Source organism: Lissotriton helveticus, chromosome 2_2 (assembly GCF_964261635.1).
Source record: "Lissotriton helveticus chromosome 2_2, aLisHel1.1, whole genome shotgun sequence".
NCBI classification, from domain to species: Eukaryota; Metazoa; Chordata; class Amphibia; order Caudata; family Salamandridae; genus Lissotriton; species Lissotriton helveticus.
In genome coordinates, this window is record NC_136060.1 from 426,177,002 (window position 1) to 426,321,180 (window position 144,179).

Genomic DNA, 144,179 nt, shown 5'->3' on the forward strand with positions numbered 1-144,179 from the left:
ATTGTTATCCTATCGGTGTAAGGGGAATAGTTCTGGGTCACAATCCGAGCCTAGTGCATCTAGTAGGAAAAAGGCACGACAATACCCGATGAGAGAAGTTCCCCCACAGTGGAGAGAGGGTGACACAACCGCTGACCCACCTATTTTGCCACACTTTCAGCGTGTATGGGTACATGTCCCATGGAAACGGGCTGAAGTTCTAGCACTCAAACAGACGTTACCTGATCCGCGTAAAAATCCTGCAGGGTATTACAAAGAATTGTCACAAACTGCTGGTTCATGTATCATGAATCTAGCCGATATCGATATGTTATTTGGGAATGTTGTTCCACAGCCTTTATGGAGTAAAATTCGTCATACAGATCACGATCAAGAATTAGGTGACTCATGGGCTAATATTGCTACCGCAGATGCCCGACAAGTTGGTGGTGCCAAGCCTGACCCTTTGATAGCAGAACTCCCTGGTAAAATAGTTGATTATATGAAAACGATAATGCCTGCAATACGCGTAAATTGGGATAAGTTGTCTGCATGCAAGCAGAAGAAAGAAGAAACTGTCTCAGATTTCTTCACCAGGTTCGAAGAAACGTTTGTCGATCACAGTGGTCAGGATATGACCACCGAAGGTGGTCAGAGATTATTCGTCGATAAATTCGTGCACAATCTACTTCCAGAATCGTGTAAAAAACGTAAAAGGATTCAGAAAGTTCGTGGGCAGTGTCATCTTCAGCACAGATATTAGCTACAGCACAATATTACGAAAATAGAGACAATGACGAAAAAGACAGAGCAGAAAAGAAAACTAAGGAGTTGAAAACGAAGGTTTTGTTACAACAAGCATATCCGCCACGTGGTGGTGGTAATCGGAATAATAGTGGCCAGAATAACTATCAGAATAATTTTCAGCAGCCTCAACAGTATCAGAGGAACTCGCAAAGAGTCGAGTATACTCAGCCACGTGTCACTGTATGCCCCAATCAGTGTTTATATTGCAAGGAAGAAGGTCATTTTAAGAATAATTGTCCAATTCTGTTACAGCGTGCAAATGGTGGTTCAAACACAAGAAGTCGAGGTGTTCAACAAGCCTCTAGAGGTAGAGGACGTGGAAACGTCCCCCAAAACACATGTCCACTTCCACCACAAAATTCTATGAATAGGTTTGATCAGCAGAACAACACATCTGACAGAACAGCTCAATACTATGTTGATGATTACTATACAGAAAATGAGAATTGGGAAACTTACGATTGCTAGGACAGCCATAGACAAAGAGAGGGAGTTGTTTCAGTTCCAGTAGATCAGAGTGGACCATACGTTGAGGTGATTACATCAGGTGTGTCAGAACCTTTTCTTTTGGATACTGGTGCTATGAAGAGTTCTATTATGCACTCCAAACTCCCTGGCGCACCTTTGTCTGGCGAAACGAACATTTCCGTAGGTTTTTCTGGCGCCCCAGTTAGAAATCCGATTTCTGACCCTTTGTCCCTTTCTGTTGGTCCTTGCGAATTGGAAGCACCCCTCATTCTGACAACAGGTTGTGGTGAAAACTTGCTAGGATTGGATTTGTTAAAAAGATTGTATGTGACTTTGTACTGTTCTCCTTCAGGAGTACAACTTACTCTAGGTAAGAAAGTGGTTTCTCCCAGGTACCTGTCAAGAGATAAACTTCCAGCAGAATTGTCGTCTCTTCCAGACATTCTTTGGGCCGCTGGTCCTAATGATGTAGGCATTTTAGAAATTCCACCATATGTTGTAACATTGAAAGCCAATGTGAAAATGCCACGAATTCCCCAATACCGAATTTCTAGTGAAGGTGAAAAAGCGTTACTAGCGATTGTAGGAGAGTAGGGTCTGCAATCCTATGATCACCCAGATTTTTTGCTTTTTGCTTCACTGGTTTACGACTTCCCTGGCTGTGGGCCTGCTAATCAGACCCACAGCCTAGCTGTTCTCTCTATTCCAAATTGTACCCAGGTACTGAATTGGCACTGGGCCCTCTCTGAGTCCCTGTACCCAGGACTGAGGTGCACCCAGAAGTCTCCCAGGGGCTGCAGCATGTATTATGCCACCCCTGGGCTGACTAACCAAACAGACACAACTGGCTGCTTGACAGCTGGGGCAAGGTGGTGTACTCACCCTTTGCTTTAGATATAGTATACCTATATCTAAACTTAAAATGGACACACAGATCTCCTATCAGTCACTCCTATAGCAGGCCTTAACAATCCTGAAGGCAGAGTGCTTGGAATCGTGTGAGATGGTGCTCGGGCATGAGCTGAGCCTGTCTGCGGCTTTCGGGATCTATCCCTTAGCCGTTTTCATGATATCGCATACCATATACTCTTAAGTGCATTATAATCCTCGCGGTTATATGCCAACTCTGGTATCGCTTTATCAAAACATGTCGAGTAAGGTGTCATACGAATTGGAATACTAACCCCTCGCCAATTCTGGCGACGGGGTTAGCATTCCACCCTTCTAGAGGGACACGACATGTTGGTAACCTGTAACCCCGGTTAAAGTCAGACAGAGCCTTAGCATCCACAAAATGGATGCTGCCACCGAGACAAAAGTCTGCCCTCCTGCTGCTGGGAGTCCTCCCAGAGCAGGAGGCAAGGACAAAGGGTTTCCTGCCAGGGGCGGTGCCAGCACCGTCCCAGACGGGTTTTGTGTATTCTAGGTAGGCAGGGCTTTAGAGGAAGGTGACTGCAAGTGGCACCCCGGTGCTCACTGTGCATAGGCCGGCTTGAACCAGTTCCAGGGGCACACCAGACCCTGAGCTGGGGAAAGCCCGCCAAAGGAGAGGGGTGTAACCACCCCCCTCCTGGTCCCACCCATAGGGCAGGACTTAGTCGCGTGCCAGCCCCCTTTTTCAGGATAAAGGTAGGAGCAGGCCCCCTTCCAAATTAGATCAATCTTTGAATCCTGAACCGACCTTCTACACGAAGAACTCAAGACTCTTCTCAAGATTTTCTCCCTTGTGACTAAGGAGTAGTCACCCTGCAGCAGCAGGCACCAACCAAGCATCGCGGTTTGTTGCCAGTCTCTCCTTCGGATCAAGACTGCTCCAGCACGACGAGAACCGGCTTCCCTGGCACCTCTGACCTCAACCTACATCATCAGCCCAGCTGTGATCCGTGGGTGCGACGAGACCTCGAGGGACCGGCCATCTTCAGAACTGCACGACGCTTGTCCAGCACGACCACCGAGTGACCCTCGACCGAGTGCTTTGGGGTGAGAGAAGCCCCGACCCTGAGCAGCTCCAGCACCGAAGTTCAGCCCCCCTGCATCCACGAGATCTGCGTGGGGCCCTTCTGCTTTTTGCTGCTCACCGCGTTATCCCGGTCACTTGCCCGTTGGCTAGTGGCCCTTTTACGACGCTCCACGACGACAAAGACTGCTGGTCTGGTTGCTCCAGACTGGCCCTTGCTTCCCTTCTTCAGAGAAGCACCCTGGACCCTCCTGGTCCACTCAAGACGCCATTTTAGGTCCACAGCGTGGGCCTTGCATTTGCCAAGACTTGTTGCCCCAATCCTGGGTCCAGCGACGTCGACAGCAAGTACCTTCGTGGGACAGCTCGCACCTCCATCCTGGTCGCCGACAACGCCTCCTGGTCCGAGAGACTGCAGAGCCCAGCAGCACCCACTCACCTGGCTGAGGTGACTTCGTCCGGTGCCATCCTGGTGCCCACCTAAATCACTGGCTAGTGATTCAGAACTTGGTCCCCTCTGCTTACAGGTTTCTTCTTCCCTGATCCAGGCTTGGATCTCCACGAACTTTCTTCACTGGCCGCCTGCCAGCAACTTCTTTCTTCAGGCTCCTGGTTCTTCAACGTGGGTTTCCGACGCAACTTCAACCCTATGCAGCCGCAGCCCCTGGGCTAGGTAAACTGAGTACTCCGGTGCTCCAGCATAGTCCAACACCCTAAGTGTTCGGATCCACTCCCGTTTTCGACCCACCTAGTCGGGTTCGCCCGAGAACAGTAACTTTGCCAATTGCTAGCATCCCTAGACTTTTTCCCGCCTTACGCGTGAGAGTTCCCACTCTGCACACGACGTCCACAGGCCTCCTGCTCCTAACCTAAGTGTTTAGTATTGTAGGCCTAGCGATTCTAAAGTCTAGAAAAGTATTACTTACCTGCTAGTAATTTCGCATTCCATTTTCATAGTATATGGTTTTTCGTGCCCCTCGGGCATTTGTGTAAATTGTGCGACTTTCAGTGTTTCTTCAAGAGTTTTGTTGTGTGCTTAGCTCCCTGTCTCATAAAGAGCCAGGGTAGTCTTGTTATAAATAAATATATTTTATTTTTCATAACAACTTGTGTGGTGTCCTTTCACTTGGTGTTCAAGGGGTAATGTGATGGTAAAACAGCTGGCTTAACACGCCCTCTAGAGTCTTAGCCTTAGACTGCTCGTATCCATGCTACTAGGATAGCTGGTCTATAAGGTTGACTTACAACCAATCATCAATAAGGGTTGTTTGGACTGATACATAGTGATCACTAGAATAGTGAGCACTGCATATCAGGCCAACTTCTCACATTGGTGGCAGCGGTGGGATTTGAGCTTGCTGTTGTTTTACCACACATATCCTAAGAATATCATTTGAAAGATCACATAAGTACTGAGGTACATATAACTTAGCTTAGAATACTCTGAGTTCTACTGAACCAGCTGTTGTAGCTCCTAGGGCCTAGCACACCGCTAAACTACAACTCTAGCAAGGGATCAGTAGGCAAACATATAGTGTAGGTAAGTGCACCACTTACACCTCACTAGAAAAGCATGTCTACCCAGGGAGAGTCTACTGAGACCCCCCTTGTGGTTATTGACCCTCCACAGGTCACTTCAAGATATGCAGCTCTCAGTTTCCAGGAGATGAGACAAGTGTGTACCTCCAGGAAACTGAAACAGGGGTCTAACCCCACTATTCCCTTTCTGATAGGTCTCTTAGAGACTTATGATGCGAGAAAGATTTCTCAGCTAGATGGGAATATGCCAGCCTTAGAGGGTACCTCTGGGGATCCAGACCTCCCCAACACTGCAAATGCAGTTGAGGAGGAGGATCAAGAGGAACTCTCTGGGGATGAGGTAGACAAAGGTCTTGAGGTAGTCAGAAGGCTAACTAGGGCCAACTTAGACTTACTTGGGCTAGGATCTGGGGGACCCCCAGTACTGACCCGAAGTGGGCCTAACCTTGGAGTTAGGAGAGATAGATCTCTTTCTAGGGACTCCAATAGATCTCTGCACTCTAATGCCTCTTCTCAGAGGAGAAGGAACTCTCCGCAGAGGAGATTGACTTCCCCCCAGAGAATAGAGCATGAAGCTAGAATGAAACAGGCTGCTCTGAGGATTGAAAGGGAAGAACTTGCCCTGGCCAAAGAAAAGCTTGCCTTTGCTAGAGAGCAGAAGATGAGTGGGATAGTTCCCACTGGTGGCAGCAATCTCCCAAGAGATAGAGAGAAGGGTTTAGATACTAAACACCTGACAAAGATAGTGCCCCCCTTTAAACAAGGGGATGACATCCAGAAATGGATGGCTGCTCTGGAGAGGGCCTGCACTGTGAAGTGCATTCCCCAGAGTCTGTGGGCAGCTATACTGTGGCTCTCCTTTGATGGTAAAGGTAGAGATAAGCTCCTCACTACAAGAGTGGAGGATGCTAACAATTACCAGGTCCTGAAAAATACACTGGTTGATGGGTTTGGTTTAACCACTGAGCAGTACAGGTTGCTGTTCAGAGACACCCAGAAAACTCAGTCTCAGGACTGGTCTGACTTTGTGGATTGTGCCACTAAGGCTTTGGAGGGCTGGTTGCTGGGTAGCAAGGTTACTGATTACACAGGATTGTATAATCTGATGATGAGAGAACACATTTTAAATAATTGTCAGAACCAGTTGTTGCACCAGCACCTTGTTGATTCAGATCTGACCTCTCCCCAAGAATTGGGAAAGAGGGCAGACAAATGGGTCAGAACAAGGATCAAGCAGAACCAGAACCAGAACCAGGGTGGTCAGAAGAAAGCAGACCAGAAGGGTAATACTAAGAATGAACAAAATGACCAGAAGTCTTCACCAGGTCCCCAACAAACCAAAGAGGGTGGGGGTCAGGCTTCCCAGAAGAAGAAGACTCAAGAAGGCCAGTCAAAAAGGTGGTGCCAGTACTGTAAAAGTAAGTCTCACTGGTTTAGTGAGTGCACCAAAAGAGGAGGGCAAACTCCTACCAGTGGAGAAGCGTGGCTCAGTGGTTAGAGGCGGCAGACCCGGAAGCTGAGATCGACAGTGGACCAGGGTTCGATTCCCCGCCTCAGCGGGTCTCGGGCTCAAAAATTCCACGGACTCGACAATTCTCGCTCTAGTGCCTACTCAACTCACGGGGTCACACTCTGCAACTCTGGGCAATAGCTTGCTTAATCTCCACTACGGCCCCTCGCGGCGGGATGCCTGGCTTTCACCGTGTGGACACCCTGCCGGGGTTTCTCACAGGGGAATACCAGGACGGGTTCCCTAAGCAAGCGCCGGGACGCTTACGGGCAGCTGTGCGCTTTACAAGTCCAGCACATTTACATTTACATTTACCACTACAGCCCCTAAGGCAACTGCACCCCCTAGTACAGTCAGTAGTGGTAGTGCACCTCCCAAGGCATTAGTTGGGTTAACCTTGGGAACTGAGGGGTCTGACAACTTAGTTGGCACACTCACTCAGGCTGTCCTTGTCTGTACAGGGGATATGGATATGTCCCCTGAAGTAAGTCCCAATACTTTGGGCAAATACAGGCAGACACCTTTGATAAATGGCAAAATGGCTCAGGCCTATAGGGACACTTGTGCCAGTGTCACCATGGTGACACCTAACTTTGTGGACCCTGGACAGATCATGCCAGGTACAGATTTCCTGATGACCAATGCCAGCAACGTCACTACCAGTCATAGTATGGCGATTGTTGCTTTCTCCTGGGGAGGGGTAAGTGGCCAAAAGAAAGTTGTGGTTAGTTCAGACCTCACAGTGGATTGTTTGTTGGGCAATGATTTGGAGTCATCACTATGGTCAGAAGTGGAGCAGAGGACTCACATGGAAATGTTAGGCTTGCCAGCACATGTGCTTGCTGTGACGAGGTCACAGGCCAGAAGATGCCCCACTGAACAGGTGCTGGATCCTGGAAGAATGGACCAGACACCTTCCAAGAAGAAGAGCAGTAGGGTTAAGGCTTTGCCTTCCCCCTTGCCCCAGGTTGAGGATCAAGTCTCTGAGGAGGCTGATCTGAGAGAGCTGAGGGAAACTGAGCCTAAAGAGCTTGAACTTGATCAAGTTGAGTTTCTGGGCTCAGGGGGACCCTCCAGAGAAGACCTGGGGAAGGCACAGTTAGACTGCCCTTCCCTTGAACCCCTCAGACAGCAGGCTGCTGCTGAGGCTGCAGGGAATGCCACAGGTGCCCACAGGGTATACTGGGAAGATGGACTCCTGTACTCTGAGTCAAGAGAACCCAAGCCTGGTGCAACCAGGAGACTGGTCATCCCCTTGTCTCTGAGAGGTTTCCTTCTCACCTTGGCCCATGAGATTCCCCTTGCAGGTCATTTAGGTCAGACAAAGACGTGGGACAGGCTTGTCTCACACTTTCACTGGCCCCACATGAATGAGAATACCAAGGAGTTTTGTCGCTCCTGTGTCACTTGCCAAGCCAGTGGTAAGTCAGGTGGCACAACAAAGGCCCCCCCTCATACCACTACCTGTGGTGGGGGTTCCCTTTGAAAGAGTGGGGATTGACATTGTTGGTCCAATGGAACCCCAGACAGCATCAGGGCACAAGTTTATACTGGTGGTGGTGGTGGACCATGCCACCAGGTATCCTGAAGCTATTCCACTTAGGACCACTACAGCACCTGTAGTGGCAAGGGCCCTAGTTGGAGTATTCTCCAGAGTGGGCTTCCCTAAGGAGGTTGTTTCTGACAGAGGTGCAAACTTCATGTCAGGATATCTGACTGCCATGTGGAAGGAATGTGGTGTGAACTACAAGTTCACCACACCCTATCATCCACAGTGCAATGGGCTTGTTGAGAGATTCAACAGGACCCTCAAAGGGATGATTCATGGACTACCTGAAAAGCTCAGGCGTAGATGGGATGTCCTGATACCCTGCCTCTTGTTTGCTTACAGAGAGGTCCCACAGAAGGGGGTTGGCTACAGCCCTTTTGAACTTCTGTATGGGCATCCTGTAAGAGGACCCCTGTGTTTGGTGAAGGAAGGATGGGAGAGACCTCTCAAAAAGCCTGCAACCAACATAGTGGACTATGTACTTGGTCTCCGCTCCAGGATGGCTGAATACATGGAGAAGGCATCTAAAAACCTTGAGGCCAGCCAAGAACTCCAGAAAGCTTGGCATGACCAGAAGGCTGTCCTGACTGTGTACCAGCCTGGACAGAAGGTGTGGGTGCTGGAGCCAGTGGCCCCAGCAGCACTCAAAGACAAATGGTCTGGGCCCCACACCATCATTGAGCAAAAGGGAGAGGTCACCTACTTGGTGGACCTTGGAACTCCCAGGAGCCCTCTCAGAGTGCTCCATGTGAACATGCTCAAGGCATATGTCGACAGGAAGGACATGAGTTTGCTCATGGCCACAGATGAGGGACAGGAGGAAGAGAGTGACCCTCTCCCAGACCTGCTCACTCAGAATCCTGATGATCGATCAGTAGATGGTGTTGTCTTTTGTGGCAGCCTCTCTGAACATCAGCAACAGGATTGTAGACAAGTTCTGCAATCCTTTAGACATATGTTCTCTCTGACACCCAGCCAAACTGATTGGTGTACTCATGAGGTTGACACTGGGGACAGTCTGCCTGTCAAGAGTAAAATCTACAGACAGCCTGATCATGTTAGAGACTGCATCAAAACTGAAGTGCAGAAAATGTTGGAGCTGGGAGTCATTGAGCCCTCAGATAGCCCTTGGGCTAGCCCAGTAGTTCTAGTGCCAAAGCCTCACACCCAGGGTGGTAAGAAAGAGATGAGGTTTTGCGTAGACTACAGAGGCCTCAATGCAGTCACTAAGACTGATGCCCACCCAATACCAAGGGCAGATGAACTTATAGATAGATTGGCTTCTGCCAACTACTTAAGTACATTTGATTTGACAGCTGGGTATTGGCAAATCAGGTTAGCTGAGGAGGCCAAACCCAAGACAGCATTTTCTACCCCTGGTGGGCATTATCAATTTGTGGTAATGCCCTTTGGTTTGAAAAATGCCCCTGCCACCTTCCAAAGGTTGGTGAATCAAGTCCTCACTGGGTTGGATGACTTCTGTGCAGCTTATCTTGACGATATTGCTGTCTTTAGCTCCACCTGGGAGGATCACCTGGTCCACCTGAGGAAAGTGTTAGAGGCCCTGCAAAAGGCAGGCCTCACTATCAAGGCCGCTAAGTGCCAGATAGGGCAGACACAGGTTGTATACCTGGGCCACCTTGTAGGTGGAGGCCAGGTTCAGCCATTGGAGAGTAAAATACAGGCCATCAAGGACTGGGCTCCTCCAATCACCCAGACTCAGGTTCGAGCTTTCTTGGGCCTGACTGGTTACTATAGGAAGTTTGTCAGAAATTATGGGTCCATAGTGACCCCCCTTAATGACCTGACAAGTAAGAAGATGCCAAAGAAAGTTCAGTGGACAGAAGGCTGTCAAAAGGCATTCAATTACCTAAAGCAGGCCATGTGCACAGCACCTATCCTAAAGAGTCCAGACTACTCCAAGCCATTCATTGTCCAAACAGATGCTTCTGAGTTGGGTGTGGGAGCTGTTCTATCTCAACTGAATTTTGATGGTAACGACCAGCCCATTGCTTTTATTAGCAGAAGGCTGACCCCCAGAGAGAAAAATTGGTCAGCTATTGAGAGGGAGGCCTTTGCTGTGGTTTGGGCCCTGAAGAAGCTGAGGTCCTACTTGTTTGGAACTCACTTCACAGTTCAGACCGACCATAAGCCCCTCTTATGGCTAAGTCAGATGAAGGGTGAAAACCCCAAACTACTTAGGTGGTCCATTTCCCTATAGGGGATGGATTTTACAGTGGAGCACAGACCTGGTACTGATCATGGCAATGCTGATGGGCTCTCCAGGTATTTCCACTTAGAGCAAGAAGACTCACCTGGTCAAGGTTAGTTTATTGTCCCAAAGTTTGGGGGGGGGGGGTCATGTAGGAGAGTAGGGTCTGCAATCCTATGATCACCCAGATTTTTTGCTTTTTGCTTCACTGGTTTACGACTTCCCTGGCTGTGGGCCTGCTAATCAGACCCACAGCCTAGCTGTTCTCTCTATTCCAAATTGTACCCAGGTACTGAATTGGCACTGGGCCCTCTCTGAGTCCCTGTACCCAGGGCTGAGGTGCACCCAGAAGTCTCCCAGGGGCTGCAGCATGTATTATGCCACCCCTGGGCTGACTAACCAAACAGACACAACTGGCTGCTTGACAGCTGGGGCAAGGTGGTGTACTCACCCTTTGCTTTAGATATAGTATACCTATATCTAAACTTAAAATGGACACACAGATCTCCTATCAGTCACTCCTATAGCAGGCCTTGACAATCCTGAAGGCAGAGTGCTTAGAATCGTGTGAGATGGTGCTCGGGCATGAGCTGAGCCTGTCTGCGGCTTTCGGGATCTATCCCTTAGCCGTTTTCATGATATCGCATACCATATACTCTTAAGTGCATTATAATCCTCGCGGTTATATGCCAACTCTGGTATCGCTTTATCAAAACATGTCGAGTAAGGTGTCATACGAATTGGAATACTAACCCCTCGCCAATTCTGGCGACGGGGTTAGCATTCCACCCTTCTAGAGGGACACGACATGTTGGTAACCTGTAACCCCGGTTAAAGTCAGACAGAGCCTTAGCATCCACAAAATGGATGCTGCCACCGAGACACAAGTCTGCCCTCCTGCTGCTGGGAGTCCTCCCAGAGCAGGAGGCAAGGACAAAGGGTTTCCTGCCAGGGGCGGTGCCAGCACCGTCCCAGACAGGGTTTTGTGTATTCTAGGTAGGCAGGGCTTTAGAGGAAGGTGACTGCAAGTGGCACCCCGGTGCTCACTGTGCATAGGCCGGCTTGAACCAGTTCCAGGGGCACACCAGACCCTGAGCTGGGGAAAGCCCGCCAAAGGAGAGGGGTGTAACCACCCCCCTCCTGGTCCCACCCATAGGGCAGGACTTAGTCGCGTGCCAGCCCCCTTTTTCAGGATAAAGGTAGGAGCAGGCCCCCTTCCAAATTAGATCAATCTTTGAATCCTGAACCGACCTTCTACACGAAGAACTCAAGACTCTTCTCAAGATTTTCTCCCTTGTGACTAAGGAGTAGTCACCCTGCAGCAGCAGGCACCAACCAAGCATCGCCGTTTGTTGCCAGTCTCTCCTTCGGATCAAGACTGCTCCAGCACGACGAGAACCGGCTTCCCTGGCACCTCTGACCTCAACCTACATCATCAGCCCAGCTGTGATCCGTGGGTGCGACGAGACCTCGAGGGACCGGCCATCTTCAGAACTGCACGACGCTTGTCCAGCACGACCACCGAGTGACCCTCGACCGAGTGCTTTGGGGTGAGAGAAGCCCCGACCCTGAGCAGCTCCAACACCGAAGTTCAGCCCCCCTGCATCCACGAGATCTGCGTGGGGCCCTTCTGCTTTTTGCTGCTCACCGCGTTATCCCGGTCACTTGCCCGTTGGCTAGTGGCCCTTTTACGACGCTCCACGACGACAAAGACTGCTGGTCTGGTTGCTCCAGACTGGCCCTTGCTTCCCTTCTTCAGCGAAGCACCCTGGACCCTCCTGGTCCACTCAAGACGCCATTTTAGGTCCACCGCGTGGGCCTTGCCTTTGCCAAGACTTGTTGCCCCAATCCTGGGTCCAGCGACGTCGACAGCAAGTACCTTCGTGGGACAGCTCGCACCTCCATCCTGGTCGCCGACAACGCCTCCTGGTCCGAGAGACTGCAGAGCCCAGCAGCGCCCACTCACCTGGCTGAGGTGACTTCGTCCGGTGCCATCCTGGTGCCCACCTAAATCACTGGCTAGTGATTCAGAACTTGGTCCCCTCTGCTTACAGGTTTCTTCTTCCCTGATCCAGGCTTGGATCTCCACGAACTTTCTTCACTGGCCGCCTGCCAGCAACTTCTTTCTTCAGGCTCCTGGTTCTTCAACGTGGGTTGCCGACGCAACTTCAACCCTATGCAGCCGCAGCCCCTGGGCTAGGTAAACTCAGTACTCCGGTGCTCCAGCATTGTCCAACACCCTAAGTGTTCGGATCCACTCCCGTTTTCGACCCACCTAGTCGGGTTCGCCCGAGAACAGTAACTTTGCCAATTGCTAGCATCCCTAGACTTTTTCCCGCCTTACGCGTGAGAGTTCCCACTCTGCACACGACGTCCACAGGCCTCCTGCTCCTAACCTAAGTGTTTAGTATTGTAGGCCTAGCGATTCTAAAGTCTAGAAAAGTATTACTTACCTGCTAGTAATTTCGCATTCCATTTTCATAGTATATGGTTTTTCGTGCCCCTCGGGCATTTGTGTAAATTGTGCGACTTTCAGTGTTTCTTCAAGAGTTTTGTTGTGTGCTTAGCTCCCTGTCTCATAAAGAGCCAGGGTAGTCTTGTTATAAATAAATATACTTTATTTTTCATAACAACTTGTGTGGTGTCCTTTCACTTGGTGTTCAAGGGGTAATGTGATGGTAAAACAGCTGGCTTAACACGCCCTCTAGAGTCTTAGCCTTAGACTGCTCGTATCCATGCTACTAGGATAGCTGGTCTATAAGGTTGACTTACAACCAATCATCAATAAGGGTTGTTTGGACTGATACATAGTGATCACTAGAATAGTGAGCACTGCATATCAGGCCAACTTCTCACAGCGATCGTTTATGAATTGATTGAGAAGGATGTGATTGAAGAAACACGAGGCAACGTTTGCAATAGTCCTGTTCTGCCTGTTCTAAAACGAACTGACCCTTCTCAGCCACCCGTGTACAGATTCGTGATTGATCTTAGAGAGGTCAATAAAATAGTTGTGCCACAATTCCCAGTTGTCCCCGACATTACCACATTATTGACTATGATTTCAGCTTCTGCCTCTTGGTTCTCGGTGATTGACCTGAAGAATGCTTTCTTCAGCATCCCAATTTCTGAGGAGAGCAGGGATATTTTTTCCTTCAGTTTAGGAGGTCGCAGCTTCCGCTTTAAACGCGCTCCTCAGGGCTACTGTGAAAGTCCATCAATATACAGTCAAGCTCTAAAAACACAGCTTGATACAATTGTTTTGCCTAAAGGTGCTACTCTTGTACAGTATGTTGATTATTTGCTCATTGCTGCAGATACTGAGAATATCTGTAAAAAGGCAACGCTGTCATTATTACGCCATCTGTGTGATTTGCATCATAAGGTGTCACTTTCCAAACTACAATATTGCCGACAAGAAGTGACCTACTTAGGTCACCTCTTATCGAAGGAGGGAAGGAAACTGACCCCAGAAAGAATTCAGGCAATAGCGAAATTGAGTGTGCCAAGAACACAGAGAGAAGTGCGTGCTTTCTTGGGCATTACATCGTACTGTAGACAGTGGATCCCAAATTTTTCGTTATTAGCCAAACCTTTGGTGGCATTAACGTGTAAAAATACACCCAATCCCATACCTTGGTCTGAAGAGTGTCAGAAAAGTTTTCTCGAATTACGCACAGCATTGTGTTCGGCTCCTGTGTTAGGTACTCCCGACTACAGTAAGCCTTTCACATTATATGTCCACGAGAAAGAGGGCTGTGCATTGTCAGTGTTGACTCAGTTGTTTGGAGGTGGGCAGCGTCCATGTGCCTATTTTTCGGCGACTTTAGATCTGGTAGCTAAAGCATTGCCAAGTTGTTTAAGAGCCACAGCAGCAGCAGCTGTCTCTATTCGACAGTCTGCTGGTCTAGTAATGAATAATACACTAGTCGTGATGGTCCCACATGCAGTAGACACGTTGTTAAATAGAACCAAGACACAGCACTTAACTAGTGCTCGATTGTCCAGTTTCGAATTGACACTGTTAGCGAGTCATGTGCACATAAAAAGGTGCAGTACCTTAAACCTAGCTACATTGTTGCCAATTGCAGATGAATCAGATGTTTCAGAACAGCACGATTGTTTTCTCAGAACAGAGGAGGAGACGAAAGGGAGAGTGGATTTATCGGACACTCCTCTTGCTGAATGTGATGGTACATTATGGGTGGATGGTTCATGCTTCAAGCTCCCGAATGGTGACACGACTGCAGCATATGCTGTCACGACTTTGCATACAATTATTGAGGCTGCACGTGTCCCACATAATTCAGCTCAAGCAGCAGAATTAATTGCGCTCACAAGAGCATGTGTGTTGTCTAAAGGAATGAAAGTGACTGTCTATACCGACAGCCAGTATGCATTTGGAGTGGCTCACAGTTTTGGACGATTGTGGAGAGAACGTGGATTCCTGACTTCGCATGGAGCTAAGATTCAGCATGGTCAGTTGGTGAATGAGCTTCTTGAATCACTGACCTTGCCTCTGCAAATGGCGATTGTGAAGTGTAGTGCTCACAAGAAGGTGACTGATGATGTTGGTCGCGGAAATGCATTTGCTGATGAAATCGCGAAGGAAACGGCAAAGAATGTGATGAGCCGAATGTATGTTGCAGGCCCTGCAAGATGGACTGGTGATGTTGGAATGTGTGAAGACACGATAGAGAGTGTGAAGTCCATTCAAGCTGAGGCCACAGAGAAAGAGCTTAGTACGTGGAGAGAAAGTACGGGTAGAATGGATGCAAATGGTTGCTGGATTGAACTATCAGAGCATCAGAGATGGTTGTTACCCGATGCATATGTGCTTGCAGTGGTTACAATGGCTCATGGAATGGCTCATATCAGCGTGAAAGTGATTTGCGAATTGTTGGCCCCAGTATGGAAGAATTCAGGGATTCCCAAGTGTGCAGAGAATGTTGTCAAGAATTGCATGATATGTCTGAAGCACAATCCTGGTAGGGGAACCCCCAACTCCAGCTGGTCATTTTGCGCCTCCTACGTATCCGTTCGAGGTTTTGCAGCTAGATTTCATCCACATGGAGAGGTGCAACAATTTAAAATACGTGCTCGTTGTTGTTTGTGCTTTCTCAAGATGGGTAGAAGCCTATCCCCTAAAAGACAATACTGCCTTGTCCACAGCGAAAGCCCTTGTAAAAGAGTTCTTCCCGAGATTCGGAATGCCTAGAATGATCTGGTCTGACAACGGGAGTGAATTTGTGGGTCGTGTGATGAAGAGAGTGTGTGAAGGGCTAGGTATCAGGCAGAAGTTTCACGCTGCAAATCACCCCCAATCAGCTGGATTAGTAGAATGTTACAATGGCACTTTAAAACTTAAACTGGCCAAAATCCAAGCGAGCACAGGTCTTAAATGGCCTGATGCTCTACCCTTAGCACTCCTGTCCACCAAAATGACTGTGCATTCACGAGTGAAACTCAGCCCCTACGAGATCGTTTTTGGTCGGCCAGCCAACATATGGGGAGTGCCTAGACCCACCAAATTTAGTGAGCTTGAACACCCTGTTTTGCTCGATTATTTGTATGAATTGACGGCTAAATTGCGTGTTTTGCATCAACAGGTCCACAACACCCTGCCTCCGGTCTCTGAGACTCCAGGTCACGCCATTGACCCAGGTTCCTGGATCCTTGTCAGGAATTTCCAAAGAATAAAGAACGACCAGCCCAGGTGGACCGGGCCTCATCTCGTCCTTCTTTCTACAAGATCAGCCGTTCGGGTGGAGGGGAAGGCCAACTGGGTCCACGGGACCCATTGTAAAAAAATCCCTTTCCCTCTGCCTTATGACCAGTGGGTCCGGAAGGGTGTCACTGACCAAGAACCTGATACAGTGTCACATGCCGTCCCTTTTAATGATTTGCACATAAAAAGAACTGACTCTGAACCAGAAAATGAAAACATTTCGCACAAGGCTGTGCCACCATCCAAGCTATTGAACACTGCAGAGCCTGACCTTTTGTTTCCGGATCAGACAGTACCTGGGAAACAACGATATCATTTGAGACTGAGAAAAACGAACTAATAACGAACTAATAAACTATTTCTTTTGCAATTTGAGACCAAAACCTATGGACAAATAAATACATTTTTTTTCCCTCCAAAGTACTATTTTTGGAAAGCGCAGCTCTCCCATCTAGGAAACTTGCTTATTTTTGTTTTTCGAACCGCCATCCGGGTTCCGCTGCTAGGGCCGCGGTTGATTAAAGTCTTTGGGGTGCAGCTGACGACGTTAGGTCGGTAGTTCTGGTTGGTCCAAGGGAGTTGCCCTAGACTGACAGAAGCATCCCTTAGCAGAGGCAACCTCCCACCGCGGGCAGCACTTTAGAGAGGATGGAGTTTCCCGATGTGGAGAGACCTGCCAAACGAACGAACTTAAAGCACAAACTGTGCAACGTGATGACAAAGAGAAGTTTTATAATATTGTGCATTTTTATGCTGTTTAGTATAATGGTATTTTTAATAAGTTAAGTTTTATTCTCTTTTCGTGTAACATTCGCACGCACTGCATTGCCCATACCTCCCCCTACTGTTTACTCTCATTCTTTTCACCCCCTTCCTGACCATGAATCAAATAGAAGGTTAGAGTTCATTAATAACTCCTTTGTTCAGCTTTTACACCAACATCAACTGGTAATGAACACAACTAACTGCTGGGTTTGTGGCCTTATGCCTCACACTACGGATAAAGGTATCCCTTATCTAGTTCTGCCTTTCAGTCGTAATGGCTCTGTGTGGGCATACAGAACGATGTTCATATATGCACGAGAAATCCAACCCCTACGTTCTGTAAAAGACAACCCCAAGACTAGCGCCCTAGTAAAAGGTATAGTTGACATGATCAAGGAAGTAATTTCTTATGAAGATACTTCGGATGATGAGATGCTTGCATATATAGGTTGGAACGTGACCGGATATGGAGCTACTCTAAGTGAGAAACAGCAAGCAAAGAGGTCTTCCCCGATCTGGATTGTACCCCATCAGGGTAACCTGTGTCTGCAAGGTATTGGCAAGAATCCCAGAGCTCAGTTAGGAAAGAGTATCTGTACAGAAACTTATGTTTTTGGATCTCAGACTTCCCCTGCGTTTTTGGCCGCTAAGGGTACTTTTTTCATCTGCCATGATAGAGCCTATACATGGTTGCCCCCTGACTTTTCGGGCTCATGTTTTGTTTCATTCCTGTTGCCTCCCACCTACACAGCAGCGGCAGACTACCACCGGACAAGGATAGTTAGAGGTGTTTTGAGTGAAGAAGACACTGCAGGTCAAGAATTTGGGGACTTTGCAAAGGGTTTTCTGCCGTTCTGGGGATCCATGGCTAACAGTAGGAACCTAAGGCAATTGACAAGGGTAGTTGAGTCCACCGTGACCGAAACTGCTGGTGCCCTTAGTAACTTGACTGCTGAGCTCCAGTCGGATCGACTTATGACCCTTCGGAACCGGGTCGCTTTAGATGTTATACTTGCAGACCGAGGTGGGGTATGCAGATTGATCCAATCTAGCTGCTGCATTTTCATCCCAGATAACACTCCAACAGTATACCAGGCCATCTCCAAACTACATAAGATTTCCGAATCTATTCATGTGGATAAAGGAGATTGGTCGTTAATGGGATGGTTCTGGGAACTGATATCTGCCTGGGGATGGAAAATTCTAATGGTCATTGGGATGGTCTTAGCCATTCTTTTCCTGTTCTGTCTGTGCATACAGTGTGCTCCTGCAATATGTGGCCTCTGTGTTACATCATGTGTAATGAAGCCTGTGTCAAGAGATGAACTAAGTACTAGAATGATGTTACAGCAACATCTCAATGACTTTAGGAATATAGATCTGGACTCAGACTAACATGAGGATAGATTAATTGCCTATGTAAGGGCAAAAGGAGGGTTTGTAGTACTGAAGATCCGAACTTGTGTAACCATTCTGGACTCGAGAATAAAACCTCGTCGTATCATGACGAATTTGGTGTCAAAAGACCGAGAATGACGAGTACATTATGTTCAAGCATTTTCGTCGCGTTCGAGCAATGATTTCACCTCGAAATCATTATTTGTACCTCAAACCCTTGGCTTCCATTTTGTATTTGGCAGCCATTTTGTGTGTTGCCCTTTACATAGGCCTTAATCCAGCTGAATTCGATTCCACAAGGACACGTGCACCTTAATCGACTTTCCTATGACCTGTACAAGTTGGAACCATTGCCCCAGGCCAAACTCGTTAGGTCAGTTCCCCTCCCAGTGGCCGAACAAGATAGCATCAAGGCTCAACAAGCCATAAAACCATTTCAGCGCGCACACCTGCCGTATCTCGCTCACATCTGTCTCCACTCCTTTTCTTCCTTTTCCCTTGCCCGTTTTTATTGGGGGTCCAGCGATATCTGATGAAATGTTGGGCCTTGCCGAGTGATTTGTTGCGGGCAGCACGACGTGAAATATGTACATGTCATCATGACTCTTTTTTCCTTTTGTAACCAATAACTGTAAATGACATACTACAAATTCAAAGAATGTTTGCCTGAAGCTGAATATTCTGTATAAGAAGAGAAGCCTGACTTTGTAAATTGAAGCAGTCTCCTGAGAATATACTTCCCGTGTGTTGTACTTCTAGGACACTTGTTACCTTGGTTGCAGCCAATAAAATCGATCTTTGACTTCACCTATAAGACTCTGAGTTTCTGTAGGTCTGAATCAGGAAGAACTCGAGGTCTCTGGGTGTGTCCCCTGGCACCGCTGGGTTACCGGTTCTTTACCGGTTCTTAAGAAAACCCAGTACCTCAACCCGAGGATGAAGCCTCCAATCGCTGAAGTCGCGGAGATGGCGAGAGTTCCAGTCCGCAATCTGATTGCAAGAACCCGGCAGGTATTCTGCAATAACAGTGATCCTGCGTTGCAGACACAGGTGCCAAAAGTCCTTCGCAATCTCTGAAAGAAGCTTGGACTTGGTACCCCCCAGTTTGTTCACATAACGAACTGCCGAAACATTGTCCATCCGGAGAAGAATGCAGCAATTCGTCTGATGAGGGGAAAGGCACCGAATCGCGAAGGAAACCGCTAGAAGTTCCAGACAATTGATATGTAATGTCAGCTCCTCCGGTGACCAACGACCCCCTGTTGTCACCGAACCGCAGCGGGCTCCCCAACCCCAAAGGCTGGCATCGGACTCGATCACAACATCGGGAGTCCTCCCGAGCAGCGCCCGGCCGTTCCAGGACTCCATGTGGTCCAGCCACTACAACATCTCCGTGCGAGCATCCTCCGGCAGGGGGACAAGATCGGAATACCGCAGACCCTTCTGCAGATGTCTGATCTTGAGGCGCTGAAGCGCCCGATAATGCAGAACACCCGGAAAGATCGCCTGGATGGAAGAAGACAGAAGGCCCACAACACGAGCCACCGAAAGCAAGGAAACGGTCTGCTTGGCAAGAAGGAGACGCAAGTCCCTCTTGATGGACCTGATTTTCTGTCCGGGAAGAAGGAGTTGGCAGGAGACAGAGTCTATCCGAAAGCCCAGGAAATCCATCGATTGAGATGGAATAAAGTCGGATTTTTGAGGATTTACCAGGAAACCCAAAGACTGTAACAGATCGATGGACCATTGCAAATGAGAGCGAAGAAGGAGGGGACACTGCGCTAAGAGAAGGACATCGTCCAAATAAACAATCAGACGGACTCCGCGGGACGTCAGAGATTCCATCACAGGACGAAGAAGCTTCGTGAAACACCACGGAGCTGAAGAAAAGCCGAAAGGAAGTACCTTGTACTCGTACCAATTTCCTAACCATTGAAATTGTAGATAACAACGATGAGGGGCAAAGATTGGCACAGAGAGATAAGCATCTTTGAGATCCAAACGAACCATCCAGTCGCCCTCTTGAAGCAAGTCTCGCTGAAGATGGATGCCCTCCATCTTGAAATGGCGGTAGACCACTCCGCCGTTGAAATCCTTTAAATTGAGGACCAAACGAGACCCGCCCCCTTTTTTCTGTACGAGAAATACATTGCTGACGAAACCTCTGGAATGTGGAGTCGTGGGCACAATGGCCCCTTTGGCCAGAAGAGAGGCGATCTCTGTGGAGAGAACCTCCTGATCTTGTTGGGGAAAAACAAGAGGACGCGGCCGAAGATGCTGGTGAGGGCGAGAGTAAAACTCGATCTTGTACCCTTGTACCGTCTCCAGCACCCAAGCATCTTTTGAGATCAATCGCCAATTGTGGAGAAAAGATTGCACCCTGCCCCCCAAAACCACATTGGAAGCGAGAATCAAGCTCACCTGAGGCGGAATCTGGACGTCCTCCCTGGTTACCGTTGTAACCTCCTTTTCCGTAATTTCCTCTACCCTTTTTGGAAGGATAGAAACTAGACTTGTTGCCGGAATAGGTCTGATTTCCACGCTGGGACTTATTGCCTCGCTGCGAGGCTTGATCCGCGCCACGGCCGGACGAACGTCCCCTTCGTCCGGCCCTTCCAAAAAGTGGACGAAAAGCTCTACGGAGGTTGGCTTGGGCCTTATCCAACCCACTGAAGGTGGAAACAAACTTCGTCAACTCTTTCAGAAAAGGAGCTCCGAAAAGCAAGCCTTGAGCTTGGGGACCTGATTCTGAGGAGGCCAGGTCAGTCAACCTGGTGTCCAGTTTCATGAGGATAGAACGGCGTCGTTCCGAAGAGAGTGCGCAATTCGCATTGCCAAGAATGCAAACCGCGCGTTGGGACCACCCCACCAGTTCGTCGGGGTCAATTAATGTTCCTGAGTTTTTTGCACGGTAGGCCATATCCAATATTTTAGTGAGAGGTCCCAACATATCCAAAAGTTTACCTCGGCAAGAACGCCAAGAACGATCCAAACCCTTAGTAGGATCCTTCGCATATTTCTTCATGTAGGTGATCATTGTCGGATCCACCTCAGGAGTAAGTGCCAGCTTATTGGAGAGATCAGGACGAGGGCACTCAGAGCGCAAACGCGCCCGCACCTCCTTCTCAAAAGGGGTGCGAATATGGTCCTGGACATACGCTGCTACCTCAGGAGAGGGCAGCCATGAAGAAGAGTTCGGATGTACTATATCCGCAGGGTCAAAAGTCAAAACTTGAGGAGTTGCAGGGGCATCCACAAAATGTTCTTTTCTAACCTTTTTAGAAGGAGGCGGCTTCGCAGGTTCAGAAGAAGAAGATGAGGAAGACGAACCGTTGTCTGAATGAGAAGATGGAGAGTCACGTGGTGGAGCAGAACGCTTCTTAGGTGCCGGAGCAGAAGATAAAGTCTTCACCAACTTAGCAAAGTCAGAATGATGTGGGTTTTTTGGCGACTTCTTACTGCGCCCAGAGGAAGGAGGCAACCAGCCCTGTTGGGCAGCATACTCAGACAAATGCTTCTTCAAAGGCGCAATCGCCTGAAATAATGCCTGACCCATGAAGTCATCCATGGAGGCAGATGGTTCTTCCTCATGGTAATACTCATACCCATCATCATCAAAATAGTCAGCCATAGCGACAAAATTCAATAACAGTGCCCACTGTTTGAAAATGGGAAGAATTCCAAATTATTTGAAAGGCCAAAGCCGAATTTGGGGGAGTGGAACCCCTAATGCAAGCGAGGGAGTCAAACTTGACAAGCAAGGTACAATGTAGAAAAGTGGAGGGAGGGCTTGCATTAAAAAACAAGACAAACCACTCTAGGCAGAGCCTATGCAGCAATTTTACAACCCCTGTAATTAAATAGAGCCAAACCTAGCAAATAGGGGCGTAATGGGGCTCAAGCGGCAGGCGGAGAATAGGGCACGTCGATAAAGAACTCCAAATACTTCGAATTCCTCAGGGCTGACGAGCGCTACAGAAATGTGCTTCATCCAAAACCAAAACAAACGCTGACGCACATGCGCGAACAGCAGCCGGCCGATAGGAAGGACGCGCAACACACGCGCGTCTTTCCAGCCCCAGAAAAAACTCCTGCTCCACTGAAAGAAGGACGCGACACAGCGCGTGTAGAAAAGAGAGACGAAAACACGCTCTCACTGACAGCGGCCGAAGCCGAAGTCAACACAGCCGCGGAAGACGGCGAAAAGCGACACACCGCACGCGCTACCAAAAATGAACAAAGCAAGCGCGAGAATGCTAAATAAGCGCACAAAGCCTTAGCAACTACACAACAAAGCAGTACAGCAATATCAAGTAAAAGTATTAAATGCACTTAACTGGCTGCGAAGCAGCAAAGAAAGAGGAAGTTATGACCTCTGTGACCCTATTTATACTATCTGAGTACTCATGGGTATTGTAGTTTCTTCTTTACTGTGTACTGATTGGCTGCTGTTTTTTCCCAGTAAAGAAACAGAGAAAGCATAATCGGAGCCTCCGTCCTGCCATAGAATTTACATTGTCGGGCATGGTAAGCTCATTTTCTATTTTGTTTATGCTACTGTGTGCAAATCTTTAAAACTCTACACCAGTGTCATCAAACCTTTTTAAAGTTTTTATTATTTGTTTTGCCTTTTTTTCCTGATGTTCCATGGCATCGACAAAAAGGAACTGGCGAGGCCCAATGGCGTAGCTTGGTCAGGAGAGCTTCAGATTGGAGGGAGGCTAAGGGCTAGCAGAAAGGGAGAGGGGTGGGTTAGGGGGTACTTAAAACTCATTATTTTGTAAAGTAATCAACATGTTTAAGATCTTCAAAACAGACGGGGTTAGGGTAGTGAGGTGTGTGTGTGTGTGAGTGTAAAAGAAAATCCCAGGTGAAATCCGACCAACACCTCAGCATACCCGCCTGAAAGCACCTGTACCCAACTATTTATTAGAGAATTGTTTTTTTAGGGGGATGTAACCCCACAAACCTGCCAGGTCATCAACCCCCCCAACCTACAACCCTGGTGAAGACAACAGCTGAGAATCAACCTATTGACATTGCCAATGCTTGTTGTTCTTTTCTTTTGCTTACCAGGTGACACTAGTACCCCAACAGAGAACACGCTTCTCCTGCGACTGTTTCCATCCAATGTATACTCACTTTGCTACAGTGGTCTATGGTGGCACGTTGGAGTCAGGCAACCATCCCCAATTAAGACAGTCGACTCGTCCTACATAGTCTTCATCTCCCCTAGAGGACGCTAGAACTCTCGCAGTCGCAATGCACGTTGCCTGACCCTGTCATGGTGTCTCCTCGGGACAGTCTGCGCCGTCACGCAGTCTGACACGCGCAGTTCTTGCCGTGGAGGGCTGGCTGCACTTCCCACATGAACCCGAGCAGGCGGCTTCTCAGCGCAGTCTGCAGCAGGATGGCAGAGGAAGCGAAGAGGCTGGCGGGCTGCGCCGCCGTGGACAACCACGTGAAGGTAACCGTCCTCGAGAACTGCGCCCATAGATAGTGTTGATCATTATTAGTGCTTGGAAGCTGGGAGGAGCTATATGTAGTGTCTTTCGTGCACATGGTAGATATGATATTCAAGGGTCTGTGGAGGCAGTAACAGACCAGGGGTTGCACTATCCAAACCAGCAGCACCACGTGGGCTGCACACAGGCAGAACATGGGATGAGCTGCACGTGCGGCCCAGAAGTATCACATGATGCAGCCCGGGGTCAGCCAGCAGCACTTGTATGTATGCATGTAGCTGATTGAATCCCAGGGTTTAAAACAAAACTTTCCTTGTGTGGTGACACCTGGGCCTGACGTAAAGCGCTCTGATGCGCTTGGGCTAAGTTCGCGCCATATACAATTGACAATAAAAATGCACCTGTAGCATCGCTACGTCCCGTATGCAACAAGACAGTGAAGCGACAAGAAGGCCCTTCTTGGAGTGGTTCGCTAGGCAACAAAAAAAAATAGGTTTAACGTAAAATATTTGAAGTTCTTGCTTCTTAGCCACAGTCAATTTCTCTGGATTGCATTCCATCATGCTTTACTTATTGGTGATAATATTAAAGGCGCTGCCCATAAAGTATCCCAGGTGGAAGGTTGAGGATCGTCTTTTGTCCTGTCCAGTGCTCTTTTCTTGTCTCATGCATGTGTGACATACCGAAATGGCAATCATGCAGAATATAACTCTGGACCTGTATTTATCTGATTTTTTTCTGTTGACTGCTGGTTAGGACTGCATGTCATTTAGGGCCATTTCTCCATGCAGTCGTGGAAGATCGCAAGGCCAGGCTTGCCGAACAAGGTTAAACTCCCCCATTTCCAAATAATCAGATGATGTAAAGAGAGAATGTCTGATATTGGGCAAGGTCGATTCCAGACCATGGATTGTGATAAGTCCAAATGTTGCTCATACAAAATGTAAGTTTCTCTCCACGCTTTTGCTTTGCACGATTTCTCCCTCTAACAGAGTGTGTGCTGTTGCCTGCTGAGTGGGCCCAGTTGCCTTCCAGTTGCTTTGGGCTCAAAGTTATGTTTTTTTCCAGTGTTCTGCAATTGTTACATGTTGTAGGGCAGCTAGGACCTCGTCCTGTGGAAGGGATACATTCAACCCTCCACGGTATCTGGTGTAGGAAGGTCAAAGTAGTATTTTTAAGGCATAGTGCCCTGCAATATTTAGCAGGTAGGCCGACGGATTTGATTTTCAGTGTGACCTGACAAACTTTGAACAGGGTGGTAGATGTAAATGGGGTCAGAGAGTCTTTGCTAGAGAGAGCAGATTAGGAAGGCATCGTTATCTTTCAATATTGCCTTCAGGTAGATTTTTAGCTTTTTCTATGTTTTGGTGAAACGGTGATGAGGTTTGTGGCAATGCTGCTGGTTGGCATAGGAAGTATTCTAAGGCAGTCATGTGTCATAGGTTCTCAGGTTATGATTAGCAGACTACTTTGGTTTATTGCTTCTCCCATGCGTGTGCTTAGCTGATAACAGATAGTACATGTCTAACTTTATTTATTTATTTATTGAAAAGTTTTGTATAGCGCGAACAAGACCCGTGGGTATCGGAGCGCTTTACATAGAAATAGGATAAAAATATTAACAGGATGATAACCATTAAACAACATATAGATATGGGGTAGATAATTATATGGCTTTGGTGAATGCATAAATAACCACCTTCCATTCAAGTTAGTCTTTTACAATATGCAGTACTATGAAGCATGAAATATAACATTAGTCATTGTCGTCGTACATATGAGGTAGTAGGTTATATGGTTTCAGGATGTGAGATAATTGTATGAGTTCACTTTGACATGAGGTAGCAGTTGGTATACAGTTTAAGCACCAGAGATGTCGTCAGTTTCGACCCATAGTTTATCTTTCATCTAATTCACGTCGATCATTCTCTTTCTGATGACGTAAGTGTTTTGTATGCGGACAGAATTATATCCCATAGTGATCCATGAACATTCTCTTTCTGATGACGTAAGTGTTTTGTATGCGGACAGAATTATATCCCATAGTGATCCATGAACTTCTCTATGTAAGGTATTTACTCATTAAGAAGCTCTTCGCTTCTCGCTTAAATGTTGAGGTATTAGGTGTCTTCCTAATGCTTGGGGGAGTGAGTTCCAGATTCTAGGGGCAGCTCCTGAGAACGCTCTGTCATAAGTTTTTTTCTTTCTAAAGATGGCTGGACGCAGCACCAACTCCTTGGAACTCCTAGCTGGTCTGTTTCCTCCTGACAGCTCAATTTTCTTGGATAGTTATCCAGGAGTATTGTGGTGGAGCGCTCTATGGGTGATACATGCGACCTTTAGTTGAATTCTGGACTCGTAGGGTAGCCAGTTTAATGCTTTCAAGTGAGGAGATATGTGGTCAAACTTCCTTGATCCCGAGATGAGTCTCGCCGCAGCGTTAAGGCAAGCTTTTAGTGGTGCTGTGGATGTTTTTGGTAAACCCGTTAAGGTAGTGCAACCATATTCGATCCTAGAGATGACTAAGGATTGGGTTGCCAGTTTCAGATCTGATTCAGAGATAAATGGTTTCAGTTTTCTTAGGTAGTTCAGGTTGAAGCGGGCGCCTTTAGCCAATGAATTAATGTGAGCTTTCATGTCAAGGTTCTCGTCTAAAGTAATTCCTAGCGACTTAGCTGAATTGACTAGAGTCGGGGTGCAGTTGAGCGCCGTCACCAACTTGGTCCACTCCTTTATTTCCATAACGCTTCATGGTGGAGAAATTAGTAAGAACTCAGTTTTCTGAGCATTTAGCTTCAAATGATTGGTAGTTAACCATTCCATTGTCATTTTTAAAGTTTCATTCATTAGCTCAATGTCTTTAAGGGAGGCTATCTTTATATATATTTGCGTGTCATCCGCATACATATGGTAGGATATATTTGAGTTTCTGAGAATTGCTGTAAGAGGTTCGACATACAAGTTAAACAAATCAGGGGATAATGTCGATCCTTGTGGGACTCCAATCGAGTTGGGGCAAGGTGGTGAAATTGATTGGTTGACCAGGAAACGTTGTGTTCTGTTACGTAGGAAAGAGTCGAACCATTTCAGCACATTTCCAGACACACCCATTCTGTCCTGTAGCCTGGCCAGTAGTGCTTCGTGGTTAACTGTGTCAAATGCCGATGACAGGTCCAGGAGAATTAGTAAGCATGCTTGATTTTGATCAAGAGCCTGTAGCGCGTCATCAACAATATGGAGGATCGCTTTTTCCGTGCTATGCCCTGATCTGAATCCTTATTGGCATTCATCTAGTAGGGAGAACTTAGTGATGTGTTGGCTCAGTTGGCCCTGTACGCATTTCTCAATTAGTTTGGCCAATAAAGGGATGTTGGTCACTGGTCGAAAGTTATTCGGGTCTGTAATATCCGCAGTCGGTTTTTTGATCAAAGGAACCACTTGACCTGTTTTTAGGCAGTCTGGGAGGATCCCTTGTGATAATGATGCGTTTATTATTCTGGTCCAGATTGGTACCACAATATGGCTGATTTCTCTTACGCATTTCGCGGGTAGAGGATCTTGGTAGTGGTTGTTAGGTTTGATTTTGGATAGCGTTTTGGCGATCGTGTCCTGATCATATAATTCAAATGTATCCCAGTTTGCCTTGTTTTTTGTCTTGCTACACCCTGAAGTCGGGTTGGAATCGCATGTAGTCATTGGTTGGATGGGGAGGTTAGTCGCTGCGCTTAAGAGTTCTGTTTCCAGTGATTTGGCCTTCTTCGCGAAGAATGTTGAGAATTCCTCGCTGCTTAAAGATATTTTTGAGTTTTCATGAGCTGTTTTGGCTAGTTTGTTTTATTGTTGCTTCAGGATTTCAAAGAGTTTCCGAGGTCTGTTTTTGGCATTATCCAATTCCGATCTTATAAATTCCTTTTTGGAATTGATGATCTTTTTGTTATATTGGTTTCTAATTTTTCTAAGGGCTTTCAGCTCAGGGGATGATGGGTGTTGTCTCCATTTTCTTTCGGCCATTCTCAGTTTGCGCCTGTCTTCGTTCAGTGATCCATCAAACCACGGATTTTTCATCTTCTCCGTGGTTCTTTTTAGTTTTAATGGCAGGGTGTTGTTGACGATATTCCCGACTGAGGTTAGATAGTGTTCAGTCAACTCATTTGCATTCTGCAGGTTGCTAGGTGTCTTTAGGTCTCTCTCACAAGTTTCTATTAGTAGCTCAATATTAGCCTCTCTTGTGTCTCGGATCCTTATGCTGTGCATGAATGCATGTCTGTATCTCATACTCTGATTTGCACGCAAAGCATTGAATGTGGAGTGAAGTAGCGCATTTTGCCCAAGGATGCAGAACTGTCATGCACAGTGCATGGATAGAGGCCATTTGTCACAGTGCACTGTGTGCTTACAGGCCCTTGGAAAATGGAACATAAGGCCTATGTCTGGGGAAAAAAACTAAAACTGCACTATCGAGAGAAATGTCTGATAGGCAAGGCACATATACCAGAATATAAAACAAGATGGCCGGAAATTTTGTAGTAGGGTAGGAGAGGAATGCAAGGTCACACTATCTATTCATGTAAGCTCTTCCCTTCTGTGTGGTCCTTGAATAGGTTCTAGTCGCTTCCCCACACTAGGACGAGGCTGTGCCACACCTGCCTTCTCATCGGAGCTGCGCAACCCGACTATTCTCATTGCTGCACCTCGAACCAACTTGATTGACAATGTGTTGTCTTCTCGGCAGACCGTGTGAAGGAGAGGGGGTGGCGTAAGCAGTATATGTTCATGTGTCAGTATGAGCTACCATGCTACTATTGTATGTTGGTGACTATGGAGAAAGCAATACGGATGGGGTAGGACAACGCCTACTCTCTAGGGATATAGGTCCACCTCAGCTATTTCTTTCTTTATTTAATTGATTAAGTTTGAGCATTGATTGGTTTTTGAGCTTGTGTACTAATATGTGTTAAGAGGATCTTGCTGTCCTGGTAGTACTAGGGGAGAGTAAAGGCCCAATGTTCTCTAAACTAATTTCCATAGCATATACACAGAGCTTGTTATACAACAGAGGTCAGCAAAATCTTCCTTAGCACCCCTGATAGAGATTAAGGCTTAACCCTTTCTGGCTGCAGGGCACAGTTAGACAGTCAAGGAAGACCAGCATTGGCATAGCCAATAGGTCTCGCTTTTGGGACCTTATAAGTATTTAGTTATGCAGCACAATATCCTTGGTGCAACAACATCAACTGTTGCATGGCTAAACACATATAAGGTCCCAAAGGCGAGGCCTATTCCCAGACACTGACATGCTTCCAAGGCCTAAACGAGGCCAGCCCATATAGGACTCCTGATATTATTCAATCAGGCCCACTTTGGGAAGAAACAAAATAGTGCAGCAATATTTTGGCCTTGGTAAAGCCCCTTGCAAATCACGTGTTGGCTGTCATGTTGCATAACTAAACACAATTGAAAGCACCTATTACTGAATGGCTCTCTGCATGAAACAGACTGTGTGAGCTTCAAAAAGTGCGCCTGATTACTTTACCTACGATCGCTTGAAAGTAGAGTGTCGAGGTCACATCCAGAAAATTAAAACACCTCGAAAACCAAATTCTAATGGGTTAGCTCTGTAACAGCAAAAATCCAGAGACCTTATTTTTCTGCTGACAGTATATCATAAGCAGTTCACTAGTTGCACCCATAGCCCTGCTGCACGCTTGGTCCACTCTTTACACCCCTCGCAGCGCACTGCGGCCATGAAGCAGTCCTTATCTGTGCAACACACCTTTGCGTTGCGAGGATGTGGCAACAGCCATTGTTGCCAACTTTGGAACTGTGGAAGCAGGTTAAAGTCTTGGAGATGGCACAGCATCTTGTGAGTTTGGGCAAACCACTTAATCTCCCATGCCATAAAACAAAAAAAATAAAAAAAGAATGTGACCTTGTGTAATGAGGTCGTGTAAAAAGGACCAAGGCTTTTGGCTCGAGTTCCTGCTATATAAAACTGCAAAAAGTCAAAGCTTCCCCTAGGAGCACAGTAAACTTAGCCTCGCGCACCCTTAGCAAACACTCAGGCCTTGAATTTCTGCGAGGTGTTGCATGGCTCGATCATTGTGCCATCGGGACCATGTGTTGTTGATTTGACGCAGCGGTGGAGGCTGAAATGGCATTGTGCTCTGGTGGTTGCACAGCGCTTTTTGCTCTAATGGTCTGCCAAATGCAGAGGAGCCATAAAATTGTCCTGCGTCCTAGAACTTGGCTGTGGAAGTCTGGGATCTGAGCTAATAACTTGCAGCGCAAGACTTGAGGATTGTCGTCACTGGCTGAGGGCGCGCGCAGCTGCGCACTAAGTGCCCGGGCTAGTCTGCCTTTGTTTGTGCTCTGTTATAAACTGTACCACTCTGCTAACCTAGGTTCAGGGCAGGGATCGTCACTATGCAGCACTGAGAGGGGCCTGACATGATGAGTTTAATGTAGATTAATGTTTGAATTAGTTTGCGTCTTCTGTGAATTAAATCATCATTGCATCTGCTGCCTGCCTCTGAGGGTCATCGCTGACGGGTTGCCCGCGCTCGGCACTATCTCTCTGCCCCCACCCCCAGGGGGAGGCTGGGGGAAGTGGAGACAGAGCCGGTTTGGATGTGCGCCTGCACAAATGTTAGCTTGGCTTTCCGGGGCGCTGTGTGATTCATATATTATGATGGTGAGGAAGAAAGCCGAGAGGAATGAAAATTAACATTTGCTTTATTCAGGCCAGATTATTATATGGTGTAGCCTCTCCGCCCATCTGGCACAGGAGGCAGAGCCAGGCTTTTCAGAGCGTTTGATGGACTCGTCATCTTTGCCAATGCAGGAGCAGTGCTTGACAGGGTCCCTTGAGGGAAGGCATGGAGTTGCATTCAGTAGCTTTAGGGAAAGGGCCTCCCAAGGAAATTGCGATAAATGGTTGAAGGCAAACCTCTGATAATTAGCTGGTTTGGAGTTACGGGCCAAGTGCGTGGTTCTCACTGCGGACAGTCGAGGACCGTGTGTACAAGTGTGTGGCGTGTTGTGCATGTGGGTGCTAGAATGGCTGGGGTTAGCTCTTAAAGGCAATGGAAGGTGCGCTTGTCAGGCTGAGCCGATGTGAGGATGAGGCTGGGCAGTGGTTGTGAAAGTGAAAGCACATATGTTTCAAATTAACGCAGACGTTGTGGGGGAGGTGCGGAGGAGCGTTGATAGAGCACTGAGAGCTGGCCACTGAAAGGAAAATGACGAGGAGGGAGTAGGAGAAGGGAGGGGTTAGGGGAGGGTGTGCACGTGCTCTATGGCGTAATGAGCCATTACAGAAAGCCAGATGGCAGCTGTGCCCGTCCACGCGTGCGTAACCGTACTCTGGAGGCCGGCAAAAGCCTTTGGTAGCACTTTGAAAAGCCAGTTACTAAATGTCTCGCCAGAGCGGCGCATGCACTGGCTCAGGCGAGACCTAAAAAACAACCTAATGTCCAGTGTAAGCAAAGGGTAAAAGCATATTACTAGACACTACGGTATGTAGTATAACATTAATAAACTAAGGGGGTGCAAATATACTAGAGTGATAAAAGGGAATGTATTAATCTATCTAGCGATGAAGACTATGTCTGAAAATGCACTATATTTGAAACTGTTTAGTGTGACATGTTTCTTGGACTTAGCTATGTAGGAGAATGTCCGAGTTGGTTAGGCTAAGCTGGGCTTGATGGACAAAGTTACTTGTGTGCAGTTCTTACCTGAAATAAACCTTTGCCAAGTGGAAGGAGGTGGTTGATAGTTATGATCAAGGAAACAAGCCCTCGGGTCAGTTGGTGGTGTTCCCCATACCTCTGCGTCTTGCAGGATGTTTGGTACTGGCTGGCATGCTGTTCCTATTAAGGATACCCTGCAACTGTGCATGGGTGTGATATAGCGCGCATCAAAAACAGATTGATATGTTGTGGAGCAGAATGGCTTTGTTTGTGGTGCCAAGATGCACTTTTCTGTGTGTTCGTACTCTGGTTAATGGCAAGAGAATCAACATTTGCTGTGGCAGAGGAAGTTTGGAAGCAATGGGCTGTTTGACATTATGAATGAAGTGAAATAGACCTCATTTGGAATTAAGTGACAACTAGGTGTCCTCATTATAATAATAATAATTAACTGAGCTTGTTAAGCGCCTGGTTTCACTGATCAGTGTGTCCCCGCGCTAAAGTATTGGCCCCCCAGCTTCCTACGCCATCATGTGCTCCCACACCTGTAACCTCACTAGGCCTATTCCCTGCGAAATAAGTGTGTTTTCAACTCTTTGCAGAAAACCACCTTCGAGGTTTCCACACGGAGCCTGAGGGGTAGGTTGTTCCACAGTTGGGCTGCCTGGAACCGGAAGGACCGCCCTCCCATTCTTGCTCTTCTGATTTTGGGAACCTGCACTAAACCCACCCCATAAGATCTCAATTGACGAGTCGGGGTATGTGGTGTTAGGAAGTTGAGAAGAAAGCGGGGTCCTTTCCCCTGTGTAATCCGATGGCTTACACAGAGGGCTTTGAACTGTACATGCTCCCTAACTGGCAGCCAATGTAGCGTCTCCAAGGCTTTTTTAGAAGAGGCTTTTTTAGGCAGCATCAATACCAGCCGGGCGGCAGCATTCTGAATACGCTGCTATCTCTGGAGGCATCTCACATTACCTCCCAAATAAAGGGCATTCCGGTAGTCCAGCCTTGAGGTAACCAAGGCATGGACTAATGATTTCTGTTATAGGGAGTAGATTCAGAGTCTTTCTGAGGCCACGCAGAATGCCAAAACACGTGCCAGCAACACGTCTAGTGTGGTAGTCAAATGAGATTTTGGAGTCAATCCAAATCCCTAGGTTCCTGACTTGTTCATTAGGTATGGGAAGTGGCCCAAGCCTCTGAGGCCACCATGCTGAGGTCCAGACTGACGGCGCTTTACCCCCAATTAACACCTCAGTTTTATCGCCATTTAATCTGAGGCAATTGCTAGCCATCCATGCCACGAGATCTTGAAGACAGGACGTGAAATTGCTGACTACACTCTCAGCTGGCTGTGCTAAGGCCACAACCAGCTGAGTATCATCGGCGTAAGTCACCACTTCTACCCCATATTGCTCAGTTATTGCAGCCACAGGCGCCACATATAGGTTAAAAAGGGTCGGGCTAAGGCTAGATCCTTGAGGAACCTCTTGGTTCAAGTTTATGGCCTTCGACCTATAGGTCCCTTGTGCAACTTGGAAGCTGCGGTCTTGAAGAAACGATTCCAGCCAGTCCCATGCCTTTCCTGCCACTCCACCCTTCCTTAGACACTGCAGCAGGGTGTGATGAGCCACAGTGTCAAACGCAGCACTTAGGTCAAGAAGAATCAGTGCCGCTGAATGACCCTCATACGACGTGTCTCCGGAGAGTCTCCGTGGAGAAAAGCAAAGCTGACTCCGTAGAGTGGAATGCACGGAAGGCAGATTGCGAGGGGTGGAGCAGCTTATGGGTTTCAATGTGGGCAGTCAGTTGTTGATTGACCATCTTTTCAGCTATCTTTGCAAAATAGAGGAGGAGTGAGATGGGACCCAGGTTGTTTAACTGTTCTATACTAATATGTGGCTTTTTTCAGAGGGATCACCACTGCTTCCTTCCAGGTTTTCGACACTGTACCTGAGCTAAAAGAGAGTTCTAACAGATGTCTAATAAAAGGCTCTAGAGTCTCACTGTTTTCTCTCAAGATTTTAGCCGGTGCAGGGTCCTTGGGTGAGCCGGACTTGACACTACTAGCTATCTTACTCAGCATATCTCCAGCTGGGACCCTGAACACAGTCAGGCACTCTGTCTCAATTAACCCACTACTAGGCACCCCCTCTCTCCCAGACCCATCCCTGGCTTCCACAGGGAAGGTAGAGTAAATTCTCTCCACCTTAGTGGCAATAAACTCTGCCATCTGGTTACATGTTGCAACAGATCTAACCTCTGATACCTCTATGGTCGAGAGCGAGGATATCTCTTTGTACACCCGGAACAACTCTTTTACTGAGCTGTTCGCATTATCAATCCTGTCTGCGTAATAGGAAGAACGTGCTTTCCTAATCGGGGCATGATCGTCTTTGAGATTGGATTTGTATTCCATCCCGTAAATAGGCAGGTAACTGCTTCTCCAGTGTCTTTCAAGGCGCTTACACGCTGTCTTTGCCTCCCTCAGCTCAACATTGAACCAAGGGGCAGATTTTGTTCGGCTCACGGACCCTTTACCAGACCATGGCACCGTACTATCAAGGGCCTTCAAGATGCGCCTGTCCAAGGCCCTACAGGCTAAGTTGATCTCTACCCCTATCCCCCGGAGGTCCGCCCTGAACCAGGGCCCTGCTTAAGTTCTCAGAGGAGAAATTTGCCCATTTCCTCTGGCTTCTCTTTACTCCCATCTTCACCGGTATTTTCTCAACAGTACCAGTGACTTGAAAGGGGATCAAGAAGTGGTCAGTCCATATAACTGGTACCGGGGGTTCAATTTCGAGTGCTTCCCAGTTACCAAAAATAGGATCCAGTTAGTGTCCTAGCAGATGTGTGGGAAGCTCAGATTTTAATGACAGTTGCAAGGTTATAAACTCTTGTCGGAGCTCCTGGGCTGCCGTGTTGGAGGTGTTGTCAAAATGCAAATTCAGGTCTCCCAACAAGAGGAACTTCTCATATCGCAATGCAGGCTGCATCAGGTTTTGAATAAGGCTAGCTGCAAATTGCGTATAAATGAAACATGTATGGAGGACCTCCCCTCCCCCCCAACACGAGGGAGTGTTTTAGGAAAATGCATCAAATGTTTTTGTAAAATGCCTTGCTTGGGATTTTGGGGATTTCCTGCAATGGATGCAGTACTGGATGGAGGTCGGATTTTAAACTCTTCAACGTCCTGACAAGCTCCTGCTTATGACTTCACATATTACATCACTCATAAAATTGGCAGTGACATCATTGATGACATCACTGATGACATCTCAAATGACATCACTGATGACATAATCCGCAGAATCACTAACAAGCCTGTGCCACACCAATGGCAAATTCATCTCTATTGGACTCTGTACATAACGGGGAAAATAAACTGAAAAATACATGCAAGAAGGGCACACACCTCATAAGGGCACAAACCCATACCTCTCCTGTGACGTACTAGAGATGTTTACATTCAATCAAAGTAGGGCTTCCCATGACATGGGAGCAGTAGTTATAGTGAACTCTTTCATAGAACTGCTCATTGGGTCTTAAGAGTTTGTAATGCTTCACTCTGGGAATGACTGGATATAGGATACGAGTCTGCCGTGCCTGCGTGAACCCATGCTGGAGTTAAACAGTGCCTTTGAGACTGCTAGAGCTATTTCAATAGCGCAGTCAGTGGAGGATTGCGGTATTTGTCACCTCCCAGATTCCACAGTTTGCCGGTCCCACCTTGGCGAGCTGTTACTACTCCTTAGAAAGTACTCACAGGCTGGGAGTGTCAGTGGACCCAGTGTGGTTTCCACACTTTTCCTTTTTTTGGGGTAATGGGGAGCCTTTGGCTACTGGGTTTTAGGTGCACAGAGAGCTGGAGCGCAAGATTTAATATAGTTTACAAGCATACATCTTGTGGTACAGGGTTTAAGCATCCCACGCATTTCACAACAGTTGGGATTGAGACAAGTGTATTCCCTCTCCCAGTGTCAAACTTGAATAGGAAAGATGGCCTGGTCGTAAATACAATTATAAACCTGCCTGTACTTGCCATGTATCCCCTGTTCTGTTCATAGGTGCTTGAATCTCAGATTTAGCCAAAGTTTGCAGCCTGTTGGTTGTTTTTGTAGCGCAGCCAAGACCATCAATCACACTCTTGTACTGGGGTGTCTCTCTTGATGATGCAACACTTATGGTTTGAACCAAGGGGTGATCTCAAGCGGTACTTATAGTAATGGTATAATGTACCAGGATAAAACTCAGACAAAACGTGGGTGCAGGATCGAATGTATTCTGTGTTAACCTAGGTAGTGGGGCAAGGTTAATTTCTGTACTCACTTCTGGGGAATCGAACCTGAACTTGCTTGGCCACTGGAAGTATATGTATTTTTCAGACTGAATTGACCTGGACTTGTTCTAGCACCAACATGGGTTATTTCGTGCTAATGTTCACCTGTTTCTTGGTGAAATCCTGGAGTTGTAGCCATCAACACTTTAAGCCAACAGAAATGTTTTATAGAAGTTATCCATGTTTTAGGCTCCTACAATCTTCACTCCTATTTATTTAAAAGGGCTGATAACTGCGGGCAGATTCTATCCGGAACTTTATTGATGATGCAGGTAGGCCTAAATTTAACTAGCTCTTGACTCATATTAAGTCTTGTCCTTGACAATGTATTAGTTGTTAAAAGTCCTCAAGATAGAACTTTTCTGGCACCAATGCTGCAGCCCCAAAGGGATTTCAAATTGTGGTCACTGGGCTGTCACATCTGGGCTTCTCATTGTAGAAGGTATAGCTTCTCCCTCAAACTTCCTATTCCAAACAGTGTCTTATGAGAAGAGGGCACGTGCCACCAAGAATAGTGAAGACTTTCTAAATGTTATTTTGTTTGCACAGACTAGGGATAGATTGAGGTAGTCAAGCAAGCGAAGAATCAGGTGTGCGACAAAAACAGCTTAACATGGCGTATAAGCTGAAGGGTTAAGTTGTGTCCTATGATAAGCAATAAGCTTAGAGCTCATCTAGGATTTCTTGTACAGAAGATGCAATATCATAGGCGCTTGATCTTTCTCCTAATAACGGATTACTTTGGAATTACAAAAGTCTTCAACAATCTTGTCCTTCTCATTACAGATCATAGATAATGTATTTAGATCTTTTGACTCTGATAGCCCTTTCAAAGATTAGCACCCAAATGCACCCCTGTTTTTGATTTTTTTCTTAAAATCTTTTTTTTTTTAATCTTGAATGCAATTTGAGGCTTTGGGATTAGAGAAGAGCTCAGGTTTGGTGCTGGGTTGATGAAATGTCTTTATCACCTCGACCATGGCTCAACATAGTCTTAGATACCCCTCTGAACACTATACCAGGAGAGGCGTTCTAAGACCTGTACTACAAGAAATGATAAACTTGCCTTGTTAGGGTCATACCTCAGTACAGTGAATAAGTTGTTGCAAGCAATTCTCCATATAAATCTCAGGATCACCCATAGTGATCTTCTTGTGCTACGTTCGACTTTTTTATGCTCCGTTAATTTGCAGCATGGTAGCAAAACTGCTTGTCACTTTGCACATGATCTCTTCTGGGTCAACCAGTTGTGATCTGCTTCTTAACCCCCAAGAACTACTTGTTCTGCATGGAATTGTTCATCACTTTGTAATCTGAATGCCTGTAGCTGAAAATCTCATAAAAATGTTCACGCTACCAAAGTAGCCTGTATTCTATTTTTTTAGCAGGTTGATAGTTCTCAACACGTCAGTTTGGTTCGGTACTGTCTTCGGCAATAGCTGTCATACTATTAAGTGTTGCTAACAATAGCAGTCATTCTTCTATGAGGGGATAATGTACTATTAGCCGGGTCTTGTTGCTTAGTGGACTAATGCGTCCATTGCATGGGCCTGTGTTCGAACTCATGGTCACAGGTTCAAATCCCGGCGGGTCCACTCAACCTTTCATCCATCTGAGCTCGATAAAATGAGTACCATTGAGTTGGGTAACATTGAACATCTGTTATTCAGCGTCATGAAACCTCTGGGTGAATGTGCGCTTTACAAATACACATGTTATGGTATGTTATTACAATAAAGCTTCGGTGGGGATTACCCCACTCCGAGTTGAATTGAGAAGTGTACCCCATATAAGGCGAAGAGAAGCATTTAATACATGGAAAAAAGCATCTCTTTTAATTTAGAATGTGCTCTGTTCGTTGCTTTTATTTTTTTAAATACTGATGCAACTAGTTGTTTCACTATTGAGACATTGACATTGCTTTTTGTACAACACATGGTTGAGCAAGAGCCCCGAAGGTTAATGAAAAAAGCAATATTTTCTGTCATATCCGTTTAATAAACACTTTTTTTCCAGTATGTTGGCTTAATTGTGTGCTGAGCCAAAACAACCCAAGACAAAAGTGGATCACTTGCATTGCTTATCTAATCAAAGGAATATATATTTGAAATAGTTTGATTAGTCTGTCACTCCTAGCGTGAACCACCCTACTGGGGGTGGGGGGTGACTGGGAGGGTAAAATGTGGTGGTAGTTAGTTTCAGGGCGATACCTAAAAGATGGATCTCCTCTAAGGCAATTTAGTTGCTCTTGGTGTCTATTTTAATACTTAAAAAGGATTATTTCTTCCTTTCTCCCTGTTTCTTCCTTTTTCACGCGTTGTAATGTTCACAGTGTTTAGGTCTGATAACAGCTTTTTTAGTTGTGTTAAGTATTGCATTTCTCTCAAATGATGGAGATGTGTGTTTACTAAAGGTGAACTAACTAGAAAGAATTTAACACATTTTTATTTGTATTTAACAGAATAATCAAGCCCTCGGTATTGGAAGTGGTTCTACTATTGTCCATGCAGTTAACAGACTAGGTGAGAAACTGTGTTTTGGTCTGTTGGATAACTGAGGTGGTGTTCCTTTAAAAAAAAATAAAAGTTGGGACCACATTAAGCCCCATCTTGTGTTTAAATATTTCAGTCAGGAGTACAATGATGAGTGGAAATCTATCTCTGCATCCCACCAGTTTAAAAGAAGGCGACTTTCCTAAACTGTCACAGTCTACTTTCCATTCCCATGAGAAGCTGGCACCTTCCCTTTCTTCATTACCCTGTCATTTGTATGCTAACAAGTTAGCTGTGCAGTGTTATTTTAAACGAGGCCTGATGAAGGTCACCGGACAGCAATAGTTGCCAATTCACAAACATAAGAATGTCTGTTCTTGCATAGTTCTTTCAACCTCTCAGCAGTCTCTTGCCAGTAGAGTTGCAAAGCCTCCACGGTTGTAGGTGTGCATAGACATTTTTATTTGCATCTGAGCACCTAACCATTTAGCATACAAAAGAAGCATGCACATAGATAAATACATTATAAAGAATGCAGAGAACTACAAAGCTTAAAGTAACCTTCAAATTGGGAAATAATCTATTACAATGTAAGCAAATATGCTGAAACAAATTGCTATTTTTCATGTGAAGGTATCCGGAAAATTAAGAGGAGATTCGATTAGCCGGATGAGCAGAAATTTAGTTCAGATTTAATGAAAGAAAGTTTAAGGAGTTGTTTGGTAACTCACAGGAGTTGAAAGAGACAGATGAACCCTACTTGCAGTTCAGGTGTTTAACAATTTTGCATTTGTTGTAATTCTCCAAATCTAGGATTTCTAGTGGATTGCATTTTTGAATGGGACATAAAGTATTACAAATTCTAGAACGGGGTACTTTCACATGTATTGTCTTTGATAGAAATGGGATTTCGAAATGGTTAATATGATTTTTACCAAGAATGAGACAGCACTATGACATGAGAAATGAAAGTCGGATATGTTGAAAGTACTTTTGTTTTAACAGGCGAGATGTTAGTAAAATATTTTTTTAGTGTTGGATTTTTTATAACCGTATTTTTATTGGAATGGAAGGGCATTTGTAGAGCGCATGGCTACACGGAAGCATCCCAGCGTTAGTAACTGACACGGAGGAGACAGCGGGCTAAGGCAACAGGATGGTCTTCAATTGCTTCCGGAAAGCCTGGCGGTTGGAGACTGTGCGAAGGTGTAAAGGCAGGGAGTTCCAGAGTTTGGAGGCGTTATAAGAAAATAGCCGACCGCCACTTCTAGACCTCTTAATCCTAGGGATCTCTGCCAGATCCTAAATCCTATCCTATGCCAGATCCTAAGTAAACAGTTTTGTAATTAGAAGCAGGTGGACCAGGGCATCTCTTACCATGAAATACTTTACGGTTAAGCCACTGACTCGTTGTATGAGGAAGGTCCTGGAGGTATGTGTAACGATATTTATAGCGCAAGCCTCCCTCCCTAGCATGGTAACTCTGCATAGTGCATGAGCCAACGAATATGCAATTAAGTTTACCTGGGGACAGGTTCATGTAAGTAGTGCTTCTTGAAAATATGGTCCTCAGTTCTTTTCGAAATTGTAGGAGGGTAGGTGTCCTTCAGATGTTGATGAGGATTTCGTTCCATATCTTGGATGTGCAGATAGAAAAGGTATTATTTCTGTTTTCATTTTTTTTTTAAAACTTTTTTGCATTTCTTCTTACAATATGGCAATGTCCTGTTTCTTGATTTAGCATTGACCTCTCTAGTTAGTTTCTCTATCAAGTATGAAGTGTTGCTTTTGAAAGCAGCGAGTCAGACTACCTCTGTTCCTCTCTGAACCCACAGAGATCAGCTGCGAAGTTCCCCAGCGCTCCTCCCTGAGCTTAACCCTCTTCAACGTCTACAAGGCCTCTCTCGTGACCATCATCAGGAACCACAGACTCCACATAGTCTTCTACGCCGATGACACCTAACCGATCCTCTCCCTCACTGACGTACCAACAATCGGCAGAAACAACTTCCACAGCGGAATAAAGGCTGCCGCCACCTAGATGAAGAGCAGCTGCCTCAAATTGAATGTGGACAAGATCAAAGTTCTCATCTTTGGACCCTGACCCTCAGCATGGAACTACTCCTCTTGGCCCTCCACACTGGGAACCCCACCCACCCCCATAGACCACGCACCTAACCTCTGCTCACAAAGAACCATCAGATCAATGCTGTTGCCTCATTGTGCTTTCACACGCTCCACCTGCTTCAAAAGACATTCAGATGGATAACCACAAAATCCAGAAAAACAGTCACCCACGCACTCCTCCACAGCGGACTCGACTATGGCAAAGCACTCTATGCCGGCGTCACCCAGAAACTCCTCAGGAAATTTCAGAATGTTCAAAACGCAGCAGCCAGACTGGTCCTTGTGAAGAAGTACATCTCTCTTAGAGGTTTAGATAAACCGGTTTCTTTATTCTCATCAAAGGAAGAAAGGATCTCATCCACAGCAGAGATAGGCAGGCAGCAACTGACACGGTCTTGTTCAGATTGGAACCATAACATGACTACATCATCAGATTCTATGAATAACATTCTAATCAGAGTAAGTGCAGAAGCAAACATAGAGAAGGATACCACACACCTTCCCCTGAAACACAAAAAAACCCACTAAAACTATTTCAAAATATAATCATTTAGAGCAGTAGGAACACGACATAAACGCATACTTTTCCTGGTAGGAACATGAGACACTACATCAGATTTGGGATGCACACATTTCTTGGCCAAATTGTTGTTCGTGGCTTGCCTTCGAGTTGAACCTAAAAAGGGAGCAATGCGATTCAAATTCCAGATTCTTCCATCATTTAATTTAACAGCATTACGAAACAACTTTGAAACAACAAAAGGAGAGGAAAACTTAGGACCCGAGGATCTGAGTGGAAGACGAACTCTCACCTGATCACCAACACAAACCTTGGTGGAAGAGACAGCATGCCTGCTATCAAAGTTCTCTTTTCGCAGCTCAGATTTCACCTTTTGCTTCAGTACCGGATCCTTGTTGAAAGTACTAGTCTCCACCCCCAAATTCGTCATCCAAGTCTGAAATAAAGATGTGTTCGGAGTGCGACCACGAAAAAGTACAAAAGGTACCTCACCTGTGGAAGAATGTGGTGTAATTCTATAGATCATGACTCTCTCCATAAGATTATCCTTCCAATCAGAACCCTGGTCTTTAGAAAATCTGAATGGATTTTTTAAGGACCCGGTTGAACCTTTCCACCATACCGTTACTTTCCGAATGGTAAAGTGAACGTTTGTGTTTAACACCTTTACTAGCTAAAAAATCCTCCATCTCTTTTGAGACCAACTGTACCCCGTTATCAGTAAGGATGGTTTCAGGAAACCCCTCCCTACTGAACACCTCACGTAAAAACTTGACTACATCCTTAGTCTCAATGTTTTGAGTGATTTTTATCTCTGGCCAACGAGAGAACATGTCTACCATGACCAAGACATACCGTTGAGAGTTGTTCCCAGAAGAAATGGGACCTAGGATGTCCAAAGCAACATCTTGCCAACAAAGCACAGGGGCATCCCTAATAACCATTGGTTGTGTTCTTGTTTTACAAACCTTATCAGAGGAGTTGCATTCCAAGCAATCACGAATCATACGTTCCACAAGAAGGTCAATACCTGGCCACCAGAAATGCAAACGTATCCTTTCCTTAGTTTTGGAAATACCCTGATGCCCTTGGTGAGCCAAGAGAAGAATTTTTTCCCTGATCAAAGAAGGTGGTATGAGTCTAGTACCTCTCCACAACAAACCATCCTTTAAAGATAACTCATCTTTGACGTTCCAATATTTCTTGGTACCATCGCTCAGATTCTTGAGACATGGCCAACCATCACTCACCAACTTACAGACCTCTTGTAACTCGGGATCCGTACATATTGCATCCCTCCAAACACACTCCTGAACAACTCCTTCTACAACCTCACACACCTTAAACTCATCAATCTCCCATGAATCCTCAGATGATTCGTCAATCTGGTTACCTTGTTCCACTACCAACCTAGAGAGACAATCCGCAACCTTATTGTTAACCCCCGGTAAGTACTTCACTTCAAATTCGAATTCTTGGAGAGCAATAACCCATTTACAGATACGTGAGGAAATGGCATCTAGACCCTTCTTATAAAAGACCTCCTTCAGTGGTTTATGATCAGTGTGAACTACAAAAGCATTACCCCACAAGAACTTCTTCAATTTCTTAATGGCCCAATAGATACAAAGCGCCTCCTTTTCAATCACTGAGTATGACAATTCTGGACCAACTAAAGACCTCGATAAGAACAAGATGGTAACTTCATTTCCATCTCTTACTTGCTTGAGCACAGCACCTAACCCACGGGAACTGGCATCTGTGACCAAAATAGAACTATTGTCAACATCAAAGCTACGCAATGAGGGAGCCAGACTTAGATCTTGTTTAACAAGTTCATACTCCTTTTGACAAACCTGAGACCAAGAAAACTTCACACCTTTCTTTAACAAAGTCCTTATGTTGGAGGTTTTATTGGCGAAGTGTGGTATGAATTTATTGTAATATTCCGCCATACCTAAAAAGGTGACTAACTCTTCCCTAGACTTTGGTGTAGGCAAGCTATGTATGGTCTTCACCAACTTGTCTTTAGGTTTGACACCATCAGGAGTCAAGCAATGACCTAGATAGTCAATTTCAGTTAAATTAAATCTACACTTATTTTCTCTCAAAGTCAAACCTCTGTCCTCGAATCGTTCCAAGACAGACCTAACTCTTAAATCATGCTCATCCTGTGATGAGCCAAAGCCGAGTACGTCATCCTGATAAATTTTGACTCCCGTAATACCTCTTAAAACATCTTCCATCACTCGCTGAAAAACAGAAGCTGCAGATATTAAACCAAAAGGCAGGCGAGTAAACTTAAATGTTCCTAAAGGCGTGATGAAAGTAGTGAAACCCATGGAAGTCTCATCAATCCTCACCTGATGGTATGCAGCCCTCAAGTCAAGAGTGGAAAACATGCAGGCGTCCCCTAACTGAGTCAACATGGTGTTGATATTAGGAAGAGGGTATCTATCTGCCACGACCTCCCTATTGAGAGCCCTGAGGTCCACACAAAAACGAATCTCGCCTGAGGGTTTGCGAGCTAAAACAACTGGCGAAACCCATTCACTCGCCTCAGTCTTAACAATGATCCCATCATTTAAAAGCTTATCCAATTCTAACCGCATTGGTTCCTGCATGGCCAAAGGAACATTACGCACTTTACATGCCACAGGAATAGCATTTGTCTTTAAGACAATGTTATGAACATACCCAGAAAGACAACCAAGTTTGTCACTAAAAACTCTCTCAAACAGCTTACGCCAATCAGGAAAAGACCCAACATCCTTACACACAACAGAGGATTTTTGAACTGACGACCCAACATTCTTACACACATCAGGGGATTTATGAACTGAGATGTTATTACAGCCAGATGTAGGTGGAGTTACAACCTTTAAGGAAGAAAGATTCCCCCCAGAGTGGGGAACTATATCCCTTAACACAATGCAAGGGTCTTCACCCGGAAATAAGGCAAGACGTAAATCAGCTTGATGAAACCAACTTAAAATGCTGTCACCCCTACACGAGATGTAGATTTTACCTGCAGTGAGTCGTCCTTTGTAATCAATATGACCAATGAAGTAACCCACGATTTTTATGGGCTTTCTACCATAGGCCAATGGCCTTATGTCGGGTTTAAAAACTTTTACTTTACCAAACAGATTTTCATCAAAGAAAGTTTCAGGAATTAAAGTAATCTTTGCCCCGGAGTCAAATAACATTTTGACTTCACACTTATTAATGTAAACCACATCAATAGCACCCTTACATTTTTTCCCATCAGATAAGGATACCTCACCACAGTCCAAATCAGGATTATAATCGTCATCAAATATAGAAATTTCCTCACAATGTAATTCGTCAGAATCAGAGTCAGAGTCATCCTCAACCAATACCTCCTTAACTTGCTTTTTCTTTTTGATTACCTGAGACCTGCAAGCTTTAGAGAAATGTCCTACTTTACCACAATTATTGCATTTAGAAGACAAGGCAGGACATGACTTATCGTTAGCTAAATGATCAAAGGCATTGCATCGGAAACACTTTAACTTTGAATTGGTAGAGACTCTTGAAAAATTTGGAGAGGAAGAAGGCGTACTGTACCCCTTCGTAGAGGTTTTAGAAGTTGATCTCGGGTCTGATCTCTCTGTATATTTATTTTTATTAACCACAAAAACCTTTTCCTCCGAGACCTCCTTCTGTTTTTTAAAAACTTTCACACATGCATCCGAGTGTTCTAGTCTTTTGGCTATAGTAATAACTTCGTCTAAGTTAGGATCATCTTTTTGCCACAGTTCGTCCTTAACTTTTTCTAGACAACATCCAAGCATGAATTGGTCACGCAGCCTTTCCTCTAAGGAACCATCAAATTTGCAAGTGGCAGCAAACTTCCGCAAAGCCGTGACATAAGTTTCAATAGACTCTTCCTCTTTCTGCATGCGTCTGCCAAAGTGGTACCTTTCTAAAATGGTACTCACTTTTGGTAGATAGTGCTTATCTAGTTTTTTAATGTTAACCTCGAATTCATTTAAACTGTTAGCCTCTTCAGTAGTTAACTCAGGCAAATGCTCAAATACATCCTGCCCTTCAGAGCCTAAGCAGTGCATTAGAAGCGCAGACTTTCTCTCCGCAGAAAGAGAAGTGCCACATACCCTAGCATAATTTAAAAATACCTTTTTCCATTTAGACCAGCGAATAGGTGGATCCCCTGGTTTTGAAAGGAAGAAGGGTGCGGCCGTAACGTTTTGCATGACTTCAATAATTAAATGAATTAAATAAAATTAAAAGAAAATCAGAAAATTTTGCAAAGCAAGAAGAAGCCAAGGTAAGTATCAATACCAAGCAAATTAATAAGTAAAGTGACTTAAATATTTGTGACTTAAGTACTAAATATAAATATAACCTGTAAACAGCAAAGGTTAAAAACACAGTAACAGCTGCGCAGAAAATCACTTAAAGTAACTGTATACCTAAAAGAAGCTGAGTGTGTCAGCGCAGAAAAATCAGCTGCACACCTGAAAGAAGCTGAGTGTGTCAGCGAAAAAGGGATTTCTCAGAACTTAGATCACTGCACACTTGAAAGAAGCTGAGTGTGTCAGCGCAAATAAGACTTCTCAGGACTTAAATCTAAAACACATGTCCAGCAGACGTCTTAGAGTTCCCAACAGAGGTTCCAAGTCACGGTTGATTATAAACAGTATAAATCCGAATAAAAGTTGTAGAAATAAACGTCTTTACCTTTAGTTTATCCAAAAGCAGATAAAATGAATTATTCACCAACTTAAGTGCATATGAAATAGGCACTCGACAATCCAGTCACCAAGAAGAAAGCCTGAGAAGCGTTGTGCCGCTGAAGAAAGCCACTCGATGATCCTGTTGCTGAGATCCTGTTGCTAAGGAAAGCAAACATTGTCAAGCAAGGCCCACTGTGAAGTCCGTGAAGCGCAACGCTTGAAACGCAGCGTTGAGGTGTCTGTGACGAGCAGATCCCGGAGCGTCACAGCTTAGAGAAGGAACGGCAGAGGCTGGAGATGGAGCGTGCAGAGCTGGGAGACGGGTAGAAGATGCCGGTATTTATTTTTAAACAGAGCAGTGATGAAGCGTGAAGGCGCGCAGATGCTGTTGTGTTTATGTTTGAAGCATCAAGCATGCGAGTGTACGAGATGTATTATATTCAGACAGTTCGGCGATGAGGCATGAAGGTGCCCAGATGCTTTGTTTACATTTGAAACAAAAAGCATGTGGCCGCACACGGTGATTGATGACAAGCCCCAAGTATCTGTAAGTCAACGGACTCGGCAGGCAGGCAGCGGACGTTAGAAACGCATCAATCCAGCACCTAATACATCAATCCAGCATATCAAATATTGCCTCAATCCAGCTGAATAAAAGAACATAATAAACGGCAGGAACCACGCTATGGCAGGCACTAGGCTTTAACGTTATAAAAAGTCTAGCGCCGTCAGCAAATCAGCGCTTAAGAAGTAGGCAAAGCATGTTGAAAGCACAAAGTCAATTATATATCTTTCTGCATGGATAGAAGAAGGCTTTTGTCTATAAATTATGAGAAGAGTAGACAGTTAGCATCAAGCCTCAGGAGAATACATTAAATTAAGAAAATTAATGTACGGTAGATTGAAGTTATGTAATGCTGCCAAGTCTTAGAGTCAGTACATGAAGTAAAGAGTACCTTGAGTTGAGGCTTGGTGTTGAGATCCTTTTGTTATTTCCCTGTTAAGAGAAAAATTTCCCTTTTTTTTTTTTTTGAAGAAAAGGTTGTTGCTTGTTGTCTTTGTAGTAAGGAATCTTCTTTCTATCCCGTCCTCGTCGCCAATGTGAAGAAGTACATCTCTCTTAGAGGTTTAGATAAACAGGTTTCTTTATTCTCATCAAAGGAAGAAAGGATCTCATCCACAGCAGAGATAGGCAGGCAGCAACTGACACAGTCTTGTTCAGATTGGAACCATAACATGACTACATCATCAGATTCTATGAATAACATTCTAATCAGAGTAAGTGCAGAAGCAAACATAGAGAAGGATACCACAGTCCTCAACATACTTTCCCGCAGCCACATCACCGAACACCTCCGATAACTCCACTGGCTCCCAGTCAACAAAGAATCACCTTCAAGCTCCTCACTCGCACCTACAAAGCTCTTCATGATGAAGGACCAGCTTACCTGAATCACTGCCTCTCAATCCACGCCGCCACCAGATACCTCTGCTTCGCCCAGCTGGCTCTGGCCACCATCCCTCGGATCCACAAGACAAGAACCGGAAAAAGATCCTTCTACTATGTTGCCGCCAAGACCCGGAACACCCGGTCTACCCATCTCAGACACACCCCGTCGCTGACCCAATTCAGGAAAGACCTCAAGTCCTGGCTCTTCAACTGAACACCTAAATGCAAACGGACAGCAGCCCCCCACCCCCTGCGCCTTGAGACCCTTGAGGGTGAGTAGCCGTGATTTACAAACCCTGATTAAATGTAGGCATGAAGCTGTAACCAATACGGTTCTTTCAGCATTGTAGTGATGTTATTAAAGTTCTTCAGACTTTCTGTAGCATTTTGAATACCTTTCTGGGGTTCCATAGTGGGTTTGAGGACACCTTCTAGCAGAGCATTATATCTGTGGAGATGCAACAGGACCACAGATTCTACTGTTGTCCTCAAGTCCATTTTGAATGGAAATGGTTTCACTTATTTTTCAGTAGGAGCTCATACTATGTTGTATTTTCTCGCTCAATGAGTACATTGCCAAGATGTTTGGGTTAAAGCAAGGTAATGTGTTAATTCAGGTTCCATTCCATTGGCTGTCAGCTGGGGGTGAAAATATCTGGATTCATGTAACATACCAAACCTTGAACCAAAGGTCAATGCAGTCTCATCCGCCTGCTTCCACGCCCTACCCATCAAGATCTTCACGTGGTTTCCGACAAACACCAGAAGGTTCATCACGCAGGCCGTTATCACCAGCAGACTGGACTACGGAAACACGCTGTACTTAGTAATCACTATACGCTTCCTGAAGAGACTCCAGACAATACAACACTCAACGACACGACTCGTACTCGACCTCCCCAGACGGACCCACATTACACCACATCTCACTGGCTCCCGATTGGGTAAAGCTGCCAGTTCAAGATGCTAAACTCACACTTACAAGGCCATGCACAAGGAAGGACCAGCATACACCAACAAATGCCTGGCCCTCCCCAAACCGACCAAACACCTTCCATCAGGTTACCTCTCCCTCGCAGACACCCCAAGGATCCGTTGAGCCAACAGCTGATGACGCTCCTTCTCGCACCCGGCATCCAAAGCTTGGAACAACCTCACCCTGCACCTCAAGACCGCTCCGTCGCTCCAGCAATTCAGAAGAGAATTAAAGACCATCCAGTTCTGGATCACTTGATGTCATACCCTGAAGAGATTTTGATTTACAGGTGAGTGCTGTAAGTTTATTAGTGGATCTTGATGCTGTTGTTGGTGAGTATGGATCCAGCAAAGGTTTAATGCTGTATGCCAGAACTTGTACGCTGCTGAGTTAAGCCCGTCTGCGCCCGTCCGCGGCCGGACGGGCCCAGTGGCCTGGGACGCTGCCGCCGCGATTTCCTACACTCCCTCTACTCTAAAGAGCTTACAATTCTACCCATGTTCTCTTCCGCCCGCTGTCAGAGCTCGCATTTCTACACTGGGAATCACGGGGAATATTCCTCCCCACCTGGGACCGGATGTGTTACATATCCCTTCCGTCCCCACTGACTCACACATCCGAATACTATACCTAAACACTCGTTCTCTTGTAAGACATCAAACTGACATCTTCCTCCTACTCTTAGCTGAGAGTCCAGATGTCCTTTTATTATCAGAAACTTGGCTCACCGACGACTCCCTCCCTGATATCCTGGCGGCATTACCCCCTGACTACCATCTGCTGAATGCTAACCGCCCTGGAGGCCGTCCCGGTGGTGGGGTGGCAGCGGTAATACGCAAGAATTTAAAAATCATCGCTACCTCCTCCATGATCCTCCCCGAAGTGGATAACCTGGTTCTCAGCCTGGGAACTGAGGTGGGTGCAGTTACTGTCATAATACTGTACCGTCCCCCTCTCTCTATGCCCTCTTTCCCCTCATCCTTCACTGAGCAGCTTGCTAATCTTACCACTTCCTCCCCTCGTGTCGCCATTTTCGGCGATTTTAATTACTGGTTCCAACACAAGGATGCCGGGCCGCACGCCACTGAGCTATTCGAAACTCTCAAGCCTAAATTTTACACAACTCCTTAAGTTCCCCACCCATAGTGGTGGCCATATCCTCGACCACATCTGGATTCATGGGGTGAAGTTTTCTTGCCCGCATATCACTCCTTGCGTATGGTCTGACCACTCCTTGATCGAGACTATAATCTCTGTCGATGGCAACATCAGGGCCCCCCCCTCTGGAGGGTGGTGTCGCCCGCAAGTGGAGGGCTGTCGACTCTTCTAAATTTCTCTCCCATCTGTCTCAGTCCCGTCCCTCCCTCCCTAACGATATCCGCATCGATGAGCTAGACAGTAACATCTCCCGCTGGCTTACGTCAGCTAGCGATATCTTTGCTCTGTTAACCAAGTTTCCCCGCTCTCGGCATAGAAACTCCCACAAATGGTTTGACCCCCAACTAAAAACCCAACATCTGGAGCTACGCCAATTGGAGCGCAAGTGGAGAAGAGCCTACTGCCCCACGAGCAGAGATACCTATGTGGCCGCTCGCAACAAATACAAAAAAGCCATCACTGCGGCCAAAACAGCATATGCCTCTAAAAAAATCTTATCTGCCCCTTGTAAATCGAAGGAGATCTTTAGAGTCCTTGACGAATTTACCTCCGATTCCAGGACGCTCCCGACCCAGGCTCCTACACAGGAGTCATGCAATGCTCTCAGCACGTTTTTCTTAGAGAAAATTGTTATGATCAAGGACACTATTCCGGCCACCTTTCCTGGCACTGACTCTGTCTGTCCCCCTCCCAATGTACTCTCTCTCACACATCTCCCCCCTCTTGATTCAAAATCTTTGGCCACACTTGCCGCTCGGGTTAAATCCGGCTCTCCACGGACGATTGCTGTCCACCATCTATACTACGGGACATATGCCTTTCTCTTCCTGATAGTATTCTCCCTCTGCTGAACTCCTCTCTCTCTTCTGGCTCGGTGCCTAGCTCTTTTAAGGCAGCCGTTCTGGTGCCTCTACTGAAGAAACCTGGAGCCGACCCCGCAGCCTTGGCGAACTACCGGCCTTTCTCCCTGCTGCCCTACTTCTCTAAAATTCTGGAAGCCCACGTCACCGCCTGTCTCTCTCAGTTCATCGAGAGCTCCAACTTCCTTGAAGCCAACCAGGCCGGTTTTAGACCTGGCCACTCCACGGAGGTAGTGATCCTGGCTGTGGTGGATGCTCTTAGAGACGGCGTTGACAGGGGTACCCCCCAGGCCCTGGTCCTTTTAGATCTGTCGGCCGCCTTCGACACGGTGGACCATAACATCCTTCTCCACCGTGTCGAGCAGGCCGGCATCCAGGGCCTGGCGCTGGCATGGGTCGAATCCTTCCTGACCGGGAGGTCTCAGACAGTCAGCCTGGGCACTTTTAGGGCACCTAGGGAGCACTCACTCTGCGGGGTCCCCCAGGGCTCTTCCTTGCCTCCTCTCCTTTTCAATCTATATCTTCAACCTCTTCTTTTTTCTCTGTGGCAGTGGGACGTCACCGTCTTTAATTACGCTGACGACCTGCAACTCATTTTTCCTCTTGATTCTCTTTCCGCTATTTCTAATTTCCAGGCGGTTATGGTCCACATTCTTCAGTGGATGAGCCAGAACCAACTTAAATTGAACCCCGGGAAGACGGAGCTCCTTCTCCCTGGCAAGAGCTCCACCCATTGGGGTCCGCATTTCTGGCCGGCAGAGCTTGGCCCCTCTCCCACCCCTGTGGCCTCGGTGAAGAGTCTCGGGGTCACTATTGACTCCGAGCTTTCCCTTAAACCCCAAATAGGGATGGTGGTCTCTTCCTGCATGTATCAGCTGCGCAGGATCAGAAAGGCGGCCTATCTTTTGACTCCCGAAGCCCTGATTCAAGTCATTATGGCTCTTGTCCTTTCCCGCTTGGACTTCTCGAACTCTTTATCATGGTCTGCCTAAGGTCCTTCTTTCTAGACTACAGATCGTCCAGAACCAAGCGGCAAGATTGGCCTTCGGGACCCCGAAATGGCAATCCGCCAAACCTCTTCTCACCAAATTACACTGGCTTTCTGTCACTTCGAGGGTAGCCTTTAAGATCGGCTGCCTCACTTTTAAATCCCTAACTGGCCCCTGCCCTGCCTTCCTGAAATCCCTTATTAGTCCCTACTGTCCTTCACGTAACCTCAGATCTTCTCACCTCCGCCTCCTGGCTGTTCCTTCTTTTAAACTCTGCAGAATCGGTGGCCGGAGATTTGCACTCTTGGCCCCCAAATTCTGGAACTCTCTCCCTCCCTCGCTTAAATTCTCCAACTCGCTCATCCAATTTCGTAAATCTTTGAAAACTTGGCTTTTCCCACAATCCGGTTAATTCTTTTCGTCTCCCTCAGTTTCAGATTAGCGCCAGGAAACCCACGGTGACAGAGCGCTTTATAAGCACACCTTAACATAACATAACATAACATAACATTGATGAACCAAAATCTTAAGGGAAGCTTGGCTCTTATGTACCAAAGCCAGGCTCAATTACTCAATGAGTAGTCTTGTAAGAAGTGACGGGAAGGGGAAGTGAGTGGTTGCAATTCATATACGCAATTTAAACAGCCGAAGGGGGGAAAAAGTCAGAATTCAAACACATAGGAGCTGACAGATCACTATCTTTTGGTTTGTTTAAAAAAAAATTTGATGGTCACTCAAAATGCTTTACAAGGTCCAGTTTTTAAAAATTGTACTAGTACCGGTGGAATCAGTCACATTCTGTTTGTTGTTACTTTGTAACTGCACTGTAGGTTAAGTATTTTACCCACAAAGACTTGAAATGTTTTATGTTTCCTAAAAAATCTTATTTTGAAAAACGGAAATGTAATTCCCTATTAAAGATTCTGTTGTGTCCATATTCTTATACACATCTCCTAAATAAATGAAAAAATAAGGTGCCTTTAGTTTCTGTGGTGTTCCAAGTAAGAAAATGTAGCTTCATGTACGTCAAGGGATGATGGAACGCTGAATCAAAAATTGTTTATTGGACATAATTCTTTGTATTTTATTGGATAGAAAGATGTGTACCTACAGCCAAGCAATTTCACTTGCATCTGAAAAGAATACCTCGTCCATTCAGGGTTGAGATTCTTGTACTGCCCAGAAATACCTCATTTTTGGTCCTGGGTTTACAGTATGCTGGGTGAAAAATGTCTTAAAGAATATTTACATCAAAACATCAAGCAAAACTTGGGTGAAATGTTCTCCTTTTAGCCAATACCATGCAATCACTGATAAGCACCATACAAAACAGTGCACTTTCCTGAGTGTATTTTTGATTTAATTAAAAAAACTTCTTGCTTTTTGTATTTTTTTCCCTGCGGGTAAGGTGGAGGTTTACAATTTCGTAGAAAGGTGAACTCTAGCTACAGAGATCATACCTTTCTCGTTAGCATGATCTCACTGTCTTTTTCCCATAATGCATTCTGCATTGAGGTGTTATTAAATATTGTTTTCCTTTGAGGCTCCTCCTTCATTTTTCTAGTTGGAGGAGGCACATGAGGGTGCTGGTAATCCGTGCTTGAAATGGAAAAATAGAAGTGCAGGTACTCTGTAGCAGAGTACCTGCTTGTTTCTGAGAGGTGCCGGTACTCTCCAATTAAAAGTATTATGTGGCTCTTGAGAAGTCCCGGTACTGTCCCTCTCGTAATAACAAGCATTGACATAGCCAATAGGTCTCGCCTTTTGGACCTTATAAGTGTTTAGTTATCCAGCACAATATCCTTGGTGCAACAACATAAAGTGTTGCATGGCTAAACACTTATATGGTCCTAAAGGCGAGACCTATTGGCTATGCCAATGCTTGTAAAAGGTGAAGTTACATTTCCATCTTATTCTCTTACTTCAAAAACCGTTCCAAATGGATCTTGATGAAGCAAACAGCAGTAGCGCCAAGAAAAAGGCGGAGACAGCTAACAAATACCGTCCCTGCACTTGTTCCCTTCAATGAAAGAGAAGCTGCCAAGTGCTGATTTATTCATGGCAGAGCCCCACGTCATCTGTGCCCGGGGAGTTCGAGAGATGGTTATCTCTGTACAACTGACACTCACGTCTCTTATCCCTTTATCTACGCAATGACAGCTGAGCAGAAAAATCACAGGGCGTCTAAATCGGACACAAAAAAGCTGAGCTTAGGTATAAGCTAAAAACACTGACCGAGATAAAAACCTATCAGCACAAAGGCAGTGTCCTGTCCCATATGAATGTATTAATGAAGCCGGAGTAGGGGAAGCTAAGGGGACCCGAAGGGAGACCTTCACTGTGAGAGAGGAAAAAGCGGAAACCACAGTGATGAGCCAAGTGAGAATGTTATTGAAACAACTTTGGCAGGAGGGTCTAGCTGCTCCCCCTTTCGCCATCCTATTTCAGACTTGGAAGTGTCCACGTTTCAAGGATGGAAGAGCTCATTTGGTGTAACAGGGTGGGGGAGGATGCGTGGCCAGAAGGCTGGGAAATGATTTTTCACAACAAGCTGGGCGGATGTGTGAAACTGCTCCCAAGCTGGAGTGGAGGAGGGGAAGACAGTGGCAGAAAGCAACACTGTCCAAGGCAGACGAGCAAGAATGTCGGTTTTCGGTGATAGATCTAAAGAAACACAAGCACTGAAATACAAGCGTGGCCCACGGCCGCGAAATTTAATTGTGAGAGGGAGAGCAGGAAGTGAGTCCGCGAGTGGTGTGCGCGTGCACATGCTGGGGAGAGCAGTCTGCTCTTTTTCAAAGCTCATACTCGTGCTTGTGGTGCGCCGCTGCGCACTCCCGCAAGACGCATACCGCCACAAGCACGAGTATGTGCTTTGAAAAAGAGCTGCATGACTGCTAAAGGTCTCCTAAGCAGCGCATGCGCGCTGCGTAGGCGAGACCTAAAAAAGCGCGGGCACTCCGTACCAGGCAGACCCGTAGCATTTAAAGCACTGGTCGGTGTTCGTTTCTCTTTGTGCTACTCTTTTCCCTGAGAGATATTTCCTCACTTGTTACCACGGGAACACACAGTTTGTGAGGTGGAGGGATGAAAGATTTTCTTGGGAGAGAAGGCGTGAAGGGCAGAAAAGATTGTGGAAGTACAAAGGTGGAGGTACCCTCCCACCTTTGAATGAAAAAAGGGGAGGAAAAAGGATGTAGAGGCATGTCCTATGGGTACGGGCTCTCGCTTTTGTGTAAAAAAAACCAACAAATTTGATAAGAACAGGTAGATGGCATGATGTCTAGGTTGCAGCACTCCGACCCTATTAATCCAGCTTTTACCCAACACTAAAACGTTCAGCGGGAAGGGTGGCAACAAAAAAGGTATGCGGGTAGTAAGGGGTGGGAGTAAACACTAATAGTAGGGGATTTTACAGCAGGACAGTGGCACACCTGAGCCGTGATCTGGTGGTATTCCTACGGTTACATTTTCTAGAGCTGAGAGTGTCAAACCACTTTCATATTTCCTATGTAGACATTTAGGAGTGGTGCAATATGTGAGCTTTTTTGATAGGGAAGAACAGACCAGTTTTGAATAATTTTGTTGTATCCTTTGCATTATCGACGTGTCCTTAATAAAAACCCATAAGAAACATGCCGAGAAATGATTTCTGTGACAAAGAACATGAACTGATATAACTTTTTTCTTTTTGTAGCTGAAAGGGTGAAACAAGAAAATCTGAATGTAGTGTGTGTTCCCACATCATTTCAGGTAAGAGTGCTCACAAATTGTATGTTTACTTTTCTATTTAGTGACGGCTATATTAAAGACTGGGCCAGCACGAGCTATGGCATATGTGCACCCAGGGCTTTAAGCGGGATGAAAAAAACTGGGGGGGGGGTCTCTCACAGGGTCATGGCCAATGTAATTAAGGGTGTGGCTTAAAAACATTTACGCTAAAAAATCTGTGCTCAGCATAGTGTGCCGCCCGACATGTATTTTGCTGTCTGTCATAGCATCCAGATATATGATACAAGTAACTTCATACAAAATTCAAGCCAGGACTTTTGTCTTTGTCAATGGTTGTTAGTAACATAAGATAAATAAGCAGCAACTATGGCTTGTATACAATATTGAAAAAGCATCCACTAAAAGCCATGGTGCCACCTCGACAATGTTGCTGCTCCCGAGTTTCAAAAAGAGAAGGGAAATCCAGAGAGAAAATGACTCTCTTTAAAGGACTTCCCTTCCCCTACAAAGCTCACCTGGCATGAAGTCATGCCTTTTAATTCTCCACGAGTGAGAAGTGAGCAGTGCACATCCATGTGCCTGTTGTCACTACAGTCTGGGGGAAAAAAAGGGACCGCCTGTGCCAGGGCACAAAACAGAGCCCGTTTGAGACCCGTTTCGAGGCCTCCTTTAAAAAACCGTTGGTGCTCAGCAACGGTGAGACCCGGCCCACTTAGTCCTGTCTGCACCCATTTCTTCACTGAAGGGACTCTGCGTGGTAGCATTACTTAGTGGCCTCTTGACACAGGCTTGTGCAAGCAGGCATGTGTCTCAAGGCCTCATACACAATTCAGAGTTTTCAAGCCCTCCTGCCATATTGCAAAGTTGTAAATTGAAGAGTTTTGCACCGGTGCACCGCCGTAGATACACAGTTGATCACTTGGCTCCCAATTACCCAAGTCATTAATCAGATGCCACCAAGAATCATGTCTTCCTCCTTTCACTATATGAGGCGTCACGGGCCATTTTTAGCAAAAAGCAGATGCAGGCAAGAGCAACTCTTAAATGAGTGAAGCATAGCCAGGGCACAAGTCCTAAAAAAGAAGTGAGGGACGCTGTCACAGGAAGTGACGTCACAAAAGGTGGGATGCACCATCGGGCTCATTGCCTCCCCTCGCTCACCCCTTAGATGCGATTGCGTCTGAGAAGTCCGCGCGTGAGAAGCGTGCTGTGAGCTCGAGCTCCTCGTCCCAGAGAGGCCAGAGAGTGAAGTCCAGCTGTTTGGCAGGGGGGACGGTGTCCACCCGGTAAAAAAAGTGGGGGGATGCCGTCCACCCGCGTGGTACCCTGACTCTAGCCCTGAGCATAGCATTGAGCCAATCAGCAAACGCGGGAACACCGAGAGAAGCACGTGGCAGGGTTCGCGCGTCACAGCTGCTGCGAGGAAGAGGCACTCCACAGCTTTGTAACCTTTGTCGGCCAGAGTCTGCCACCTGCGAGTGAGAAGGGAGGTGATGCTAATGAGCCCCGGTCCATCGGCCCACTGCTGTATTCCGAGCTGAGGGGGAAAATGCTGCCGTGCCTCCTGCTGCTGCGGATAGCTTGGTGAGCTCTATTATCTGTTTACCCAGTGTTAGATTGGGATCAAACATTTGCCTGGGCACGCAAAAAAAAAGTGCCCTACATTTGCGGATTGCCTTTCCGCAAAACACTGCTTCAGCAAAGTTTTATGAAGGGAAGGAGGGGCGGGGGTCTCTGACAGAGGATGTTGTTTTAACTTCATTTAGATAAAAAAAATGCATGGATTAGTTCACACCGGTGAACTACACATGAACACAAGTGAGGCCACTTCTGCTCAGGCCTCCTGCCCCCACTCAATCTGCATACATTAATTGGTCGGCCCAGCAAGAGAAAGGGAGTGACCTTGCTGCCCGATGATAAAAGGGAGGTAATAGAAACCCACCTGCCTCCAGAAAGGCCACTCGGGCACCCACTGGGCCGCTGGCAACATCCGAACAGCACAGACACCGCCCAAATCGACCCCCAGGCTGCCCAATAATGCAGCCCACAGCTGGAACTTGGATACTGGCCCCTCGACCTTTGCCTGAGTGCCCGCCTTACCAATCCGACTGTGTTCACCCCAGTCTCTCCATCATGCCTGTCTACTAGCCTCGTCTGCTCCAGCTATTTTCCATCAACCCCCTCGCCAGCCCACATTCCGTTACAGCTAACCAGCCAGCCTTCTGACTTGGAAACACATGTTCTGTGCCTCAAGTGGGCCCCTGGGCAAGTACTGGTGTTGGTAATAGTGCGCTGGAAGTAGGGTGAGGGGAGATCTCCGTGGCAGTAGCTAGAGCCCGTGCACTGTGGAAGCAGCTTGACTAAGTTGGGTGCGGCCAGTGCTTTAAGTGGTATGAAAAAACTGGGGAAGGTGTCTCTCAAAGAGTCGTGGTCGATATAGTTAACTCAGAAGTTGAAAATCTGTTCTTAGCTTAGTGCGCTGCCCCACTGGTATTTTCCTACTTCTGTCATTACATCCAGATATATAATACAAAAAGTAACATTGCACCTACAACAAGCCAGTAGTATTGGCTTTGCAAATGCTTGTTAGTTGCATAAGATAAATAAGCAACAATTATGGCTTCGTTGTATAGCATATTGAAAATGCTTCAGTTCTGAAAGGGTGAGTCTGAAATAACTATAACAAGTCCTTTTGAAGTTACGTTGAAGGCAGTGAAGGGTGGTACTGCTGCCGTTAAGCTATATATGGAGAGCCCCATAGGGACCTGACTCTGCACTTGCTTTATAGATCTGCCGGTGCTGAGCACTGGCAAGACCCGGTCCACCTAAAGCCCTGGGTGCGGCTTGCTGTATCTGGTGTGGTCTGCTCCTATGCATAGCCAAGTATTGACAAAGCGACAGACAAGCATCACCAAAATCCCATCTAAGGGAAACACAACTTTAACAGCCGGGCTTTATTTACTCCTTCTGCACAACTTATTTTTAGTTTGAACGAATAATGCAGTCAGGAAAGACTAGGACCTGCATAGAAGGTGGCACCAAAAAAAGAAAGCGGGAGACACTTGGAGCGTTTGGTGGCAAAATATCTGGTCACAAGATCTGAGGTGCAAGCATTAATCATAAAGAGCCCCCAGTTTGCTGAGGTAGGCCCCTCTTTTAAGAGCACGGATTAATAGGTCCCTCTGCCAATTGTGGTATTTTCATCAAAATACCACACTTCGCGATGATCGTAGGAGGCTAAAACAAGAGGTTTGGTCTTTCAGGAAAAGCAGACCCGAAGCACTATGGGCTACTACATTCTTCAAAAGAAAATGATCAGAAGGAATTTAGGAAGTTAATCAATGAGATCAAACCGGGCCCAATGGTGGCAAACAAAGCTTGCAAAAGTGAGGAAGACTGGGGGAAGTATTTGAAAGCACACTTCATGGGATGTGCAGATGGCCCAATTTCCCTAGTTGCAGCCATAGGGGAGTCCCACATGGTTAATAGCAGTGATGGTGATCACGACCAATTGGTATAATCTACTTTGTCCGTAATCAAGGTCATAGAGAACTCACTTTACAACTGTGCACGTGACCCTGATGGTATCCCCCTAGCTCTCTTAAACGAAAACATCTCATTGTGGGCAAACGTCCTGGTCCTAATGTTTAATGCCATATTGGTCTCTGAGAGTATTTCAAAAAGCTGGCGAGGTTCAATTATTCATCCCATCTTTAAAGGCAGGACAGCCTCTTCCCCAGGCAACTACTGCTCGAAAACATTGTTAAATGTGGATCTCAAATATTTTTCAACCTTGCTGTTAGAAGGTCTATCATAGTGGGCCACAGAGGCTGGAAGACTGCCCATGATTCAGACTGGTTCATAAAGAACCAAGGGACCCTATCTAAGTCCAAGGGACTGATGGTTGTGGGTCTGATCATGTACAGGACAAGTGATACCCGCACTCTGCTGTTCATGTGCTTCGTGGACTTTAAGGCGGCCTTTGACTGCGTCCCATGCGACAAGCTGTCGGAAAAGTTACAACGTTGGGGGGATCCCACAAAAGCACTTGAGGGCAATAAGGTTAGTCTATACAAAGACATGGGTTAAGATTAAAGTCTGGGACAAGAGCCTCCTGTCCAGGGAAGTGGGTATATCATTAGGTCTGAAACGGGTCAGTGCTAGCACCACTCCTGTTTAATCAGTTAATCTCGGATCTTCCACTGTCCCTTGGTAAGTTATTTATTTATTTATTTATTTATTTATTTGCGGGTTTATATCGCGCTCGAATCGACTCCCGAAGGAGTGTCTCTGCGCCCTAAGAACACCACAAGCTCAATCGGGGAGAACATTTAAGAAGAGTTAGTTTTGAAACAGGAAAGTTTTGAGCTTTTTCCTGAACAGCAGATGTTCCGGGCATTGCCTGAGCGCCAAGGGGAGTTTGTTCCATAACGTGGGCCCGACCACTGACGGAGCTTTGCCTCCCTGTCTGGCCTTCTTTGCACGAGGCACACGCAATAGAAGCTGGTTACTAGACCTAAGGGAGCGAGCGAGCAGGGTTATAGGGTACAAATTTGTCTGTCAGATATGAGGGACCTAGTCCGTTTAGACTCTTGTGAATTAGACAACACGTCTTAAACTTTACCCTTTCGCGAACCGACAGCCAATGTAGCTTGTCCATAAGAGGTTTGGACGAAGATCTGGGGGGGGGTGTTCAAAACCAGCCTGGCAGCAGTATTCTGCACAACTTGGAGTTTGGCTAATACTCCCTCATTTGCCGATAACAACAGCCCATTACAATAGTCAAGACGACTAAGGACGAGAGCCTGCACCAATGTTTTCCTGGTAGAGTCAGGAAGCAAGGGAAACACTTTGCGTAAAAGGCCTATCACGTAAAAACAGGAGCCCACAATGTAGTTACCATGCTGCTTCAGCGAGGGCTCCTGGTCCAATCGTACTCCCAAGTTCTTCACGACCTGTTTGGGGTCGGGGACTGGCCCAAGATCTTGTGGCCACCAGTCCGGGGTCCATAAGATTTTAGCCTCCCCGAAGACCATGACTTCAGTCTTACCTACATTACATTGTAGGCAGTTCGATGACATCCACTGGGCCACAGCCTTCATACCCTCGGAGAAGGACGTTTTAACCTCGGTGGTGAGAGACTTGAAAGGAAAAAGGAGCTGCGTGTCATCCGCGTATGACACTGGGATGAAACCGAAAGCTCCCATAATTCTAGCCAGGGGGGCCAAATAGATGTTAAAGAGAGTCGGGCTCAAACAAGAGCCCTGTGGCACCCCCTTGGTGATCTCTCCCTCCACCGAGCGAAACGCGCCCATGGTGACGCATTGGGTGCAGTTGGATAAAAAGCTCCTTAACCAGGCCAGTGCCTTATTCTCAAGACCGATGTTTGCGAGCCGTCCAATCAAGATGTTATGGGACACAGTATTGAACGCAGCCGATAAGTCTAACAGTATCAGGACAACGGAATAACCCCTGTCCTGATACATATGCAGATCGTCCGTGACTGACAGTAGTGCTGACTCCGTACTGTATTTCGGTCTAAAGCCGGATTGAGAATAATCCAGGCCACCTGCCTGTTCGATAAAGTTCGATAGATGTCTATTCACATGTTTTTCTGTGAGTTTACCCAAGAATGGGAGCAAAGATATCGGTCTGAGATTGGACAGGTCCGTCCAGGCACCAAGCCTCGTTGGTCAACCGCTGTTCAACATCCGTTATGCAGAGGATTTGCTTTTAGCTAAGCAACACAAGAATATGGGGAGAGGATGCTTCAAGTACTTGCTGGACAGCATCGAGAACATTGGCATTAGTGAACTACGGCAACTGGATACAAGTGAGCAACTATTCATGAAAACAGTGAACAAATGTATCTGGCCAAAAAGTCGACTGGAGGATAAAATGAACAAAGGGGTGGATGGTGTTAAGCTTCCACAACGCCCTGCACGATCAGTCTTAGTTTGAAGCACATATTTAGTGACTGTCAAGAGGAAATTTATGGCAATGAGATTTGGTCTTCACTCCTTCCTGGACTTAATTCCTAAGTGACAGGAGGACGGTCACTCTGAGGACAAGAGGTGCCATTTATGCCATTGGACAGTGGAGACTTTTCTTCACATCCTCTGCCTCTAAACCTGTTTACTAGGACACCGGTGGGCCCTGCTGCTTAAAGAATTCCTAAGAATAAGAACCTGTAGGTCAGCGGCTGTGGAGACCTTTAACCAAGATCTTAAGTTGAATATTCGATTGGTGCATTTTTTTGCCATTTTTAAGGATCAGATCAGGGCGCAGGTCCATTCCAACCAGGGCCCAGCATGTTTAAATCCAGTAAGGGCGTTATAAGCCTTGCGATAAAAGGCGCAGCAGGCTTGTGATGACTTGCTTCTAGGAGGCGACTGTGAGGAACACTGCCTCCTATCCTGTCTGTCGGTACCTAAGAACCATGGCTGTGTTCCACTCGTAGTTATTGTCACTTTATAGTTTAATCATTGAGTTGTAACTGGTGATAGGGATCCCACTGTTGTTTTTATATGGAGATAGATTAGTTCTTGCTATAATTAGTTGAATCATCTCACCCAGACACAAGTAAAATAGTGTTAGGAGGGTAATTGGCTCTTTTAGACTTATTTTAAATCTTAAGAGCAGTATAACATAAATTAGTATTCCATTCTGCTGAGCAAATGTTTATGTCCCTGGACAGACATAACTAGACAAGAGTCAGGAGGGTACATGATTGCATCTAGCGCTTTGTTACGCACTATGCACTTTGTAGCAGGATGTTAGTATGGCTGTGATTCAGGTTAAATCCGGTTGCTTTTTTGGGAAGAGGTATTCACACGAGACATGTTAACTCTTAAGTGCAGTGTTTGTCACCATACGATGCCCTGAACTTGGGGAGGACAGTGTGCTGTGCTTTCCATATGCTACTACAGTCTTTCTAATTTTCTTTTATTTATGTTGCATTTGCATTAGGTTTTGTGGTCCTTTGCACTGTGCACTTTATAGTCTGGCTATACCCATAGCTAGCTGTGCTTTAGACTTTTTTTTAAGGTTTATTACATTTTTCACAGCTTTTTGCCTACAACCCTGAGGCCGGCAGCACTATACATACGGCATCCTACGAACCATACACAGCTTTTATGCCTACAACCCAGTGGGCCGGCAGCGATGTTTAAATCTTATGTATCGTGGTATCAAAATTAAGCCGCTAATCAAGTAAAACTGTTGTAGCTATGGTTCAAATGCATAAGCTTTAACTAATAAACCATATCCCCTTCCCTCCCGCCTGCCAACACAAATTGCCAAGTCTATTCCCTGTCTAACGTACAGCCTCTTTGTTATTGTCATGATCAGATCTAACCACACTTTTTCCTGTCTGTGCTTCCCATTGATGGGTCTCTACCTACAACAGTGCATATTAGCTATATAGCAATACTTAAGCAGTGGAGGCAATTCGTCCTATATCAATTCCCATTGTGTGTCTCAGTGTGATCATCACAGACATCAGCTCCACCCGCCCCCAGCCAGTGCACAAAGGGTTCCCCAATGTCAATAGGTCGAGATCTGCTAGGAATCAGTTCCCAATAGTGGGATAGCTGGTCCCTATAATAGATGGCTGCATTCAACCATGCTGCTATCGTCGGGCATGTTGCTTTTTTCCTGTGGATTGCCGCTTGACGTTTAGCCAGTAGCAGCAACATGGCCGTAAGTTAACGGGATTGCTTCGGGACTTCCGAAACATAACCCAGGAGAGCTATCATTGGATTAGTCTGTCTCTGATTGTTGGTAATCTGTCCAACATATCTTAGTACCTCCGTCCGGAACCCAGCTATCGGTCTGCAATCCCATGCCAGGTGCAAAAACGTGGCGCTCTGCGCTCCACATCTCCAGCATCTCGTGTCTGGATGTATGCCCTTGCGGTGTAGCTGTTGTGGGGTGCGATTAGCCGCAATCTGTAATTCGGAGAAAGGTGTTCCAGTTGGGAGCAGCAGTACTGCCATTGCTTATCTGTGATAGATAAGTCTGCGTCTCTTTCCCGCTCCGCCTTAGACATAGGTAAAATTATTGGGGATTCCCCCTGCGTTATGCTGTAAATGCGCGTTAATTTACGTGGGGAAGGGTTGGACAATACGTTTTCTAATGCTGGTAGTGTGAGGGGTGACTGAGGAAAGTCATCGTACCTGGCTCTACATGCTGCCCTAATCTGATAATACAAAAGCATATCTGATGCTGTAGGTGTTTGCGATTTGCACATTTTCTGCAGAGAGATAAAGGTATTTGCCGGGTAAAGATCGCTGCCTCTTTCCAATGCATGAGCCTTCGCCCTTGCTGTGGTAGCTTTGTCTGTGAGTGGAGATAGCAGCGGATTTCCCCCTATAGGCATGGATGGAGCATAAAGTTCCATGTTGTGCACCCTCTTTGCAATCCCTCTCCACGCCCAGCACGTAGCTTCTACTGTGTCTGTTTCCAGGTGTGGTCTCTTATACGGCTGATACACTGCCGTGTTAAGGGGAAGGTGGGCAACTCGATCAATTTCTTTCGCCACATGGGGCTGATACGGCGTTGGGTGCTGCCAGAAGTGTAAATATTGCTCCTGCACGCTACATGCGTAGAGTTCAAAATCTGGAGCCGTCAGGCATCCTTGATTAAAAGGCAATGTCAATAAACTCCATGAGCCCCTCTGTTGTTTTTCCGCCAATACCAATTCTAGGATGGTAGAACGGAGTTTTTTGAAGAAATGGGTGTTTAGCGGCATCGGAATATTTACAAACCGGTGAAGCAGTTTGGGCAGTATTACCATTTTAGTGATCGCTATCCGCCCTATTAATGACAAAGGCGACTGCTTCCATCTTTGTATTTTGCTCCCTATCCAGTCAATCACTCTCCCATAATTTGTCAACCACATTTCTTGCAGAGATCTACTAACCCATAATCCCAGGTACTTTATTTCTCCTCCAGCCCACGGTATTGAAAATTCTGTATCAAAAGAAGTTGTATCATCCGTTAGCGGTACTATCATGGATTTCAACCAGTTTATCTGAATTCCCGTTAACCCACCGTAACAAATTCGTTCCCTCATCACCACGACAAAGTTTTCCCTTGGATTCGTCAGGTACACTATCATGTCATCTGCATACATCGATATTAGCTGGCCTCTGGGTGTAAAGCCTATGCTCCTGTGTGTGTGGTGTTGTCGTAGTCTGGCTGCCAGCGGTTCAGTAACAATTGCAAACAGTTAGGGCGAAAGAGGCTAGCCATGCCGTGTCCCCCTCATTATGGCGAATGGTTCTGATATCGTGCCATTTACTCTAACCGTCGCCATTGGATTTGTATAGATTAGTTGAATTTGCTTAATGAATATGGGACTAAGTCCTATGCGAGTCAGTAAAATAAATAGGAACTTCCATTCTAGAGAATCAAATGCCTTTGTGGCGTCTAATAATGTAACTACTACCTGTACGTGAGGGGCCAAGTAGTGCAAAAGGCCAAAGTTGTGTGCAGTCGATCGACCTGGTATGAACCCAGCTTGGTCAGACAAAGCTATCTGCGGGTGCATTGGTTGTAGCCTATTTGCAATCAATTTTGCATAAATCTTAGCATCTAAATTGATGAGGGACAGAGGGTGGTATGAGTCCGGTTTGGTCGGGTCCTTGTCGGGTTTCAGCAATGTGATTATGGTAGCTAGCTATGCTTTAGACTTTAAAATTAGCTACTACAGTGGGGAGAGGAACCCATAGGAGATCAGTCAAATACTAATGCTGTGTAAATGTCATCATGTGGTTACTCACTGGGCCTCATCTCTGTTTATCAGTTCTTTGGTACTGGAAATGCCCCACCAGTAACTGAGTATTCTTAGTGCTGCAAATAAGGTACGCCCATAAAATCGAAGTATGCATTCTTTCGGGGGCTGAATTACAAACCCAAACTTGATTATCGCTCCTAGTGCTTCGTGTCTCCCAGGACCCGGTGGATGTGGATAGATCGCAGGACGCCGACACGAAGCACTGTATGAGCTGAGCCATGTGTTAGGATCCACCGGGCACTGTTGAAGCCTGGGGACCACTAAGAGTGGGTAGATCCAGGCAGGTCAAGAAGACCCAGGATATAAGTACAATCCTTGACTTATTATACCCCCCTTTTTTTTGCTTACCACATGTATTTATTGTAGATAGCTTATTTTTCTAGGTCCTAAAGAATCGCAGGGTTAGTACACCATTAGCGAGAAACATGTTGACCAACACACGTTAACAAGAGCAAGTAGACACGCATATTGGACGTGACTACGCCTTGTTGCATTGCTTTTAATTAGGACCGGAGACCCCCAGAATAAAGTTTGTTCGTTCTAGGTACTCCCAGCCCTATTTTATCCCACAACACAGCATCTACACCATCAAGCCCCCACACCCGCACTTCACCATACGGCAGTTGGATAGAAGAACAACGACAAAGAGCCCCTTTTCAGGGAGCCCGTTGGGGATTGCACCGTCGCCCCAACGAGGAGCAGCCCATATGATGAAGCATGCTGCGTAATGAACAGGGGTTCTGCCCATATTACCCTCCCATACCTGGGCAAGGAACATCAATTAGATGAAGAAATAGAACAAAAAGGTATAAAGGGATAAATTAAACAAACACTACTTCACAACAGGAAACAATTTATTAACCTGTTTTTTTATGCTCTTTTTTGACAATAAATGATTATAATTTTAACACAGGACAAAATATTGGGTCAAAAACCGGGGGGGGGAAAAACCAGACTATATACAGTAATCAAAAAAGAAGTAATTACAATATATACAAATATACAACTATGTACCCTAAACACAAAGAGTAGGAGGGGGTGAAGCAAACACTATTAATTATCTGTCGACGCAGTCGCGGTCGCGTTTCCGCCAGTTGTATCTTCTGGCTTCGTCAGGACAAGGGTACTGCAAAGAGGTGGTGTACGTGACCCCCCCAACAGGGAGTGCCGGGGCACCACCCTGAGGGATATAAACAACTTCTTGCCACAGGGAGATGGGTTCACGCTTTCCTTCAAAAATATCCAATTTCAGGAGAAGGTGTCGGTTATTTCGTCTATGTGTAAATCACCACACTTAGATACACGCTCTCAAATGAAGTCACCAGGGATGCCTCTGGTGCTGTGATTCCCCCAAGTCACCCGCGCTAAAAGGAAACCTTCAGTATAATTTGCAAAGGCTCCGCCGTCCGTTAGTCATGAGACAATCTCCATATGATGAAGCATGACACCTGAAAGGGTGTGTGAGGGCATTATGATCCAACAAATGGATCTCCACTACTACCCTCTCTAGGGAATAGTGAGCTCCAACCTTTTGGCTTCTCCAAACCTCTACAGTTTTTACTGAGGAACTTCATAGGAAACCCCCTAGAGTATTGCATCTACCAAGGCACTCTCTATGTTGGATCTCCCCACTCCACGTGAAGTGGGAAAACACCTCTATTCACTTTATTTTTGTCTTGACTGTTTCAAATGTGCACATTTAATTTTGAGCTGCATCTGCCAGAGAGACTGTTGTCCTTGCTCTGGTGAGAAATAGATCAGGCTGCATTTACCTGTAGTACTATCACATTTGTTTCAGCTCTCGAACCTTGAAGTGAGAAAAGGTCTATTCTCATTGTAAAGCAGTAGTAGAGACTGGATCTTCAATTTGTTGTCATATACGTGTGAGTTTCTAAAACTGTGCTTGCGAGTTAGTCTAAAAAAAGGTATTTACTTGACTCATCATGTAAGTCCATGATGGGGCAACTACAAAACACCCTTCTCAGGTAAGTAACGTATTCCCAGTGTTCACTTTCGGATGCCAGTGCCATGGAGTAAGATGCATCTCTTTTAAGCGCTTCATAAGAAAGAAATGTTTCTACCTCATTGGAAATGTGTGTAGCCTTAGCTGCTATTTAAGCACTCTGAAATGAAAACGTATGTACCAATGATCATGGGAACATTTTTAATTCTTTGTTAACTTGTGAAGTGGCGCTAGTTTCAGTTTATTTAAATAACATGTAGCTTAGTTAATTATTAGTAAAAAGTTAATGGACCTTTTCAGCCTGATTGTTCAATTTTTACTTTTAGGCACGTCAGCTGATTTTACAGAATGGATTAACTTTAAGTGACCTGGACAGACATCCAGAGGTAAGAGGGTGAAACATTTCTTCAGTACTTAGTTTAGGGAAAAAAATTTGTGACTTCTGTTAGTCACTTCCTAAAACATTATCCTCTTTGATAGATGCAGATGAAGTCCGATGGTTTTTTGCGCTTTGTTGTGCTTTCTCGTAGAACAAAATATAAAATGGGCTTGCATTGAGTGATCCTTGTCTGTGTATAGACTTTTAATGGTATTTTATGATCAGGATATTGGGACAAGAGTGTTTTTACATTCTCCTTTGTTTACTCTTGTGCTCAGATGGTTGGGCCATGGCTTAACCCAAGCAGGGCTGAAGTGTGAACCCTTACATGTGTGCTTCTTTGTGCTGGTTGAGAAATTTTAGCAAGTGCCGAATGCCGCTAATGGCTTCCCCTCAACAACCACCGCACAGAAATATACCAACACAACAGATTTTACACACGTCATGGACCTTATTTTTTTTTTTTAAAGAAGGCAAGTTTCACAACAGCTAAAAACTGCCTACACTAAGGAAAATAGTAAGGCCCTTGTTATTCGTGTTGCACTATTTTAAAATAGTTGTTACTTTTAGTTTATGCGTATTATCCTTCAACCACTTGACACGAATGTTGGATGGTAGAGGAGGTTGGCCTTTCTCGGTGAAGCTCTGGAAACAGTAGGCTTTTTTGTGCCATTCTGGTGTCTTGAGGTGTGCAAATGAGCCCACACAAGCTTATTTTGTATATCATGCAGCAGACCACCATGTGGTAAGATTTATAATTATCTAGTTTTCATCCATAGGCTTAAGGCGGTTCACAGTCCTACCTCCTACCTTTGCGATCTCACAAGCGAGTCTTACCATGTCCAGTATCACAACATGACTGCATGGCTGACTGTCCTCCCTGTGCAGGTGTGACTGTGCTTCTAGCTGTTAATTACTAGACTAAGTCACTCCTTACATGTGATGCTAAAATCTCACATTTGTTTATGTGAATGTAGCAAAGTCTTGACTATACTTTTTAGTAGAACAAAAATACGTGATTGTACGTAAAGGTCTTGTTGCTTGTGAGCTCTTGTTCACTGCACAGGAAATTATATTCTTCCAGCATGGCACTTCCCTGATGAAGATTTTGCAAATCAAGATGCGAACCATAAACTCTTCGTGTATTGTGTAATACAGTGGATGGTGTGTACACTGCATAAAATAATGCATTGTCGATACATCAATGGACTAAACATTCAAAGGGTGCACACATTAAGCACACTGTATTCATTTTTTTTTCTCAAATCTAGCCATCTGTATTACTTGCCACTAGTTAATCACTGGAATCCCATTCACAAAAGAGTTGGACTTTAATTTACTCCTGTAGGCTTTTACCTCAATTTAGAGTGAATTTCAAAGTAGTTTTTATAAAATCCAGCCATGTCATTCTTGCTCTTATAGAACGCATATGTGTAAGTATTCACACACAATAGACTTGGCGCCTTAATTCTCTTTGGGGAACTGCTGTCCTTAAAAATACTATCAGCATCAGGTACTAAAGGGAATAGGTAAAAGGTTCCGTATGCTAAAATATACCACACATACATTTGCCCTTTACCTGTAGGGAAATTATGTGCCCCTACGGAAAACCCCATCACCAGTTATGGGCTATGTTGCCTCTCTAGATAATCCTTGGCACTAGTAAATATTAAAATGTATCCACGGTGGGAATTCCCCAAACTTGGAGGATTTCGGGAGAACAGAAGGCCTACTTAGTTAGGTGTCCCATTCTGAGAACACAAAAAACCATGGAAATAAATCTATTTACAAGTATAAATCCACGTTTTGTGAACGCAGAGTGATGTGGACTCCGGGCTAAGAAACAGTTTGATCTTGGGCAGATCACTTGAACTCCATGTGCCCAAATATACAAACTTGGGCAGTGCAGTGTGTGCATGTGAAAGGTAATGTTTCTGTGTAGTTTAAACTTGTAAATCCCCACTTGATGTACATGAACTTGTATCATCACATATCCCCATCATCCCAAATGATGTAGAGTCCTTCATTTCTCTTCAGATAAGTTCTAACTCCAAAAATACTAATATATTCTTTACGTTTGCACTCATGCTGAATGTATTTATGCACCTATGGTCACAACTTTTGTGTACTAGGATGTCTGCATATTTATACTTTCTTACTATCTGATGTAAATGTAAATGTAATTTGTACTTGTAAAGCGCACTAATACCCATGGGTGTCCTGGCGCTGTAACGCATACCGCTGTGGAACCCTTCCTGGCTTTTCCCTGTGAAATGTCCACTCCTGGGCACCCCCAAGGTGAAGCCAGGCATCCCAGCGCTGTTGGGGCCGTTGTGGAGATTAAGCAAGCTATTGCCCAGAGTCAGAGTGGGACCCATGATTAGAATAGGCACCGAGGCGAGAATTGTCCGGTCCGAGGAAATTGAGCCCAAGACCCGCCGAGGCGGGAATTGAACCCTGATGCTGGGCCAGACCTCAATTGTCCAAAATGCCTTGCCGTCAATTTCTCAATATAACTAACTCGAAGAAAGCATTCTGCATCTCAAACATCCAGACCTTGATTCATAGTTACAGCAAATGTACACCATAAAGGCTTCTTATAGTTTCTCTCTCCGAAAACGAATCATACCCAGAGCTAACCGCTGCGCTATTGCTCAAACTGTTCTTTTCAGTCTGCTATACATTTACAGTACCATTGACTTTACAGTTTAAGTAGAATGGAAAATGAGGTGAAGAATTGAAGACTTACCTAAGGCCCCAAAAATGACAACATCAATAACGCGATCTATTTTTCAATTTTTAATTAAGGTTTTCATCATATAAAACCAGATACAAACAGTATGCCATCAAGTACCTCTTGTAGCAAAACATATTGCAGTTGTGTTACATTTGTGTTACATCAGTGCCAGAAAAAGCATTCCAACCCAGTCGCCACCTGACAACACCTCTCATACCACCCAGTTCCTTTGCTCGCATCTTGAGTATTCAGCAAAGTGGATGTAAGTGGGCTCCAAATGTCTTTTGGGTGTGAGGGCAGTGGCAGTTCCTCAGCAAATATTTCCAATTGTTCATTCCAATATGAATAGTCCAGTCGCCACTGTTTGAGTTTAGGTGCTTGTCTCTCACCCCAGTGCATACCCACTCTAAGTTTAGCTAGCAGCAGTGCTACTGCCACAAATTTACGATGTGTGGGTTGTATCCGTTTGACAAGTCCAAGCAAACACGTTTGGCTCCATAACCGTAGCTAATGAGTCTGCCACTACCTGTATCCAGTACTGCCCGACCGTGGCGCACAGCCAGGGTAAATGCATAAAGTCTGCGTCTAGTGCCCCACTCTGTGACCAATTTGTGCTTCCTCGCAATCCATATCTAAACGGCCTAATAGGGTGTGATACATTTGTTGTAAGTATTTAAAATGAATTATGTGTAAGTTGGAATTTGGTGTGAGCATTCCCGTTAATGTGCAACAAAATCCCCGTTCCTTTATTGTCAGGGGCATGCAATGTGCGTCGTTCCATCAATCAATCAATCAATCAATCAATCATGGGCATTTGCATAGCGCACTACTCACCCGGAAGGGTCTCAAGGCGCTGGGGGGGAGGGGTCCGCTACTGCTTGAAGAGCCAGGTCTTGAGGAGCTTCCTGAAGGAGAGATGATCCTGGGTCAGCCGGAGGTGGATCGGGAGGGAGTTCTATGTCTTGGCTGCCAGGTAGGAGAAGGATCTTCCCCCGGCGGTGGCTTTGCGGACGCGTGGTACGGCGGCAAGGGCGAGGCTGGTCGATCGTAGCTGGCGGGTGGGTGCGTAGAAGGTCAGGCGGTTGTTGAGGTACTTGGGTCCCAGGTCGTGGAGTGCCTTGTGTGCGTGGGTGAGGAGCCGGAACGTGATCCTCTTGCTGACGGGGAGCCAGTGCAGGTTTCTCAGATGGCCGGAGATTTGACTGTCGGGGGATGTCCAGGACGAGCCGTGCGGAGGCGTTCTGGATGCGCTGGAGTCTTTTCTGAAGTTTATCTGTGGTTCCGGCGTAGAGGGTGTTTCCGTAGTCCAGTCGGCTGGTGACGAGTGCCTGGGTGACCATCTTCCTGGTTTCGGTGGGGATCCATCGGAAGATCTTACGGAGCATGCCTAGGGTGTTGAAGCATGATGACGAGACGGCGTTGACTTGTCTGGTCATCGTGAGGGAGGAGTCCAGGATGAAGCTCGGGTTGCGTTCCATCTGTGTAATGCTGGGTTCTGGGTCGTCTACCCATCGGTTTGAGCTGCATTATATAATCCCGTTACGAGATTCCTACGTATGGGGCTAGCAACCAAAATTTGGAGCGTTCCCAATACAGGGGGACACTGTTGGTGAAGTAGGGTACAGCTCCTTTATAGCAGCCATGAGGTGATAGTTTGTGGATGCCAGTAATGGCGTCTGGTGTTGAGTGCGTGGGATGTCCGCCAAATAGATGAACTGTCCTGCTGGATTCATATCTCCTAATGTCTTTTGCTCATCTTTATCAAATATGTTGAGCGCACCAGCCTTATGGGTGACCGAAATTGCCTAATTGTGTTTTCTGGAGAGACCACAGAGCATACAAAGGAGGCTTCTTGGCTTGCGCACCAAGTTTTCTCCATGCCGTCATTGTGCAGTGGATAGTGTTATTCTCCCCTCTTCGCACATCCGTGCATTGATGTGGCAAAATGGTGTTGAGTGGAATGGGGTGTCTGTTGTCAGCCTCCACTGATACGTTTCCTGTGTATACGTGAGGGCTATACCGATAATGTGCAAATAGTGCCTGAGCACATAAGTAATATAGATATATATGTCCAGTGCACCAAATCCTTCTTGTGTGAATGGAAGTGTTAGCGTGTCCCAGCTGATCCGGGCTGCATCCCTTCCCAAGCTAGTGTGATCATGTTAATGACTTGACCGTTTTTAAGAAGTGTTATGGCAGCACTATGGGGATTTTGGTGAAGAGGTATAGAAACCTGGGGAGCACTGTCATTTTCAGGATCGCCACTCTATCTGCCAGCGATAGCAGCATTCTTGACCATCGAGCCACCTACTTCTCCTGCTTCAACACCGCCCTCCCGTAGTTCTCATAGAACACCAAATCCGAGTCTCTATGGATCCAGATCCCCAAATATTGGACAGTCTGTGCCCTATTCCAGAGGAAAGTCCAGTGAGTGAGGTTGCGTACTTGATGTTGGGGGGAATACAACTGATTTCATCCAGTGTATACAGAGGCCGGAGTACTATTCAAAGCGGGTATATTCCTGGATTATTGGTTACGGATGTGCAACTCCATATTGTCTGCATACAGGAAACACGGATGGGCCTCATCCTAAAGTGCAGCGTGGCGTCTGCATGTCTCTGATGGAGCATGCACACTAGGGGCTCAGGGGCGCGAGTGTAAACATGGTTGGGGACAGGGGGCAGCTTTGTCGCATATCTCTGTGCACAGGTAGTATCTCCAATGTGTGTCCATTTACATGCACCCTTTTTACAGGGTCTGTGTACAACAGACGCACATACCCATCTTAGGAAAGCCTCAAGCATACCCATGCGACTCAGTATTGTGAACGTATACTTCCGCTCAATGGAGTTGAAGGCTTCAGTGACTGTAGGAAACTGGCTCTGTATATGGTATGCCACTAGGTGGTTATACTATGCACAGAGTCCAGGGGTTCCCCAAAACTGTACAGGGCTCAATGTAAAACCCAAAGTGCTCTATTAATTATAGTGTGGGCGAGCAGCTTAAAGGCCAACACAGAGGAGTGTAAGACATCTATTTCATAACATTGACCAATGATGGACACACGACTCAAAAAGGATATCTATACCAATTTTATAAAAATATCCTTTGTGTGTATTTTATTTTAAGACAAAGATCTTCGCAATAAGGTAATTACGTTTTCAGAACAATATCAGAGCATTTCAGTGTTATCCTATGTAGGAAAACAGTAATGCGGTTAAAAGGTTAAGTATTGCACTTGCAGTTACAGTTGTCGGGCCAAAGGTGGGCAAGGGTTAGGGGAGTACCAAAACTGCAGCACAGGGACAGCCGGGTGCAGAGTTAAAAATCTGATGCAGCCCAATGTGTTTCAATGGAGGCTGGGGGTGCTTGAAGCCACACTGCTTGCATATAAGTAGATCAGTTGAAGGGGCCAAACTTTGAGGGTTAGGACCAGCACAGGGGGCCCACAAAGCAGCACCAAACATACACTACCAGTGGCACAGGGGCAGCTGGATGCAGGTAGAAATTTTAGCATCAGGCACCCGATGATTTTCTATGAGGTTTCTGCTTTCGACAAACAGGCTGCAGGTGCCATACCGGAGGTGGCAGGGGGAACACCAATGACAGCAGAGGTAAGTAGAGATGTAGACGGTCGTAGGGGCACAATCGATTCAGCTCATCCAGGTGTAGGGGTGCATTTAGACGTCGGAGACTTCTTACGGTAGCCGGTTGCGGTCAGTGGGAGCCACTGGATTTAGGCGGCGGGTGTCTTCAAGGGATCTTGGGGAGGTCAGCCAATACTGAACTCCAAATCAGGATGGCTGGGGAGACTTCACTGGACAGGTGAGCCACTTAGACTCCAGCTGTGGGCATTGAGTACAGAGTGAGCAGGAGTTGTGGTTTCTGCTGGATCCAGAGTCCATGTAGTTGGATGCTTCTGGACAGGGCCGCTGTCCTCGGGAGATCTGGTCTTTGTTGAAGATCAGGCAGTCTTCCACTAGATTCTGGGAGTCGCCTTCTTTGCAGAGTCTTTACAACAGGAGACAGGCCAGTTGGGCTGGGGCCAAGTCAGTAGTCTTCTTTGGGCTTTGTTGCATGGCCTCATCTTTGTCCTTCATAGGTTGCAGGAATCTAGTTTCAAGGTCTGTAGGAGCCACCTAAATACTAGATTTAGGGGTGTTTTGGGGTAGTAGCAGGTAGTGTCAATGTGCACCTTCCTTGTGGTATCTACACCCGCTATTATGCCATCCTCCTGTGGGAGCGGGGCATAGACCAAGCCCTGATTGGAGGAGTCCCCTCATCTTTAGGATTGAGGCTGACTGAAAAGTGTGTTTAACTGCAACTCCTCCACCTGAAGGGTGGAGTTGGCAAAGGTGGCCCCATCTTCTAGTCTTTTTCAGTTTTCCCAGCCGGTTCTCCTGCCCAAAGGGGGGGTGTAAACTGGGGGCTGCCATCTGTTGCAAGCAGAAAAGTACTTTGTGTTTTTTAGTTTAGTGTATTTTTTACACATTTCTTCTTGCAAAACTGGATTTGATAAGCATTATAGTGCAGTTACATATTTACTCACATCAGTCTTCAACTAAGCATTAATCTATCACAACGAAAGCGTGATTCTTTGAGAGCTAAGGTGTCAACATGACCAAATAGTCCCAGCTGCTGTTGTTCCAGGTGGCCCCTCATTCATTGCATGGGGACCAGAATAATTCACCATCCTGCTACCAGTTGTTAGGTGTGACAAACTAGTCCTCTTAAGCACCCTCTATGTAATTAGAAAAATAATAAAAGATTTTGCAGACCTCAAAAGCTGCCTGGAGCCAGACCTAAAAACTAGTTTGTATTTATTTACAGCTGTCATAGCTGTTAAACTAGTAATTGACAACATACAATAACATGATATTTGGCATAGGTCAATCAATCAATCCGTCATTTGTTAAGCGCACTACATACCCGTGAGGGTCTCAAGGCGCTGGGGGGCAAGGGGGGGGGGAGGTGGGGGCCGCTACTGATCGAACGGCCAGGTCTTTAGTGTCCTCCTGAAGGTCAGCAGGTCTTGGGTCTGTCGTAGGCTCAGTGGGAGGGTGTTCCATGTCTTGGCAGCGAGGTGGGAGAAGGAACTCCCCCGGTGGTGGTTCTTCGGATGCGCGGGACGGTGGCGAGTGAGAGGTCGGCGGAACGTAGCTGGCGGTTGGGGGTGTAGAAGGAGAGCTGTCTGTTGAGGTAGGCTGGGCTGGTCTTGTGGAGTGCCTTGTGTGCGTGGATGAGGAGCTTGAAGGGTATCCTCTTGTTGATGGTGATCAAAAATGTGTTACTAAATATACACATCTCATCTCCTTCTTTAAAAGTTCACGACACTCGGTATACATTTTTGAATAAACAGTCATTTCAATGCCATGTACATCAAATCTACCTGTACCTCTTTGACTGATGTAGTAAAAGAAACCCACATTTCTGTTGAAACAACCAGAATTTAATCATTTAGTATCGGGCTAATTAAAGTACAGTCTGAGTAACTGCCTGAGATAATAAATTCCATTGATTACCTCTTGTAGAGTAGAGATAAAAGGAGTTTAGTTCATTTGAACTTAATTACTACATATTCATCTTCAGAGACTGAAGCAAATGGAACATTGAGAAGCCAGATGGCTAGATTTAAGGAGCAAAGCAAACACAAGGAGATAAATGGAGCGTTGAAACTTTTTAGACTCTCACCCCTGGTCACAGATCTGGGTTGAATCTATCATCGTTCTTTAGCTCACATCGTCACCCCAGTTCAGACCCAGCCATATGCAAATTAGTCTTCGCCCTGTGCCTCATGGGAACAGTCCAGCCCGAACTGCTAAGCCAGGTCCTCCCTGAACTGGAAACGAGCATCATGAGATCGGTTTCGGGGAAACACCCCTCATCAGCCAGGATAGCTTGAATCCAGTGGCAAACTGAGCAAGGGACCCACATCAGCAGTCCCTAAATATGCAATCTGAGTAGACTATGTGCTTGCTTGCAGATCTCCAAGGACGTATTACATGTAATTGGGTATAAAGCTAAAAAGTATTCATTTTGTGTTTTACAAAGTGCTTTATAAAATGAAAGGCGACCCAATGCTAAAGGCAGATGAGCAGCGAAGAAGCATATTACAGCATGATCCTTGTGAGAGCAAAGGAGCAAACAATGAGAGGTTCGGGAAACAATGGAGAATGGCAATGAGAGACTGAAAGGGAATGGAGGAGTAGATACATTGGCAAAAAGAAAAACTACAATTGTAATATGTAGTGACATAAAAGTTAGAGAAGAATGAAAAAATAAATGTAAATATAGTGGCAATAGAAAAGAAGTGAGCGAGAAGCAATACATTTAAATAAAGCTAGAATGTGTGTGTGTGTGTGAGTAAAAGTTGAGAAGAAGGATTGAAAACCAAAGAATAACACATGAAAATACTGTAGAAATGTTTTTGTCGACGAAGCAATTGGTTGCAGTTAGTGGGAAGGGGTTTATTGAAGTGAAATCATGGTGTGTGTGCGCATGAAAAAGGAGGCGCGGGTTACAAAATAGAAGGCAGTGACTATTCAGTGGAGGATTAAACTTTACATGCCAAAGAACAATTAGAAGCTGTGAGAGGGAAGCAATTTATTTAAATGTATTTAAATAAAACATGGATTTGCAGGTGAATAAAAGTTTCGGGTGAGCAGGGGACGGAGTCAAAAGATAAGTTAAAGAAATGACAGTTGAAGTAAGTGTGACAAAAAAAAGCATTTCGGAGCAGTGAGTGGAAAGCAATTTCTTTAAATAAATTCAACGGTGATGTGCGGGCAAGTTAAAGTTAAATAAAACAGGGATGTTCAGTTCCCTGAAACTTGTGTGGGAACGGAATAGAAGAAAATAAAATATTGTGGAAGTCTGTTTGGAAGAAAAGCAAGTTGTCAGTTAATGGGAGGATCACAAGAGGTAATGTGCAGACAAGTGAAACTTATGCGAACGAGGATGGGGACGAAAGAAAAGTACATGCCATTACATTGGAGGTTTCCTGCCAAACATCGAAAATTGTAACGTTCAGGCGAATAAAAGTAAATAGGAGGGAGAGGAAACATAAAAAGTATGATTTGAGTGAGAAAGGGGGAGAACGGATGACATTTGTTTTGTTTTGAAGGTAGGATGTGATCCAGTCAAAAGCAGTTTAATCTATTCCGGCTTCGTAGAGTCTTTGTACTATTGTCATGGTCAACAATGTCAAAGGCAGTTGATGGGTCCAAGAGTAGCAGTGCAGCAACCCCGTTCCAGTCTGCTGTGTTCTTAAGGTCATCCCAGATTGCGATGAGGGCAGATTCTGTACCTCTTCCTGGACGGAATCCTGTATGAAAGTTGGAAACTATGGAGTTATCTTCAATGAATTGTGACATCTGGGCGAATGCTGCTCTTTCTAGAATTGTGCCCAGAAAACGTCCATTTGTAATCGGTCTGTAGTTGTTGGGGGTCAAGTGGGTCCTGGTTAGTTTTCCTTAATAATGGGTGTATGTATGACCTTTTTTTCTTAGGTCTTCTAGAAAGATTCCTATAGTTAAGGAATTATTGATGATTCTCAGTGTATTGTAGAGAGTCAAACAGAAGATTGACAAGTTGGGACTCAAATAGGAAGTCGCCAATGAGTGTCCGGAAAGCCAACCAACAGTAAGCAATAGATGGGCTGGAAGCCCTTCTATGTTCTTGGTAAGCCACAATGTGTCTTGCACCATACAGCGCATGAGATGCCCAAAATTCCTTGTCCTAAATATCATCTACTGTTTCAGCACAGAATGTTGAAATGATGAATTGTAACAAGTTGACTTGAAACATCCACGTCTTTTTTTTTTTTTGGGTGAATTGTTGAAATACGACCTAGTTTGAATCTGACATTTGTATGAGTAAAGAGAAGCATTTGACTGGCTAGGGTTTTTTTTTTTTACATGATTATAAAAAAAAGGTCAATTTTGAAATTGCAGTGCTGTGCCAAACTTTCCTTGCATTCAGAACTCAAAGAAATGAGGTACAGCACCAATGTTTGAATGGTGTTAAATCTTTTATTGTCTTATTGTGTTTGCTTTGTTCGCCCTAAGTGGCCAGGGTATGCCCAGACCTGGGTCCCTTGCTCGTTTTGCCACTGGATTTAAGCTAGCCTGCCCCAAAACTGGTCTGTCCCAGGATACTTGTTTCCAGTCAAGGGAGGACCTGGCCTGGCAGTTTGGGCTGGACTGTTCCCATGAGGAGCAGGGGCAAGACTGATTTGCATATGGCTGGGTCTGAACAGGGGTGGCGAAGTGCGCAGAAGAACGATGATGGATTCAAGTTTCAGCACTCCGCCCATCATGATGTTTGCTAACTCTTTTATTATGTCATTGGTGTTCAGTAAAATTTATTATCCTTTATAATTATGTAGTTTTTTCGCGTATCTTTTCATAATGGTCAATGGTCCACATTTAATAGCCGCCCTTTTAATAGCTTTACGTGGATTCAATAGTTAGTACTGGTAACAGCGTAACTGATTGAAGATTAGGATTAAATGTTTTTCCATTCAAAGCCCTTGTCTGAAATCTCACATCGTCTCCATTTCTTCTTTATTATTCACAGCTTGATGTTGCTATTGATGGAGCAGATGAAGTGGACTCAGACCTCAATCTTATAAAGGGTGGTGGGTAAGGGACTAAACATGTTTTATATGTTGTTAGTCGAGTTTCAAGATTTTATTATATCAACAATATTTTAATACGCTTTTTTGTTGGTATCTCATTCCTTACTATGCATTCATCAGTTATCAAGCTAGAAATGATTTATATATACATTTGTTGAGTAGAATAAGAGAACCTTGCAGCTGACCTAAGAATATAAACTGTGATGGAAGAAAATCCAAGAGGCTGTTTGTTTTTTGTGCCCATATTTGTGTCTGCTGTAGGTCTGCTTTGGATAAAATGTTTCCTGTGGGAATATGTACATTTGCCATCATTTAAGTTCTTAACTGTGGGGCGAATTCCGCCACGGTGACGGAGATTTAATCAGTGGGCAGGGCTGCGTTGGCCAACGGACGTGCGCAGCACTAGCGAGGTATGCTCGTGACGGCCGGTGGCCGACGCGCACAGAACGGGTTAAAAGTACAGCAGAGGGGGTGTTCCTTTAATTTACGATTGATAATCTAACTGAACCATTCTTGCCCATGAACATATGGTTAAATAGATCTGACTGGCGCTGCCAACTGCATTCTCCAGACTGTCGTACATCTTTTAAACGCGTTGCTACTTCATTTAGTTTAGACTGATAAGCCCAAAGAATTTGCATCTCAACTGGTCGTTTTAGCACTCCTTAAATTTCCCAACCCTTCTTATTGCATTATTTCCGCATCCCCATTAGAGCCTATATATACATTAACTTCGCAATATTTTGGTACTGGATTAATAAATATATATTTTTGTTTATAACTATTTGCCCTCTGAGTAATAGGTGTAGTAGGTGGTGAGTACTAAATTGCTGTGTAGCAAGTATGGATGCAGTCTGTAATTCAGCCCAAGTGGCTACAGTAGTGAGCAGAGACTGCTGGTGAAGCCGAAAACAGGCTTTGACAGCACGGGCCAAAGGCGATCGATCCCCTCTTGCCATTGAGAGAAAGCACAGGATAGTGTAACATGCCTGCTCACCCCTCAGTTGAGCGGGTGTAGCTGCTTTGCAGCTAAGAAGCATAAGAAAAAGCAATTACCATATTTTATGCGGCCTCTGTGCAGGAGATGTAGGGGGTTAAATATGTGTGAGGCAGTGGGGTAACAATTGGGGATTACACAGAGGCCCAGATTACTAACTAGTTCAAGGGCTGTTCATCGCACCTGATAGATAAGTGCCATGGAGTAGTTTATTTATAGGGTGTGATAAATCGCTCCGGTTACTAGTTGATGGGGAATGACGTGGATTTTGGTGCTTTAATGCATTTTACAGTAAATACCGTATGATTCCCCCACCCCCATTACATTTTGATAGGTTTAACCTGACAAAATTTAACGAAGGTTGAGGTATTTAATGCATCTGATAATTAACAAATGCATTAAATAACACTCGCGTTGCAATTCTGATCCCTGTGCAAACCGGTTTATGCAGGGGTCGGAAATTCATGACCCACTCATAAGTGTGCGTGGTGTGTATGAGATGCTTGTGGGTAGTTGTTCACCCCATTTAAATTGTATAACATTTTTTTTAAAGTGCTTTTCTGTCATGTTAAACATATTTTGAGTAGCTGGCCAAGCCCAGGCACCAGGGCCACATACAGTAGTTCACTTTGCAGCTAGCACTTGGATGGCCTTTATGTCAAGCACGCTGTCTAGAAATCCTAGGTGACCAGCCAGTGCATTACAATCTGGATATGGAGTGATGTGTTCAGAACGACGAGTACTTATAACCTGGCTGCTTTTAGCATGGTGAGTATATATTTTACTGTCATGATGGCATTTTCTTAATGCAGCAATGACCCAATCTGTGTCTGTACCGTTGTGTTGAGGCCATGAGGTGGTATATTGAATAATTTTGGTAAGAATAGCTCAAGAAGGTATTGTTTTTTTTCTCTCCAGTGAAATGTGGCGATGCCCAAACATGCTGATGTAGTTTTTTGTGCTAAGTTAGTATCAGAAGTTGCTGTCACGGCATAGTCTATCAATCAAGAGGTATTTGTATAGTGCTACTTCTCCCCCGCATGGGTATCCAGGCACTTGCTGCCTGCCTCATTTGAAAAGCCATGTCTTGAGTCGCTTCTTGAAAACGGTGAGTGATGGTGTCGTGCGATGGTGTAGTGGGAGGGTCTTCCAGGCTTTGGCGGGAAGATGGGTGAAAGATCTTCTTCCGGTGTGGCTGCGACTTATGTGTGGGGTTTCTGCGAGGGCGAGTGCGGAACTGAAGTTTCTGGACCTCTTGGGATTTAAGCTATTTTTTTTTTTACTGTGAGTGGCCAATTTCTGTCTTCAGAGAAGGGTGTTAAAGACATGTTTTACCCTGGAATATTCTTTGGAGTGGTTAGTGATGTAAGCTGAGACTGTATGAGGATTTCGTTTTGTTGTCCTACTTTTTCTTTCCTATACAAGCTTCTGTTAAGGAGGCATTTTTGAGTGCTCAAATTGTGTCCTGGCTACTTGGTACAGAATTTGTGATCTGCTAACGATGCACACAATGTTTCAAGCAGCTTATGCAAAGGGAAAAGTAGTTGTCATTCCTCTCCTGAATACTTAGTAGTGTTTGAAGGACTCTGTCAAAAGTTAGGACTGTCCAAAGCTCTCCTTTGGAGTTGTACAGGCACTAATTCACTCTTCTACCATTCTGTCACTGGTAGATTTCCGCCCGCCACGGGATCCAGATAGAAGGCATCTCACCCTGAAGGAAGGGTTGACCTGATTCTGTCTGTCTCTCTGTAGCTTGTTTGAGGTGGCAGGAGCTTCCTGAACCATCCACTACTGAGAGTGCATACTGTTCCAAAGTTTTAGCTGTCAAGAAAGATAAAGATCCATCCCTGACAGTGTTTAATTTTGGGTGCCTTAAGCTAAAAATGACTGGAGGAACAACGCGTTGCAAAGGTGTATTCCAGGAGAATTTTGGATGTGAGAAAAGAGGGCGTCGGGATTGAAGAGTCTTATGACCACTTTTGAAAGCAACACTCGTCTAAGCAGAAGACATTTAACACTTGTCCAGTGAAGAAGACTAAGAATGAGTGTGGCAGTGGTGTTCTGGATGGTATGAATGAACCCAATTCCAGTGTTCAATACAGGATATGACTTATTTATTTATTTATTTATAAAGTTTTATATAGCGCAAACAAGATCCTGAAGGATATCAGAGCGCTTTACAAAGAATGGAAGGAAGGACATACATCCTATATCAAACATCAAGTAAGAATACAATGCAGGAATAATCACATAATCCCCAGGCAAATGAATCGGGGAGAGTAGTGCAATAAACCGGTACATAGCAGGCTCCAAAGGGGGGCAAACCGTGCGGGAAAAGCATAGATCCAATATCGACATCAAGTAGGAAAACACATGAATAATCGCTTGATTCCTAGACAAATGAATCCATGAGAGAGATACAATAAGCAGGAAAATAGCAGGCTACGAGGGGGGCACACAATACGGTACAGAAGAGCAGCATCACAAGAAGGTACAATAAATGTAGGATCAATGATTTCGATGTGGAAAAACAGGGGCCCCTGCCTTAAAGGATAAACCCTAGCAAGGAAATTACACTTGTTTAGAAAACGAGAAGTTAGCACCGGGTTATGTGCACATATTTACATCATACTAGTGAACGCTAAAAAAATAAAGTCAATGCCTAGGTGAATTTAATAGGAAAATATTTTTCTTTTATTTTAATTATAAACTGTATTCCCATATTTGAATCAATTAGTATCTGATTGGAAGGTTATTTACATGTGTATGATACAGTTAGTGCTTTACAATTCAAAAACAATTTACAGATAAACTATTTCAAATAATACAGAATTAATTCCCCTTCTCAATGATTTCGAGCAGGTGATCCTAGCCCAAATTAAGGTAAATATGTGTTCATTAGGAATGTTGGCTTCCAGTTTGAAAGCAGTCGTTGAAGAGATTCTGCGAACTTCCGGTGGGAGAGCGTTCCATATCCTTGGGGCAGCGCCAGAGAAGGCTCGGAGACAGGTTCTCTTTTTCCTAAGGATGGGTGGTTTCAGGAGGAGAGGAGAGTGATGGCGCTTCGAAAGGCTCTCCCCCCACAAGATAATTCAAGCTTTTGCACAACATTTTACACTTTGCAGTATTCTACAAGCAGCAGTGGAAGAATTTTCCTCCATTATTTCATGGCCAGAAAACAGGAGGCACATTCACTAATCTGGACTCAAAGAAGTCACTGGCCTGCAGTCCTCGAAAGTATCATGCATTTGCGTGGTTGTGGTTCACGTCTGATTAATCACAGCCCGGGGATAGTGTCAACCTGTTTTTGCAGCTGTTTTATTCATTTGAATTTAGTCCCCTATGAAATGTGCTAGAAATGGTAAAACGGCAAGCCACCTGCATATTTTGTAGAAAGCATGTCTTTTAATTTTTTTTTTTTTTTTTTATATTTTAAGGTTTACCTCCAATAGCAACCTCTTATTCCTAGATGGAACTTGAGTACACTCCATATTTTCTCTATATATTTCATCACTTGGGTTAGTGTGTGGAAAATTTTAGTTCCCAGATTTTCTTAAAATTAAAAGTCTGGTTTCTGACTTATATTTCCTACATGATTTATTCAAGTATCACAAATGAAGAGTATTTATTACAAAGACAGTGAATGGGCAGTGTGATACACAATATGATAACCACTTTTTATTTAACAAAGGGGTAGAAGTAGCATATTGTTGATATACGCACTGGGATCCTTATGGTTCTGGGGCGGACTCTGCACAGGAACTACGTCGTATGCAGGGAGGTGTTAGGGTGTGGTTAATGTTGAATATGAGAAAATGAGCAGTGTGTGAATGTATGCTGAGGAATAAAGAAGTGTTTAACTACAGCTGCCATGTGGTGTGCTTTATCCCCAAGCTCCAGGGCCGGGGAAGACGCTACACTCCGCCTGTGCCTTCAGATTTGTTTGTCTCCTCCTCCCAGCTGCATGCTCCGCCCATTCCTTGTGTGCACTTTACTGTGTCCAGTCCTGGCAGTGTAGCTTGCAATAGGCAGTAAGTCTGCACCTGAGAGACCGTAGTTACTGCTTCCCCGGCACCAGCACAGGGTGAGGAACTCTTGTGATCTCTTTAACAAGAAAGTGATCAATTAATTTGGTCTGCCGTAGCGGAAAAGGTGCTGTCTTATTGAACACCTTCTGCCAGTCCTGAACATGGCTTTTTGCCAGTATATTTCTGCACAGTGTGTCCTAAAACTACTAGTACCAGAATGCATCATACTATTGGTTATATAACCAGAACTGGCAGAAGGTGTCTCAGCACAAGATATCGTTTGACCATTATAGAGTATGAATGTAGCGTGTTCATTCCAATGTTATTGAGTCAACAAGTAAAGAACAGACCATAAAACAAGGAAATCTCATTAGCTGGCAAGTGATGGAAAGCGGCCAAATGCTGGAATCAGCTCCCAGATCATATCCACCTCGAGGCCAATCATCTCTCTTTCCGCAAACAGCTGAAGACTGCTGTTCTTGGTAACTTTCTGATCTCTTGATAGTTTGATAGCTTTAGCTATAGCGCTGGGAGGCCTTTGGTAGACATGCGCTCTACAAGTGTCTATTCAATTCAATTCAGTATTAAGATCTGGAGGGAAAACTGCCATTCTTGGATAACTTCCAGGCAAGAAAGTTAAAACAACATTTGAACACTTTAGGATTAAAGGTATATACCAGGCCTGCACCTAAAAGCATTTAATTGACAAATGTGTATGTCTGCGCTTAGTTTACTGAAGTATTTGTTTAAAAAGAAAAGGGGACAAAACAAATTGTCCTTGCTTATCATAACCAGGATGAGTAAATTAATTAAGTAATTTAATTAAGCAATCACACTAAGCTTTACAATTCTAAAACAGAGACCTCCAGCCGCCGCCTGCCCGGCTTATCTCCACAACAGCAATGGTCATTTTACCTTTTAGGTTTCAAAAGTAGTATCCTACCCTTTTGTATGGCAAGACTGTCATCGTTACCAGAGCAGTGTGAAGTTTAAAGGCCTGCGAGGAGGGGCAGCGTTAATTTTTTTACCCCTATATTATTTTTGTATGGGAGAGATGATGATGATGATAGTAGGCGGCCTTTGTGGAATTATTGCTGGCAGGAGGGCTGGTATTGTGAGAGACCACCAAGGTGTCACTTTGTGCTGCTAGGGACTCTTCCTGCTGCTGCTGGTGGGGTCATACCACTTGCAAAGGATCTCTGATAAATGCCTAAGTGAAAGTTCCTGCTACTGGTGCAGGAAATGTATCTGCTTGGGCCATTGTGCAAGCAAGTTTGTTACTCAAAATATCACGTGTCGGACCTGGAAATGCCACCCATTACCGCACAGCAAACGTTGAAGAGTTACAGATACTGATACTGGAACCTTGGGGCCCTTCACCCTGAGCCACTGCCTCACTAGATTAAGGTTCAAATGAAAGCGTATGGTTAAAGGTTATGTATAGTTTTAGTTTTAGTTTGGAGTGTGCAGTTGTCTCATCTGTCAGATTTGTTATCAACGAAGAGCAATGGGGACATTTGCTTACTTTCGATACAATGTATTAACCCCTCCCCTGCTGATGACGGAACCGCTCCGTCATCAGCCGCGGTCGCGCTGTGCTGATGACGGAGCGGTTCCGTCATGGCCCGCTCGGCACGCCTGCGCGGCGCGGATTCCGCGACTGCGCTGAGCGTTCTATTGAGCGGGGCGGGCCATGACGGAACCGCTCCGTCATAAGCACAGCGCAACCGACGCTGGTGACGGAGCGGTTCCGTCACCAGCATGCGCCCGCCGCTCTTCCGCCCCGCCCCCTTAGCACTGCGGCAAAATAGCCGCCGCAATGAAGGGGTTAAGTCTCTGTAAGAGAGATTTTACCACAGTTGTTACTGTATACTGTATTACTGTAGTTAACCAGCAGAGGGCACCATTAAACCATATATGCTTATTTTGTGTAAGCTTGCGTGTAGAAAAAAATCAGCCACAACTATCCAGGCTATAAAAACAATATAAATGCATCTTGTAGGAAGGCGGCTTGTTTTGTAGTGTACCAAAAGGAGGCGCACTATGTAGAAAGTCCAGACGACCCTTATTGGCTCACAGGGTTTAAATGAACAATCCCAAATGCTCTCTTTTGTGGTTGTGTGTGCGAGCAGTTTAGTCTTATCAGAGGGTAGTGTTAAGAATTTGTTGTACACAGTCAATAAATGAAACACACACTCAAAAAGAAACTTGCGACCAATTTCTAAAAATTACATATTTTTTTTATATAATTTTAGACACCAAGATATTCGTAATCAACAGGTCCGTTTCAACAATTAGGCCGGACTAGGCAGCAAAAGGGGGAGGGCGGCAAAAAACATGAGTTTGTGCTGACCCTAACCAACATTTCACAAGGCTGGTTCATTTGTAACCAACCACGCTTGTAGCCTGTGCTCGGTAGAGAAAGCGCTTCTGAAAAACATAACGTAGTTGACAACAACTTAAAAAGGGGCGACACAGGCTGCAGGCACCTAAACGTTGCACGGTTGTTTGCGAGCCTTTTATTTGATAGAGTTGTTGTGTTTTTTGTACAGTGTCTGTCAGTCAATAAGCTGTTTATGTATATAGACAAACGGAGATGCCTTTCGAACCATTGAAAACCAATATATCTAAAGGACAAAACTTAATTTTTTGCCTATAGCTAAATAAGTTATCCCTTTTATATGCAGAGAATTAGAACTGTACTAAAAGTTATGTGTTCACGAGCGAGAAAAGATGCCAGGGTTGATAACTATTAAAAGTCCATTTTAGATGTACTTACTAATTTTCCGAGTAGTATGATTATGTGTATATACTTGTTGCTGTTTTGTGTACAATGGCAAGTTTTGTCATGATTTAAGAACGTTTTGTACAGCACTGGCAGGTGGCGAGGTTTCGTATTCCAAGATAAACCCTTTCTTTCGGAGCATGTAGGCCATTTGTCGCAGCTTGGAGTCCTATGGACTAGATTTCAGACTAGGTCACACAGACTGAAGCGTTTCCTTCAAATTCGGGAGCAAAGACAAGTCTTACATTAACCATCTGCCTACTTTGCCTGATGCATTGCCAGAAGAAAAAACATGCAGAAGTGGAAAATTATGAGACGTTAGTGCACACTAGAAATGTAATGCGTTACACATCAGAAAAATAGGCTTTTTTTATTTGTTTACAGTCTTTGGCGAGGCCCAGTAAACTATGGCATTGTGCATGCTGGCTGCGCAAGAGAGATTTATATATAGGAACAGGTTTAAGTGAAATATAAACAGAACTATGCGAGATGACAACATGAAATACTAAACCCATAGATGAGATCTGGGGTGGTGTCATGAAGGCGTGCGTTCCCGCAGGGTACTGATGTCTTCCTGTGTATGAGACACACTTTCTAGAGCACATACAGTAAACTTGGGTTGTTTCAGGTTTAGAACATGTGCTGCAGAGAGCACCACTTGATAATAGTGGGAGGTGACTGCCTGTCATTCTAGTTATGTTGCTTGCTGCACATCCTCCGAGAAATTCCGAGTTAAGTGTTTGTACTTTTTTTTTTTTTTTTTTTGCTGTTCATATACCGCAAACTCGACCGGAAGTTATCAGTGCACTTTACAGGAGCACCAGTTGCATTACAAATATATAGACGTACACATTAATTTTTGTTCTGTTCTAGACACGGGGAGATTAAGTGATTTGCCCAGAATCACAGGATGATAAAGCCTCCCGCCAGACTTCAACCTGGCCCCCAGCTTAACAATAAATTCACCTAAAAACAAACACACATCTGTGCCCTACACAAACACGCACAAATGTCATAGGGCCCTGTATTCGTAGGTCAATGATTGCCCATTCAATAAAATAAAGTGCATTCCAGTAATTGTGGGTGAATCCGGTACACTATATCTGGGCTTTGTCACTTGCTTATCAACATGCATAGAACCAAACTGATGTTCCTTGGCACCCACGAGCCTCATTTGTCAATTAGTTCTTCTAGCCTGGATTACAGGGGGAGAGAGTGATGGTAGTAAAAGGGAGGGGGCGGCCTTTTTCAATTCTAGCCTAGGGTGGCAAAACACCTAGAAACGTTGGTAAGTACTTTATACTTCATCAAATTTTACAGTAAAAAGAGTAGAAAACAGCTGTCAGATTTGAGGCAATAATGTTATCCTATGGGAGACACATTTACTGTATAGTTACAGTTACATATGACTTGCAGAACTGTTCTTCTGGACTTGAGGTAAGTAGGGGCCAAGGTCCACAAAAGCACAAACAGATCAAGTTTACCTGTCCTGGGGTGTCTGGGTGCAGAGGTGCTTTTTGCAGTGGAAGCCTTGACCCTGCAAAAGCTGCAAGCAGAGGGTGGGGGACCAGTCCGGTAGAGCTCAAATGGGAGGTGGGGGGGGGGGGGCACCGAGACACCGTCTGTTTACGTGAATCTGGGCTGGAGAGCTCGAGTGCAAAGGTGTTTTGTCCAGCAGGTTGGTGAGTTAGAGATTCTCACGGTTCCTGGTGTTCCTAGCTCCAGTACCCTAGGTATTGGTGCAGGGCGGCGCCTGGGGGTCCCGGCATCTCCAAATTCAGTTGGGAGACTAATCTGACCCCTGGAGAACGAATATCTTTTGCTGGTGTGCTGTTCCCTCACTGGTTCCGGGGGTTGTCAGAGTGCTGGACCGGGCAGCTGCAGTCGGTGCTTGCTTGTGCAAGGAAGTGGCTCCTTCACTCCAAGGGAGATGCTGGTGGGTCGTGGAAATGCTGGGCAGACCTCCAAGAGTTTGGGGAGACTGCTTCTGGACAAATTGGTGTCATTTATTGGCGGGAGAGCAGCAGTCAGGCAGGGTTTTGCAACAAGGAAGATGCTGGTCCACAGTTTTCACGTCTCTGGCCGTTCTTAGTCCTTCTTCAGGCAGACGAATCTTGAGTTCCTGGTGGGAGGGGTCACCTAAATACTGGTGCCAAATGGGCCTCAGGGCAGGGGGTGACATCTCCCAGGTCTAGCCCGGGGTGCATCTCAAAGGCCCCAGGATCTTTGAAGCCCCTGGCCTCGGTATGCTAAATCACTAGCCATCCTGCTGGAGGAGTATGAACACCGTCCTCCGGAGCAGGCATTGTTTCTGACCAGAGAGCACGGCCTCCCACCTGCAAGGGGGTCAGAAGTGTTTAGATAGAAAACAAACGTTTACATGCTACTTTAACGTATTGGGTCCAGAATGGGAATGGCGCTAGCATGATTAAATCTTAACACATGCTGTTCGTAAATCATTGACTTCACGATAATTTTTTAGCTATGTTTTTGACTAGCCCGCTTTTAGGTTTAATGTCAGTTTGTTGAGTTTCCACACGAGGGTTGCAAAGAGTATGGCTTTTACAACTTCTAATTCAGCACACTAGGAATTATTTCGACTCGTTTGGTCGTGTTTTTCTTTACATTATGATGTATGACATAGCACAATATATGTGGGTAATTAACATGGTCCTGTATGTTTCCTTTACAGACCCCTGAAGAAGGGTCGTTTGATTTTGACCCGAAATGCATTGTGTTTACGAAGGATTGGGAATAACAATCCATGATGAAAAAAATCATTAAATCATAAGATGCACATTATGAACATGTGAATAATGAAAATAAATATTTGAATCATCGGAAAAATGATACATTAATTTGTGACTATTATTGATTTTGAAACTTGAAGGAACGAGAGGTTCCTCTTGCTACGGAGTGCACATCTTTGTGAGAATTGGTCCTTCTCACTCCATGTTTTTGTTGTCTCAAGGCACGGATTGACGACGTGTAACAGATGTAGCGCCAACCAAAACATTTGATTAACTGTACTGCAAGCATCATACCTTAGAGTGCACTGGGATAACACAGATTGGATTTTTTAAGATAGGCCAGATGAACCCCTATCAGAAAACACAATCTGGATCGTATCTTAACTTCTGACTTTCCTCCAGTTTCCAACCTACTATGGTTTGGCAAAGATGGGGGAAAAAAAAGAATACCAAATCAACTAAAGTCTATCATATCCGAAGAACACGTTTTGGCCAATTACCAGACTACCAATGTCAGACCTGTCCTCTGCATTGAAACAGCAATATTAAAGGTGCTAGATGAGGTACACCGTATCCAAGACAAAAACAACTCGCCCTTAATCATCCTGTTAGACCATTTGGCAGCCTTGGATACAGTTGACTACAAAAGGTTTCTACAAATAGTTGAATACCACCTTGGATTTTTTAGACCAGGTATTAGATTGGTTCAACGAATTCCTAACTGACTATTGCCAACGTGAGATGTGGGAATCCACAAGATCAATCCTTGCACCTTAAAACCTGATCGTTACTCTGGTATTACCCTTGTCCATTATGCAAATGCAGTGTAACTAAGAACTATCCTTCGAAATGGTCTATCCCTATTAAAATAATTGGATGCAACAAAGTTCTCCTAAACTCCCAGAAAACTTAATTTCTCCTCCTCTCAATGTCAACATAATCAGATTGGATGTGAAGCTGTGCTACACACAAAGCCGGGAGAATTTGCAGCCATAACTACTATGTTAGCCTAATCCTTCAGTTTCACACCTAATTTAGCCCTCACTCTGGTCTGTATATCAACGGATGGCGAGAGCCGAAAAGTTTCATTTCCACATATAAACAAATTCTCTCTGACTTATTAGAAACAGCTGCCCTTTTCCTTGTATCGAGATTTGATTTTGGAAATGCATTTTTAGAAGTTCACCTATCAACTGTACTGACCTCAGCTGCTATGTTAGTCCACTCTGCAAGTAAATTGGACAATATTACTCCGATCTGCATCAGCTGTCAATTACGACCAGAATCCAAAATGTGCTTTTCCTCATGGCCAGCCATGAATGTACGCTAATATCTCTTGCTGATCTTCTCACCATCTGGAGTGGCCATGGGGGTGTAAGAGGTCATAAAACCCTTCTACAAAAACCCTGATCACAACTACAACAGCACAAAGCAAATTCTATGGTGCATCCTCCTTAGTCTGCAGCGCTCTGACCTCTTATCTGAGAATTCTGACCACACTCACTACTTTCCAGAATCCAGTGAATACCCACCTCTTCAGACAATGTATATACTATCGTATTGCAGCAAGTCTCCAACTCAAAAACAAATCACAATCTTCCCAATATTTGTTATTGGATCTTGTTGGCTCCTCTGGCCATTAACTCTGACCTCGCTCATTCCTTCTTCCAGAAAGCCACAGGATCGCCTTTTGTACATCACCATATTCATTTTCACATAGACTCTGATATTTCACTTTTTATTATATTCACTGTTTGCGTTCTTGCTAGTGCTTCAACCTCACTTATCCGTCCATCACCACCTTTGTTTTTTCTTTGTTCGCCCTAAGTTGGCAGGGTATGCTCAGACGTGAGTCCCTTGCTCACTTTGCCACTGGAGTCAAGCAAGCCCGGCTGAAGACGGCTGTAATGCCAGAAACCGGTCCTGGGAAGCTTGAATCCGGTCCAGGGAAGACATCGATTGGCAGTTCGGGCTGGACTGTTCCCATGAGGCACAGGGTCAGACTGATTTGCATATGGCCATGTCTGAACTGGGGTGGCAGAGTGAGCTAAAGAACGGTGATGGATTAAACCCAGATCAGTTGACTGGGGGTGAGTGTTTGTATTGTCAACGCTCCGTCCATCACCACCTTTGGTTTTTCTTTGTTCGCCCTAAGTTGGCAGGGTATGCTCAGACGTGAGTCCCTTGCTCACTTTGCTCAGGTGTACCTTCAATGTTGAAATAAATGAAGAAAATGTGCCTGGGGGTGAAATATGAAGTAGAATGTGTCTCATGCATCGTTGTTTCATTGAAATCCCGGGAATTGCAGCAGGAAATTGGCACAGTGTACTGGATCTGAGGCACTTAGAGGGTGGTGGAGGCGAGTGGGTGCAAGGGGTAGAAAATTTGCTGCAGTGTCTAAATGAAAAGATGCTGTTAAAGAACTCCCACACGCGGCACCTCGCTGCCCCTAATGCCTGTGATCCAAGTGTAAAATCTCGTTGAACGTATTCCTTATTTCTTTTGTGCAGTTCCAGCCTAATTTGTTGAATTAAAAAGGTAGGTAACTTTCTTTTGTCTGGAGCCCCAATCCCTATCTGTATGACAATAAAGTTCTAGGTTGCCCTGCTATGTCATATCTATAAAGTGATACCGTATTCTGTTTTCCCTCGATTAACCGCTGCTTGTCCTTCATTCACTTTCTAGAGGTTGTCTGGCACAAGAGAAGATAGTCGCTGGCTGTGCAAAATCTTTCATCGTCATTGCTGACTTCAGGTAAAGTAATTGGATATGGGTATGGACCAAGCTATGTTCTGAGGAATGGAGCACTCGATCTTGTGTCCTCATTTCCACCTAAACGTTTAATTTTTCTCAGTTAATTTTATTTTGCGCCCCATCCAGCCGTACATCGTCACCAGGCATGCAAGGAAAGGTATGGCCACCTTCAACAGGCATTTCCAAACCTCAGAATCTATTCGTCAATTTAGATTTGAACGATAAATCTGTGGTAGCATCAACGGGTTGAGTGTAGATGTTAAATAAGGTGTGGCACAGCAAGGAGTCCTGAGAACACCATAATCGGTGTTATGGGCTGAGCATAAAAATGATAGGAGCGCAGGACCCGCTAAAATGAAAAAGGACCAAGTGATGGCGACACAGCAGATGCCTGCAATCTCTAAATGACCCGAACAGGCATGGTCCTTGGGTTCAGACACTGTGTGTAATTCTAACAAACCAGTTCAGTGACACATGTCTGACATAATCAGGTAAACCTTCCTGTACAAATTCTTTCTCATGACTTGGCTGAAAACTTACTTGAGTTTCTTCAAGAAGTTCAGATACTTTAGAATTCCAGTTGAAATCTGGCTCCCTTTTGCAGAGCATTCGGCACCTTTGGTAGTGGAGGGTAGGCTTGGTGATTCAGATGGATGGATAACACATTCTAATAATTTATCTCAGGTCCCAAATCTCTATCGCCTTGGTTAGCTACTTAAGTGTCTTGCAAATACTACATTTTCTTATATCAGTTGTTTTCTAATTTAGGAAGAGCCTGGATCCTAATAGAGAATGTTATATGGTATGAATTAATCACATAATATATTGTTTGCCTGTCGTGCACATGGAAGGAGAGAAGATCCTGCTAAGGCATGAATTGTCATATTTGAGCACCACAAATTCCATACTCTTTACATGAGGCTATGGCCAGGGTTTAAATGTACTCCTGGAGAGACATATATATTACATAGGTTTTGTGTGGGTTTATTTACTCCTAGTTGCCCAACATGATGCGTTTCGGCTACGGCTCTATCATTGTTCACATATAGAGGTGCTGTTTTGTATTACTATTTATAGTGTCTCCACAACCCTTGTCTACGTGAAAAATAACCTCATCCATTTTAAAACGTACTCTCTCATGTGTTATTATTCAGATCACATTAAAAACAGTTGCAGATGTTTACTCATCTACATTTGCTCTGTTAATTAGATTTAGCGAGCATTCCTTATCTGAGCGCATATTAACAAGGGTTGTTGAGACACTTGAAATCGCAACACAAAATGTCGCCTCTGCGAGCAATCTACAGACGCAGCTGATCTGTCACGGTGGGCAATGTGGAGTACGCAAACCTGCACAAGCTTATCTGAGTTCGGCTGACTCCGAACACCTTCATTCTGGAGCACTGAGGCTTCTGTGCCGGCATTGGGAAATGTATCTGAGAAAATGTCTTGCAGTAATAAAAACATGCACCAGTGGTATTTTATTGTACATTATCTAACATAGGAACCATTCTTCACACGGGGGGAATGAGGGGTTGAGCGTTCTAGGGGGCCACGTGGAGTTGGCTGTAAGGCTTCCAGCCGGTTTGTAACTTGTGTAATAGTTTTCATTGCGTGCAACACCAGGACCCCAAATCCCACCCTGACCAACTTTTTATATTTAGAGGGCATAGTAAAACTATCAAGGAATATGCAAGTTCCAAAGCAGCTTTTATTCCCAACCTTTGTGTGCTCATTGATGCATGTTAGGGACCTGTACTTGAGGACCAACTACTCCAGGCTCATCATTATTTAGATTGGTCAAGTTCCTGGTGCTGATGAATGCCGCAGACCCTACGGCTGCTTTAGGACAGAAACATGTCCACCACTTCCCTGTGACTCTTTGGATAATTACTTCCTGCAAGTCCCATTTAAAAAAAATAAAGAAAAAAAACTTCCCATCGAATCCACTACCAGCTAATAAATAATTAAACTACTGGCTATTGCCCAATCTATTATCACTTATATCCTTTGAAAATTAGATTTTTACAGGGGGTCATCCATTGGGCCTTTGTGATCCATGAACACATGATACAAGTTCTCCTAAAAGTGCTCTGCAAGCAGCCCATTGAGGGATGCAATTCTCACCCCCCAACAAGGAGCATGACCCAATCCATGCATCCTGAAAAAGGCCCCTCCATGTACATAAAAATAGCTTCTGACAATTCAATTAATTCGTAACGTCATGCCTTTTGTACGGTTGTCTAACATGGGACAGTGCTTACTCTTAAATATTTGCTGGCTCCATTTGTGATCTTGATGAAAATAAATATATCGCTTTAAACCACTGAATTCATGGTAAGCACTCACCGTTACCATAGTTGGCGACCAGTTTTATAATCTTGGGAGTCTGTGTCTCTGGGTTTTGGCACCAGGCTGGATAATCTTTGGAACTAGATTAAAATCAATCAAGGTTAGAAGGGAGTTCAAAATAAATATAGTCAAGTAACTCGTCCGAGATCTATTGTAACAAGATGCTTGTGTTGCTGGAGGAAATATTACACTTCTGGTGTTTACGTAAACATTAGTTAATATTTGTTTGTTACGTTATTTTCTTTAGTTTCAAATAGAACTCTAATACTATGGGAACCATCTGATGGCTTTCTGTAGAATGTTTGGACATTGGGACTGCATGTCAAGTTGTTAAAATAAGCATCTGTGGAGTTTGGTATGTTCTGCGGCGTGAAGGTGAGCAGGTATAGGACAGAGTGCACACTCAGTAACAGTTTTGTTGCTCAGGAAATTGTAACAGTTCTGCACACTTCCTGTAACTGAAGGTGGCCAGTTCCTCAGTAAGTTGTGAAAAGGTTGAGGTTTTAAGTTCCTGCTTTTGGACAGCTTAGTCAACTTAATTTGCAGATCAGCAGAGCATTGTATTTTTATGTTAGCCAAATTATTACATTTTCATAATTTCTGCCACTATCTGTGAATAAATGTAATACTAGAGATTTAAAGTGTAGTTCGAATCTAGTGTGCATAATTTGTAGACTATTTTTCTTACGTTAGGTTCATTTGAACTTCTGGTATTAGTACAAATGATTCTGAATTGTGCATTTTGGTTAAAGGAGCAATGGAAAGTGGAGGCACCCTGAGCTACATGACAATTTGCAAAGCATTTCTGTGACTGTAAACCCAATAGTCAAAGTATTTTTACCAAATAAAAGCGCTTTCATGGCCGTCTGTTTTTTCAAAGCGTGCGAACGGCCTTAACAAGAGCATGACATCTAATTTCTCGTGTGCTTTAAACTTCTGTAAAAGGGACTGCTGTGGGTGTTGCAATTTACGTTGTGAAATCGTCATGCTCCTTATCTGAACAGGCAGTACTTTTGGTGTAGTTCAAGACCGCTTCCTGAAATACGGTGATATGTGCCCAATCAGTAGCTGGATACAACCTAAGAATGTACTTTACAACTGAAAAACCTTTACCTGTCCCATAAAAATGAAACCACAATTACATTTTTGTTTTCTTTTTCCAGGAAAGATTCCAAGAATTTTGGAGAACAGTGGAAGAAAGGCATTCCAATTGAAGTCATTCCAATGGCCTACGTGCCAGTGTCCAAAGCTCTGGCCAGCAGGTTTGGAGGAGTCGCTGAACTAAGAATGGCCGTTAGTAAAGCTGTAAGTACATTGCGTCGCTTGGGCTTGCATGACACACTCGGAGAATGATTGTGGTATTGGCAGTAAGCCGATGTCCTCTTTCATCGCAGGTTAATGTAATATAAAGGGAGCGAAGGGAACAAATCCATGTTACATGTTTGTGTACGAATGTGCGTTGCCATTTAGGTTGTACGTTCTAGCGTCACATCTTTTGGGGTACGTCCCAGACTGCATGGATTGTTTGGCAGTTGGCATCTGGAGCGACTGCTGACAGGAACGTTTTCTGCTGGCTCTTCACGCAATCTGAATAAATTGGAGTTTTAAACTAAACGCTGTCATGCTGTGATTCTTTGGACACAATATAATTTGGTGACAATCCTGAGATCTGAACCCAAAGAGTAAAGAAGTGCATAGAAACAAAACCTTGAGGTCTGTCGCTACTACCTGCCTGGTGGCTGAGGTACAGGAGAGGTCTGTCGGGCAGGGTCAATGAGTGCGGGAAGGATGGGGTGGAGATCGAAAGAAAGAACTGGGACAGTTCACACATGCATGTGGTGCACAGCGTGACATTAGCTTTCTGGGTCTGTCCTTCCCTCGAGTTGGTTGAAACAGACAACCGGATTGGCAGCAGAGATGATCTTATTCCTTCACAATGTGTCCCATTGGTTGCGTGAGTGGCAGAACGTGTCGGCCATTTCACAAAGGTCGTTGGACAACAGAGAGATTGTTTCTACAGTGTTATGGAATAGCAATTTGAAGCACATACGAGGCTGCATTATGCTGTGAAAACATAAATGGAAAACAAAATAATTGACTAACACGTGAAGACTTTCTTAGGTGAGCGCATTTTCAATTATAACAGACAAGTTTTAGAAAAAGAACTAGATAGGAAAAGCTGCTTCTAAGTGATTAAAGAGAGAATTTTTGTGAGACACCTTTTTCCACTGCTCAAAATCCAGTGGCTGTCTAGTTCCAAATGCTAATTTACTAATCTAATATTTGCTTGAGCCATGTGTTTCCAGAATGTAATAGAGCCTATGGTACAGGACATGGCTACTTAATAGACCTAAATGGCACCAGGTTTGACCCTGCCATGAAAAAGGCGTTGTATAATTGTCCTGGCACACTAGGCCAGAGGATATTTGATCACCTAACTGATTATCCCATCAGCTCCTGTACCTGCCATGTGGAATGGGTTTGTGGAAGCAATAAAGAGACTGTAGAATCACTTTAAAGATGATTCACACGTAATAGTGGAGAGGCATAGTTTTATCATCTGTGTGCAGCAACAACATGAAAGCATCAACTGTTTTTTAGCAGAATTGAAGATTTTATCTTCCACACTGGATAAATAACAGATAGACCAACTAATAGTCACTTGTTATTATGGTAGGACACACGAGAGACCATTGTTTTGCAGGCACCAGGCTCCTGATAAAGCCCTGGAGATAACTAGAGGCATTGAGAGGTCTGTACGTGATCTAAGGAACGAGCAAAATCCTGGTTCAGTGGGAGGTCAGGGGTCTTTAGGTGCAGTCTGTGGCAAAGCCAAGAGCACTGTATATACACCAAGTGGTAGTACGAGACAAGAGATAAATACAGGAAATAACAAGGGCATTTTTATAGGTGGGATTCACACAATCCTATGGCTGATTCAAATGTCTATTTATGTTTGACTCAGGAATTAACATTATGCTTTTATGAAATTTTGATTTTTGTGAATTTTTTTGTATTGTATTTTATATAATTGTTTATATGTAATGCATGTCCTCACATGCCTTCTTTTAAAAAAAAAAATGTGTTATTGTGGTTTTTTATGAATTTTGTTTTAATAAAAAACTGTCCTTTGCTACGGAAGTGGGTTGTTGTGTCCTATCACTATTATGTGGGCAAGTCCTGTTTATTACCGCCTGGGTTGATACCTACATGGTGATTTAAATGTCTGTCCAGCAGTGAGGGAAGCTTGCATGAAGTGCAAGAAACTCATCCACTTTTCTACAGTGTGTGACAATGTGCAGACAGTGCTTTAAGTAAATGAACAGCAAACTAATAGATTGGATGGCATGGGCGAGTGGTATTGTAGATTAAGATGGTGGAAGGCCAAAATTACAAAAGAAGATGTCATCCAATTTGTGATTTTAAATTGGTAAGGTAGATCTTAGTGCGGCCATGGACTCCGGTTCACCCATCACTATTGTGAAAGACATGTTGTATGAGGAGAAAGTGCCACAAGGCATTATTACCACCAGAAATTCACTCCTTAGCTTTTGAAGTGGATAAAATGGATATTATGGGGTATTTCAATGAAAGGGTAGCATAGAAAGACGGTATCCTCACCAAGTGTATGTAGCCAAGAAAGGTTATAAGATCTTGCAGAACCTCTGAGGATGTTATTGAGAAAGGGGAAATTATGTGCAGGAATTGAGGAACAGGTAGCGCTTGATGGGATGAAAGGGTTGATTATCAAGGCACCTCCATTACATCTGCTCAAGAATGATGCCCACTGTGTAATAGTTTACACCAGTGCAACAGGAACAGGAGCAGTGTGGTGCCAAAGCATTGGCATTGAGCAGAATGCAGTGATGTTTGTTTCCAGATGTTTATCTGGTGCAGAGCACAACTCCAGTATATTTGAATATGAAGCACCAGCTTGTGTTTGGTGAGTTATTCATTAAATGATTTTTTTGTCGGAAAGAACATTTTTAGTTGATCTACTGACCACAAACCATTAGTTTACTTGTTACATGACAACAGTATGGGTAGAGTAGTCCAACATGTGTTTAGTAGCTGCCCAAAATGAGTTACATTTTAGGGGAATGAACTCTAGGGCACATTTTCTGTCTCGATAGCCAATGAGTGTGGCTCTATTAGAGAAGTTTCAATAGTGAAATCAAGTGTTAAATTGGTTTTCTGGACTGTGTGACTGCATTAGAAGAGGTAATACGCCATGACGAATGGGAAAGGGTGTGTTTGAGGGATAGGTATTTGTGTGTTAAGGATTTCACTGTACACGATGCCTATGTTTTGCATTGCGGTGGGTCCTGCTGGCTGCAGCACCCGCCGCAATGCAAAATAGGGACACCCTGACACATCCCTGCAATACGTGGCAGGCACCATATGGTGCCTGCCACATGGTGCAGGGATATGTAGGGGGGGACCGTAGGTGCCATCCAGTGCCCATAACAGAGGGCTGGGGGGAAGGGGTGCCCGCAAAGGGCCCCCAAAGTCCCTTTCCGCTTGCCTTTCCATGGCAGGTTAACGAAAGGGATATTGTAATCCCTACGGCGTTGCCTATCGGGCACCGCCACCATGGTAGGGAATACGACACCCTCTGATGCACCGGCGGGCTCAAAGAGCCAGACGGATGTATGGAGGTCGGTTTTGCTGACTGCCAACCATCCTCCCGATCATTGAAATATGGTGGGCAGATAAGGTGGTTTCGATGGCGGTGGGACCGCCACCGACAGGCTGTTGGTGACGATCCCACCTTCGTCATAAACGGCCCCCTATGTGTGTGACACTGCCTCATAACTGCAACAGCTACTTCCTTTTCTCTCCAGCAAAAAATGTGTTCTATAAAGTAATTTTTGGTCACTGGCAGACAATTGAACAGTAATTTGACCAAACTACTTTTTTTTAGGAAGGAAGATAGTGATCTTATATGAATAATTTGTATAGCCTATCAAATAAACATCCATTGTGAATAGCGATTTTTATTTTAGCTAATTGGTTATAAGATGCAAAAATGATGTTCCCATATTTTCTGAGCTATTGTTAGAATTAGCTAGGCTATTCCAACTGCATAGGTTTAACATTTTTATGATGTTGGAGCCTCACTGGTGACATGAAACGTCAGCTTAAGTTACCACTTGAAACATATAGATTAGGTGTTTTAAATGAGTGCAATACATAAGGCCTTTTTTTGTAGTCATCATGGTTGCTGACTCATTTAGTGGCAAAATTAGTGCTTCCAAACCAAAAATGAGTTTACTTCTGCTTGTTTAGGAAAAGGCACATGCTGTCAGGGGCGGTTTAGCAGTTCCACTCTACCTACACGTCACAATGCAAACTATTTAGATTCACAAAAATCTAAAGAATCTTGAGGCACAGATGAAAAATGTCTTTCTTACACTTACGCTCTGCACAACTGAGAGTCCTTGTCACATGGTGAGGACAGAGCAAGGAAATATGGTATCCACATGTCACGACAGTCAATTATGGCATTAGAGATCATATGTATAGTGTTGTGTTTTTGACCAAATGGATTGACTAATGCGTTATAAGTTCTGGTGACGGTTGACATTAGATGGAGTTTTTGAAAAATAATGCAAAGTTACCCCAACCTATAGAAATGAATGAAGCTGAGCAAGATCCATGCTGACAGTCCTGCAGCTGCACTGACTGCAATGAGAGGGTAAGGGGAGATGCGGTACCATTTGAGCAAAGCGTAGGTGCATGAGGTCTGGAAAGGACTAACTTTGCATTTTCTTTTCTTAGGTTTTATTTCAGCTTTAAAAAAAAAGTAGTTTTTTTTTTAACATTGAAAAAGATTTAATGTCAGTTTTTGTTCAGGTAGCTTATGTGTATGTACATGTATGTGACAAACGTTCACTGCACCACAGGGGATTTGAGCGTACACCCTATTTTTTTAATTATTGTATCTCTAAGATGAGTTTCACTGTCTGCTTCTGGGTTTGCGTCATTATCTTTCTGCAGATAACTAGGTCAATTGTGCAAGTGAGATATGGACTTTAAAGAAATCTGACCTCCTTTCACTTCTTTCTCCGCAGGGTCCAGTGGTGACGGATAATGGCAATTTCCTTCTAGACTGGAAATTTGATAAGTTGCACAACTGGAGCACAGTGAACACAGCTATTAAAATGATTCCAGGTAACCGGTTCTCATGGGAAATTGGCTGATTGCGTACATTTTACTGGCCCTTTTTATGTCGAGCATTCGAGACCTCTTGTATGTACTTTAGTATAAACTTATATATTAGTATATACTTATATGTACTTTGTGGGCTCTGGAGATCAGCCCTAGGACTTGTCTGCTTCCGCTTAGGGACGTTTTTTCCTGTTCAACTGCCTCTATTTTACTGTCTTAATAGAAAAGGATCAGTAGAGGTCAGTAAAATAGCAAAATTGCTTTCTGCTGAGGGACTTTCTTTTATTAATTTTGCTGGCAACTGCCTCTGTTTAACTTTCTTGATAGAAAACGACCAGCAGAGGTCAGTAAATACCAGAATCTCTTTAGCATTTTCTAGATTCCAGTCCAAAGAAATTGTCTTCCACGAGGACCCGTAGAAAGTATTTTTTTCAAATCTTGTATTTTCAGTGATATGACCAACGAAGCCCTGATTTTATATTAAAAAACGGGCGCTTTGGACTATATCATTTCCCGCTGAAAGGCAATATTTCTCTCCATGTGATCCCATACCTGGCGTTTCAAGCAGTTTGATGCTTACTTAACCTTCATGTTAAAGAACAGTAGATGTTTCAGCACCCAGGCTAATGTGCTGCACAGCTAAATACATAAAAGGTCCCAAAGGCGAGACCGATTGCATTGCAAATGCTTGTTAATATGTTAGTGGCAGTGGTGAGTAAGTATGCACTTGCTTTATAATATTAAACTTTGAAATATGGGATGTTACATGTATTTTACTGACAGTACATTACTAAAACAGCAACTCCAAAAAGATGCATCTCAGGTGGAAACGGTGATATTCTGTTAAAGAATGTTCTCACATGCACCTATAGGAATAGCGCTGTCATTTGTAAGGAGAAAACTTGATGGTGCGGAATACATTTGGGACAACTTAGTTTATTAATTAAAGCTGAACAGAAACTCATTTGTGTGGTATCTACTGGAGGAGAAGTATTGCATGCAATCAGCACAGTGTAGTTACTATGATCACAAAGTGTAGTGTATATTTCTTTACATTGTAACAGGTTACTCGTGTTGTGCAAAGGCTCTAAGAACCTTTTTATTCAAAGAATTATTTAAAGCATGCCACTTGGTTAATTGAGGTAGTTCTCTCCTCGTACTACACCATTTCTTGTTTCTCTAGGTATTGTTTCACTATGTTCGGCAGTGGACCCTTTTCCCTCATCATTCTGTTCCTTTTGCAAATGTTAGTGAAAGATAATAGTCCTTCACCAACTACAGTTTTACATTTTTGGCTTTGCAGCATTTCTTTTCTATTTTCTGCTGTAGCTTGCTCACCAGCTTTCTGGTTTTCCTTGTGTACAAAATCTTCTTTGCAGGGTAGATTTTGACGGGTGGCTAGGAGCATGTATATCTGCATTATCTGATCTTCAAAATCACCAAAGCCAGAAGCCAATCAATGATATTTTTATGGGTAGTGTGGGCCAACATCATGGCTCACATAGAGACTGGTTGGTGCAAGCATTCCACAACTCAAGAGCAACCCAGTTAAAAAGATAATGTAAAATAAGGTCTAAACAAAGTTAAAAAAAAAAAAAAAAAAAAAAAAAGGAAATTGGTAACTGAGCAAAATGTGATGAAAATTTGTTAACGGGAAGTGAAGAAAACCAATCTAAATCTCTTTGAAATGAATGAAATCGATAATAAGAGTCTTTCAATTTGCCATTTTAGTAAGGTGCACCAAAGTAAGGCTGATTTACTGCACATGCTGGGCTAGGGATTTGAACTTGACTTGGCGATCAGATAACACCGAACTTCAACGTGGCTATGGAGCACAATTATCTTTGTAAGTGACTGCATCTTCCTAAAGCTCTTTTGGATTGGATTGGCGGCTGAACGCTTTCTGAGATGGTTTTCTGGTTTAAAAAATCTCTCATCGGGTGAAAGCAGATTCTGAGACTGAAAAGGCTGCATCTTTCCCAGTTGCAGCCTCGCACCTTTACTCAGAAGCTCAGCATATGTAAGCTGCGTTGGTTAGTTTACCGAGTGCACAGATCTAAGAGCAACATAAAGGTAAATGAAAATCTGAGGAAGCATGAGGTTTCATTTGCTGTATAATGCATGCACCCTGCCCTCTGTTTATCACCTGGCATGCATTTTACGGGCCACAGTTTGTTCACGTCAATCCCAGTCAAAAGGCCTGGGTGATTCCTGCATGAAATATAAATCTAAGCACTAAAGAAAGAAGTGATCACACCAAAGAGCTGTTGAAAATATTCACAAATTCTCTCGCCACTGTATCCTCCAGTCATGTGTTGGCCTCTGTGTTAAAATGAGGTAAAGTACACAATGTACTTCCAGTGGAATGAGTGCAGAGGGATATCTTGCTGCGGTATGCGGTACTAGTAAATAGTAGTAACTCAGCAATAGCTGGTGGAGGGTCATTTGTCTGTTTACTAACTTCCCAATTTATTTACTCCCTAATGTGGTAGTGGTTCTCTTGAAGTGGAGTAGTGTGGCTCACTGGTTAGAGGCGGCAGACCCGAGAGCAGATGTCGGCCCGGGACCAGGGTTCGATTCCCGACGCGGCAGGGTCGTGGACCTTGGTCAGCGGACTCGATAATTCTCGCTTCGGTGCTTACTCTAATCAGGGGTCACACTCGGCAACTCTGGGCATTAGCTTGCCTAATCTCCACAACGGCCCCACCAATTCCGGGGATGCCTGGCTCCACCTTGGGGACTCCCAGCAGGGACCATCCCACAGGGAAAGCCAGGACGGGTTCCCCAGAGTTATACAGCGCCGGGACGTCCCGTTGCTGGGGCAGCTGTGCGCTTTACAAGTATACTACATTTACATTTACATTTACATTTGACATCTGGCTCAAGCAATCCCAGATAGCCCCACTCCAGGTGTATTCCAAGAGGATACAGCACTGTTCCAGCTTCTGAAGGTCTGCTAGCCCACCACTGGTCTTGCCTGCTAAAATGGAGTGTTTCTCTCGCCTGACACCCCAACTCCAACAAGCACTGTTCCTCAGCCACTCTTATGAAGGAATAGAGCCAGCCTTTCAAGAAATAGGATAATGGTAAAGATATTCCTTCCCTGGATCTCCGCTTTTTTATACATGTGCCATCTTCAGAGTTCTTGGCTGTGGTTTGTGTTCATTTAGTGGCATCTTATCACCTCTCAAACCTCAGACACATGTTGGTTGAAGTTCCTGTGATTAATTTCCCATGCTGTTCTGCCAGAGATCTTCCAGCAGGGTAGCTGCAACCGCTGGCCCTTTGTTCTCCTTGTTTATTCCTATTCTAGATCAGAACCGGGGTGTGGATTTTGAATTATAAACCTTGCTTGAGGGGAAAAACATAGTAAGCTCAGTTTATTGGGCACTCATGATCTGAGGCAGAGATGAGCGAATGTTCTAGAAATAATCTTTGTGACATTTATAGTAAAGGTCAGTAATGAATTTAGTTTTCAATAACTACAAAAAGCAGTGAAGTTTGATTGCTTCGCTTTCTCCCAATCACTTAGGTACGGGAAATATGCTTTTTATACTTGGAGCATACCTTTGCAAAAAGTTGCTTCAGTCTGTGCAGTAGGGAGGCAAGTTTAAAGTTTATTCTGATGTGCTTACTGGAGATTTGGTTTGCAGCGGTTTAGGGCTGCAATGGAAGCCCAGATGCCATGGTTTGAGGAGAAGTGTGGCTCAATGGTTAGAGCGGCAGACCCTGATGCAGAGGTCTAGCCCGGGACCAGGGTTCAATCCCCCGCCTCGGCGGGTCTTGGGCTCAAAAATTCCACGGACCTGATAATTCTCGCCTCGGTGCCTATTCCAATCATGGAGTCCCACCCTGCAACTCTGGGCAATAGCTTGCTTAATCTCCACAACAGCCCCCACAACGCTAAGGATGCCTGGCCTCCACCTTGGGGGTGCCCAGGAGTGGACACCTCACAGGGAAAGCCAGGATGGGTTTCACAGCGGTATTCGTACAAGCGCCTTGAGACCCTTGCGGGTGAGTAGTGCACTATACAAGTATCAATTTACATTTACATTTATGGTTTAAAGTAATCTCATATGGCGATACAAAGCTAGACTGCAGCCCACATTCAATATTTTACTTTTATTGCCACTTTTGCAGTTTTTACCTATCTTTACTGTGACCTTGCCCAACTGCCAAGACACGGTTGGGTTACCCAGTTACTTGGTGGAACCGCACAAATGTATTTTTCAACAGGGAGAAACTGGAAAATGAAAACTGTGTGCCAGCATGGGGTAAAAGAAAATGCTGAGGCAAAACATATGAAAGTAGAAGAATAACTGAAGAAATTAAAATAAGGTAACATAACAGAAGAGGTGGAATCTGTTTATGGCAGGCTACACTTATGGTGACTTAAGGTGAACATAAGAGGCCAAGGATGGTACTAGACTTTTTAAGAGACAGTGGGTTCATTGTGAAGTTTTCCACCGTGTTTTCCTCCGCCGCGGTTAAGCGGTTAAATCACTTGGGAACTAGTTAGGATGATCATCACCACCTAGCTGTATTGCTGTAATTGAAGTTATTTCCTAAACGTTAGTGAGAGGTCAGTCTGCACTCCGCTTCAGTGCTGCAGGTAAGGTAGCACCAAAGTTTGTACCGGAATCACCTTGCAGTGGAATTGAGCATGAGTGTCATTTTGTCAAGCATGAGTAGCTGAAGGTCTGCACTTTTGGTTACTGGGGTCATTGGTGCTGAGAAGGAAAGAGATTAACTCTCCAGATTGGTAACTCTAGTTGCCTTTGATTTTGGGAGAAGGGCGCTTTCTGCCAATGCTGGCAATTGGAAAGGTACATCGTTGGGCTTTCCTTAGCAGAGATTAGCACAACTGTTTATGATCTATTGGGGCATAAGTTATTCCCCCCTAGCCATCTATAAATGGAAATGAGTTCTGCAGGCAGAGATCTCTGGGTGCTGCTCTTGTCCTCCTTGATGGCACTGCTTAGTCAACATGGCATTCATGTTTTCCTGAAGAGCGGCTTTAACAAGTCCCTACTATTAACCAAATATCGTAAATAAGGGTTGGGACAGACACAGCAAGGGACATTTCATGTGCTTTAAGGTGAAACTATCAAGCTTTACTTGTATGTAGCTGATCTGAAAAGATTTGTTAGCCGGTAGGGCTACCATAGTAGTGCCTATGATTTCTTAGAGCCATTAAAAGTAGGCTCTGGGATAATTTGGATTATTGAGGAGCAACAAGATTGGGGATTTACATGCATGCTCATATAACTAATAACTAAAAAGGAGTACAAACCAGTTTTCAGCATACCAGTTCATTTTTTGAAGTGTTCCATGAACACATCTTGGTCAATTAGGTTTAAGGTAGGCCTGTGTGGAGTTCTGCTATGCGGAACTCCGCGAAGTGATAAAAAAACTGCTGTGCTATGTGGAGTTCCGCAGGCAGCGGAGTGTGAGGTTGTGCCGTTTCCACTGATTTTTAGCGCCGGGTGTTTGTCCCGTGCTGGAAAATCTTCGCAAGCGGCACCATGCAAGAGGGCGCTGCTCTTTTCTGCCGCCTGAGTAGTTGTTCTACTTGAGAGGCAGCTTACTCAACACAAACAGAAGCTTTCTCAACGCGAGCTGTAGTTGCCATTTCCGATGTCCTGTGTTGAGAAATCTTGCCAGGAGGTTGTCCGGGGTTAGATTTTCCTTGCTCGCTCTCACCAACTTAACGTTGGCGAGCATGAGCGGGGAAAAACGCTGAGATTTTGAAACTCCGTGCATAGAGTGGGTAAAACTCGGTGAGTGAAGTGGAATTTTATGCCCACGCCAAGTTGAAGCCTTTTGATCCATGAAGTTAAATCTGGTAATCCCTAATCCTTCGTTTCTAGAAGATATTCCCACATATCCAGGAGAGCAGGCACTGTGCTTTGAAATGTCTTGAAACCAGATTGATTCAGATGAAGCAGATTGTGATCTTGCAGGCGCTATGTGATAATTCCCACTGACTTTACTAAGGACAGGAGTTCCAAGATCTCTTTAAGTTGGCTGGACCTGGTGAGCAAGGACGTGCATGCTTTGAAGGACCAGTTGAGGACACTAATCATTGCTTTCTGAATGCTCTTTTTTGTGTGATTGTTTTTTATGGTATTTCACAGCACCAAGATCACCCTTATGAACACTGGTCCAGAGTTGTGGCTAAAAGTGCCTACTGAATTCGAATGTACTCTTCCAGGGGGTGGGGGGGGGGCTGTACTCCAGGTAGATGTTTTGTTTGGTCCCTGTTTTGGCTACTTAAGTGGTGAAGGCCTTTCCAAAGAGGGTCGTTTTTACACTGTGCAAGCACCATGGTGCAATCACTTGAGTTCAGGGTCCTGTCCTGCACACACTGCAATTGTTTGATTTTAATCCTCATCAGCTATACACATATTTGACCTTTTGTCGAGTTGTGACGGAATTGTTCCTTTGTGCCCTACACTTTATTTTTAGGTTTCGCCTGGCGATCCGCTGCGCATCAGTGTTCGCGCAGGCGAAATCTTATGTTTTAACAGTATAGGCACTTTGTCCCGCCTTCTCTTCCATTGGCTAGCTCCATAAATGGAGGCTAGCCATTGGAAGAGAGATCTGTCCGTCATTGCCGGAGCAGATTCGTGGGCGTTCCAGCGATTTTTACTCATCCCGCCCCCTTGCGATCGTCATTGCGGCCATGGTTTCTTTTCTTTTTTTTTTTTTTGGGGTCATTCCTCCAGGCCGACCGCCGCTGGAAGAAGTCCTGGTGAGTGCTCCCCTCCCCTCCCGCTGTCCTTGTGCCTGTTCCCGTTCCCGCCCCCCCTCCCGCTGTCCGTATGCCCTTTCCCGCCCCCCTCCCGCTGTCCGTGTCTCCGGCCCCGGCCCCACTTGTAAATGCTTGTTCTTTCAGTGCGCACGTGTGGCATGTTTACCCAGAGAGCAGCCGAGGATTACATGAACACGCTGCAAACAAACGTCTGAAGTTTGAGACTTTCCGCCCTCCGCCCTTGCAAAAGCAGTCTTGAGTGAGTGTGCCCCGTCCCACTCGTCAGAGCGGATGCACCTTTTAGTGAAATGTTTGTGTCCAGTTCACAGTAAAGCTCACTGTGGGCGAAACGTGCCTGCGTTTTATTTATAGGACCGCTTTGATGTTAAATAGATGTCAGCTGAAGAGAAATGTTAACCTTTTCAAGTACAGGGCTAAGGCTTGAAGGCCCGGACTCGGGCTGTCTCCTGTCTGCGTACGATGTCGAGCTTGCCCTGTGTATGTGGGTTTCAGGTCTGCTCGGGTGGCCGCTGTCCAGTCCCCCTGGGGTACATCTCGCGTTTGTAAAAGTCTGTCTCCGGCTACTATAGCGCTTCCTGCAGATCTTCTATTGGAGGGGAGGGGGGCAGCGGGCAGGCCTGTAGATAACAGGTGTTCTCTAAACACCCATTAACATAAACGTGCATTTGGCCCACGGAAGCGCGCGGCGCTACAGATAGACTTGAGACGGCCAGTCTGTCAACACGTGTGTTTGTTCCTAAAGGGGTGTTGTGTCGCCCTTTAGCCCACGAGTGTTCACACCCGACCAGAGCACCGTTCACCGGCGCTACAGTGCGGTCGAATTTAATGTTGCTTCTTTGAGCTCCCTCCCCACCCCGGGAACACGGACACGTGTTTCGTGGGTGCTCCGCCATTTTGAGTCACTGTCTGGGGGCTCAGACACACGAGTGATATGTATGTGCCTCCAGGCCCTCTAACTTGAGCGCCAAGAGTTGAACCCGCGCCTCCGTTCCCTCTTCAGGCCGTATCTACGATTGGTGCAGCAGGTGCAGTGACACAGGGGCTCAGAGCCCTGGGAGGCCTACCACTGAACTCCTCGCTATTGTTCCTCGTGCCTGAGGGGCGGCCGGTGTTGTGGGTGGGCTCGCATTAGTTCAAACACTTGTGGTAAATACTTCGCTTCCTTATTGGGCTTCAAACCGCATTTATGCCGCTTCTAAGCGCTGCAAATAATAATAAAGTGTAAGAGTACATAACAATTAACCTTTACGACTTGACGACGTCCTAAATTCGCCGCCATCATAGACAATGCTGACGTGGTTCAACATAGCAAGCCCACACTGGGCTCCTCGCCCTGCTGCATTTAAACAGTTCAATGGCGCCCACTGCACACTCCCATGGTTTCCGAGGCCATTCTCCGGCGCAAAATCTTCTTTTCATTTATAGACGAAAACGTGTTTTTTTTTTTCAACACAGCGTAGCCCGAGGAGTATCATTAAAAGTAATCTCAACTAGCGTGCACCTCATTAACATAAGCATGCTCGGTTCGTATTAAAAATAAAAAAATATATAATTTCTGACTATGGAGAAAGTCCACTTAATTTGTTTTCGGAATAATACCCAGAAAAATAATTCTTAGTTATGTTATAGAAAATATGTGTATATATATATATATATATATATATATATATATATATATATGTATTATTTGTCATTTTCAAAAAAATGAAAATGTTTTGGGTGTTGAAATATTCGTACCTGTATGGTATTGGTCTGAGTATGTGTATTGGTCGGAGTATGTGTATATGAGTATTGCAAATGCTATAGGTCTCGCATTTGCGAGAGATTAAGCTATTGGCATTGTAAATGACAATGCCATTTATTTATTTATTTTCAAAACCAACACATAAATACAATTTTTGTCATTTACAATGCCAATAGCTCAAACTTTTCAAAAGGCGAAACCATTGCATTGTAAATGCTTGTTAAATTGTCTCGTTCTATTTGCAATGATATGTTCTCCTGCTTTGATTTCTGATGGTGCTAAATGTATGGTACATACCCTTTTTTAGATTTTTTTTTTTTTTAATTGAATGCAAAAGTGCATTTTAGACTAAAAGTCGAGGGTTACGTTGTGTACTTTGGTACTACGTGTCTGAGGACAGGGAGTGGCATTAGAAAGCTGGAAAACAGAGGACAATATTACAGACATGTGTAACTATGGAGTTGCACATTAAAACACAAGATGCATAAGACTGCAAGCAGTTTCCATATTGGAGGACAAACTGCTGAACACAAGAACCACTAACTTTTTTCAGGAGATAAGAATTTGTATTTTAACGCAAACTTACCCAGTGTCTTAGTTAAGTGAGTACTGAGCCATCTTTAAATTCAAGCCAAACGCACATTTGAAGTTGGGGGCGAGTTGCGTTTGGGTGAGACCGCTATTTGAGGTGAGCTCACTAGCACTACATTGATGATTGTCTTTGTTTTGCAGGTGTGGTGGACACTGGTCTTTTTATCGGCATGGCAGAGAAGGTCTACTTTGGTATGGAAGACGGAACGGTCAGTGTCCGTGACAAGCCTGTGCATTAACACCACCACAGGAACACACTTTTCTTTATTCCAGTGCACTTACTCCGCCCCGGTGAGCCAATCCCAAGTGCCGCAGTGACCTTTTTTGGTTATAATGCAATTTATGGATTGGGTAGCCTTTGAAAAGCTTTCCTTTTCTATTTATGAGGAAAGCTGATGGCTACATATTTGTCTTTCTACAATAACAAAAACCTTAATTTTATAATGTGAAATGTTATTAGGACCTGGTGTAAATGTTTATTTCAACACATCGTTGCAGTTTATTCCAATTTTGCCTTCTATGTGCATGCCATTTACTCTACGCTGTGCCAATTGAGTTTTAAATGATATTAAGAAGCTGAAAGTATTGAACTATTAATTTTGGTGGAACACTCGTAAGACACTGAATCCATTGATTCAAATGCAATAGTATCAGATATATTCTTAATTTTGTAAAAGCCAAATATTTGTCTTATCGTTTGTCTCTTTTGCTGTATCAGCGTCATATTTCACTTATGTTATGGTACGAATCACGAATGCCAATAAAATATTTCAGTCAAACAGCCTTAACTTTTTTGTTTTGCTTTCATTTCAAAACCTGCTGAAAGAAGTATAGACAGTTTCTGTGTCTCGGCATGTGTATGCGTTTTTATGGTCTGACTTGACAGTGCATCTGTTGCCAGACTATTATGTGATCACTAGATAGAGGATTTGGCTACGCCCACATGGATGAACCCGGGAGTACATGTTTTGATTGGGTAGAAGTTGTGTGCTTCCACGAAAAATTGCTTGCCCTCTAGCAGCTGTGATTATTTTATTTAGTTAGCTGCCGGAGTTTGAGCTTTCATAAGTGCCTACATGACATTGTAATGCTACTAAAATGTCTTGGATAAGTAAATCATTTGTTGTGTTTTTCTCTAGTAGTGGCAGAGATGAGAGGAGGAAGTCATTAATAAACATGAATTTTTAGGACTGCCTTGACTGCAACTGCCACTTGACCTTCTAACCTACACCAATATTATTCTACAGGCCTTTCCTTCCACACAAATAAATATCTGTCCCCATGCTATTTACATTGTAATGCTTCCCGTTACCATACATCATTCCTTTAAAGCCAGACCTATTGGCATAGCCAGTGCTTGTTATAATACTTGAAAACACCTTAATTTGAAATATACCCAATAGTGCCTGAAATGCACCAGTCAGTAACATGCAAATATATCTCTCCACTTTCCCCCCCAAAACCTCACACGGATATCTAAAAAACCTATACCCATGGGTAAAGTATTGTTGCTTTTTTAGGTTGAGCCCTGAGCCAGCGCGTCACGGCTCTGGGGTTGATCTAGTGTAGTTTAGTATGGGAGAGAAGCCATGCCCCCTTCCAAGGCTACTGGCTCCTTTACTTTGAGTGTTGCACAGTAACTATTTTCTTCTCATCCCCCCGCACTCTCGTTGTTCGTGCCTTTTCGCTCCCTGCTCCTCACCCACACTCATTTTCAATGCAATATTTCTCGCGTAAATGCGAGTCCTATTGCATTGCAAATGTCTGTTTCCCCCCCATGACCACTTCCGTATTCTGAGCCTCCGTAGTCATCACTCAGCAGCCTACGACAACCTCAGACAAAGTGAAAGTACACACAGACAAGTTCGAAGAAGCCGGAAGTGCACTGCCACATGACTCTTAACATGTTTGTGTGCGCAGGGAGCGTCGTCTGCAGGTCTGTGCTTATTGCAAATGGTGGCAGGAATGTATGTACCTTTTACCATGAATGAGTGTGCGTGTATATGTTGGAGAGAGAGCGACTGGACATGTGTGTGTGAATAGACTCTTCTGAATTAAACAGGAGATTAAAATATTTGCTACGAGTCTCCGTAAAATAATTTTGCCTGAATAAAAACAGCAAGTTTTGTGTGGGCGTTTCTCGGGAAATGGCGTCTATTCAGATTTGTGTTGAAATGGCACTGCGGTTGTTTCGTAACTTTGGCATATCATGTCAATCACTGTCGCACTGAGCAGAGCTGAAGTGGGTCCCAGGGGACTAGAAAGACTTCTTGGAAGACAACATCTTAGACCCCTCTCGCAGAATGGCTTTCGTCTCGGCCACAGCACGGAGTCTGCCCTCCTAGCAGTGACCAAACTGGATGAGGGACGTACTTCGGCACTGATTCTATTAGACTTCAGTGCCGCGTTTGATACGGTCTCCCACCAGATTCTGCTGCAATGGCTGGAGGAGGCGGGTATTGGGGGCTCCGCCCTGGATTGGTTTGCTTCTTTTCTTTCTATGAGGACCTTCCAGGTGACGGCTCCCCCTTTTTCCTCGCAGATGTATACGATCAAACAAAGGGTTCCACAGGGCTCAGAATTGAGCCCCACACTGTTCAACCTTTCCGGTCAACCACTAGCAGCTGTGGCTAGGAGCAGAGGTCTGACAATAGAATCGTATGCCACACAGCTGGTAGTGGTGCACTCTGACAATTCCGTGCAGGATGCTTCCAAGTTCTGGAGCGATCTTGCAGCTATTGCTCAGTGGATGTCGGCCAACTGTTTGCAGTCAACGCGAGTAAATCTGAAGTCCTGCTGGTTGGGCGGGATATAAAGTTGTGGAGTGAGCGTTGGTGGCCTACAAGTTCGGGCTATGCTCCCACCACCAAACAGGTGGTAAAAAATGTGGGTGTCTGGGTGGACTCGGCCCTCAGCTTGTAGGTCCAAACCAAGAAAGTGACAGGGACCTGCTTCGGCATTTTGCGGCGGCTCAAACCACTGCTAGGTTACTTTGATCCGTCCATTGACAGGTTATAATTCAGGCTACCATTCTGTCTAGATTGGATTAACCCAGCTCGCTCTATCTAGGGATTAATAAATCTGAGACTTTGAGATTACAGAGGGTTCAGAATGCGGCGGCCAGAACTCTTCTTCGCCTCCCGAGAACTTGCTCTACCTCTAGTGCCATCCGCAGACTACACTGGTTGCCGGTGAGTGCCATCCGCCGACTACACTGGTTGCCGGTGGCCAGACGCCTGGAGTTTGTCACTTTGCATCGCTTTTAAAATCTTGAAGTCTTCTTCTCCTGGTATTTTGGCCACCCTGCTCTCACCTTATACACCCTCCGTCAACTTCGTTCCATGGGCCAACATTTGGCGTTTGTTCCTAGAGTAAGGAGAGTACGGGCTGGTGGGCGTTCCTTCCGCACACTTGCCGCCAAACTATGGAACTCTCTCCCACTGTCAATCCGGGGCTTGACCAATTACTTGGCATTCCGTAAGGCAATTAAGACACATCTCTTCTCCTCACTGTAGGTTCCTTTGTTTTTTATTGTTTCTTCTGTTAGCTGCTGTTAGCGCTGGGACACCCCTTTACTGGATCTGCTGTGCGCTTTATAAACAATATAACCTATCATTACTAATAACCCCCCACCCCCAGGTAGGACAGGAGGCATGGGGTATCTATCAGCCACCCAGGATGCTCCTGAAGCACCACTTAGGGCACGGCACACACGTTTTCTGTAGGTAGAAAGATGATTTGCTATGCTGGAGCAATACCCCATTCTGGGACTCCTCTGCCAGGTCGTGATATGTCGGGATGGTTCATTTGCTTCTCTGTAGAACTCCCTCAAAATTTCACTGTAGATGGGTAACCTTGTTCCCGGTGTGGAATATATGGCTGATATACCATTTTGTAGCGTGGCCTTTAGCATCACTGTCCAGCCCTTCGTGCAACAGTGATAGTCCATTAAGTACAAGCAGTTTGGCGAGTGTGTGCTGTGATATTTTTCTTTTCTGAGAAGCTTGCATTTAACATAGAAGCAAGGAAACAAAAGTGCGAAACAGGCAACTGAACCTTTTTAGATGCTTTTGACGTATTCATGGAAAATGCTTGCGCACAGATGTACAGTTAGTGCTCATGCAATACAGGGGGGTGTCCCGATGCAGGGCTTTAAGTGGGATGGAAAAACTGAGGTCCCCTCAAAGGGGCGTGGCCAATGTAATTAAGGGCGTGATTTAGAAACACATAAGCTAAAAATCTGTGCCAAGCATAGTGTGCCGCCCGACTTGCATTTTGCTGTTTGTCATTGCATCCAGATATATGATACAAGTAACAGCATACCTACAAATCAGGACTATTGGCTTTGTCAATGGTTGTTAGTTGCATAAGATAAATAAGCAGCAACTATAGCTTGTATATAATATTAAAAAAGCTTCCACTTAAAGCCCTGGTGACACCACGACAATGTTGCTTCTCCTGAGTTTCAAAAAGAGAAGGGAAATCCATAGAAAAAATTACGCTTTAAAGGATTTCACTTTTTCTACAACGCTCACCTGGCATGACGTCATGCCGTAACTTCTTCACTAGTGAGAAATGAGCAGCGTGAGCACGCTCACATGATGTGCCTGCTGTCACTGCAGTCTGGAAAAAGAAAGGACATCCTGAGCCCGTTAGAGACCTGTTTCGAGGCCTCCTGTAAACAAGCATTTGCAATGCAATAGCTCTCGAATTAACACTAGTTTAAGCCATTGGCATTGTAAATGACAATGCCTTTTATGTTTTAAAGTCGAAAACAAAAATAAAAGGCATTGTCATTTGCAATGTCGAAAGCTCAAACTCGTAAATGCGAGACATATTGCATTGCAAATGCTTGTTAATATTTTTTAACACAAATAATCTTTTGTAATCATTTTTTGCATACCTATTTTAAGGAAGAGAACTTTGCAAGATTTCTAAAATAGAGGAACTTTACTTAACATGCCACATTTTTAACTTTAGATGCTTACTTCAAGCAGTTCTCACCCAACATGAGAAGTTTGCTAAATTAGTATGCAGTTTCTTGGTGTGTTCTATCTGTTGCTGCAAACACTTTCCCCTGCATTACAGAGTCCCAAACTTTAAAGTTAAACTTTTACATTTGTGGTCAAACTATATGTATGGTTTTCAGTTCTCTGCATGTTTCTAATATTCTTGTATGTAGCTATTGTTATAACTTTATATAGAGTGGTCTGAATGGATTGATGATCTTCCATTGTTCAGTTATAGTTGAGCCAAGTGTTTACATTCTAAATTATAAAAAATTCTGAAAATATAGAAACGCTTGTGAAAGGGTTAGTTTCAATTTAGAGTGGACATACGAAGAAACATTGCACAGCTTTTTGTAAATTGTCTTCAAATACAGAAACATAGTTTGAACACTACACTGTGCATCTTAAACAAAAAATGCATTTTGAAAGTGACAGTGATGTAAGAAGCACACGTTTGTCTAGTAGTTAAACTTAGTTTCGATAACTAGAAATGCTCCAGTGATTAAAGAATTGTCATAAAAACCCATTCCTGTAACGTCATTGGAAATGTGATATCCTGTGGCATAATATAATTGTTGGTGATTATATAACTATCCACAAGAGTGATGATGCATTTGAGATACCCAACTCTAAATAAAAGACCTTGTTATTTAACATTACAGAAGTAGCAGCAGCATAGAGACCACACCGCCATAATATCATGTAAGAACAAGCATTGGCAAAGCCAATATGTCTTGCCTATGTGCCAATGTCTTTAAGCCACTGTTGAGTAACTTGGCTGCTGTGCAGCATTGCTAAACGTTATTTAGAAAGAAAGCACTATGACACACTAACTGGAAGTTAAATAAGATGCTATTACGCAGCCAGTGCTGGCTTTTAGGCGCACAAGACAAGACAACTGGAGGGTGGGTGCTGAGAGGGAAGAGGCAACACGAACAACTGGAGCGTGGTGGGTGGGAGGCATGAAGCAACATGGACAATGGGAGGGTGGAAGTAAAGAAATCTTACTGACAATGGAAAGGTGGGGGTAGGAGGAAAGACACAACACAGACTACAGGTGGGTGGGGTTGGGAAGAAGAAACAACATGGTGACTGCGCTAGCTAGAAAGAAAAACAATACCTCAGTCACCAGCAGTGAAAGGACCCTTATTAAGGTGAAGCAATCTGTACTTGTATCATGCCCCAGACGATAGAAGAGGAAGTGAAACTGGAATGTGTTGCCCAATTAGGAAGCAGCAAATGAGTGACAGTGAAGCCGACAATGGTATGCAATTGGCGGGCTCCCACCACATTGTAGAAAACTATCTCACGCAAGTAAGATCACCTGTGCTAGTGCATGTGCTCTGGCAGACGAGACCTAAACACCAGGAATCCCCTTTAGACATTGCAACCCTACCTATCAACTGCCCCAGTCTCGAGGGAGTTGTACTGGATTTTTTTTTAACATAATGAATAGGTGTGCATATACCAATGTTTACAAACAGAAGTACATGGCTGGGAATGACAAAATGTGAATTTTCACTAATATATGGGTTTTCTCGTAGTTAAAGTGTTAGAAATTATGTTTCTGGCTGTCAGAGTATGCACCGAGTACAAGCAGGCTCTACTCGGGGTAAGCTAGATACACACTAAAAGATAAACTGTGCTCACCCTCTGGGAACTTGGCACAGAGCAGTCAGGCTTCTCTAAAGAGGCAATGTGTAAAGTATGTGTGCAACATACACGCACAGTAACACCATAAAAACACCTAAAAATAGAGAAATAGATTATATTGTTAACAAGACCAAAACAACAAAAATCCAATAACTAGCACCAGAGTTAAGAATTTTTTAAAGAATAAACCAAAGAGAAGGGCTTAGAAGCAAATAACACATAGTGTTTACTTGAGGTTGTGCTGGATCTGGGTAAATCCAAAGACTCGCGCAGGTCCAGCTAACAAAGTACCTTACGTTGGTTCTGTTCCATGCAGGCAATGAAGTCTTCCTCGACAAACACCGTTATGATGCAGGTGATGAGTCATCACTGACCCGCACAGTCTATCAAAGCAATGCTTTCGATCGGCGTTGAAGGGCAATGCATCAGTTCGGATTGGCGCACAGCTGTCACTGCGCCGATTTTGATGGTTCTATACAGCAGAAGTAATCTTTCAAGGGCTCATGATTGGAGGGGCTCCACTTGGCAGGGCAGGACTCGCAGATGCCAGGTGCTGTTGAATGAAGTCCTTGATGGACCCGAGACTTTAGAACAGGGAGCAAGCCAGCAAGCCCTAGGGGTCCCTCTTTGCTCAAGTGAGATGGGCCCAGTCTTTGTCCTCAGTAGGGCACAGATCAGTAGGGCTGCACAGCAAAGCAGAAAAGTGTTTTTTCCAGAGCAGCAGTCAAACAGAGTGGCAATCCTTGTAGCACAGCAGTTTTTACTCCTGGTAGAGTTCATCACAGGTCCAGTAGGGTACTCTCTTGGTGGGATCAGATCCCCAGAACCTATACCCAGTTGTGCCTTTGAAGAGGGGGTGACTACAGAGCAGGCCCTTGAAATGCACAGAACCCTTTTTCTTCTCAGCCCTGGCTCCAGACTATCCGTAGGAGATAATCAAACCTTTGTGTGACAAACAGACCCTGCCTAGTCAGGTGTGTCAGCGCCCCCTCACACTTCCTGCCCAGAATGCAGATGCGTCTCTGTCACACCTATCTTTCCAGTGTTTGTGGTTGTCTAGAGGGAATGCACAAAGTGTAGTTGTCACCCACCACGGTCCTGTATTGGTTATAGGCTACAAGGCACACAGCAGTACGAGCAGAGAAATGTCCATTTTCTAAAAGTGACATTTCTCAGATAGTAATGTTAAATCCAGCTTTTCCAGTAAAGAGGATTTATCATTAACAATTCAAAGATATGAAACCTGATTAAACTACTCCTTTCTAATCTCGAATAATAGCTTAAAAGTGTATTAAGGAATTCCCAAATCTCCAATGAGAGGAGTAGGCCTCACAGTAGTGAAACAACAAATTTGGGTGTTTCACTACCAGGGCAGGAGAAACTTGAAAGTAAATGTCCTACGTTTTAACTAACACCGTACCCTGTCCTTAGGGCTTTCCTATGACCTACCTTAGGGGTGACTTAAGAGTAATAAAAAGGGAGGTTATGGCTTGGCAAGTGATTTTAAACGTCAAGTCGAAGTGACAGTAAACTGCACACACAGGCCTTGCAATGGCAGACCTGAGACGGGTTGGAAAGGCTACTTCTGTGGTTGACACAATCAGTGCTGCAGGCCCATTAGAAGCATTCACGTTACAGGCCCTGGGTATATGGTATACCACTTTACAAAGGACCTATAAGTAAGCTGAATATGCCAATTGGATATACACCAATGTCACAATGTATAGAGGAAAGCACATGCACTTTAGAACTGGCCAGCAGTGGTTAAGTGCCTGGCGGTCTAAGGCCAACCAAACGATACAGCAAAAAGAGGAGGTAAGCCGCAAAACGTTTGGGGGAAGACAAGCCTAATGATGTCGGGTCAAACAAAGTTCTACCAGAATAGTGTATTTTTTATGTGGATAATTCTGTTCACGGAGTGAGTTGTGGCCTTCATGGATGGGTTGCCTGCAATAAAAAACTTTAAAGGTTGTGGGTACTCATAAACCTTTGCATGCACATTCCATTCTGGAATACAGTAGGGGAATTTATCAATTCCCTGAAGAACTCCTGAAATTCTTTGTGAATTGCAGGAAAGTTGGAATTTCACACAATTAGGGCTACATTAAAAGTGTACCTTGTCTCTTTTTTTTAGAATTGAACTCTGCGGGTCATTCTTGTTTATACAGCTCCATTACTTGGTCAATACTTTGCACTATGGCAGGAGTACAAATTCTTGCAGGGTGGTATTTTGCAATGAATTGCACAGAAGACTTAAGATTATTCTAATGAGGCGGCTTTTCCATGTGTATAACAGCTTAGTGTTAACTGAGATGGAGCCGTGCAAGCGATTCTAGTCCTCATCCCTTTTATACATTTGTAATATACGAAATGTGCGACCACTGTACCTTTCAGGTGACAAAATAGTGCCTACTGAGGACATTTTATTAATATTGAATGCTTTGTATTTCGTGTGAAGATGCATAACGCTGATATCTGTCATTTTTGAGTCTCCAAGAAGCTGTCATACTATGTGTTGTACGGGGCGAAAATATGGTCTATGTATCGCCTGTAGGCTATGACTTTGAGTTCCGACTAAAAGGCCAATTTTGGATATTCTCCTTTGCCCACCTCTGGCTTTAAATTCCTAAAGATGTCCAGCCTAATAGAAGGTGTCGGTCCAATTGAAAGAGCCATAGATCTAACACAAGACCAATAGTGTCAAAAGGAGAAGCGTGATCTCCAAATCATTGAGCTCTCCTGAACAATAGTCCTGGCAGGTCATTCTTTACTGACACCAGTACCAGTAATTGCAAATGTCACTAATTCTACACCATCTGATTAACACTGTACAATAGAGACTATAGTGTAAATTCACCAATTATAGAAGAAGTCCGGTACACTGGAAAGTCACCAGCACGGTCGCCTGTTTATGCTTTAAGTAACAAGAAGGAATTTTATTCTGGCAACTTAGATAGCTTTCTCCTTAACAAAACGGATGCTAAACTCCTATTAGAAGAAATCCAACAAACATTTCTCTGGGCAGATGTTACGGATGGTATGTACAAAGCAATCTCCAACTGACACATTACTTGCGTCTGTTAATTCAACTGTATTGGCAGCAACAAATGTATATACATGGAAATCCCTTAACCTGGAACTGCAGATCAAACTGATGCAATCATTGGCTGTTAGACTTGACTTTTTCAGCGGGTTTACCCCCAGAGTTTTTGCTTTTTGGCCTCCTGTTTTTCACCCTGTTTTTGTTGGTTTTAGGACTCTGGGCACTTTAAACCTGCTATGCAGTGCTTCAGTGCATATGCTCTCTAGGTAAATTATGTTATGGATTGGTGTTTCCATGATTGACATGTTTGATTTACTGATAAGACCCTAGTTTCATGCACTGTGTGTGCCAAGGCCTGTAAATCAAATGTTGCTCGTGCCCTGCAGCACTGATTTTGCCACTCACACAAGCTGCCTTTCAAAGGGTTCTCAGACCTGCCACTGCATTGTTGGCTTGGCAAGTGCATCCATTTGCCAGGCCCTAACCCTACCCTTTTCCTACATGTGTGACACTCCTAAGGTAGGCCCAAAGTACCACTGTGTGCAGTGTATGTGAAAAGTAGGACATGTACTGGTGTGTGTGACATGTCCTGATGGTGAAATACTGTGCATTTTGTTTTTCACTAATGAAAGGCTATCTGTTACATAGTATAGAATGGGGAATACTTTGTTACATCTTACAAGTATACCTTCCCATTGGGACAAGATAGAAAGATGGAATTTAGTATGCCTGAAGTCTGAATATAAAAATGCATATTTTAGTAAAGATGATTTTTATATTGTGTGTTTGAAAATACCACTTTTAGAAAGTATTTTCTTGCTTGGATCAAGAAACCTGCCAAGAAGAAGAGCCAGAAGTACTGCCTGGAGGAGTACTGCCCCTTTGCTGTGTTGTTGCTTTGCTTGGTCGGCCCTCAGTTGCCTCTTCTGCCTTGGGCAGTGAAAGAACTGGACTGAACTTTCTCAACCTTGTTGCTGAATATCTTCATGGGCTTGAAATAGAGCTTTTTGCCTGTTCACAAAGTCTCAGGGGTAACAAAGACTTCACCGACCACTGTGCACCGCCGCATCTCACCGCAACCCTGGTCTCAACGACGACTGCCACCTTGAGTGCCAGCTGTGGTCGAGCAGCCAAGAGATGCAACATACATATGCAACAACACAGTCCCGCTTGTGGTCCGGGCTCTATTGGTCATCAGTTGAATCTCTGACCCACCCTCTTTTGCGCAATGTATTCAAGGTTAAACCACATTCACTGGTGACCATATCTGACTAGGATTCCAGTCCACGTTTTGCAGCAGCGAGGCGCGAGAGAGGGGTTGTCACGGAAGTGAGAGGCGAGCGTTGACGGCGGACGGCTAAGCAGCTGAAACCCGCGGAAAACCACCGAACCGAAGCCGCAGCAGCCGCGGAGAACAGCAGTAGCCAACGTAGCTGCCGTCATACCTGCTAACCACATACCACCTGCAATACCGGTGAGCTGACAACCGTGCCCCCTTTACTGAGCCCCTTTTACCGGCACCAGTTCTAGCCGCGGCGGTAAGCCCCTGGGGTCTCCTGTGCCGCAGCGGGAGCAGTCAGCGTGGCAGGAGCTGTACACCCGGACATTTCCTCACCGCAGGGCGTGGTGAGTGGTGCAGGAGAGGTTGACACTGGAATGCCGCTGAAAAAACGTGACCGCAGCTGCTGAGAAGAGCCGCTGAAAACGCTGAGAGGCTGAAAGGCTGCCGAGTTGTGGGCTTGGACTGGTTTAGCCCCCAGCTCTAGTGTCTAGAGGAAGAAGCGAGTAGTTTGTCTGCTTTGCAGACTATCACTGGATACGGTGGAGTGGCAATAGCCAGAAGGAAGGAAGGAAGGAGTGACTGAAGGGAGGAGAGGCAAGTGGAGCATCAGAATTGTTTCAGCGAATAGGGAAAAAAACTGTGGTAAAAGCCCGGAAAGACAGAAAAGTTGGGCCCCAGGTGTGGGGGAGGAGTAGTGAGGAAGGTGGTGAGACTTTTGGCCCCTTTGCTCCTCGACCCCAGCATTGCGAGCTTCTGGCTGCCTTTTGCTGCCCTTTGCCTTTTGGGAGCTAACTGGAGCGCTTTGGGTTATCTGGAATACCTGGACCCTGGAGCATTTGGAGTGTCTTGCAGTGTTTGGAGTCTAACTGTGCAGCCAGTGCGGGAGGTAAGTGGCAGTGGCGAGCGCGGCTGCCTGTAGAGGCGGACGCAAAGTAAGAGCCGAGGGCGCGGCCCAAGGGGCTGCTTGACTAGGTCTCCCAGCCCGCGGCCCCCCTGTGTGCACCGCTTGCCGCCTCCCTCTCCCCCTGTAAGGACCCTGACCAGCACTGTTTGCAGGGTGAATTAGAAACACCAACCAACAATACCAACCAGACTGACACAACCAATACAAGGCCCCCATAGGTGTGATATCCCAACAAATAAGCATATAAGCATATAAGAAAACGAATCTCACCACATAGAGCCCCAGTCTATGGCGCTTTAAAGATGACGCTTAAAAAGATCAAGTCCAGCTCGGAGGTGGAAGGGGCGGAGGTGAACCCTGAAAACATGGCACAAAAAAGAGTAACTAGAAGTGTTAGCACCCAAAAAATCCAGGACTCAGTCTCGGGTAGTTCACTCCCACAGGGTCTCATTACTCAATTCTTCCAGGCCCCCAGTGGACCGATACCCCCTGACGTGAGACAAAAAGGCTCTGAGGGCAGTGCCAAACCGGGGTCGCTAATGGCCAACCAAGACCAAACATCGGTTCCTTCGGCGAGCCCCCCTATATCGAACAATTCAGAAGCCCGGAAGCACGACTTCAACCTGTTACCAGGGTGATGAGTCCGTTAAAGATCACAGCTGATGTTCACACAAGATCCACGGAAGGGGCACACGTGGAGACAGGCGTTGTAAAGCAAAACACGGCGACTGCACCCTCTCCCCCAAAGAGCACAGGGTTACGACCAAGCACTACGGTGACACCCCGGTCATTAACGAAGTTGACCACTCCTGGCATGGTCGCGCTAACGGCGTCGTTCTTACAAAATCTAGAACAGTCAATAGAACGCACACTTGAAGAAACACCCATAAACCCAGGTAGAATCAACGCCAGGAGAACATCGCAGACGGAGGAATGGAGCCCTTTGGGCCTGATTCAACATCAAGACGCCATTGACGAAGTCACGGTCAAAGATTTAAACCTGACCGTTATAAGAGAAGTGCAAGACACCATGGCTAGGGCCTTACTATGGGAGTCTACGAAGATGGAGGTTCAAGTCGACCTCCTGCACTCAATTGCCCAGCACTTGGTGCGCCAAGATGATAAATTAGCAAAGCTTGAAGCGCTGTTCGAAGCCCACGAGGTTAATATGCACTCTTGTGCTGCCATTATAGATAAATGGGCAAGCTTACCCGTAGTTCTAAAAGATATGCTTGCTCTAGCCAAGGGCCTGGGTGAGAGGTCCTCTCAAGTACAGGCGGCACAAGTGTTACCAGCTCTGACGAAAGTGCACGACGCAATGTCCGACCAATGCACTGCGATTATCAGCCCACCAAGAGCTCCACTGGTAGGGCCATGCAGTAATCACAGCCTGGCAGAACAAGGGAGCGGGGACCTTGACGTCTTGTTCCCCGACCCCGACACCGAATGCGATGACTCATCAGCCAGCATTTTTCTCTCGGAGAAGGCCGTAGGCGCACCTGCCAGTGTAAATGCTCCGCTGTCAAGGAGAGCCAAGAAAAGACTAAAGAAACAACTAAAGAAATCTAAAGTCAAAAGCAGGATCATATCTCCAGCCATAATAACCCCTGGCGCCACCGCCACTGAAAGTAGCCTTAAACCACCTTTTCCCATTTTCATCCCTAAACACGCTCCCAAGACCGACAAGGCTAGCGATGCTTCTCTCATTCCACGCCAGGCCCTTGGTCATCTAAGCCCTCACACGGAGGAACAATCCAACGTGGAGGCTCAACCAAGGTCATCACAGGCGGTAATCGGTGGACAAACCGGCACCAACGGCCCAACCGGTTGGGCACTTCAGAGTAAGACAGAAACAAACCTTCTACCACACCAGGGGGCGCAGCTGGGACCACCCTGCCCGGTAGTCCAACGAATTGAGGTTCCTGGCAGTCAGCAGCCAAGAGCTGCATACAATAACTTTACACACCAGAATGTAATCAATGAGGAAAGGCAAGGATCGTCAAGAAAGGTAGGATTTCCAACAGTGGCGACAGACTGTGGCCAGGAGACACCCATAAAAACCCGCCACATCCAAATCAGCAGAGGCCTCTGTCCCTGGGAGAAGGGGCTCAACGGCGCTCCACTGACCATAAAAATCCATCAGAAACATATGAGCTGCTGTTGACCCCAAGATTCATAGCCCTAGGCTCCTTTGACATCCTGAACAGGTCTAACATTGTACGTCTTTTCAGCCACATAGATTCCCTGACACACATCACCTCGGCGATGATCGAATTGGTGAGGTTTCAGAGCCTGGAGACTGACACACACGGTGATTCCACCATAGTCTGATTCGTGAATCAGCAAGTACAACAAGCTGTCCTTAATGAAGCATCACAACTGGCAGAATGGGGTATAGAAGTCACCGCCCCCAGGGCACCAAAATACCCGCACGTCCTTAGACCGCATTACGGCCTTCAAGAACCTATCTCTGTTCTCAAAGGCACAAAATCCACCAGTCCAGACGGGGGATTGAAATCAGGGAGGCCAAGATCCCCGTTAAAAATAAAAATTCAGCTAAAAGAAAATCAGCGCAGTGTGCAGCGGCAAGGCCTGGCTCATACGGAGGACACTTGGAGACAGGGCTCCTAACCCCGCCTACACCCATGAAAATAGAGCATGTGTATATCCATTAAGGGGCCAAGATCGCAAGTTAACCATCATTTCATGGAACATTGCGGGGCTAAATAATATCCGCAGGGACACGACCACTCACAACTATCTGGCTCAGGCCGACATATTGTGCATCCAGGAGACCTGGGGTAGGTCAACGACTCCAATAGCTGGCTTTTACGAAATTTTTAAATCAGCTACTAAAAGGACGATCTTCGGTCGTCCGTCAGGGGGTCTTTCCATCTACATAAACCATGCCTGAAAACTTAAGGTAAAGGATTTAAACCTGGAGTCACCCGATCTGCAAGCCATTGCAATAGAAGGGTTGAGAGCGGATCAAACACCCCGCCCGCTTTTATTAATCAACTGCTATCTCAACCCAGCAAAACTGCATTCCCCTCACGCCTTGGAAGCACTTACCACTGCCGTGGAAGACCTACTAATAAGCCGCTTGCACTACGACGTATTAATAGCGGGTGACTTCAATCTGAGAGGACTGGACTTGATCCCTCTGGCACCCCCAAGTAAAAAGTCCGCTCCATTGATCGAACTTCTAGCAAATTACAACTTGCAATCCACCCATGGGACACAAAAAATGAGCAGCCCCGCATGGACCGCCAATCGACCTTCAGGAACGTCTCCACTATAGATTACATCTTCACCAACGAAGGCCTGACTCACAATCTTTGTAATTTCACAGTGGATGACAAAGTCGAAAGCGACCATAGGCCTCTCCGTGCCACATTCAACCTGATACGAGAACAGGCGAACTCCTACGAAGTAATTGGCACGCCCACAGGTGATGAACATCATCTAGTCCTCAAAAGAATAAAATGGTCGACCAATCTCAGCCATAGACTCTCGGCATTTGTAGCCAAAAGGGTGGAAGTACCAAGGCCACAAGACAGTGAGAACACCATATACAGATGGGAAACACTGATCAAAGATATATTGAAGTGCCTGGGCAATACCCATCAACCAAGAAGCTGTCAAAAAACCACCAGGCCATGCCGCCTAATAACACCGAGCCTGAATCAGACTAAGCATGCACTCAACAAGGCAGTGAGGGCAAAAAAGAAAGGCATCCACCTGCCAGGGTGGCCCCCCATTGCCATTCTGCGAGCCAATTACAAAAAGAAAATCTGGGAACTGAAAAGAAAGCGGACCGAACAAAACTGGCTGACAGTGTTTTCCCTAATCAAAGAAAAAGATAACAGCAAGCTTTGGCGTTATATTAACAGCCTGTCATCTGGAGGTGTATATAAGGAAAACAGCGTTGCAGGAAAAGTGTGGGAACCGTATGCAAAGGGGCTGTACACCTGTGAACCAAATCGGCCAACTTTTTGTAACATCGCGTGGTCTAAGGTGGCACCCACAACCATCATTACTGAAAGCGCCCCGACCGAAGAACCAAGATCGACCGGACCTGGAAAATTCTCTGAGGCGGAGATAGCAAAGCACATCAAGGCGATCAGAAGTGATGGCGCCCCTGGCCCAAACGGGATTCCCGCTCATGTATTTAAGACTGCCCCAGCCTTCTTTGCAACCAAACTTACTTCCCTATTTAACCACTCATTCGCAACCGCAATCTTGCCAATCTCCTGGAAAGGCTCAATTCTATTTCCAATTCATAAAAAAGGCGAGCATTCAAACCCGGCTAACTACAGACTCATAGCCCTTCTTGACATAGAAGCTAAGGTATATGCCCGCCTTCTCCTAAAGGATCTGGAGACCTGGGTGGATAAGAACAGCATTCTTCCGCCCACACAGACTGGCTTTAGGGCTAACAGCTCCACGCTGGATAACATCATAGCGCTCACGTACCTCGCGAAGAAGGCTAACTCGAGGAACAAATTACCTTTGTTCTGTTGCTTTATAGATTATTCAACGGCCTTTGACCGAGTGAACAGAAGCCGGCTATGGGCGAAACTAGTGACCTGGGGGATCCCCAAAGTCCTGCTAAAAGCCATACAAGCACTTTATGAGGGGACCTGGGTCCAGGTGAAACTAAGCTCCTCAACTACAACCACAAGAATTGCCACCAACTCTGGTCTAAAGCAGGGGTGCGTCTTGGCCCCTCTACTTTTTAATCTGTACACAGCGGACATGGGGCAAGCCCTGAAAGATGCGCGCCTAGCACCCCCTAGATTAGGGAAGCTGGTCCTGGGAACGCTGCAGTATGCAGATGACACAGTAATCATGGACCACACCAGGATAGGGCTTCAAAGAGCCTTAAATAGCCTTGCCACCTACAACAAGGACAATGAGCTATGTATCAACGTGAGCAAGACCAAGATAGTAATCTTTGGCAAATACCATCTTAAAACAAAAACTTCTTGGTCACTGGGGGAGCACTGAATCACCACGACTCCATCTTACAACTATCTGGGCACATGGGTATCAGAGAGGGCCACCGCAGTTAAACATCTGAAGGAGCTCAAACCAAAAATAAACAAAATAATAGCGTCTCTCAGACGCTTAAGCTATGGCCTGGCCAGTCCTTCTGCGGGCCCGATGTTGACAGTACTCAGGTCTAAACTGATTCCCGCCATCACGTACGGACACATAGCCTACCCAGGGGCCTTTGAGAAAGTGGTCCAAGCAGCCCAGGTGAAAGCATACAAGATGGTGCTTCGGGCCCCCAGACAGGCACGGAACAACAGGCTTAGACTAGAACTAGGCCTGAAACGACCAGATCTGGTACTACTGGGGGACTTGCTAAAATACTACATAAGAGTACTGAAATCGCCCGAAAACACCTTAAAGCATTCCCTAAAAATCGTCTTTGGCGACGCAGGCTTCCCATGGCATTCCAAGGTGGAATTAGCCATTAAAGTTCTGAATATTGAGGGAAGGAGCCTGCATCTTCAGGAAATTCCACTTACCGCCTGGGCCCAAGCCGTTAAGCGCCAAGTTCAGTCCATTTCTTTTGAACTAGATCTTTCTTCGCTCAGGCACAACCCACTAACTCTGGCCCTGGACAAGTCCTATATCTCTGGTAAACCCCAACCATATCTGCATGATTCATTAACATCCCAGGCAAGACAGAAAATTCTGTTTATGCGCCTCTTGGCTCTCAGGATCGCGGACTTTAATCCAACTTGGGCACGTACGGATGGTGCCATCGCTTGCCGTCTTTGCAACTATCGCAGTGAATCCTGGCTACACCTGCTATTTTGCTGTACAAAGTTGGCCAGCGACCGACAACGACTGATCCGCCCGGCTTTACGGAATCTGGGCAACAGAACATGCAGAGAGGCCTCGGACTGGTGTTTTTCAGAAACTACGAGCTGCTTATTAGCTAGGGTCGGCAAGTTTATCCACCAAGTTAAAACTGCACTCGATTCCCAACTACAGGCTACAGTCCCGATGTGCCCTGACAGTGGGCTTAGTGCTCTCCCCGCCGCCCCAAAGTTGTCAGCCTATAGTTAACCCAGGGAACCATCGATAAGTAATCGGAACCATCGGACTTAGGCACTTAACCTGGGTCGGCTAAGGGTCTGATGCAGAATCCAACAGTTGTCCTCTGGCTCCGCAGCGTGAGCGTGGATGTCGAACTTCTATATGTCTCTCAGACTTTAGTAGGCGTGGTCCCATGGTGAAATCATAATTCTCATTTTTTCAAAAGAACCCTGATTGGACAACAGTAGTGAATATGTCAGTTTAGTAACTATATAGTTGCACTAATGGTTTTACTTGGTTTTGGCCGAGAAGGGGGAGGGGGGCATTTTACTGCATTTTACTGCATTTTAATGCATTTTATTGTAATTCATTGTATTCTACACTGTAAAGATTTTAAGTAATCACACAGTTTATTAAAAACACTCAATGGTGACCATATCAGGAAATGCAAACTATTAGGCCATACTCAATTTGACTTTGGGATTCAGTCAAAAGTGTCTGGTGCCGCACCTTCATTCCCCGGGCCCCCAAAGGCCCTAGTTCAAGTATTGCCCACTCCTACCCCATGGAATCATTCAGCATTACTGCGCGTACCATAGGTGCTGGCACTTGCTAAATCAGATTCTGCTTGAAGAAGTCAGGGTACTCTTAGTACAGCCAACAGCGTTGGCACATGCTCATTCTTCCAAGTGGCACTGTCGCTCTCCCAGTGATTGGAGCAGCCTCCAGATCACATTGATGTGGTAAAAATTCTTCCAAAAGTAAAAAAATAGAACTCACTTTGGGAAATTAAATAATTAGATTCTCATACATACAATCAGAGGATCAACCAATATCACCAAAACACAAATATGGACTGAAGTGTGTAAATATCTACACAGTGCCAGCCAAATTTCCCTATTTAATATATTCATTAAAATCAAAATACAAAGAAATTCACTATTAAAATCAACAATTATTCAACATTTTAAAAAAGAGCATAAACACATACGTCATAGAGTTAACATAATCACTAAAGGATAAAATATAACATCATTAATATACTCTCATTGAACAGAAAGCATAGTGGGAGAGTACATTAGACAATTTATCATGTCATTGAAAAAACACCAGTCTGTAGTTAATCATTTGTTCAGTCGGAATATTTTTAAATTCAGTTCTCGTATATTAACAAATATCCCAAAGATCTAGTGTATCAAATCTGTGAAGCTTCGACACGTTTCGGTGGGTACAAGGATTTCACAGCCACCTTCTTAAGGAAAAACGATATCTCCCAGCCACAATTTATTCTCTAAACAATATATAGAAAAAAGAATACACATTACTGTTGGCACCCACTGTGGAAAACATTTATATTTTGGTGATATTCAGAAGGTCCTACAAAAGAACTTCTATTCATACATTCAAATTAATAGTGCAAAACCCAGAGGTCACCCTTGGGTGTTGCTGTGAAAATACCTTTATTCCTCAAGAGCAGAAACCCCAAAACAGACTCAAATGAGTTTGAATATTCAGAGGATTAAGGTAAGTATTGATGTATATATACCCCTTTGTATGGCTCCACATATACCTACCAATAAGGCTACATGTTTCATTAAAATAGCCCCATATGTGGTATAGTGCAGTCCTAATATAGATAAAAACAATTCTAGGTAATAGGTATCTGTATCTGTTTTTCAGTCAACAACTGTCAAAAAAATATCGAGAGGAAGGGTACAGCTCCTACAGCAATAGATAAAGAGGGTGCCAAAATTCCATCAATAATATAACTTCTATTCTCATAGTGTGATACTTATAGAGATGTTTTCAACACAAAATGTACCTTAGTATTGGTAATTGGAAAGGTTCCGCATCAATAATATTAGTGGGAGGAAGCACATCTCCAATAGATTTCAGTGTGTGTAAATACACACACTGTTGCCTATAACATAAGAGCAGTAATTTATTGTGTAAACCTGAATATAGGTATACTGCCCTCCCATTCGCATTAAAAATCCCTTGTTCATTTGATATAGCCCAGGGTTTCTATGTATGCCTGTTGGGTCAGTAAACCTCCTTTTATGATCTTAAGTATCTCATGGGATAAAAGTAGGTAGGCTCCTGACTTTAGCACTAGACACTGTAGACAGAATACAAGACTTAATTCTAGATAATTAATTGGACCTAAAAAATTGCACACATTACCAAAGGTTTCAAAATTCCAGTTCTTCCACATGGGAACAGTCGAGTCAGAACTGCCAGGCCAGGCCCTTCCCAGACCAGAAACAAGCATCCTGGGACCAGGTTTGGGGTAATATTTTGGACGGGAGCAGGGAGGTAGGTTGGTAGTTATTGACTTCGCTGGGGTCTGCTGACGGTTTCTTTAACAGGACGTTTCTTTAGTAGGATGTAGCGATTGTGTTGAACAAGGTAGTAAATACGTGGCTGGTTCTTGCTTCGTCTAGGTTGAAGATATGGTGAGGACATGGGTTGGTTGGGACACCTTAGTTGACTAAGTTCATGATCGAGGCGGTGTCCTGTGGAGCGAGCTGGTTCCATTCATTTAGTTGGATGTCTGTGGCGTCATTGTGTTGCTTGAAGAAGTCCGTGGCTGGAGTGATGTCATCTTTTGTGGTGGTGCATTGAATAGATTCCTTGTGTATGATGGCAATCTTGCCACAGGCACAGAGGGTCCAGATTGGCTTGCCTTTCCCCCACTATACAGACATGCTGTGGCTGGCATTACGTATATCTTGGGGTGGGTAAGGTATCTGTTGGCGAGAAGAACGGTAGATGGAAAATCCTGGCAGTGACTGTGTCACTTGGTCAAACTGCAGCAACTGGATCAGATGGGACAAATGGGAATTGGAGTCCACAGGCAAGAAGCAGGCGAGGTGCAGGCTAGGTACCCGGGTATATGTTGGATCACACCGGTTGTCCCGTCTCTGGGATCAGGGTTATTTTGAATTTGGTACCTACACACACCCTTTGATTTCAATTATTGTTCTGATGCATGTGGCCTCCAGTTTGGCCTTTCTACCTTGAGCGTGCTGTGTCTATGTGCGGAGTTGCTGTGTCTGTGACTTGCCCTCCTACACATTTTTTCAATGCTGCTTCTCTAACTGTGGATGATTCTGTATAGCTGAAGATTCCTCCCCATTCTTGTCTGCCTTCCCACTCTGTGTGGTTGTTTTGTGGTAGCTTGGTTTCTGGCTGATTTTCTGCACTGCCTTGCTGCTGCTTTCACTGTCCAGTCTTTGCCTCTAAAGGTGTAAGTGTAAAAACTGGCATCTGGCAGCGCCTCCTATGCCTCCTTGATACCATGATCGGAGAGGAGCTGGAGAAGCGACAAACCCAAGAAACCATCTGCAGATGCTTGAGAGCCGTGTCAAGTGTCTGGATCTAGTCTAGCACCTAGGTGATTCACGAGGGCGAGGAATTTGCACCAGATCATTACTTAAAGTAAGTATGTGCCTGGCTCAGGACATCTCTACATTCATTCTTGTCACATTTAAAAATAAAAAAATCTTGAGAATCATTAGAAGTGTTTAGTTGCAGAGCAAATGCCAATGTTTTCCCACTAGGTGTCTGTACATTACAGAGCTAAAAAAGAAAGAGAAATGTCCTTCTTCAAGACCCTAGAAATTATTTCAACAGATCTTGCCAGGTCTAGAAGCATTTTCTTCTTGAACAAATAGGCAGTTTTTGGGAAGTGTACTCCATAGTGGGATCGTAATTCAGATTCTGACCTCCTTAGTGTACAAACTGTGCGGCAAGCTGTAAATTAAAATAAAAGGTCCCCTTAGATGCCATTACCATAATAAGGAGGACTGGTGAGCGCCAGGATCTCCATTTCAAGGATCCTCACTTAGTTTTCCAATAAGATGAGATGATACTAAGAACAGTCCCTTCCTTCATATGGATGTATTAATGGCATTTCATGTCAGCCAGCCTTTGTGCTCCCTTAGTTGATGACATTTTAACCTTCATGGCCTCTTTCACTGGTGCTACTTTGGCCACAAAGTGGCAAAGATGTTATTGCCAGATGGATAGTTCCCTACATAGCTAAGGTCTATGACGCAAGAAGATTTGAGCCTCCCCCAAACATCCAGAGTGCATCATCGTGGACACAGAATGAGTTTATAGCATGTTTTACATGGTGATCAGCCACTGACAGAAGCTGCCCTTTTATTAAAGTATCAGCAATTGTGTCATTTACACTCTCCAGACGTCAAACTTTGTATATAGCTGGGAAGCATGCATTAGCAGGTTAACGCATTGCCTTATCCACAGTATACCCACTAGATGGCAGTGTTGGATTAAAAAGTGTTTTTGCTGCATGAAATACAAGCTAGAGAATTCATAGCGCTTAGAGAGACATGAGCCCGGTATGGTTTGACATTAGGAGCAAAACATGAGTTGATCCGTCGAAAGAACTATCCTATCTCAATCCAAACAAAATATTTTGCAAAGCACATACGTGTCATAATGCAGGTTGTACTAAATGTCATATAAAAATATAGCAACGCTCCAAAAATGAATATTTTTATACATCTTGTAGTTTATTTCTAACCCAATATAGGTGCAACATGTTTTATGTGTCCATACTTTGTGTGCTGAGATATTCATTCCCATTCATAATACTAAAGTGATAACTATAATTCCTAAAATGCTAATGGTTAGGGTTAGATTTCAGGACGGGTTGAAAATGTCGCACAAGGCATTGGTTTACTTGGTAGCTGTATTTAGCACCATCATGTACAACCACCAAGGACTAAACTAATTAAAAATGTATATCGAGGAAAGATATAAGATTATGTTATTTGTTTGAAACACACTCTTTTGGAATGCTGGAGTGTAGTGCTGTCAATTTCTGATAGAGACTTTTAGCCTCAGGTTCCTCACCTTAGAATATTCCCCAGGGGTCAGACTGGATCTGGAAAATCTTGAGCAGTAACTCTGTAAGCCGGTAGGTGGTGCTGGTAAGCTCAATGGCATGTGTTTGGAGTAACCTTGTGGTGCCTACTAAAATGACACGCTGGCGGGCTGACATCAGTTTCTTTATTTCACTGCCAACAGCGCAGATTTGGAGAGCTGCCTTAGTCACTTTTTATCAACTTTTTCAACTTTTTGCCAACTATTTTTGAGCAGTTGCTACCAGTGTACTAGGGACATGTCCCTTACTAAAGCCTACAGAGGCGACCAAATGTCCATATGTGGCACTATTGGTTTCTAAGCAGTAGATTGTGTTTAATCTTTAAAAAAAATCATATCTCTGGTTCCCCACATTGTTTTGTTAGTTGGGTTGTGTCTTAATTATTTACTGAATTGGTGTTTTTAAATGCTTTACTTACCTGTCTCTGAAGCTAAGCCTGCCTGCTCGCGGCCAATCTACCAGGGGTTGAGCATGGGAATAATTTTCTGAGACCAATCGGAGCCCTAGACTGTGTTAGTGGCCTTATTGCCCATGGCAGATGCATATTTGCCACTACTAATAACCCACTTTCCAACACACTACCAGGACAGGATAAACTTAAAAGTACATGCTACCTTTTACTTACACAGCACCCTGCCCTTATGGCTACCTAGGGCCAACATTAGAGGTGACCTATGTGTAATAAAAGGGGAGTTTAAGGCTTGGCAAGAGGTTTAAATGCCAAGTTGGAAGGGGCAGTGTACTGCAAACACATGCCTTGCAATGGCAGGCCTGAGGCAAGTTGGAAATGCTGCTTGTGTGGGTTGCACAATCAATGCTGCAGGCCCACTAGTAGCATTTAGTCTACAGGTCCTGGGTATATGGTATACCACTGTACAAGAGACTTACAAGTATCTTAAATATATCAATTGGGTATACACCAATGTCACCATGTTTAGGGGAGAAGCACATGCACTTTAGCTCTGATCACCACTTGTAAAGTGTACAGAGTCCTAAGGCCAACAAAAAGATACAGCATTAAGTGGAGGTAAGCAGGCAAAAGGTTTTGGGGAAGACCACCCTAAGAATGTCAGGTCTAACATAGCGTTCGACCAGAATTGTGACATTTTCTATGAGATAATTCTGTTTACAGGTGTGAGTTGTGGGTATTCATAAACCTCTGCATGCACTTGAATTCTGGGATACAGTAGGAGAATTTACAAGTTCCCAGTAGAACTCCTGAAATTCTTTGTGAATTGCAGGAAGTTGGAATTTAACACATAGTAGGTCTACATTAAAAGTTAAAATGTTCTTTCTTTTTTTTATTATTGAACTCTGCAGATCATTCCTGTTTGTACAGCCCCATTACGTGGTCAGTCCTTCGCACTATGGCAGATGTACAATTCTGACTGCGTGGAATTTTGCAATAGACTGCACATAAGAATTAAGACTAATGGAATTAGGCGGCTTTTGCATGTGGTTGCAGCACAGTGTTAACTGGGATGGAGTCGGCAAGGGAGTCTAGTCCTCATCCCTTTTGTAAATTTTTAATATAGCGAAAGTGCGAGAGCTGTCCCTTTAAGGTGACAAAATAGTGCCTACTGAGGACATTTTGTTAATATGGAATGCTTTGAATTTTGTGTAAAGATGCATAACACTGATATCTGTCCTTTTTGAGTCTCCATGAAGCTGTCGTACTATTTGTCTATGTTGAACGAGCCTCACATTTTATCAGTGTAATTTTCTGTTGTGATTGATGGTATCTCCTGCAGCCTATAGCTTCAAAGCCATTTGCTCTTTGTGGAGCTAGCTTTGTCAGCACATGCTTGTTTCTGGCCAGTTGTACAATAGTCCCCACTAAAAGGCCTGTTTCAGATACTCTCTTTTGCCCACCTCTGGCTCGAATGTCCCAAAGATGTCCAGTTTCATAGAAGGTGCCAGTCTAATTTGAGCAGCCGTAGATCCAACTCAAGACCAACAGTGTCGAAAGAAGGAGTGTGATCTCCCAATCATTGAGCTCTCCTCAACAATAGTCCCGGCAGGTCATTCTTTACTGACACCAGTACCCGTAATTACAAATGTCACAAATTCTACTCCAACTGCCCATTGATGACGTACAATAGAGGCTTTAGTGCATATTCACCAGTTATTGAAGAAGACCGCTACACTGGAAAGTCGCCAGCACAGTCGCCTCTTTATACTTTACGTAATGAGAAGGAATATCATTCTGGCAACTTAGCTAGCTTTCTCCTAAACTACACAGATGCTAAACAACTACCGGAAGAAATCCAACAAACATTTCTCTGGGCTGACGTTATGGATGGTCAGCACAAACCATTCAGCAACTCATCAACTGACACATTACTTCCGTCCGTTAATTAAACCATATTGGCAGCAACAAATTCATAAATATGGAAATCACTTAACCTGGAACTCCAGATCAACCTGATGCAATCATTGGCCAACTCCATAACCAACATGTACACAAATATCATAATTTAGAACCAAACTGCACATTTCATCTATCTAATATAACATGATCTATCTATCATGGATAAACTCTGCACCCTCCCCGAACTATTGACACTTCTTGTTGAAAACCTAAAGAAATCACGTCACAAAGCCGACACAGCTTAATAAATCATACGATGAATATAACCTAGCATGTACTACTGTCCACAAAAACCCAGTGAATGAGGGAGATCGTATGGCCCAGGTGGAGACTAACCAAATCAAAACTCTACTGCAGAGGTAGCCATGGAGGAGCATACAAATCATCAAACAACCCTTCCATGCCACTTGTCATTCATTCAACAGAAAAACTATTAACAAGAAGAGAACAAAAGACTGAAGAAAAATTAGAAAAAGCCACAAGCTGGCAGTCTGCTCCCACGACAAGAAACCGGAGTACTCTTGGAGACCCTCTGCAACTCAAACGCTTCCCAATATTTGATAAGTGGCATAACCCCTTTCAGAGGGCCACGTGGCATGCTTCTGAGCCCAACTGTGGTGGTTGAGTACTTTTAGTCTTGATGTCCTGGGGCCCAACCTAATATGGAATCCACTCAACTGGGTCAAGTACCCCTTCTGTATTCGACTCTCCGTGGCAGTTGTGGTCGAACAGTCGAGGCTCCCTCTGGAAATTCAGATACAAGTGAGTGTACTCAACTCAAAATGCAAACAGTATGAACAATAAATGAACGTCAAGCCAAATACTTGTTATTATCAGAAAAAGTAGGGTTCTATTTCTTATTCAACACCTGCAAAGAGATGAGACATTCATATGCAACAACACAATCTCCCTTGAGGTCGGGAATCTAGTGGTTGTCAGGTGAATCTCTGTCCCACCGTCCTACGTGTAACATGTTCAGGGTTATTCCCCATACACGGGTGCCTGTATTAGGGAATGCAAACGATTAGGCCATACTCGAGCATTACTTTTGACTCAGGAATCAGTCAAAAGTGTCTATGATAATTCAGCACTTTTATCCCCTGGGGCCCCAAAGGCCATAGATCAAGTCTTACCCACTCCTGCACCATATGAAGCGCTCATCATTAACAGTAGGTGCTCCCAGCACAAGCCCTTGTGAGATACAGATCTGCACGCAAAGTCCGGCTTCTCGCAGTGCACCCAGCAGCATTGGGAGGGGGGGGCAGGCTTACTCTCTGGAAGTGTGGTTGTGCCACTCGGTAGCAATCAGAGCAACTTCCTGCTCACATCAATACAGGGAGCGGCACATCGTACTCGTCCGTGTCCTCCTGGTCCACGGGGTTAGTCATGGCAGATCCGGCAGTGCGGCTAGTCCCGCTGGTCACAACCCCACTTCAGTCCTGGTCAGTGGCCTGAAGTCTTTGATGATTTCTGCCCTGTAGCTCTCTTCAGTATATGAAGTTGCTGCTGTACCTTCCGGGAGCAATGTCTGGGGCAATTGCCTGCACCACAATGGTCCCTCCTTGCATATGGGGTCACTACTCAGGCATTCATGAGTTGACTTCTTTTCCAGTGGCGGTCCCCTCTGGCATATGGGGTCACCGCTCTCCTCATCATGTCTTTACCAGGCAGGCCTAGGTTTCCAAATTGGGGCCTAGGATCCTCCATACAATGTACCGTTGCAGGCACACCCACTCAGTGTACATTCACAGCACACTTTCTGTTCAGCACTATAGCTTTTCTCTCTTTATACTAGGGTGTGCGACACTATGAGCACTGCACAACTCTTCATGCATGTATTGTACTTCACACAGGCTGTCCCTGTGCACGCTGCACCGCAATATTCCTCTCAGGCATACATATGTCCAGTACATGTACTAGCCACACATGTACTGCTCCATACTTGTACTGTACCCTTCCCAGGCACACATACAACTAACGCAGAGTAACTACTCCTGCGCTACGCGCACTCTACAACTACTTGATATTGGCCAAGGATGACGTAAACACAGAGCAGTGGACTTTCAATTCCAGTGACAGAGTGAAAAGGTCCTGTTCCCTACTACTGATCACTGTACGATATGCTGCCACCACGGTGCTCGTGCTGCCTACCTCCTGGTGAAGGTGGTAGCCTTCCACCACTATGAAGATAGTGCTTTTTGCCCCCCTCCTGGTCCAACCCGACTGCAATCCTGAGATAGGCTTATGTCTTGGCACAGTTGCATGATCTGTGTTTGCCTTTGGCAAAAAGTCAGCATTAAGGATCCAGACAACAGTACAGTTGGGCATTCAGGGCAGGGGTACACGTCTGTCTGCAGCAATCTGCTAGGACAGACACCCCAACCGATCAACCAACAAACTTCGATCCCACATGCCCTCACCTTCCCCACATGCTTAAAATTAATGTGGGACTATGAGGCCCGGGACTGCCCGGAACTGTTCGGTAAAGTGTGGGGCGGATGTATGACGTTACAACGCATACTTTTACAACGCCTACCTTTACATCGCAGTTTTTACGACGCATGCTGTTACAACGCATAGCACTAAGGGGTGCTGGATAGTGAATAGTTTAATTTACTATTCCAACTCCAGTCCCCGTGGATAGTAGGGAAGGTGTTGGATAGTAAATTAAATCTATTCCCTATCCTAGAGCGCCCCCCCAGCGCAATGCGTTGTAATGACATGCATTGTAAAAGTTGCGTCGTAATGGTAGTGCGGTGTAAAAGCTGCGTTGTAAAGGATGTTCCCCTGTGGGGCAAATGGTTTGGCTTGCTACCATCTTGAAGTCCCTAGTCTTGCTATGTCAATGTGTTATGTGGAAGTTAAAGTAACCACTCAGGGGGGACCTGATTTGTCTGTGTTGTTGCCAAGGAAGGGAAGTCTTTTAACTGTGATGTGTGACTTGCTACCAATGAACTTGTTTGTTCCAGAAATTTCAATAAAAATTGATTATCAAAAAAAATAATAATAATAATGTGGGACTAAATCAGGTAATACAGCAAAGAGAGCTAAGAACTAAGGTATGACTTTTGCCAGCCAGCGGCCAACGTTAGCCACCCTCTGAATGTTGGGGAACTTCTGACGGACGAGCTATGCAGGCGATCTAAGTACGCGAACAAACCCAATTTCACCCCATGTTACACATCACGAGGTATATGACACACATTTACGAGGGCAAATATCTTGCGTTTGTTACAACATATCCCTCCTTTAAGTCATTAAGAAACTGAGGCCATCATAAGCATCTCTACCATAACAAAGAATCGACAGCTCCTCAACGCATGTGGCGCAAGTTCTTGGAGAAAAATCGTTATTTGCACTGTGGCGTATTGACATTTGAACTGCGAAACCAGAGAAATATCCTAACATTACAAACAATAATAGGGTTTCGGACAGCACCAGTCCAACAGCAAAAAGCATCCTGAAGGGTGCGAATAGGGCATCCAATCCAACCATGCACCTGAACCTCCAGATCCGAATCAAACTCCATGGGAAACAACAAAGTAATTGACACAATACCCGTCAAATAAAAGACGCAGATTGGGGCTGGTTTGCTTCCACGCTAACTGCAAGGAATGGTAACTGTTGCAAACAGGTTCTAAGAATAGAGGGGTAGCACAGTAGTATTGCGTTACGTCGATGGTCTAAAGCACATTCTCGGTGCAACTGAAGCTCTTACATTTATAAAAAGTGGTGACCGAGTCTGTGTGAAGGAAACGTGGTCAGTGGAACCACACTTGACCCCAGTGTACTACAACATACATCAGCCAGTAAATAAAGTCTTACATTTTGGTCGACCATCTGGAGGTCTCTTAATCTATGTCGCTAAAAGCATAAAAGTAGAAACAACCGTACTTAATACAGAAAATACATCTCTTCAAGCAGTTATAATAAATGGTTGTTAAAATGGTAGTTGAACTAAACCAATACTACTCATGAATGTTAATCTAAACCAACACAGGACTGACAGGAAACCATTAGCTGAAGGCCTCTGTGAAGTACTTGAGGAGTTATTTTGTAGATACACAATATTGAGATCATACGGGCCAGAGATTTCAACACGACCAGTTTGGGCAGCCGAGATGCAGCCAGCTGGCATGGACCACCTTGCAAGGAAAGTGAATGGCTGCCTTTTAGCCTGCAAACTTAATTCTCTACAAGCCTTTAAAATATACAAAACTCGCCCCCAAAACACCAACACATATTTGGAGGCATTTTATCATTGGATTACACCTAGGTGAATTAACCTCCTTCTAGAGACAAATAATGTAATACAGCATCTGGAAAGTGACCATCTTCCATCGAGAACGCAATTCCAGCTGGCGCACTCCATTGCTGACCAGTTAAAGGTTCTGGGTTCTACGATGTGGGATGAAAATATCTCACTAATATGGACGCTTAAATGGAGCAATGACTGTTTAACCTTCTTAAATTTGTTGAACAGTTATTGTTCTGATGCAGGGGTCTCCAGTTTGTCCTTTGTGCCTCGAGCATGCTGTGTCCATGAGCAGCAGTGTCTCCGTGACTCATTTTGTCTTCACTGCTTCTCAAACCATGTATAATTCTATGGAGCTGCAGATGCCTTCCCACTCTTGTTTCCTCCCCTCTCTGATGTGTGGTTGTTGTGTGGTAGCTTGGTCTCTGACTGATTTTCTGCAGTGCCTTGCAGCTGCTTTCACTGGTCCAGTCTCTGCCTCTAAAGGTGTAAGCCTGAAAACTGGCGTCTGAATGCTAAGGGTGCCTCTCATGGCTCCTTGATATCATGACCGGAGAGGAGCCAGAATCGTGACAAACCCAAGACACCATCTGCAGGGGCAGGAGAGATATTTCCAGTGTCAAGAACCAGTCTAGCACGTAAGAAACGCATGAGGGTGAGGAATTTGCAATTAGATGGAGTATCCACCAGATCATTACTAAAAGTAAGTATGTGCCAGTGTCAGGATATGCCCTAACACTGACACATTTATAGACCAAAACCAAAGGTTCATCCTCTTTGGTTTTGCTTTGTTCGCCCTAAATTGGCAGGGATTGCCCATACGTCGGTCCCTTGCTCACTTTGCCACTGGATTCAAGATAGCCTGGCTGATGACGGCTGATTAGCCAGAAACCACTCCCAGGATGTTAGTTTCCGGTCCAGGGAAGGCATTGTTTGGCAGTTCCGGCTGGACTGTTCCCATGAGGCACAGGGTCAGACTGATTTGCATATGGCCATGTCTGAACTGCAGTGGCAGAGTGAGCTGAAGAATGATGATGGATTAAACCCAGATCAGTTGACTGGTGGTGAGTGTTTGCATTGTTTAACACTCCATCCATCATCTCCTTTGGTTTTGCTTCATTCGCCCTAAGTTAGCAGGGTATGCCCAGACGTGGGTCCCTTGCTCACTTCGCCACTGTATTCAAGCTAGCCTGGCTGATTAGACTGAAACCAGTCCTTGGATGTTAGTTTCCAATCCAGGGAAGACATGGCTTGGCAGTTCGAGCTGGACTGTTCCCATGAGGCACAGGGTCAGACTGATTTACATATGGCCATGTCTGAACTGGGGTGGCAGAGTGAGCTAAAGAATGATGATGGATTAAACCCAGATCAGTTGACTGGGGGTGAGTGCTCGCAATGTTCAACACTCCGTCCATCATCCCCTTTGGTTTTGCTACATTTATAGACCAGCATTTTTGTTTGTGCTCATAAGAATCAGTAAAAGTGATTAGTTGCAAAACAAATGTCAATGTTTTAATACTAGGCTTCTGTACATACAGAGCGAAAACAAATAGATAAATGTCCTTCTACACACCCCCGGAAATTTCTGCTTATCATACCAGGCCTAGAAGCCTTTTCTTCTAGAAAATGTAGGCAGTTTTTCGGTAGCGTGTTGCGCAGAATGATCGTAATTCAAACGTTGCCCCAATTAATGCACTGACTATGCACCGGCCAGTAACATTAGCTTTCTCCCACAAAAAGTAGGGGTGGGAGGAGCTCGTGGAGTTACACTCTGCAGAATTCCTCAGAGTTGCATAGAAACACTGAGATCCTACAGAGTTCCTTCAACAGGTGGAAAATATGCATGTTGTGCTGCAATTTAGGGCTGGTAGCGCAAGCAATCCCCAAAAATCGGTAGTGAGACAAAATATCGAACTTAAAATATCGACATACAATAATATCGATGTTTTAATTTCGATAGTATAGAATATCGATGTCCAAAATATCGACAGACATAATATCGTTTTTTTAAGGTATGTATGTTACTAATATCGAATGTTACTAATATCGAAATTTTGTTTAGTGTTATGTATTTTATTATGTTGTTTATATGTTTGTTAAACATGTTTTGTAATGTATGTTTGAAAATTTGTAAATTTGTTTACATTTTGCGTTTTAGTATCAGAGCGGGTTGTGGGTTTATAGGGGAATAGGGTGGGAAGTAATTTAATAATAATTAATAAATATATGTTTGTAAATATTTTTAATTAATAATTAATTGGTAATTAATTATTATTAATTAGTTAATTAATTAATATAATTTTGTACATATTTTTAATTATTAATTAATTGGCAATTAAATAATATTAATTATGTAATTAAATTATTTAGAGTTAATGTGCTAATATATTTAATGTTTTGTTATTGTTAAATAATAATTAATTGGTAATTAATAATTATTAAGTGATTAAATTATATGATTTATTTATGTGTAGTGGGTTGTGTGTTTATAGGGGGATAGGGTGTGATATAATTAAATGTAATTAATTAAAGAGATTGTATTTTTTTGGTATTTATTGTTAATTAATTAGTAATTAATATGTGTTATTTAGTTCATTTATAATTACATCAATTTAGTAATATTAATTGGTATTAATTGATTAATTGAAATTTATATTAATTGTCTTTTTTATATGTGTAGTGTGTTGTGTGTTAAGGGGGAGTAGTGTGGGAATTAATTTTTACCCCCATGCTATCCAACGCTTTCCCTACTGTTGCACCCTCTGGAGTGGGAATAGTAATTTAAACCCTTACGCTATCCAACGGTTTCCCTACTATTGCACCCTCTGGAGTGGGAATAGTAGTTTTTACCCCTACGCTATCCAACGGGGAAACAACCTTTACAATGCAACTTTTACAATGCACTACCATCACAACGACATTTTTACAACGCTAAAACAATTACAACGCATGTGTTTACAACGCATGTTTTTACAACGCAGGTACCTTTACAACGCATACCATTATAACGTAAGTATAGGTAAGTATATAGTTATATTTTACATTTTATATGTTTCAGTTTTTGGGTAAAAGGGTATTTTTAGTGTTCAGGGTCAGTTTTCAGTTTTTGGGTAAAGGGGTATTTTTAGGGTTCAGGGTCAGTTTTCAGTTTTTGGGTAAAAGGGTATTTTTAGTGTTCAGGGTCAGTTTTCAGTTTTTGGGTAAAGGGGTATTTTTAGGGTTCAGGGTCAGTTTTCAGTTTTTGGGTAAAGGGGTATTTTTAGGGTTCAGGGTCAGTTTTCAGTTTTTGGGTAAAGGGGTATTTTTAGGGTTCAGGGTCAGTTTTTGGGTAAAGGGGTATTTTTAGGGTTCAGGGTCAGTTTTGGGTTTTTGGTATGTTCAGGGTCAGTTTTCAGTTTTTGGGAAAAGGGATATTTTTAGGGTTCAGGGTCAGTTTTGGGTTTTTGGGTAAAGGGGTATTTTTAGGGTTCAGGGTCAGTTTTGGGTTTTTGGGGTACTGGGGAATTTTTAGGGTTCAGGGTCAGTTTTGGGTTTTTGGGGTACAGCGGTACAGGGTAAAAATAAAATTAAATTAAATTTAAATTAAATGAATTAAATGAAATTAAAAAAAATTAAATTATATTAAATTAAATTATATTATTTTCAATTTTTTTAAATTAAAAAAAGTAATATATACTTTCCAATACTTAGGTTGTAATGGTATGCGTTGTAAAGGTACCTGCGTTGTAAAAACATGCGTTGTAAATACATGCGTTTTAATAGTTTTTGCGTTAATTTATATGTAGAGTTTTTAATTTATTTTAAATGTATATGTATTAGTTTAAATTTTTTAATTATGTTTTAATGTTTTATTTAATATTTGTAAAATTATATGTATTTTAAAATTATTTTTACATTATTATTAATACATTTAAAAAAACGATATTTTTAATTTCGATATTTTTGTACTACGATATTAATTTTTCGATATTTTTGTACTTACCTTTATGAAGATATGACTCCGATATTTTTGATTTCGATATTTTTGTATGTAGATATTTTTGTATGTAGATATTCTGTCTGTCGATATTATGTCATAGATTCCCAAAAATCAGCATAAAGGATTCTATGCTGTGTGTGAGAGGACATGAGTAGAAAATATACTCGAGCGGCAGCAAACCTACTCGAGAAGCAGCCCTCTGACTGCGCATTAGAACATTTTGGCAGGGGACACCAGCTCTAGTGCCTCCAGGTAAAAAAATTCCACCACACGGCGATTGCCCGGAACTCCATGTTACAAAAGTAACACAGAGTCACTAAATTCTGCCTGTTCTGCAGGTGGAATAAAAAGCCCTCTTAGTTGCCATTACCATGGTAATAAGGATTGATGAGCGCCAAACTTTCACTTTCAAGGATCCGTATTTGGTTTTCCATTAAGATGAGATTGTACTAAGAACAGTGCCTTCGTTTATTTTTATGTACTATTGGAATTTCACGTCAGACTTTGTGCTCCATTAGTTGATGACATATTAACCTACATGGCCCTGGGTGTAAACTGCTCACTTTTTGAAGTTTGTTTATTTTTCAAACACTTCCGCTGGTGTCACTTTGGGACTCAATGTGCAAAGATGTTCTTGCCGGGTGGATAGGCCACTTCCTATCGAGTCAAACTGATCAAATATATGTGAAGCATGCAATAGCAGGTAACACACAGCTTTATCAAAATATGAACCTCCTAAATAAATAAATATTAAAATAAATAATAATAATATAAATATTAATATTAAATATTTTTTTTATAAACACTAGATGGCAATGTTGGATCAAAGAGTGTTTTTATTGCATGAAATATAACTCTAAAAAGTATGTTACGGGCGTGTAAGCTAGAGAATTCATAGCGCTTAGAGACGTGAGCCTCAGTGCTTAATTTGTAAAATATGAAGTGCAGGTGCTCAAATGTTTGTTGGAGGACACACCTACTTTTCCTCTGGCTCCACCCACATCCTCAACTGGCACTGCGAAAAGTCAGATGAATTTCAGCAAGGGAGCCCGCCTCATAGTAAGGTTTTGATAGGAGGTTCCCCTGCCCTGTGCATTTAAAGCACAATTTTGGAATAAATTAGCTAAATCACTAATGCATTGAAGGGACAATTCCAGTGCTCTATGTGCTGATTAAATTAGACTATACGCCACCACGCCCTAACAAAAAAAAAAGCAGTGTTGGTTTGACAATGGGCATGGAATGACCTGCTTAGTATTACTTACAGTTATTTATACTCGTGGTGGGCCGGGAGTCCGGGGTACTGCCTTACACTATATAGCTAGGTAGGCCTGCAGGTTTGGCACAGGGCTAAGCAAAGCAACCTACGGTTAGAGAAGGCAAATGTGTCTTGGGATGAAAATGAAACCATGGGCTCTGCACCAGGGTGAAACAGAAATCATTATAAGAGGGAGGTAGACACCACTCTGGTGACTTGTGGCGAGTTTGAAAATGTTCCAATACCTATCTTTTCAGGGTAAACAAGCAGGACATTTCAGCATGTATACATCCAGACTGTCGCTATGCGCAAGATTATACAAGGGGTACTGTGAGGGGGTATGGAGATCAAAAGTGAAATAGTGTCTCACTGTTCTAGAGGTACAGCGCTGTCAATCGTAATCTTCAAAAAATTGCATTTTACTGTTCAGCAAATTTTTCACATTGCACTTGTCATTCTGCGTGAACCAGAAAATACTGTGAACAACAGTACGTTTTTGGAAAAACAGTGACTATTTGGAAGATGTGCTCCATATGTGGCAATATATTGAGTGCAAATTGT

The 144,179-nt window shown here is 44.6% G+C and overlaps 1 protein-coding gene across 1 annotated transcript; it reads left to right on the forward strand.

Moving 5' to 3' along the window:
- The first annotated feature begins 23,209 nt into the window (after positions 1-23,209).
- RPIA (ribose 5-phosphate isomerase A) lies at positions 23,210-109,683 on the forward strand. The gene is made up of 9 exons (XM_078679029.1): positions 23,210-23,379; positions 37,869-37,929; positions 54,398-54,453; positions 66,521-66,580; positions 77,888-77,952; positions 91,194-91,262; positions 94,778-94,919; positions 99,689-99,788; positions 109,037-109,683. Exons 1-9 carry the CDS (start codon positions 23,281-23,283, stop codon positions 109,132-109,134), a joined length of 750 nt encoding a protein of 249 aa, XP_078535155.1. The 5' UTR covers positions 23,210-23,280; the 3' UTR covers positions 109,135-109,683.
- Positions 109,684-144,179: the final 34,496 nt, after the last annotated feature.

Excerpts from the sequence above, each read along its gene's own strand:
- RPIA (XM_078679029.1), top strand. The coding sequence starts at position 23,281 with ATGAACCCGAGCAGGCGGCTTCTCAGCGCAGTCTGCAGCAGGATGGCA. Across the intron at positions 23,380-37,868 it reads CCGTGGACAACCACGTGAAG|AATAATCAAGCCCTCGGTAT; the intron begins GTAACCGTCCTC and ends TGTATTTAACAG. Across the intron at positions 54,454-66,520 it reads GTGTTCCCACATCATTTCAG|GCACGTCAGCTGATTTTACA; the intron begins GTAAGAGTGCTC and ends TTTTACTTTTAG.